This window comes from Salarias fasciatus, chromosome 15 (assembly GCF_902148845.1).
Source record: "Salarias fasciatus chromosome 15, fSalaFa1.1, whole genome shotgun sequence".
Taxonomy (NCBI): domain Eukaryota; kingdom Metazoa; phylum Chordata; class Actinopteri; order Blenniiformes; family Blenniidae; genus Salarias; species Salarias fasciatus.
In genome coordinates, this window is record NC_043759.1 from 15,010,495 (window position 1) to 15,131,296 (window position 120,802).

Below are 120,802 nucleotides of genomic sequence, written 5' to 3' on the forward strand. Positions count from 1 at the left end.
ACCATGCAACCGCAGCCAGTGACATATTGAGACTGTTGAGGTCTACGGATTGCTGCAGACTGCAGTCCACGATGGTACCAGGCTGTACAAGAAGCAAATTCTTGTCAAAAAAAAGAAGAAAAAGAACTTGTGTTTGCCCAGTGATGTTGCCTCACTGATGGAGTGTCCTCACAGTCGTGGCTACTGGTTACATATATGCTGTGCCTATGGTCACGTAAAACCACGGATCAATGTCGTACAATACGTTCTGTTCTCTTACAGTTTGTTCTGATCTTGTTTATATCTCACATCGTCGCAGACAGAGGGCAGATTGATCTCATAAAAAAGGCGTTTTAGGAAGAAATTCAATGCGGATTGCCCCGCATAACTACATTTGAAGAGCTGGAGGAAGTGTCTGGGGACAGGGAAGTCTGGGCATCCCTGCGACCTAGTACCGGATAAGCGGTAGAAGATGGATGGAACTACATTTGCATGTGTAACAGTATAAAAGGCCAGGAGAATGGCTGCACGGAATACTCCCAATCAGTCACTTTTGAAGGCTTTTGATCTGAGGTGTGAATTTGATCAGGTTGAAGCACATTTTGATAAAACTTGCTCAGTTTGTTCACAGTCTGATGCATGCAGAGCTATACTTGACCGTACCTGAAAAATGTCTTGGCAGGAATGGGGTCTATGAGCCACTGAAACAGCTTGCTCGCTCGCTCCCTGCTGTTGTTGATTCCCGCCAGGTTTGCCAGCAAATCATGGACATACCCGGCATCCTCCTCAACAGGTTTCTCCGACTGCTGATGAAACTAAGACACATAACCTTTAATGCAAACGATTTTAAGCGAAAGCAAATATATTCTATGGCGCCACTCAGACACAAGGCAACTCACAAGCAAATAAAGGCCATACGTTGAAACAAGGTGATTATGGATCTTAATCTGAAGAATAAAATCTTTGCGCAAAGGATGGAGCGCAATCTATAGAGACGCGCAAACAGCACCAAAATGCTTGTTTTACAGTACACAGACACAGTGTTATAACGAGCCAGTCTACTGAAAATAAATGCATAATAAATTTCATCTAAATTTGGTTCATACAAAAATAATATATGTTACAGTGCTTTGTCATATGGTAGAAAAATATATTTTGTCATCAAGTGGTCTGAGCTTATAACTACCCCGATTCTAATCAAACCTAAGCCAATAGTAGATTTGTTGGTAAAGAAATATAAATATTTTTCAGACTTGCTGCATCATACCTTTATAACCTCCTGCTTCCTCGTCTCTTTCTCTGCAGCCTTCTTCAGCTTCTTTTTCACCTTCTTCTTCTCAGCCTTCATTTGTGTTCCGAGCTTTGGAGCTGCAGCCACTTTCACTTTGTCCTTCTTTTTCTTCTTCTTTTTAACGGGGACCTGCAACACACACACACACACACACACACACACATAACTACATTGAACACATACAAAATCATAGCGTGTGCGTGCGTGTGGGCTGCTCACAGAAAGCAACGTTCAAATAATGCACTTTGCAGTCGATACACACACGCGCATCACCTGGAAAAACACGATTTCATTTAGTTTAAAGCGGAGTTTCATTAGTAACCTACCGGCAACGCGGGTTTCTTAGCAGGAGGGGAAATATTTGTGTTCGGGACAGTTTGATATAAAGCAAAGGCGGACATGTGTTTTCTCTCCATCTTTTCCTACGTCACCGCCCTCTTTTTCTTCTACGGTCTTTGTTTGAGCTCTAGTGGACTCACTACTGCCACCTATAGTGTCACACCATAAATTACAGGCTTACAGGCTCAAAATAGAAAATATTACATACCAAATGCTTTATTTCTGCATATTAGTAGTTAAATGTGAGGTATTATCATATCAATCACAACCAGCTTTATTGATATACGTTTGGTTCACAAGCAAGGGATATGGTTCAGTGTACATAAATAGAAAAAATGAAATTAATGAGAAAAAAATAATAGCTGAAGATATTTCAGTAATAGCGCCTATAATACTGAGAGTGGATTGAATAGCTCAAACAGAATAGAACAGAATAGAATAGAATAGAATAGAATAGAACAGAATAGAATAGAATAGAATAGAATAGAATAGAATAGAAAATACTTTCGTAATCCCAGATGGAAATTCTTTACAATTTTGTTCTAAGCAGACTACAATCAAATAAATAGACAAGAATATTAAAACTCGCAAATGATTTAGAATGCCAATTGAAAAAGTAAATGACAAATATTAATACCTGCATAGCTTAAATGTGAATAATATATGCATAAATGGTAGATAGACTAGCACTTTTTCACTGCTAGAGCAAAGACAGCAAATCACATTTACACACCAGTGCAAGCGTTTGCAATCAAAGGTGCTCAATCCATCCACTGGGAGCAGTTAGGGGTTCAGTGTCTTGCTCAAGGTTAGTTTGGTATGTGGACAGGGGAGATGGCGCATCAAACCAACAACCTCTCAGTTGTGAGACAGCCACTTGGCCAATGGATATACAATAAAAACAAAACAACACCATTTACAGGAAAGAGTACAATCTGATGGCCACAGGATGGATCTCCTACCACTCTGGACTGCAATTTGGTGAGAGACATTGTTCAGGACAGACCTAAATTTGGACTGCATCCTCTTCACTGAGACCACCAGTACATCGTCCATCTCTACCTCCACCACATTACCGGCCTGTCTAATTATAGACACATTTTTCACGACATGTTTCTGAGGAGTCGTTGAAGAATATGTGCTGAAATTTGGATCTGGGCTTGGAGTTTTTGTAGGCAATCACCATGTCCCAGTGTAATACCATGCATCACCCGATTTAGCCACTAGATGGCGCCTTGATGTCACGCGCCCCGGCTCCGTTATAAACATGGTTTCCCGGCATGCTTTGCAGCGGGCAGTCGCTGCGGTTGCTCCAACAATGCAGCTTTTAATGGAGCTTTTAATGGTGCTCTGAACGCCGTGAGGGGGATACGCTGTGCCACCGCAGGCCGGTCCGGAGGCTGGACAGTCCAGCGGCACTTCACGCGGTCTGTTAGCGGGCTCGTGCCTCCTTCGGCTCAGTCTTTCAGGATATCCCGGACTCCTTCGCAGCGGTGAGTAGCCACCGGAGCGAATGTTTTCCCTGCGAATGCGGCTTGTTGTGACCACTGCTGGCTAGCTGGCTAGCTAATTGGCCAGATGAGACATATGCCCCCCTCGTATTTTCACGGAGAGCCCCCAGTCCGGTAGCACCACAGCTGGGTGTCCTCTCTCACCCCCGGGGTGTCTTACCGTGCGGATTTTATAACTGGTCTAGTTCAAGCGTCTTGTTGTGCTGTGATTTTGGTTGAACCAGCCGGCGTTTTGCTGGTTTTCTGGTGTTGTAGTTGGGTTTCTGTTCCCGCAAAATGTTATTCCTACTAAGCCACTCTCCGCAACATGTTTTTTTTTTTTTTAACTGCGAGAAGAGTCACATTGAACTCAAATATCAGCCGATCAATGCTGATCCGGACGATTCGCCTGGTTAACACAGGTAATTGTGATTAATAGTTCTATCTCTGAATAACAACGCGTGGCTATGTTGTAGTTTTCTCCAAAAATGTTACTAATGTACACACTGAAATTATATATTTTCACCAATCCATCCATCATCGATCCCGCCTTTTTAGGAGGTGACATGCTGGACAGGTCCCCGGTCCATCACCTTCGACAGATTATTACATCTAATACACACGTCTTTGGTCTGTGAAAGGAAACCAGATCACCCAGTGAAAAAACCCACACCCAGTAACAGCATGTTCACTTTGCAACAAAAGGTCCTGAAGCTGAGATTCAAACTGTGACTTCTCTTGCTGTGAGGCGTAAGTGCTTGCCACTGAACATCCACGGGCTTAGTTCTTCTCTTTGCTTTTAAGCTATCTGGTAATATTGTACTCAAATTTTAAGAAATCCTTAATAAATGCCTAGTAACGTGTTTAAAGCTTATTGAACTAGTATGTGTATTAATGACGTGCTTATTATATAGTTCTGCTTATTGCACGGCCATCTTCCTGTTCTGCTGTGAGAGAAAAATCATCTCAAATTTTGTCAAGGGCTGACCCTTAATTCAGCTCAAAAGCAGAAGAATCTTTAAAGCTAAATAAAGACTCTGCAGAGACTCGCTGGGGTCACAACCTCTGCAGGTAGACTCAGATTTTATTTCTGTCACTCCAGCTATGTCTGACGAACTGTAACCAGAGATGTGATGGTACACTAAAATGCTGAAATTCAAAGTGCTGCTGCCTGTCATCGACTCTAAATTGATTTTTTTTTCCCTTTAAAACAAAGGGAGTATATTTTTCACAGGTAATATTACTTAATGTGGCTTTGGTAAATATTTTACTGACACAGCAAAGATTTCCCTTCATAAAGAAAATAGTGTGAGTGATGCTAACTTTCAACCTCAGGCTTTTAGACTAGATATATTCACTCTGCAGTTCCTATTTTTTGTGTGTGTGTGTGTGGGGGGGGGAAATACACTTCAATTAATTAGTCAGTGGGTGACCTGACACCTCTACTTCAACTACTGTAACAAAACCACACATTATAACCTTAAAAATGTTTCTTTATACACTCCAATATGCTGTCAAGGAAAAATGTTTAGAAAAATATCCATGAAATTTGGATGGTCTTGATGCACCTGTGCGTATTGACCCTGCCTGTGGCCTAATGTCAGGTGGGATTGTCTCCTGCCCCGTATGCGTAACTTTAATAAAGCATTTATAGAAGATGAATGTAATCACTATGCTGTAAATTAGTTATATTAGAAATAATGTAGACTTACAACAAGGGAAAATATCAATACAAATAACAGATGATCAATTGGACATATATCAGCTTAGTATAAACCAAAAAATTCAGTGCGGTTTGATGGCACATTATGGCCATGACCCTATGAAGGTTGGGGGATTTTTTTCATGCCTTTATTACATCTCCTCTTGCCACATTTTGTGATTTATTTTTTATTTTTTTTGACAGTTCCACACACCAGATTAATAGCCTGGCTAACTCCAATTCCTTTTTCAATCGAAAACGTGTAAACAGGGCCTGAATCTAGTCCACTAGTTCTGTGTGTTTTTCTTGATGTAATAGCAATTTATTCAGCGCCGCTATCTGCTTTAGCAGGCTGGGAAAGTTGGGCAACTCGGACAGCTTGTTCTATATGTTTATTGAAAACAAGGGGGTGTTTTTTTTTTTTTGGATTGCGCACAAGAGGAGCAAATGGCATGAATAAAATTCCTGACAGGAACAGATGCAGAAGTTTGTAGCTGTGCGAGTTGAGAAAATGCTGAACTAAGAGAGAGTGGTCGCATTACTCGTGCAGCAAACGGCAGCTCATCATTCCAAGCCCGCTCGTTGAGCAGCAGGATTTCGCTGCTTATTCGTTCCCACAAGCAGCAATTCCCTGAATAGAGACCCAGATTTCCTGCCTCCTGTGGACTCTCGTTAGTGGATGTCACTGTCAAGCTCCAGGTAGAAGTCATGTGTGACCGAGGCAGTTAAAAATAAGTGCTTTGCAGCAAGACTTGATTGTCAGCTCATTCTTTTTGAATAATCGACACAAAAGAACATGCTATTCTTTGAGACTGTAGAAGGCTGTCAATTTTTCATGCAGGGTTTTTTTTTTTCCCTCAGACAGCGTGAAAATGGATCAATGCCCCCACACATTTTCTGCCACTTGTTGTCACAGACACACAAGTTCAGCAGCAAACCTTTTGTTAGGCCTGAATAATTGTAAACAACTTGACTTACGGTGACCAGATTACTCTTCCGTGAAAACTCTCAGGTGCTGGCGTTTTTAAGGGTTGCACCCTGCAATAATTCTCGCTTGTCAGGGGCCTAATCAGCCTGGCTCCCCTCCCACAATCCATCAGTGTCTGGAGGACGAGGCTTGCAGGGTTTTGGCAGCTGTTGTCAGCCCGAGTCAATCTGTTATGGTCTCTGCCAGGCGGCGCAGGAGGGGGAGAGGAAGAGCTCCTGGGAGGACGTGGCGAGTGGGGCTTCTGCCACTGCTGTAGCGAGATAACAAGAGGATTTATTTGTTAGCTGGACAGGATTTGAGGGTCTCTGTGTTAATTTTTGCTGCGTTAACTGCTAACTGTTTTAAGTGCGAAGCACAACAATCGACTATGACATTATAAATGCCTGCCTAATATAATTTTAGGATCTTGTTGTGTGTGTCACCCATGACTCTGCCAGGTTTCTTTCTTAGGACCACTTGAAATATACAGACACATGCAAACCTGGAACTAGGAATTGTACTGGTAATTAAAGAAAATATACATGGAGACTAGTCTTAATAGCAGCCTATCAAAAGTTAACACAGTGTATTTTGGCAGATCTTGCGAGGTCAATATTAGCCTTTGCCCCTGGAGTTGGATATATGTCATAATTTTACACATAATATTTTCATCATCATCCTATTGACTATTTTCTTTTCAAAAATGTTTTTTAATATATATGAAATATGGAGTTGGGATGTATTTCATATAAAAACAATCTGAAAAGAAAATAGTTAATAAGATAATGAAAATATTGACGAAGACTGAGGACTTTTCTTTGTGGCGTTTGCACGGTCTAACTTTGCATGCGCTGCTTTTCTTAGTGTAAACCAAATTCCTTCTTCAGCCCAAAGAAACGAGTGTGTGATTACCTCTTTCTTTGCTGGCCCTGTGATTCACTGACGATTAGTGTCAGCCGGGATCTACTCCAGCTGCCTGCAACCTTAAAGTTGGAGAAAGTAGGTAGAGAAGATGGATGATAGCAACAATACAACTCTGTTTGGCACGAGACTAACTGCAGTACAGGTAGAGTGCCAATGATTCATCTTGTTTTACTCAAAGCTGGAGTATTTTGAAAGTAACGCTTCCATATGTCGAAAGGAAAATTTACTTTAAACATTTAGGATATTTCTGTGACGAAAGAGCTATATGAAACTATATATAAAGAGGAAGTGCTTGATGGATTTAAGTCATAGGTTATTTTTCTGTGCGATTACCATGGCTTACACACTCATCCTATTTATGGATTCAGCCCAATTGTTGATCTTGCAGGGCTGGCATTGAGCAGTGTTGATGCTGGGAGAGGGGAGTTGGGAGAGACCTCACAACTAGACTGAGTCGTCAGAGCAAACATTCGAAGTCATACCCCATTTGCGGACTTGCTTGGCGTGCATAGCAGCTCACAACTTTGAGGGCAGACGGAGAGCGAAAATAGACCCCGAGTCATGCTTTGGATCCCCCTCCTCTGACAACTGTAAAAGGAAATGTTTACCCGCAATCATTAAAAGCCAGGCAATGCAGTTCGAGCCTTCAGTCCGGCCAAATTCAGTGGTCGATGTTTGCATATGCAAGGAAAGCATAACTATGAACATGAATAACTCAATCAAGGCTTTTTAGGTTAACCGCAATATGCTTGCATTTAACATAGTGACACAGTGCAAACACAGGGCCTCTCTTTTTAACATGTCAAGTGCTTTGTGCTGCATTGACTGTAAGAAAAAAAAAAGCCTTATAAATAAAGATTGACTGAAAACACCAGACTCATCATAGTGTCTGCCCAATTTATGGTTAGCTTCCACATCTCTCAAGTAAATCCCATCATGATCACTGTTTACTGCGCCTCTCTTAGTTCCCCGCTACCTCGTTTTACCGGGAGAAGTAGGCAATAAAAACGAAGATGACGCAAATTCAAATTTAAAAAAAAGTTGTGACGAGAGTGAAGTGTCATTGTGTCACAGACAAACTGTTACTTGATACCGCTCATCTTCATCTGAATAACTTTTGAGAGTCAGAATCGGCAACTACCTTGCAGAGAACTTCAACAGCAGTGAAAATGGTCTCTGTGGTGTGTTTTCACTTTTTCACTTTTCCTTTTTAGATTATCTCCTGTTGTCCATCAATACTCCAGATTATTCTGCTCCAGCAAACTGTAGCAGAGGGCAAGTTGAAAACTTGTTTTCCCCCAAAACTTTTGATTTTAAACACGCCCACACATAAGGATTTAAACCGCATCTACTGGCTTTATTTATTTATTTATATCCTTTATTTAACCAAATAAAAGCCTCGTTGAGAAACGATCTGTTTTTCAAGAGGGACCTGGCATGGTAGCAAGTAAGAACAAGATGTGGGGATCCTAGCTGTTTTATTTGGCATAGGTTTGTATAATAACTGCTGAAAACTTCTTCTGGTGATGCAACGGGTCAAGGAAGTGTGAGAGACCCAGATTCAAATCCCTGTTGTGACAGGAAGGTCATCCAGCTGAGAAAACTTAACAAGTTTCTCGTTGCAGCGACTTGCTTTGGTGACCTTTGAAGCTGAATAAACACTCTTGATGGCGTTGGCATTATTCAGACATGTTAAAATGTAAAAGCCTACCGAATATTTAAAATTGAAAGTCTTTCTGTTGCACACATTTATTCATGCATTGAGTTTGTCGGGGGCTGTGTGTGACAAATATTGTCGTCGTCTTGTGAAGAGAGATTTATAGCTTCGCATTTAACGAGAAACATAAAATGATCCTATCAAGTTCCTCTCAGTGCAATCAACTTGTGGCACACAATAGACACAGTATAATAAACAAATTTAACATGAGATAATGACTTTTATTGCTTATGCGATAGCAAGATGTGCCTTTAACTACAAATTATATCAATTATAATGACGTCCTCTGTTGCACTCCCTAGTGGCGCATTGGATTAAGTCTTGACCTTGAGTGTGTGACTGGCGTGGCGGGAAGGGCATCTGGAATAGAAACTAGTTGAAATCCATGATGTAAGTTGCTCTGACTTAAAAAAAAAAATAAAACTCACTTAAGCACGAAAAAGGGGATTTTTTTTTATCGCTGCTGATCTCTCATCAAATATATTGGGGGCACCCAAAATGAAGTTGGTCTTATTAGGTCCCCCAGAGACCTTCTTATGTCTGTACAGCAACCCCAGACTTTACCACACTTCCTCATAATGACATTTTAATATTTTCATCAGATTATTGTGAAGCTCAAGCCATCAGTCAGACTTGTATTTGCTTCAGTGACTGAACCCAGGTGACCTATTTTTTTAAGACAGGCACAAGACGTATAAGGAATAGGCCTCTCACACAAAATTCTCATAGAAAAGTACCCTTAAGATAATTCTGTCAGCCAAATGGGGGTAGTACTTCTGTCGAAATTATGAGTCTGCCAGTAACATCCACCGTGATTCCTTGATTTAATTGAGCTTAGGCGAAGATGGATGGTGGAAGAATCTGCTGTAGGAATGATGAAAGCCGAGGATTACTGTCCTAATTAGGCTTTTTTGAAGTCATCTTGCAGGCACTTCAATGCGAGCGTGATTCATTTAACAAAATTGTTGAATAAAACCTTGATATGGTGTGTGTGTGTGTGTTTGTCTGAAAGTGTAGTGACACTTGGCTAGTAAAAGAGAATTGTGAGCAGAAGTTCAAACAAAATCCTCTCCACTTTTAATTCTTTGAGTTTCTCTCTGTAATTTTGCTCATTAGAAGCTGCTTTTGCTTTTCATGTGTAAAGTAAAAAAAAAAAAAAAAAAAAGAATCGTGGAGTCAAATGTCAATAATTACAGGCATTTAAAGACAAGTGAACTTCAAGCTTCAGAGAAGTGTGGCAGTTTCGGGGAAATAGTGCATAAAGATAGTGGAGAGGGGGAAATGAGCCGAGGTCACTCGCAGCTGAAGGAACCAAAGGACGCACTGACAACAACCCAGCAGTAGCTTTTTCGCCTGGAGCCACTGGTGCTCAGAGCAAATCTGAAAGGACACATACAGTCTAAACTTATGAAGCTATACAGGTTTTGGAAATGGGTTGAATAAAGAAACAGTTAGTCCTTTTAATGGAGCATAATCGTTGTTCAATACTGTGAAAGAGAACGATCAGTGTTTGTGTTGATTGTCGATCTGACCACGGTCTGATAAAAATCTAGTCCACAAGTAACAAAACTTGCCTTCTGGCTCTAATTAACTCCGTTTATCTGCAGCTGTATTTGCGGCTTCATATTTCCCCCACAGATGTGAGTGGTATCAGTCGCCTCTTTTATCTTTGGCAACAAAAAATAAAAAAAGCTGCCCATATATCCAGAGATTCCGAATTTGGCGCACACTGTTTCTTGTTCAACTTTATTTTCTTCCAGTGTGAGAGGAAGAAAGCGGGTTCTTCTGACAAACGAGTGTCTCTGCAGCAGTGAACTTGACACGTATTCAATCAGTGAAGCAGTTTCCACTCTGGAATACAAAAAGACTCTTTATTTCTTTCTTCCCTCATTCTTCTTCCTGTCTTGGGGGAGCTGTTGTAGGACCGTGCCGCTGCAGCTCTCGCAGTGACGGCTGAATTCACTTTGCTCCGGATAACGTGTGATTATAGCCCAGGCGACTAATTAAGGTCGTCCATGCCCTTCAAAATGGTGACATCCTGGCTTATGAATTGTCCAGGCTTTTGATTAATGGGAGGAATTCATTTTAATTTGCATCTGCATAACTATAGCAAGGCATGTTTGATGGTGCACCTAGTTGGAAAATGGAGATAGTCTCTCTGGGTGTTCAGGATGAAGAGATTTAGGGAAATCAGCAAGTTCTTAATCAAATCTTTAGACAAGTCTGGTTCACTGTCATGAAAAAATAAATTCAATCAGTAGAGAGGAATAGAGGTTTTCTGTTTTCCTTGAAAATGATTCTTCTACCAGTCTACCACTGGAGAACAACATGTGAGAGGCTTGCTTGGGGACTCTCACTCTTCTGTATCATTTCATCGCTGACTAAAGTAATTATGTCGACACAAATGGTTAAATGAGTAGCATGTGGCAGCCTGTAATTAGATCTTTGGTAATGAATGGGCGAACGGCAGTTGCTGGCTTTTAAACTCAGAAATTCCTAAACAAGATGAGATTTGACTGTACGACGGTCACTTCTGAACCAACATGTCACTGGGAGAAGCGTTTTGTTCGGCGGATGAAACACTTGTTTGAGCTTTGTTCTCCCAAAAATCTCTTCTTGGCGCTTTGCGTGTGAAGCTAAAGAGAATGACATGATTTGGCAATTTGGTTGGTTTTGTGGGTAAATGCAAGAAAGTCAGCGCAGCTCATCTGTCATGTGATAGAAGTGAACATTGATGTTCCCTTTTACTGTCCAAGAACTGCTTTTAAGTACTACTACTTGTTTCATAGAACACCGTGAAATATTTAACAGCATGTTTTCTGATCAGAATATAAAGACAAGGAAACTACAGTTCAACAAGATGCAAGAAGTATGCAAGAAGTATGTACTACTGGTAAAATTGATGCACACACACACAGCTCAGGGTTTGTCACGTGCAACCATAACTCTTAATTTGTTTGGATTATCTAGAAAAAACAACCAGAGAGCAGAGAAAGAGAGTTTGGTTTAATATACTAGTTATTAAGGTGTTACAGGTTTGTACCGGCGTGCGAGTTTCCTCAGTAGAATCACAACCACACATTATAACAGAATAATTGCTAGGTTTTTCAAAGACGCAGAAGCAACACTCATTAATTGTTGGGGTTTTTTTTTGTTTTGTTTTGGGGTTTTTTTTTGGGGGGGGGGGGGGGGGGGGGGTAGGGCGACTTGGGGCTGAATTTATAGCTGTGAAATTCAAATAAATTCACAAGGCTTGAATTTCGCTTCAGTCATAAGACTTAAATCATTGTGATAATACTCCAGAGTCGTGTCCAATTTCAGTTCCAATCATCGCACAACAGCAGCTCCACCGTCACTGATTATTCCAGGAAGCTCATCAGCACCAACAGCGTTGATTAATCAAGGCATTTGGGTCAGATCGTTACTCGCCAGTCGAGAAGGCACACTGTAGCAGATGATCGTGTGCCCCTCCTTAGTGTGATGCTGATGATCAAACATCAGATCAATTCAGGATATTAAAGTGTATCTTTCGGTTTCCTTGGCTTGTGTCCTGTCTGTCATTAAGTGAGACGTTGTGTACTTTAGTGCCACAGCAGGCCATGGAAGAAACTGTCCTCTCCACGCAGAGTCAACAAACGTCCAACAAAGGTGCATCTGTCATCTGAAAGCAATGTGGACCAACCACACAGCATCCTTCTGTGTTTGTCCATTTCCGGTTTTGACTCCTTTATAGGTTTTATAGACAGTAGCTGAGTTCATACCACCTTTAACAAGCATTGTACTGAATATAGCTCTTCATCCAGCAATGCTGTGGGAAGCATGTTGCAGAATGAGGTATCGGTCGAACACGCAACATGTGAATGTCAGTGGGGAGTTCACACATCTCCCTGAGCATTCAAAGTGGTGTTTTTTTTTTTTTTGTTTTTACTTTTTTTCCTGAGGTACAGCCGACCACAGTGATAGAAAACATCACGGAGACGCTCCCTCCCTTCTCAGGCACACAGCTCCGAAACTGGTGGAATCAATTTGTTGAGCTTGAACTTTTGGCCAAAACATGTTATTTGTGTTCTCGGCGTCAGACGGGCGAAATCGGGAATCATCTCCATATTATTGAGCCGTCGTGCCTCGTCTTTGTCCGTCGCTTTGTGTTGTGCATCTGCGAACTTGAGACTTCAGCCGACCGGGAGCGCAGGTAGGGATGGGGCTGTGGAGCAGCTTGCTCCGAGGGAGAGAGGCTGGCGAATTAAACGAGGCAGAGAATTTCGCCTTGAGGCGTTTTGGTAATCTAATTATCCGAGTCACCGATACTTGAGGAATCTTTTCTGCCCTACAACACACAGATACACTTCCTTATATGATGTTAAAAGCTTTGTGCTCTGAGATTTGTTTTCCTAATAACTGCACTCCTTGCCCCATAATTTACACCAGATGTGACGGTTGTTGTTTTTTTTTGGTTTGGTTGCCTGCTTTTACACACAGTTTTTGACTTCAGATGCTCACATCTGCCATATTGTGAGTATTTCATCTTGTGATTGTCGACATATTGTCAACATGCAGCGCTCGAATGTATAAGACATTGAAACACAATTTATTGCACATTAGTCAGTCTTTTGTGATATAGTGCATGCATAGGTATCACAATAACGGTAAATTTGAGAATATATGACTTAACAGCTGTCCATCTTGCATTCAGCTTAAAACTTTTGGAGCAGTGCTAAGAATAGTGTGAGCTTGAAGCAAACTCAATATTTTTGTTTCCTACTTTAGTTTGGAAAACTGTACAAGTGTGAAGACGGCTCAGCACACCAGCTGATATGTGAAGATAGTCTTAAAATCGTAATGCATGCATCCTAATGCCTCCAGGAGGGAAAAAAAAAGAACCGAGGATAATTGTGAAATGCTGCTTTCATACCGCATTGTAAAGAATTAGCCAACCCTGAGTCCTCTCACGAGACGCCTCATGTCATGCATCTGTTTTTCAACAATGCATATTCACAGCCAAACACGTGTCTCTCTTTCCGGACTTCACTGAGCTGGGAATCTAATTGTGAGGATAAAAGAGTACTGAGCTGCTCTCTTCAACAAGGCTGGCTTCAGAAAAGTCATTGAACTTTCTCGATAAAGGCTTGGACATATTTTACACCACCTGCTCTTCCCGCAACGACCGGGATTGAAGCCTGGGTCTCCACCTTTAAAGCTCTATGCACCAATGATGTGATTTATTTCACATTGAAGTAGACTGAGACTCAATGCAGTGTTAAGGGTAAATGCTTTTCAAGCAAACTACTAGTAGAACTATAATTACAGAAAAAGCAACAAAAACCGGCCTCGTGTTTTGAAGTAACTCCATGCTTTGTTTTCTGGGAGAAGCAAACTAACAAGGGTAGCTTACCATTTTCTGTTGAAAAGAAAAACATGATTAATTTTATGCCGACTGAGTTTCTGGCAGAGAAAAGGCCAAATAGAAATTAAAAATGTCACACTATCTCTTCAGAGGTTTTTGGAAGTGGAGGCTCATTAGAAAAATGTGTGAGCTGTTGTGTGCTGGAAAATGGGGGTGTCCTGTGCGTCTGCACGTCTGCTCCGACTCTAATTGGCTGTCACATTCTCAATTCTCACCAACGCTGCGAGAAACTCTCCTCGCCTCACCCCTGTGGGGCAGCTCATGCCGCAGCAGTTTAACAGCAGAGGCTTCGCTGACAGATTAGCACTCTCTGCAAAGCCGGTTTGATCCGTTTTGTTTATCACTCTCTCAGCTCTTCCAAACAGTCAGCCTCATCACGGAGACAGTGGCATTACCGCCTCTGTATCTCCGGATCCTGTGTGTGATCTTCACATTTATTTTATAAACGATTCGCCTTTGATCGATTCTTAATAGATACAGTCTTACAAAAACAAGGGCACCTTTTGGAAAATAAATAAATAAATGAATTGCTTGCGTTTCGGAGGTTGGACGACACCCAGGCCCATCTGTCGTTATGAAGTCATCCGTTGTTGCTCTGGTTATCTCTCTCTGTCTCTTTAATTTGATTTACACCTCCGTTTGACATTGACATTGCAAAATGTTATTAAGTAGATTTGTAAATTTTCCATCACTTGGCTTGTGCAATTATAAATTGTAAGCAATGGGTGCTGTTAAAGATGCACTGTGTGAGATTTCTCATCCAGCCACAGTTTTGCTGTTTTTTCGGCTCTTTGGGGGTTCGTTTGAATGGAATAGCACATATTGCAGGTGATATTTGAACTCATGGACCACATGAAGGCCCCAACTCATGTCCACAGTTTAAAACAATTTGAGTGTCATCACGAGAACACGCTTGATTGTCAGGTGTATAAACTGTCAATCTGGCAAATTTTAGTGAAAGTATATTGGTATGTATGAGCATTGCAGGTTTAATAGTTCCCAAACATTAGTTTCCAAGAAGCTTCTAAAGAAATCCTTTTAAAGCATGAGTTCTGGATTTGTTAGAGAAAAACTAATTTTATCATTGACTTGACAAAAAAGTTGAGTCAAGGCTGGTTGACCAGTCTATAAAAAGGAAAACACTCATAAAACGGTCATAGTTTACCACTGCATAATCAAGCTCGAGAGCTTTCATTTAGTAAAACCCTGATTGGATGGGATCTGAATCAGAACATAATATATAGTTTTTATTATTTTCTTTCTTTTTTTTTTTTTTTTTTTTTTGAATTGATGGGTGATTGTACTGTTTGCAGCAGATTGTAAATGGAAAGGAAGAAACCCACCATGACAGCATTGTCAATACGGCAGCTCACATGTCAGCGTTATGGAAATATTTCAGAGTCCAGCCAACCTTCAAGAGGTTGGAGCTTCATTCGATACAACCAGTTTGACATAATATCCAGAACATAATTATAGAGTTCATAGTGTCTGTGTCTGATGGGGCAAACGCCCCATGTGTATCACATGTATCACATTTGAGCTGAGAGGCGTCCCGTAGTCTGATGAACAATGCAGACTATTTTATGACTGCACAGATGTTCATGTCACACTGTGTTCTGTAAACTCATGCAGAGGGGCTTTAATCGCTCCCTATAACAATCCACATGAAGGACGGAAAATAAATCTGCATTCTGTCACCGTGTGACTATGAAATATTCAGTGATTTTTATGTTTCCTGAAACAGTCTATATGTTACTTTGTTTTTATTCTAGCACTGCGACAGGGAAGGCAACTTGCTATACCCAACTACTGACAGGCGGCATGACAGTTATGCATCCTTGTACATGAATAAAACAATAATTTCTTTAGTTGCAACTGGCGAGGGAGCGGACATTCAATAAGCAGACTGCATATTGTGCCTTTAATGGTGGATTTGCTGTCTCTCACTTGTATTTTAATGCATACACTTTACAGTAGGGGGTGGTCCGCGTGGATCGAGGTCTTAATTGCTCTGACTCCGGGTTGCTATCGCACTGACACTCCTGATGATCATAACAGCCTCATTGTAATCTCTTCAGCTTTATTAGATAATAAAAAGAATAGCAGGGAGCAGGACCTCCTGGACTGCTTTTAGTGCAGAGGCAAGCTGTGCTTGATCCCGTTATTAAAACAAGTGCTTAAAGAAACCTGTTTTAATTAGATTGAGATGGCAAAGTCCTTCATTTTCAAGAATTTATACTTAAATTAATGACGGTTCAGAGTGCATTCCTCTGTTGTTTCTACTGTGGAAGCTTAATAGGCGGGTGATGTATCCCTTAATTAATGAGCAGCAGTGTGGTGGAAAAATGTGACTTTTGAACCAGTGTGCAAAGAAACTCAATTCCTCATTTGGATTCAGTGATTTAATGTAATTAACTGTTACTGTGTCAAATTAATATCCTGAATTGTCCTCAGTCGCCAGTATGTTAGTACACTAGCATAAAATCTGTGTAGTCTCCCGAAAAGTGTGTGTTGGAACTGGTTCGCCGAGGTGCTGATTCAAGTGTTCTTGTGGTTAGGTTGTGCTCCTCCTGAGTAAACAAAGCACAAAAACACACACTCAGCTTTGCTTTCTCAATCCACAAATACATGCTCCATGTTTCTGTTATGCAGCCTTGGCTAGACAGTTTAATAGTTTGCATTATTGTGGACAAGTTTTTGATTGCACTACCTTTTAGATGACGTGTGTTTATCTCAAGAGTTTGGTTTCTGTTTCTGTCTGTTTTCTTCATCCTGCTGGTATTCATTGTGAGGTTTAAGCACTCTTTGGCACAGCTGGAGCCAGCAGGGCATATTTGCACTTGGCAAGCAGTCATCTGAAGTCTGAACAGGTTGTAAATGTGACACTTCGACCCACTTCTAGTCTCATAGACCTCACATACTTAGGTTTCTCTGAAGGAGAGCTAAGGGCAAACCTGTCTCCTCATCAGTTTTCCCAAACCTACACATAACATCCTTACAATTCTAAATTATGTGTTTTACAGTACAGAAAAAGACGTTTCAAAGACCATCCGAAACAGCTTTGTTTCGTACAAAATGCATATGATTGTCATTGTGGCCTGAAACCTTCACAGGGCTCTCTTTGACTTTTCATTCCATCTCTGAGTGCTTCTCCACAGCCTCACAGTCACCTCTGTAGCTTGCCGGTGGGGAAAAAAAAAAAAAAAAAAAGAAAAGTCCTTGAGATGGCTCAGTCAGCCGTCTGCAGATGAGCTGTGATCCATGGCTAGAACAGCTGCTCCCCTCACACAGCCCCGATGACGGTGCCCTACGCCTGCAGCTGCCTCCGTCGGTCCTCCCCTCCCCTTCGCCCCCGCAGGGAATACCACACGTCGATCTCCTTCATGAAATCACAATTAATTATTGGAGCGGTAGTCTGCCGGCACAGCGAGGCACAGCCCCTCCAGGAGAATAATTCATCGGGGTAACCTGCAGCCCTGGCGGGCATGACAGGTTTCTCAGATGAGGGCTGAAGTCTGCTGCAGTGGGCGAGCATTATTCACATTTACATCTAAGCTGCTTTCCTGCTTCAGTTTCTACTTATATTTAAGTGCAGTCCAACATTAGCAGAGATTATAAACAGTCTGGGACCTTTTTTTTCTACTTGCATCCTTTGACCGATCAATCCATCTTCTATGCCACTTTATCTTGTGCAGGATCGCATGGCGCTACAACCAATCCCAGCTAACTAAAGGGGAAGTGCAAAGAGAAATGCTGAAACTAGAGAAATACTGGTGTTCATTTGCTTGCAAAGATGTCCTTTCTTCGTCCTTGGGCTCTTTTCTTTTAGACCATCATTGGTTTGAATGTGCTAAATGTAGCTATTTAAAGCTTTGTCATTGTCGCAAATGCATTATTAAAATATAGATTTTTGTCTTTGTTTGTCACAGCAGCAACAATGCTCTTTGAGTGCTTGTATTGGTCTCTCATTCATTCTCATGGAAGATAGCTCATTTACACACTAAAAACCGTGTATTTCATTTGAATATTGTGGTGGCACAGGAATCGTGCCAGAACGATACAGAATGCAGACTTTTTGTGTAGCTTCACAAAAATATAACATGTACTTTTTGAGACGATATCTTTATAGCTTCTGGATTGGTGGATGTCAAAATGTGAAACGTAAGAAAACATTGAAAACCTTAGCTTGGATTTGATCCCTGTTCTGAGTCACACATCTGGCATATTTTTTTGTTTTCAAATTCCAAATACTGCATGAAATCCTGTCTGCCTGCGATTTTATTTTAACTTTTTTGCTAAGTTGAGGAACTTATTTCTGTAAAGCTTTCATGTTTATTTTTTTTTTTAGCTTTTGGTTGCTTACGGATTTGCCTTTGAGTGCTTGTTGAGAGTGATATAACCTTGTATATTGAAATAAAGTTAATAAAGAGGGACGTTTCAGGGTTATGTTTAATTTTTTTCCTTCAAACCACTGCATTATTAAAAAATTCTCTACTCTGAAGTTTTGCTCTGGTTTGATGTTCTGCAGCTGCTTGTTTGTCACTGCCTGAGAGGCATTCAAGGACAGTTCAGAGTGTCAGTCTTCTTTAATTCATCCATTTTTGGAGAATCATTTCAGCAAAGTCATTCCAGTTTAGGAAGTATCATAGTGATTAAATGAAAAAATATGAAGAAATGGTGAAAAAAAAAAAAAATTGTGATCAAAGATGGTCTTTGAGCACTGTGACAATTAGACGCCTGTGCTTCCAAGGGCTGCAGACAGTACCCTCAGTACAGCGCATTCTAAAGTCAGTGAAGCATGGTGGGAGAAGCATCATGACATGGGGATGTTTCTCCCACTGTTGGGTCTATTTATCACACACCAGGGATCATAGATCGCTTTACATGAATGAAAATACTTGATGAGATCATGTTTTGATTTAAAATATAATGTGCAGTGTTCCCAATGCATGGAAATTAAAACTGTTATAAAGATTTTGAGCTTTATTCATGATTATTTCAAATAAAATGATGCACATGATGATATTGTTGTTGGTGCTACATGTAGGGATTCATCCTACCTTCACTGAATATCCACAGCAGCTTTTCAAAATTCTCCATTCACCATTCTGACAGCAATATTTATTTGCAATTCTGTCAAAGCAGAAACTGCAATGTATTGAAATATGATCTCTCATACCAGTAAAACACGAGAATCTTCATCACGTCCTTCCTAATCTTCAGTGGATCTACTCCTATTGATGTCTGCATGAAAAACCAGCTTTATCACGTTTGTAGTTCAGTTGTTGTGTCTATGTGGATTGTCCTCATCAGCTGTGGATGGAGTGTAAACAGCGTTCAGCAAATTATCTCGCCGAGCCGCCGGCACACCCGTGGACTCTCAGAGCTGTTTAAAGATTCAGTGTTTGCAGTCAGAACGAGAGCTTCATTCGAACGAGCTGATAATGAAGGAGGCAGTCTGTTAAATCGCAGATGATGGTTGTCGATTGTTATTTGTTTTCAGATTGACTTTGCAGTGAGTCATACAGAAGAGGGTCGCAAGCGTCACTGATGATCACTGTTATTGCGAGCTGAAGAAGTTGTCTATTTTTATTAAGTTCTTATCCAACTCTTTAATATTTCCTTGCCACCCTGGACCTTTCTGAAAAATACAAGCTGTAGTTGGACCTTGACTACCTCAGGTTGCCTCGGTAAGATGCCTCTTTCAGGTGGAAAAGCGGCAGCAGCTCTCACTCTGAACTCTGTTGCAGAATATGTCATTCTTCACAAACATCAGCCTGTCCTAGCTGCTGCACCCACGCCTTGCTCCGCATGAGCTGCAGCAGCTCCCGTGATGAATCGATTGTGGCCAAGTGAAAACATGTTATAGTTGTGCCGTCGGTTCTGTTTGTGCGCCGTGTTTTTTCATTGAGGAATTTCGGGAGGTTCTTAGAAGGTGCTGCCAGTGTGCAGAGAGGCTGTTCAAACATTTATCCAAGCGCTCGCCCCCTCGAATGTGTGGGAACCCGGAGGCAGCAGCCCCGATCCAGCATTCAGAGCTGGAGCTCAGCACCCACTGCAGTCCTCCTCTGGACATAACATGAATATGTTTCACCCAGACGTCCTTGGTATTAACCATCTAATGATGCATCTCTCCCCATAGTCATCTGAGCTCAGCTCCACTGCATCCCAAACATGGATGAGCTGGAGGTGCAACATTTATCATCAACAGACACATTTCAAAATATGCATTTTGCAAAAAGCTGACCGAACTACATTAAATCAGGTTTCCATGCATGTCAACATATTTTTCCCCGTCAGACAAATCCCTCATGTCTGCGATTGTGTTGGCTATGATTGTATTTCACTTAGTAATTTCAACCTTACATCATACCGAATGGCAGCTTGTTAAAAGCACAAAAGTAAAGAAGAAAACCAAACCAACTGCTGCTCTGCTTCTGAAACATTACTGGAAAGAAGTGCAGATATACATGTGTTTCTGGCACTTTTGCATCTGGTTAAAATTGGGTTGAAAAGTACACAAAAACACAGACATTCACATCATCTGCTTAGGCAGGGATGGGAAATTAGTTTATACTAGTACATACTATTGCGCATTGGATTGTTATTTAGCACTGTGTGACAACATAATTGTTGCTGCAGTGCTCCCGAATAACCTTCATTATCTCCGTGTTTACCTGACACATCACAACCTGATATAAAAGAGCAAGTTTTTCAAAGACCGGCATCATTTCAAGTCAAGGAAGCAATAAACAGGAAATTAAACAATACAATGATGCAATGAAAATGTGGTGGCACTATGCCAGGGAACTGTCTAAAATCCTAGATTTTTGGCTTTAAAAAAAGAATCGCAACTTCATATATTTTGCCTTTTAACTCTCACATGTAACCACTTTTAACAGCAAAATCCTGTTTTTCCTTTCAGCATGTATCTTAAAGAGCTCGAGGATGTCATTGCCTTTCTTCTCACAAAGCTCCCGAATCTCTGCTCTCAGGTCCGGCGGTCTTCTAACACCGTGCCGAGGCCGAGCCGTCTCACAACTGTCTCGTAGTCGATGACATTAGACTCAACTTCATGATCTCCAACAGTTCAAACATAACTGTGATTTAACTGTGTGCTCTGATTGGGGGAAAAACCGCCACATAGCTGATTTTTAGCAACGACTTGCACAATACCTGATGAATAATGCAATGTAAAGTCATCAATTCTCATTCTGTGTTCATTTCAAATCACTCTATGTTGCAACCACTTCAAAAGTGCAGCATTTGTTCCAGTCAGATTTGGACAGAAATCTGGTTGCAACATCGACCAGTTTGTCCCATTTCAATCCCAGCTGGTCTAGAGATGCTTTCACCTCGATAAACAAATCACTCCTTGTCGCAGTCTTTCCCATTGACTAACAGCTCCTCTGTCATCTCAAAGTCTTTCGATAACCTACATGGAAAGATAAGTAACTTATTAGGCTTTCACAAGAACAGCACAGCTGTCTTGACAAAAGTTTTAAATGATTTACCTTGATGTGCAACTGAAGCTCCAAACTCCTCTTCATGCCCTCAACCCATCTTATTTCATTGTCTCGACTGGCCCTGTGGATTGTGCAATTAAACCCAAATACCAAGAGAAAATAATTGCACTGCACAGGAAGAACATGCAAAAGCCCCAGCTGTGAAAGTACTGTTCACTCCATCATTGTGCAGCCCCGCTGTACATCATCCCACTCTTATTTCGACTTGAACTTGGCTCAGGTTGGAAATTTTGATGTTGATTGCTATTAAAAGCTGTGTTTACTGCATCTGCTCCATTTTTTTATTCCACTAAATCAAATTAACGCAGCTAGACTAATGCCGCATGGGTTATTCATAGGCCTGACCAGCAAATTGCTGAGTTGCCTGCTCAGCGTACACACCATGTGGAGGCTTTTTTTTTTTTTTTCTATATCTGGGTCATCAGCTAGGTGGCTGTGCTTCTGCTTCTCCTTCCCCTTGAGAGGACTACAGAGTGCTCAGTTTCAGAGGCCTGCAGCTTTCTGTTTTGTGAAGAAAAGATTGCATTGTACATCAAATGTGTATTGATTTTCCACATGAAAAATGTAATATTTATTCTAAGATATACAGAGATTAGTCATCATCTGTGTGGAAGGTTATTATTATACAAGGTAAAATGTATGGAAAAACTTGTGACCCTTTTTTGCCTGCAGGCTTTAGGTTACAATTGCAAAGTGGCGTTTTGTAACATCGAAACTGCGCACTGTGTTGTGTAAGGTCCAGGCAAGGACGGGCATGTGGATACACCCTGCCAGTGCAGATATTTTATCGACGGCTCATTTTTATGTATATGCTGCTTACGAGGGGAAAATTTGCTTCGGTAGCAGCCCCTTTAGGCGCTTAACACCAAACCTGCTCGCGAGCGCGGCGGTAGGTAATGATGGCATTATCATTGATCCCCACAAAGTAAGTCCAGGGCGATCAATACGTCCCTGTGTGTTTTCCATGCAGACAGCAGCCGGATTAAGCTGACTGCAGCAGAGAGAAGACATTCAGCAGATTAGAAAGCTCCAGCTGAAAAGATTGAGATTTAGTTTTGGCTCTGTGTGCATGTATGCATGTTGCTCCGTTTCCCAGAAGCTGCCCCAAGTAGAGCGTTAAGCCGGCGTGCTTTTGGCTTCAGATTAGGCCTAGCAATAGTGTGTGCCAACATCTGTCTGCCATTACCCCCTGTGACACTGGCAGTCATGCAGCTATTAATCACACTGTTGTGATGGTTGCCTCTGGGTCACTCTGCACCTCAGGCACATCGCTGAGCTGCGGGATGAGGGTCAGCGTTCAGAGGGTCATGTATCCTGGGAGTCTACTGTATATGCACCTTCCTGACACATAAACCAGGCCTGTGGTTACTTTACAGCACCGCGGTGTGTTGACTAACGTTGACCCGGGATGCCCTGTGTCCTTATTTGACTGCGCCCACATAAACTATTACCTCTGCGTCTGGGCTGCAGAATATACGGCCTCATTATTGACTTTGTGCACATGGGCTTTAGTGACATTTCAGGATTTGTAATGTTAATTAAGCATATTAACACAAACAAGTGTGGGTTTTAGCACAGCTGCGGTTGTACGTCTCAGGATTACACGTATAATCAAACTAATTTATATGGCACTCTTCTTTGTACAATTCAAAGTACCTCACTTAGACGTTTCTACCTGAAAAGGTTGGATATAAGATTTCTTTTATATGTCTTATCCTGACTAGGGATGTGCCAATTTACGATATAATCGCGATTTACGATATTGGACAGCCGAGATTATCATATCACGTCATTTACAAGATATCGTCTGTTTCATCTGGAGACAAGCCCATTACCGAAACAGCTATTGATCTTACCCAAGGTGTCAAAGCCTCTGCAGCAAAATGGACTGCAAACCACCACAAAAGTCCCAGATCCATAGAAAACCACTAAAGTAAGTAATTTTATGCCAGGATGATTAAAACGAGGCATTAACGCGTTCGGCCCGACAGACACTGTACCGCCCCCCTCAGCGCACCTCCCGACACAAAACGCAACAGAACCAGAGATCCGTGTGCTCCATCCCAACGTATTGGGCCTCACGTGAAACTAGAAAAGCTGCTCTTTAAGAGACACCAGGCATAATCTTCTCTGAGCCGACCGCCTCCCGTCAGCGGCAAAACAAACCCAAAACCGATCTTTACATTTCACAGCCAGCGCCTCAGCTCGCACGTTTCTCACACACTTTCTTCACCAAATCTCAAAGCTATTCACACCAAACACAATATGTTTTATTTCCTTACCGTTCTGTGGTCATTTTCCATCTATCCACGCTCTCCTCTGACCAAAACTAACTTCATAATCCTCTGCAGTAGTGACAGCGCGTCATGCGCCTGAATGTTATTGTCGCCATCTTGTGGGCTTGTCGTTAATCTTGGGAATTTAAATAAAGTTCGCGTCTGGTGAGCGTTCATACGATATGATACATGTGACTGAGGCATCATCCAGGTGGGAGACATCTTTTAGCGTAACCGCACGAGCGCCGCCGCCATTTTGGTTCTAAAAGACGCAGCAGTGCGCACCGCAGAGCGAGACACACGCGACACACACAATCAGTGATTGTTTCTGTGATATTTGGCAATTTTTTATTCTGAAACGTGCACATTTATCTTCATTGTGCGTTTCTACAGCTTATTGCACATTGTTTTTGTTTTTTTCTTCATGTGTTTACATGTTGCAAAGGGGATTTTTTTTTTTTGTTTTCCCTGTCATATAATTGGCTATTTTTGTATTGATTTTATTATTATAAATATATTTCAGTTGGAAACTAAATGCTATGGCTCAGTCATTTATTAAAAAAAGTATTTTATACTGTGCACAATACTGTGCAAAATTATAAGTTTCTGCACAAAAACTGTGCAGAAATGTATGATATAGTGGCTAAATATCAGAGCCAAAGGCTGAATTGCATACAGATTCCTGTAGTGGAAATTAAAAGTATTTTAAAGTCAGATTCCTTTCAAATAAGTTATAAACCTACTTATTATAGTTTGGCATAGGTTGGTCTCCAAATGGCCAAATGAAGGGTTCTCCTGGTTCTATCCAAACTAAACACTATAAAATCTCTGTGCTTTATGCTGATCTCATAAAAACCTGGTCCAGTTGTAGTTGCTGAATGTAGTCAGTGGGAGCTTTATGGCTACTTCATTGTTATCATGGTGTTTTTCAGTATGGAATCTGGAAAAAAAAAATAGGCAAGAGTAAAAGTTTAATTTTTTCCCTCTACTTTATCAAAATGTGCTCAGGCATGTTAAAATGCACAGTGTTGTTGACAGATGTTGATGGATTTCACAGTGTTTTTGAGCATTTTCAATAGTATTAAAAGCAACGCGCCAAATATCGTGATAATATCGTGAATCGTGATACTTTGGGCCACCAATATCGTGATATCAAATTTTCATATCGGCACATGCCTAATCCTGACTGAGATCAGGATGCATTTACACGCAAGACGACGACAACAAGCCATAATGTCAAAATGTTTAATCATATTTTAGAACGCCTTTCCAAACAGTCAATGTCTGACCTCTCTCCACAACAACTTTTGGGAAGATTAGTAAATTAATCAGCTAATCAATTAATTACTCTGTGGCCTTGTCTTTTTTTTTTATTTTTTTGTGTATTAAGCAGGTTCACATTATGTACATTATTGATGAGCATTTGAAAATTGATATTATAATACAGTTTTCTGCTCATATTTGGCTGCTGATATAAATATCTATGGGGAAAAAACCATCTTGAGTCCCCCTTTTCTCTGGGCTGCACAAATTGAAATAGTAGATGCTTGGAAGACATATGGTGCAGTATCACGAGCTGCCATGTCCACTTGCTGCTAAACACTACTGCAACGCTTCCCAGCCTTTAGGGTCTTAGAGAGAGATCAGGTAAATTTGCACGTTGACAAAAGCTGTAACAACGCATCAGAAATTTAGGCCATGAGCAGTTTCCCAGGTCTGCTTTGCACTCTACTACAGTTGCTGCATATATATATTTAAGAGCTTTGGCATACATATAATAATCATCTTCTCACCCTTGATGAGTGTTATACCTGTATCATCTTGGCAAAGCTTTTGGCAAATCGTGATCAGAGAACCTTTACTGGAATCAATCCGTCGAACCACACTGGATAACGGTTTCGTATCTCTGCACTATTCCACATGTTACATGATTTTTGCAGAGACAGAAAAAAAGTTAAATTGTGGCTATAATTACAAATTTTCTTCAAAAATGTGGACTCATCATCACGGCGCCATCCACAGCAGCTGCCTGTCTCTGAAGGTTAATGCAAGATTTATGGTGCAAGTTACACATTTTTGGAAGCGTGGTGCTTTTTAGAGCCAACTGTGCAACTGAATGATCAAAGTTACACTAGAAAGTTGGCCCAGTGTTGCAACTTCTTACACTAATTTTGGATTTTGAAGGTTCCCAGCACTTCACAGACAGTCCGTTCATGCACTGGATTTTGAACGAGTCTTCTTTTAATCATTATTTTCATTTTCTCAGCAGTTCTCTTTGCTTATGTATCACTCCAACCATTAAAAAAAAAACAAGTTTTCAGTTGAGCTAATTATTATTTGTGCTTTGGTGCTACAGTAAAAAGAAAAATTCAGTGAAAGTAGATATCTTTTCATGATGTGCGTCTCCATGCTCTGATGTTCTCAAACTAGCCGTAAAGATAAGATCCAGATGGGCCGCTGATCAGTTGAGTTACTTGGTCTTAACAGAACTGAAGTCATGCATCAAAGGAAAAGCAAACTCTTCATGATTCCGCCTTCTCTTAATAAAAGGATTAGCTTTTGTCTTGTCTTTCTTATAAAAGGATTATTTTCATGCTTTGACCAGAGTAAATGATTTACAGTTCATGAAAATGGGCATAATCTACTGAAAATGCTGAAGCTAACAAGCATTTAATTGTTTTTTTTCCTTTAACAAAAAACAGCCTCCAAGTGTTTCCATGTCCAATTAAAAAGACTGTTATTTCCAGACTGTCCAGGTTGCAGCCTCTCGGGATTTCCTGCTTGTGTTTTTATGAATTTCACATTTCATCTGTATCGAGGGCAAAATATGAGGGCATGTCTCTCTATTTCTACAATTTTGTCCACAAATTTAATGAATTGAGTTCCAGCGGGACGAGAATGGATCTGTAAGAATGAAATGAATGCAGATAAAGATGCCTGATAAAAGGCAAAGTAAATAAATCTCGTTGGAACCTGAGCTGCTGCCAAACTGATGATGCATTCAAACATGCTGCTGCATGAAAATGAGTGGCAGGTGGGATTTATAGTTTTACCTGTCATATATTTTACAATTTCTTATGAAAGTCTAGAGAAAAAAAAAAAGATCCTGATTGTCGTACAGAGAAAAGCAAAAGAAACATTAAACACTGTAGCGTGCACACAGGGCCACTTTTTGGTGTTTTGAGATGGTGGTTATTAAAGTACTGCTGGACTTTTGCATAATACTGTTTTATTGTTGTAATTTTGATATCATGTTTATTCATAGAGGAGCCATCCAAAGTTTCACTGAGAACTAAAATCGTAGTAAACAGGTACCGGCTTCTGTGTTTCTTCTAATGCCGGCATGCACAGGCACGTAAAGGCAGGCATGGGAACAAATAATATATATAAATAAATATGGGGGAAAAAATAAAAGTGCTGCTAAATTCAAAAGAGGGAGCAGCACACACACTTCTCTAGAGTCTACTGATGTTGTAGGTGAGCTACTTGTTCATGGGCAGAAAATCTCCCGACTGTGAATGTAGTGTTTCAGAAAGCTTGCATTTTTCTCCCGTGCAGGTGGAGACAGAGCCTCGGGGCATTTCAAAAACTCCCTTTATAAGGGACTCAGAATGCTGTTGTGGTGTAAACAAATGGCCCAAATAAAACCTAAGTTACTGTTTTTACTTAAAATGTCTTTTGAACATGTCTTCAGCTGAAATTGAAAAAAAAAAAATATATATATATATATATATGAATCTTCATCAGTTTCTGTCGTCAAATTCAGTGTCCTTCTAGCGTGGAAGTAAAACCTCTGTTGCAAGCCGCTGTTTTTCAGGAGAGTCTGAGGCGTGATAATCTCCACGCATCAGAAATGCCAGTCACATGGAGGCAGCGGGGAGAAATGATTACTTGACACAGACAGAATGAAAGATGGCTTTTTCCCCCGGTTTGTTTTGAAGATGGTATCGGTGCGCGCTGTGTTCTAACTGGGCTGTAATGAAAGAGTTACAACCACAGAGGTTTGAATCCAGCAGTAGCCCGGGGATTCATATCCTTATCAAGAGGAGCTGTTGTGTTGGGAATAGGTAAACACCTCCTGCATTCCTCTGGCCTCTGTGGCTGTGTCAGTCTGAACCGCTCCGAGTGTTGTGGGTTTGGTGAGGTTTTTTTGATAAGGGGCTACCTGGCGCTTGGCCTATCGGTTGACATCCTCGGGGCTTGTGCTTTGCCTCGATGCAGCCGGAGCTCTCCTGTCAGGCCGCCCGCTGCTGGCAGAAACAAACGATCTGTGCCAAAACTCAGTTCATGATGTGATTTTAAGAAGCTTTCAGATGCGCTCATCCCTCTTGTAGGGGAGCGGCTGTGGCTTCCAGAGGTGGTGTGCTGCTTTTGGCCTCTGGTGATCTTTTCGTGACATCTGCACACTTCCTTTGTTTTTTAAACCGGTTTTCTAAGTTTTTTTATAAGTCAGTCATCTAGAGGAGCCCACAAATGCTCCCTTTCTCTGCGTCTGCAAGTTGAGCTGAAGCTGTGCAGATAATTGTGCGTTGCTCTCTGGGATGAACTGTTCATCGAGGGTGCTCGCTAATTTGAGTTGGTGACGAGGTCAGGATGCAGGAGGAGGCCTTTAATGAGATTTGCTCGAGGTGTTGGCTTGCTGACTGCTTGTAGTTTGCTCATGATGGCTCGCCGCTGTTTTCTGATCTTTCTTTGCAACCCCAGAAAGTGAGTAAATTGAAAGAAAAAGATGTCTCCTGATATTCTGCAGATATTGTTTCTACTCCCAGCTATCTTTAATACAAAGCGGTGGGAAAAAAGAGGATGTGTTTCAGTCTTTCTACAGAAACTGTTACAGTGGCTTATTCATTAAGCCTCGACTATAAATAGAACACATAGAGGTCTTTACTGTGTTGCCTCACATCCTTTAACCTTATCGTCTCTGTGAGGATGGATTCTGAGTATTGATGAACACCGAATGAGTGAAGAGCAGCTTTGAGAATGACACAAATGCATTGTGCTTGAATGTATACTTTGAGAGGAGCATGGAATGTCTTAAATTGTTTCTAGGGTTTTGCAATATCAAATCCACAAGCGGAATGCTTTTTGTGACAGTGTGACTTCTCATTAGCACAGACTTTTAAATTTCTTTTCTGATCAGGTTTGTGTGTGACTGAATCTGGAGTAGCCACAGCAGGGTTTCAGAAACGCAGCACTCTCGGGATTTATTCTTTTTTTTTTTTTGTAAGCAAATTTTCCCTCATTTTTGTGCTTCTGACTTCTGATTGTGGCCACCAGGCATGAAATAACGAAGGCTGTCAGTCGATTATAAGGCTGTGAATTAATCACAAATATTCACGCTTTTCTGTCACATTTGAAATTCTTTCATTTTGAGTTTGCAGAGCATTAATGCATTTTATTATTTGACCATAATTAACCACAGTTCAGTCAGGCTTGTTCAAATTGCAATAACGGCGAATTTACTGTGTGCTCTCCACCCTTACTGATGGAAAAATTAGACCACAAAAAGATCAATTCTGAAGGAAATTCCTTTAAAAAACAGCTAAATGATTTTGAATGCCAATACTTTCTCAATATTTTAATCACATTTTGAAGACTTGGATAATTTAGTGCATTTCTGTTGTGATCATGATTTCTTTTCACTCATTGATTCTTTTCATTCTCTTCTCTCTTTCAGGTTTCTGTGTTAAGAAGACGAAAGAGAAGTTTTCTGTGCTTCAGTCTCTGGAGGATTCACTCATGAACAGTTGGAAAGTGAGGATAATTGAGATGGACCCAGCCAGCCCTCCCAAATGTCTCACTGGCCTGTGAGCAGCCATGGCTTCCCTGCATCGCCCTTCGAGGGGCCCCCCTCCCCACATGCAGGGTTGTTTTCTGACATAGGCTCAAGCGAATTGCTCAAATTCACATCAGAAATGGCATTGGCCTGTGTGGACTGCAGAGCATCAGAGTACATATTGGAGCACAGGTGAGGTTCAAACTCCAGCCAATACCCAGAGGACTCCTACGAGGGGGGTAAACAACCTCAGATGACCTTTGCAGAAGGACAGCGTCACACCACAGCGTTGATGATTTAGTATCCATCCCACTGCCTTGCTGACAAGGTCGAACATGGCTGCTGCAGATCCCCATAGCAACAGTTCCTTTTCAAGACGAGGGGAAGACTGAGAGGGTCAACGATGCAGCGAAACGGCGGAGTGGGGGGCGTCGGAGGCCAGCCGTGGGTTTTGCGACGCGTTCGTCTCACATGGCTCAGTTTCATGCTCTTCTTCATCCTGGTCTTCTTCCCACTCATCGCCCACTACTACCTCACTACCATTGACGAAGCTGGCGGGCCCGACAAGCGCATCTTCGGGCCGCGGCCCGGCGGTGAACTGTGCGAGGCCAAGCACGTGCAGGACCTGTGCCGTATCCGCGAGTCGGTCAGCGAGGAGCTGCTGCAGCTGGAAGCCAAGAGGCAGGACCTTAACGGTGAGATCGCCCGGCTCAACCTTCGGATCGAGGCGTGCAAGCGCAGCATCGACAGCGCAAAGCAGGATCTGCTGCAGCTGAAGAATGTCATTAGTCAAACGGAGCATTCGTATAAAGAACTGATGGCCCAGAATCAGCCCAAGCTTTCCTTACCTGTCAGATTACTGCCAGACAAGGACGACCAAGGAATGCCACCACCCAAGTCTGCGCGCTCCTGCCGTTTGCGCTCATGCTTCGACTATGCGCGCTGCCCTCTTACGTCTGGATTTCCTGTGTATGTCTATGACACAGGCACCTATCAGTGGGGGGACTATCTTGATCCACTGGTGAAACAAGCATTCGCTGCATCAGTCAAGAGCAACATCTATATTACCGACAACCCCAGCATAGCCTGTCTGTACCTGGTGCTTGTCGGAGAGCTGCAGGAGTCCCCGTCCTCTCCACTGCCCAGCCCCGCAGAGCTGGAGAAGCAGCTAAAAGCCCTTCCCTACTGGAGATCTGATGGACATAACCACGTTCTGGTGCATCTCTCCAGAAAGTCTATGACGCAGAACTTCCTGTATAATGTGAGCGCCGGAAGAGCAGCGGTCGCGCAGTCGACGTTTCTGGAGCAGCAGTACCGCGAGGGCTTCGACCTTGTTGTGTCCCCGCTAGTTCACGCCCTGTCAGAGCCCAACTTTCTTGAAGTTCCCCCCCAAGTTCCTGTAAAGAGGAAATATCTCTTCACTTTCCAGGGTGAACGGGTGGAGTCCCTGAGGAGCAGCCTGCAGGAGGCGCCGCCTCAATCTTTTGAGGAGGAACTGGAAGGAGATCCCCCAGCGGACTACGACGATCGGATCATTGGGACCCTGAAGGCGGTGCAGGACAGTCATTTAGATCAGGTGCTGGTGGAGTTCACCTGCAAGAACCCAAGAGCCAGTTTTCCAACAGAGTGGGCTCTGTGTGGGGAGCGGGAAGACCGGCTAGAGGTGCTGAAAGCCTCTACGTTCGCCCTGGTGATCGCCGCAGGAGATGGACAGCTGGTGGCCTCAGCAGGCTGTGGAATGCGCTTGTTCGAGGCTTTAGAGGTGGGGGCCATCCCCGTCGTTCTAGGGGACCATTCCAAACTACCTTACCATCACTTTATCCGCTGGACTGAAGCAGCTTTGTTAGTCCCTAAACAGCGCGTCACAGAACTACACTTCTTACTACGCAGCCTGTCCGACAACGACATGCTGGCGATGAGGCGGCAGGGCCGCTTCCTGTGGGAGACCTACTTCTCCACGTCAGAAAATGTTCTCAACACCATCCTGGCCAGTATCAGAACCAGCATCCAGGTTCCTGCAGCACCCATCAAAGAAGAGCCTGCCCAGGAGATTCCTCATAAAGCCGGGAAGCTGGCGGGGACCGACGCCAACCTGGCCGACAACGGCGATCTGGATTTGGGTCCGGTGGAAACGGAGCCCCCGTACGCCTCTCCACGCTTTCTCCGCAACTTCACATACACGGCTGCAGACACCTACAGGGCCTGGAACCGGGCTCCGGGGCCGTTTCACCTTTTCCCCCACACTCCTCTCGACCCCGTTCTGCCTTCCGAAGCCAAGTTCCTTGGCTCCGGTACTGGTTTCAGGCCCATCGGCGGGGGTACCGGGGGCTCTGGGAAGGAGTTTCAGGCCGCGCTGGGTGGGAACGTGCCCAGAGAACAGTTCACGGTGGTGATGCTGACCTACGAGAGGGAGGAGGTGCTGATGAACTCCCTGGAGAGACTGAACGGTCTGCCTTACCTCAATAAGGTAGTAGTGGTGTGGAATTCACCCAAACCTCCTTCAGATGACCTGCTGTGGCCAGACATCGGCCTGCCCATCGTGGTGAGTGTTTCTGCAGCACAATCTTTTCATTTGACAGATGCAGTCACAGTGATCTAGTCACTGTTGGATTATTTAGGGTAGGAGTGCTTGTCCTTTTTCATCCCGTCTCTCTGAAATGCTAAAACACAACCTGTCAGTGTTCCTGACGTGTCAGATGTGACGCAAAGTTTACTCGAGCAGATTACACCGAGCCGTTCGGATCAGCGTCTCTTTGAAACTCTGTGGGACGAACATACAAATCAGGAGCAGCTTTTCTCAAAGGATTGAACAAGGTTGACGTTCATGAATAATAAAATGTATTCTTTTGAATTAGACCTGGGAAATGTAATATTCATGTAGTTTCTGTTCAAACCGTTTATAACATGGATTTTTTTTTTTTCCCCCTCCATAAAAAGGTGAGCAACTGTTTGGGCTCTTTATTTGCCAGTTTTCATTTTTGCTGCTTGCTGCCACTGAAACACTGTGTGTTATTTTTGATCTGATCTGCTCACTGAAGTCCCACATTCAATCAATCCAAAAATGCTATGAGGTTTTTCTATTTGCTATTTTTCTGTTGCCTTGTAACATGCCACTTTGAGTCTGTTGGGTAGACAAATCATTTGAAAGGTTGTTTTTTTTTAATTTAGTTTTCTTTTAATGACCTTCTGATAAGTATCAGCTCTTTTTTTATGAGTATTTCCTGAATAAAATCAAGTTATGAGCAGAGGTTGTGTTTGGCAAAATTTCCCCATCAGTGTTTTCTAACAGTGACAGAAAATGTGGGAAGGCTGTCCATCATTTTGATAGACGGAGGGCAAAGACCATCCATGGCGACTGTCAGTCAAAATGAGAAGTGGAGCTCTTTCCGTTGAAAGAGACACGCGCACGGTTACGTGACTTTGCAGCAAGAAGTGAGGCTGAAACGGACAAAGAAACTTCTACTCATTTGGGACGAGCTACGTCGATAAACGCAGGTTATCGATGGTCACACATTCCAGGTTCAGAGCAGCAGTTTTCAAATTCTTGAATTTGTCACACGTTGCAGTTGTCTCCGCTACGTTTCGTTTGCAGTTCAGAGATGTGCTTTATTTGACATGATCACCCTCCTCTGTAGTCCTTTTACCATAACGTGAAAAGTGATGACCGTGAGTTTGAAAGTCCACTGTTATGCACAGCTGTGAGCTTGTAATTTGACACCAGCATCAGCAACTCAACCTTTTTTTTTTTCCCAGAGGATTTCTTTCTAGTGCATTTCATTTGTTCAAACGCTTATTCTTCTGCCCGTTTCAATACGTGATTCTGAATTTGAAGAGTTGTAATATTAATTGAGCTAAATAATCTTTTCTCAGTGTGTAATGTTAGTCTCTTCATCAAAGGTTTTTCTGAGATGCAGCCGTTTGCCTTGTGCCCGCAGGTTGTTCGGACAGAGAAAAATAGCCTCAACAACCGCTTCCTTCCGTGGGACGCCGTAGAAACCGAAGCCATCCTGTCCATCGACGACGACGCCCATCTTCGACACGATGAGATCATGTTCGGGTTCAGGTCGGTAACGAACACGCTGGTGTGTTCACACACCTACAACACTGAATATTCACCCACTTTTGAAAAGCTGATCAAAGTGAAAGTGTGACTGTAGTTTGTGCTCACCAAATTACAAATGCAAAAGACACACAAATGCACACATTTCCCTGCATTAAGCTCTTTAACGTTAATTGGCACTGTGTCGCCCAAGCTTTTACTGGCTAATTGTAAAATAAAATAGTAGATAAGCCGAAGAGCGAGGACTTTTTCTTTTTCTCCCCCCCGGCGAAATGAAATGAAAAAAGAAAAATGCAGGTAAACAAAAAAAAAAGAAACTTTGTGAAAAGTACAGAAAATTAACCTCACATTCCTGACAACACAGAGTCTGACAGGAAGTTCTGAGCCAGCGACTTCAGTCTGAAATTCAGAAAATTAAAGGAAAATATGCCGACAGCCTTGTACTCAGACTCCACTTTAATAAATCTGACTGTGAAGGCCATGTTTAAACCAATTAAATGATCAAACATGCTGCTGGGTTATTTTTGTGCACCACCTCTCGCCAGTCCCAGACGTGAGGATGACTTGTGTTGCAGCAGCGTGTTCAGGCAGGCAGAAACTACCACTCTGTGTGTGTGTGTGTGTACATGTGCGTGTGTGCGGTCAGTTGTCATGAATTATCTGAAACTCCTCCAGAATTAGCCGGGAATGTTTCCTCACGGAAGTTTGGAAAAAAAAAAAAAAAAAAAAACCTCTGCTGAGTGCGGCTGCTTTCAGGCGTTTTAAGTGGTCTCACATGAACTCGTCGGAGACGATAAATTGCCTCTTTTGGGAGTGAAGTGAAGATTACACCTATCTTATCTGATAAACTGAAACACTTAGTTTTTTTTTTTTTTTTCCTTCTGGTTTTGTTTTGTTCGGAGACTTTTCCGCAGTGACATGGTTGTAAATATGAGCCACAAGTGACATTTTGTCTTCAAATAAAGCCTAAAAAAATCCTCCATGTTCACTCAGCAGACAACAGAATGGACATATAATTGGTCCCTGAGGGGAAAATAGTTGCCACACAGTTTATTTGGATGACAGGTTGAAGCAGATGGATTTAAGAAGACGGCATATGCAGAGACGCTCGTAAAATCCGAACTAATGGCCACAGAAAAGCAACAGATAATGATAAAGTAGCATCAAATGTTTATTTTCAAGCAGTCCTAATTACAGTATTTGTCCAAATATAAAACGCACTTTTTAAATCTTGCCATTTGACTGAGAGTGTGTTTGCTTTCATATTCAGAGTTCTGCTTTGGTCTGAATACAAGATGGGATTTGGTCGTACGGATAACAAACCAGCTGATTTTTCGGGAATTTGTTAACAAGCTGTATGAAGGATTTAAATTGCAGCACCTTAAATGCTTTGGGGAAACAGTGGGGATGATGCATGATGGGAGGAGCAGGTGGAACCAGAGCAATAGAGAAATGGTCACTATAACTTACTTCCTGGAGGCTGGAGACCAGGAAGGGACCACTTTGATCGTGGAAATGTCTTCGAGCTCTAAATGGTTTTGTGTCTGTGTCCCGTCCGGGTCGTCTTACACCCTGACCCCTCGTGGTTGTTGAATGAGAATGAAATGCATTGTCGGCTCTTGTTTTTCTCTGTGGTTTTCCTCTCACAGGGTGTGGCGTGAGGCTCGAGATCGCATCGTTGGATTCCCCGGGCGCTATCACGCCTGGGACATCAACCACCAGTCGTGGCTCTACAACTCCAACTACTCCTGTGAGCTCTCCATGGTCCTGACCGGAGCCGCTTTCTTCCACAAGGTCAGAACCCGGACTCTGCGCAAACAACCCGGTTAATTCCAACATTTTATCCGAGCCGCTGACGCAACTCCCCCGGGCGCTTGTTTTCCGTGCAGTACTACGCGTACCTGTACTCCTACGTGATGCCCCAGGCCATCAGGGACATGGTGGACGAGTACATAAACTGCGAAGACATCGCCATGAACTTCCTGGTCTCACACATCACACGCAAGCCGCCCATCAAGGTCAGTGAGCGCCGCCCGGCTCCGCGGGCTTTGTGTCTCCCTCGGGCTCCGTGCAGCGATATTTTTGCCCACTTAGCTTTGTCATTACTCAAACTGGCAGGTTCAATATTCCACACAAATTCTGAAAAATAAAAAAAATACCAGATCGAACTTGTGCTCCCAGCCCGATTTTTCTCCTGGATCTTTATTGGAAGGACATTTATTACCGGAGAGCATATTTATGGCTAGACCAATAATTATAGCAATCAAGCCCGGGAAGCTGTTGGAACGGAAACCACACCACAGCCCGCAGTTTAAGGTCTTTTTGATTTAGTGGGGTGTTAATACTCAGGGGTGTTTCAGAGGGGAATTAAGGACGACGTCTTTGATAGAGTGTGCTGCATGACAGCGTTTCGCTGCTCGGAATAAGCCTTGTGAATAATGAATTTAGGGCATGTTTGAATGTGGAGTCCTTAATGGTGGATGTGTGTGCGTGTGTGTTGTTGGGAGTGTATTTCTCTATGTTAGACCAAACAAGACAAAATGGGGAAAAAAAGGAAATAAATTACTTTTTTATACACCGCTTGTGCAGAGCTGACAACATCCAAACTCGGATAAAGGCAAGTTTTCTTGCTTTAGACCATAATTTAAAGTTTTCTTCTTAATTCAGGGGCTTCATTTAAGAGCAGAGTCTTACTAAATTTACACTTTGTGGCTTCATAAATTTGAAATAGAGAAATATGCTGAAAAAAGCTCACTGGATAACTGAAAGGAGCTGCAGTGTTTCCTGAGCCATTCATACTGTTTCATAAATAGTCCAGTGTGACATTTGCTGAAGCCAAACCCTATTAACGCACTGAGTGAGCTTAACTGCCCTGAGATTTAGGTTGGTGTTTTGTGTGTCAGAATGTGGCCCAGAAGGGCGACGACAAAACTGAAGCCCAACGCTGAAAGACAATTAGACAAATGCAAAAGCAGAAAACACATCAGCGCTTCAACACAAAGGCAGTAGCCCCAAAAAACATGAAAAAGCAAACAGGCATGCAACAGCTAACAATTTGAGACTTACAAAAACCTAAAATACCTATACAAAATATCGCAGTATGAATGCAAAAGCCTTCAAATACGCATATATGAATGCAGCTCCCCATATTTTAATGCTGAAGCACACAAATAAAATGTATCCATTTGAATAAAAGACCACGATATAAATACAAAAACCCCAAAGAAAAAGGCAAAAGTTGCAACGTGAATGCAAATAAAGCAGTGAGGATGTGTTTTTTTCTTTTGCACAGCAGGTTTATGTTCAAAACATGTTTGATTTTTTTCCCCTCCTATGCTAATTTGATGTTTCTGAGGAAAGGATTTCCTTAATGTATATGTATAAATATTCATCAGACCTGCAGTTGGATGTTTCCATGAAGCTACATGCCGAGGACGATCTCTCTCAGCTCCCCTCCTTGCTTTTCCTGGCAGGTCACATCCCGGTGGACCTTCCGCTGCCCCGGCTGCCCTCAGGCCCTCTCACACGACGACTCGCACTTCCACGAGCGCCACAAGTGCATCAACTTCTTCGTCAAAGTGTACGGCTACATGCCGCTGCTGTACACGCAGTTCCGAGTGGACTCGGTGCTGTTCAAGACTCGCTTGCCCCACGACAAGACCAAGTGCTTCAAGTTTATCTAGCATCGGGGCCGGGTGACACAGCGGAGAGCCAAAGGACTGGGAGTATTTAAAGGGAACAGCAGCTCCCGCCCAGAGCGCTGATGGAGATGGATGGGCGGACTTCGAGGATAAACGCACAAAAAATAAAAGGTGGAGTCTTGGGTTCGGATGTTGCCCGAGGAGACTGACAAGTTAACCTTAAGAGCTCTCGGCTGGCGGTCCAATCCATAACTCCAGTGAAGATTTAAAAGAGTGGGAAGCTGAAAGGGACCACTGCCAACAAAACCCGCCTTTTCAGTGGCCGTCACTCTCCTCCTCACCTTCTTAGATCATGCCCCATCATCAACCACTAGCTTACAGATGTCACGCGCACCTGAGGAAGGGTGTCCGGTGTACAGAAACTCCGCCCGACCAGGGGGAGTTTGTGAATAAGTGAGAGGTGAAGACTCGGCGACTTCAGCCCCGAGAGCCCAGCGTGGCGACGGTACGTGGCTGCCACTACGCTTTATTTTTCTTCTTTCCATTTCACCGTTAGACTGTACTTCTTGTACATGTACGTGAGAGAAGCACTGATGGTCGGAAGTATTTTATTGAACTTTTTTTTTTTTTAAATAATGTTGTTTAAATGTATAAAAATCTCTATATGGAGCGAACGACTTCCAGAATCTCCGTCTGTGGGAGGTCGGAGTCAAACAGGTCGGCCCAGTCATGTTTCAAGCAGAATCACGAGGGAATTCACTCCAGCGGTCACCATAATGCCTCAAACCAGCCACTGGTCCGTCATTTAGTCTGCCCTCATCGTGTCTCCTCGTGTTCGAAGATGGAAGAAATCATGTTGAAATGTAGAAAAAGTCAAGCCACCGCTGCCAAAATCACAATAAATAGGTCATCTATCTACTTAGAATTGTATTTATGCAGCAAGTTGTTCTGTTAGGATGGTGGTAAATAGGAAAAGAGGAGAGTTGGTGTTTTGGTACAGACACATATTTGCTTTCTGGGGAAGAATTCAGCCATTTCCTCTCTGATGCAGAAAAAATATGAACAGAAAAGGACTTTACTTTGTTAGGAAATGCACGCGTTGACTCCGCTTTTCTAAATTAACAAGACATTGTGTAGGAAAAATATTTGGCTCTGTTTTACTAACGGGAAATTTTATTTATTGTAAGAAACATTTCTTGTGCTCTTAATTAACTAGACTAATTATTTAGGAATCAAGTCTTCTGATCTGCTTTTCTGAATTAACAAGATACGTTAGATGAGTTTTTTCTTTGATTTTGAATTTCTAAAGTAAGGTTTCAAATTCTATATAAACAGGTTTCAGGCTCGATGAGATAACGAGAAATACATCTTCAAATTATGTTTCTCTCAATTTTTTGAGGCAAATTATCTTCAACAACTGGACCTTTTTTTTTTTAATCAAAAATATATTTTTTGAACAATTGAGTTTACCTATTGAATTTTTTTTAATCTATTTTTCTTACAATAATTTTAACTTTTTTGTTAGTAATCAAATTAAATGCTTTTATTATAATCATAATAAATTGTACTGGTTTAAAAAAAACAGAAAAATGCCAATGTGTAAGTATTTTTTTTCTGAATTGTTAACTTATAAAGTTATTTTTTTGGCTTGATTGACTGAAATTTGGCACTAAGCAGAACTTGTACTCCCTCAGTCTTGACCTTGTATTCTGATCCCAGTACAGCATCAGCCTGCTCGGTACAGTTTCATCCCTTGTAATCCAGAACATTTAGGAGCCTCTTCAGTCGGTTTAGAAGTAGTTGTTTTGTTTTTTTTAATCAATAAATGCAAAGTCTTTGTGGAGTTGATGCAGCACAGCATCCATCAGAGTTGACCTGGGAGTAGAAACACAGAGAAGCAGGTTTCGAACCTTCAGCCTGCAGACGCTTAGCTTAGCGCCGCATAAAGACCGGGAACTATTCCGTCTCCATTAGAAGGTAACGCGGCCTGATCGCGCCACTAAAGCCCGCTGATTAGCACATTATCACTCACTTACTGTAGAGCGGGAGGGATGCGTCGGCCTCGTCCCTCGGTGGTTTCCTGGCAACCGGCGGAGACGCGAGGAAGTTAATGGCCCTCGCCGGAGAAACGGTCCGGCTCGTAAACTAGCGACTTCTCGCTTTTATTCTCTCATTTCAGTTCAGATTAAATAAATGAGGCTTAATGCGTTCCATCCGAGCTGTGGGAGCTTTTCGGAGCTAACCGGCTGCAGACTGCAGCTTGTTCGATATTTATGGGATTGATTTCTAATCCAGGAAGCAAATATTGGCCAGAATGTGAAACTCTTCTCTTTGTTTTAGAGCTCAAGTATTAGAAGTGTCCGATCATGTTCATGCCAGCCCACCAGCAGTGCGGTCATCTTTGTTTCATGCGTCTCTTTTTTTATTTTTATTTTGTTTTGTTTTATTTTTTTGTAAATCATTGCTCGATGAATGTTTTCTTTGCCAAATCGGTACGATGTCTGCTGCTTTCCGACATCATTTTGCAGGGTGCACAGTGTGAGCGCGCGTGCTGAAGGGATGCAGCCCGGTACACCCCACATCCCCTCCGCACGGTACTTAACCAGGAGCCAGCCCGTCGTGTATTGTAAACTCCTACGACCTTCATTTGACCTTGTAATCTCAACTGGAAAAGTTTCCTTACGTAATATATTCAAATTAGTGTGGTTCCCCAAAAGTCTGTTCTGTGAGGATGTTTTTACCAAGCAGAAAGTCATAAATCCATGTCTCTTGTATATTTATTGAATATATTGTTAAAAAAAAAAGGATTTTCTTTTTTTTAAAATAACTGATAAAGACATGCAATAAAACGACAAGACATGGTAGTTTATTACTCCTAATCACAGAGAAGTCCCGATCCGATTGAGTCGTGGAATGTATTTCATCTCTGAGGAGGAAGGCCAGCCTGTGGCATGTGAGGGGAGGAGGAGGAGGAGGAGGAGGAGAGGTGGGGGGGTCTCAGACTCACTGACCTGGCAGCAGCTCGACGGCTGGCAGTTAACAGCGCCGACCTGTAACCCGCAGCCTCGTAAATTGAGCTTCAGCAACGATCCGCTGCAGACTAATTGAGGAGCGTCTGAAGCCAGGTCTCTGCTGGCTCCGGGTGGCGGCCGCCGCTTCCTAATCCCCGCTGCGAAGCACCAAAAAAAAAAAAAATAAATAAATACTGGATCCAACCTGTTTACCTGAGAGCCAGAGTCGAAGTGCAAAAACCAGTCCAAGTCTTCATTTGCTGCACTAAACTTTAAAAAAGAAGAAGGAAAAAAAAAAACCTTTAACTGGAGCTCCAGAAGCTTCTTAAGTACGCGGCCCTGGGGCCTCAGGTCTGAATCAGCTGCTGTTTCTCCCTCGTCTGTGGTTGTGGACCCCCCCCCCCCCCCCCCCCCCCCCCCCGCCCCTCAGGGAGCGGGGCACAGCTGGTTTTACACAGCCTGGAAGCAGGATGAGTTCTGTCCAGAAGGCTGCAGCCGCCCTGCAAGGTGTACAGAGCAGTGAAACTATGTGCTTGAGCCAGAGCCGCCGCCGCCGCCGCCTGCAGCGCCGCCTGAGCCGCAACACGCCGGAGGCAGCATCACAAATACCAATGAAGGGCAGATGAATGGAAATAAATCCCTCAATTAACTATATGGTCGTCCGACTCATTCTTAAGATGTGTTTCTGCTTTGCATCTACACATTCATTCATGCACTTGTTCTGCATTTAGAGTATTTGGGTGTGACTCGTTATTAAGGTTAGTAAACCAGTCAACCGGCATTCTGCACGTCGCCGTCAACAATTTACTCTCACAAAGGAATTGAACTGGGGTTTGGTGAAATTATCTGTTATGCAACGATGGCTCTCGTCACAAAAAGTGTTTTAGGGAGAGGTTCGTTGCGCACTTATCTTTAGTTGGTTCCACATTTGCATGGAGAATGCATTTGTGGGATGGAAAAAAAAAAAGCGTGGACTCATTGTGAAGCCAGCGTTTGTCACGAGTCGGCCAAGGCGAGCGTGCACGAAAAGCGCGCCCAGGCTGATCGACGGAGCTGAGGTCAGGGTTAATGTCAGAACCTCAAAACGAGAGTCCGCAGCAAACGAAAGCTCTGCTGCTCATCCCACAAATGCATGGTCTTTACACGTGAGGTGCCAAAGGGGGGGGTTCAACTTTTCGGTTTCGTGAGGAAAATAATCCACCAAGCAAATTTTAGAGCTTTTTTTGTGTGTATAGTAATTAGAAGTGGCGCATGATGCTCAAACTGTGGAGAGTCATTGCAACGAAGCAAAAAGGTGTGTGTGTCTGTGTTCTTATTAGATCTTTGTATTTCCTTTTTTAAAATGTCTGTTCCCTGTAGAAGATTCTCGTGTTAATATGTAACTTACATATTTATGAAAGAAGTTGTTTGTTTATGTTGAACCTCACTCCCAACACATGATCTGCTGAAATGCATCTGGTTTCCTCCCACGGTCTAAAAATAGGGATTCTAAACTGCCTGCGTGAGAGTTGTTTATCGTGGTCAGGTGGGATCATTTGCAGATCCCCACCGCTCGGAGTTCAATGAATCATCATTGAAGGACACGTCTTAATTGGCGAATGGCTTCAGGGTGTGTTTTTAAACAATCAGTCTCAAGATTTTGAGATATTCACCCAAATTCCGACATACAATAGCAAAGAAGCCTGGTTAATTCAACCATTTTTGAACCAGATAAAAACATCAATTACTTGAAGAAATCAGTGAGAAATATCAAACAAATACCTAAAATTGAGAAAATTGTTATTTTCAGTCTGTTAGCAGCCATGTTTCTCATATTTGACTGATACTAATGACGAAACGTGGCCCTCACTGATTCCCCGGACCCCTGTTTGCCTCTGCAGTGGTTACCAGTGCTGGTGTTGTGGCCTGTGAGAAAAAGCTCTCTGGTGTCTGTTTTTCCCCCTTCCTGCAGTAAACCAATTGTGCATCGGGCAGGAATGCGAGGCATGTGGTTTTCATTAGATCCTGCAACAACAAAAAATATAATCTCCCGGTGGATAAAGTTTGGCTTTGTGGGGAAAATGAGTGTCGGAGCGGGACGAGGGACGAGGTGTGGCTTCAGGACATGGCCAGGACGGGGGAGACCGAGGAAAAGGGTGGTGGGGTGTCACTGGAGCATGGGTGCGGTTCTGCTCTCTTTTTTTAGTGATCTGCGGGATTTTCTGACTCACGGCAGCTTTTTCAGATGAGTTCAAACTTGGCTTTGTTCCAGATCAAGACCTTGCAGGTAAAATCAGTTTGTCACAGTTTGTCTCACTTGTTGCCTTTATTTAATTTTTACATTTTCCACCCTGGCTGTAATGAGAAACTGCGACTGATCCCCTGGCCGTGTCTTCTCCCGGCTCGCAGGTTTTACTGGGCTGCGCGGGCTCTTTGCATATTCCTCCTCGGCGGGAAGCACCGTGTTTGTACATGAATGAACATGGCTGAGTTGTCAGAAGGCTGAATGGTGAAACAGGCTCAGTCTGTGTTACACAGGAGAAGGAAGCTGCCTCTTTGATTTCAGTGGCATGTGGAGCTGTGTCCAATTCTGCAGGAGACTCGACGAGCACATAAAAAAAAAAAAAAAGAATTGCATTCCTCTCGCTTAAAGTGGCGTCAGATGCACAGTGTGTTGGAGTTATGCAAGACCACTGGGTTTCAGTGCTTCAAAGAAGAGACGAGTGGAACTCCCAAAACACGATCACTGCAATCGCTGGATCTTGCATATTTGTCATTTGCATGAAAACAAACTGTACAAAGCATAGCTCGTAAGCGTCGCTGCAGCATGTAGTAGGCCCTTGGTAACAGTCTTTAGGTGCATTCCCTTTAGTCAGTGGCTACGACCGGTAGAGAAATGTCTGGTATGCTGGTGGCAGCTGAAAAAGCCCAGAAGAGATAAAAGGGAAGGAAGGAGTCCGCTCGTCATGGACCGAGCTCTTTGGTCCAAGAGTCACAGACGCAAAGTGTCTGCAAGTGCCTCAAAATCGTCCTGTAAACAGTTGTTAGTGTACATGCAGGTTTTTTTTCCCCCCCCCTTGCTGGAATATAAATCATTTCCCCCTCGCCGGGTTAGCTCTGTCATCACGCTGCCGTTCACTCTCGACCTGTCGTCGCCTCGCACGGAGCTGGAGTCTGTATCATCAGTCTGCATGGGAGAAAAGTGGCAGGTTATTAAAGGGTGCTCCTCCAGGTTGGGAACCCCCCCCCCCCCCCCCCCTCCAGCGCAGTGACGCCTCTCGGAAGGTGCTTCCAGCTGTTGGGAGTCTCCCCTCTATGTGTCCGTCAGCGTGTGCCAGTGGCAGATCTGCTGCCCCTCCGCCTCCCTCATCTCGGCCCAGTGGGCCTGCTGGTCCTCGCTGGTGCTGTTGAGGCCCAGGGAGACCCAGCCCAGCCGCTCCCTGGGCCTCATGCTGCTCCGCCGGCAGAACACCGACACCACCAGCGACACCTCGGACAGCTGGAAGAGCGCCACCTGGAACACGAAGGTCTCCTTGTAGGTGGGGTTGGGCTGGCCGCGGCACACGGCCGTCTTGTACTTGGACATCTCCTTCCCCTTGGAGTCCAGCATGGTCAGCTTCACATAGGTGTCTGGGAAATAAAAAAGACAGGGGGTGTGGGAGAGCAGAGAGACAGTGCCATCAAGTGGTGGGAGAGGAGCACTACAGACATTTACGTTCAATTCAACTGAAAAGCCTGTTCTTGGTGGGAGGAAACCAGGCGACCTGAAGAAAACCGCACAGGGAGAACATGCAAACTCCAGAAAAGCCACCTGGACTCAAACAACTGACTCTGAGTTGAGACTGCTTACCACTGCACCTCAGGCTTTATTATTGTTGGAATTAAAAGGAGGCGTAAACAAACTGATTCACAAACACATTAAAATAATTATTTACAATTAATGACACGATCTCTGGTTTTCCTGTGCAGTTTGCATCTTTCTCACTGCACTCTGATTCCTTCCCACAGTCCAAAAACTACCATGTGTGTGTCATCGTCCATCTCTCTGTTTGCCCTGTTTAGCATCTCGCAACCCTGAACAGGAAGAAGCTGCCTGGAAGACGGACGGATGAAATGTGGACATGGCCACAATGCTTCTGCTCGAGATTTTTTTTTTTTTTGTGATAACCATAGCCCTAAAAAACATAATTTATTGCAGACACTCTGTTAGGAAAAAAAAAGGAAGAACAAATCCTGCTGACAGCTCATTGTTTCCTGAAGGACACGTTGATAATTTAGCTTTTTAAAGTGACAAAAGAAAATCTCTGCTTCTGATTTTGTCCCTCATCTCATGTTGGACGGACAGCGGGTTCTTCCTGTGTGACGGGTCTGATGTTGTTGGACTATGGGAGGAAACCTGAATAACTATTAAAACCGACACATGCACAGGGAGACCATGCAAACAAAGTGGGCACAATAACCATCCGCCACTGTGCTGCCCTGGAGCCTTCCTGTGCTGAATAGATGTCGTCTTACCTCTCATGATATATAGCTGCCCCCCTACGAAGTGCTTCACACAACAAAACAGACCGTCTGTGGCCGACACACACACACACACACCACGGCACACACAACACAGTGGAAAGAAGAAAGAGAGGAGGCAGTTTAAGGATTGTGACATACACCAGAAGGTCAGCTTTCAGGGGAACTCTGCTGAGCAGCGGTTGCTTTCATATTGCAGATTTAACAGCTTTGGTTATTAAAAAAAAAAGTCGGCGCCGTCGCCAGGAAGCGTTTAAATGTAATGATGCTCAATTTGTTTTGATTGTGTGCTGCCGGGAGTTTTGCCCATCTGCTTCGCCAAAGCAGCTGCCTGATGTAGGAGCGCCCAACGGGGAGGAGGGCTACACCGAACACACAGAGCACAGCACTTCAGCTCCGAGCGAGCACGAAGCCACAGTTAAAGCCTTCGGCGAGGCGGCGGCTCTACTCACTGACGGGCTTTTCAGACGCCGTGGTTTTGAAGTGGCTTCCCTGGATGACCTCGGCCGAGAGGCGTCCCGTGGCCGAGTTGTAGATGAGGCCCAGGAGGATCTCCGGCACGGCGGAGTCCTCGGTGGAGCGGTACGACAGGGCGCCCGCGCTGCGAGACACGCTCACCACAGAGCCGCAGCCCTGGCGAGACAAACCGCAGAGCCGAGTTTTACATTCCACAGCAGTAGAGGCTGAAACATTTCCAACAGATGTGTGAGAGTAATTTGTTCTGAAGGGAGGGACGGCTCACCGTCAGCTCGGAGCCCGGCTCCAGCGTCACCGGCAGAGCGATCTTGCCCTGCAGGTTGAGCTTCGTCAGGTAGAACACCTTCTCCCCCAGGACCTTCTCCTTCTTCATCCGCCTGATGCTGTACAGGCGGAACCGGACCGCGTAGTCCCCCAGGGCATCCTGCTCCACCCTGGAGAACTTGAACGTCTCGGTGAAGACGGGACACGGGCCCTTCTGCACGCCCGTCTTGGCCCGCTGCTTCTTGGTGGGCAGCAGGACCAGGTGGACCTGCCACGAGATGTTGCCCGTCTGCTTGAGGGCCGGGATGTCGGTGGCGGCGGTGACCGTGACGGCCAGCCACTGCTCGCCGGAGTCGTACTCGAAGGCCACGTCCAGGGTGCCGTACTTGGCGAGGGGCTCGGGCTCGTAGGCCGAGGGGAGGTGAAGCCCATCCTGAACGGAGAAGGAAAGAACATCGAGTTCTGTTATCTAAACCTTCCTGTTTCATACAGCTTGGCTGACCTGAGCCATTTCAGTTTCTCTTCTCTCTTCCTGCAGGATCTCTGACTGTGAAACAGGAAGTGTGTGATCTTTCTCTCCTGCCTCTAACGTGTGGATTATGTTTCTGCCTGATTGCACCTTGACAGCATCTCTCTCCATTACAAGCTTCTGACGTCTGATCCTGGATCTGCTGGAGGTTTTTCTTTCTCTTGCCTATGGGAATTGTTAACAAAGTAAACAATCAAGCAATCAAGTAAACTATTCTTTTGTTAATAGTGTAAATAAAACAGAATTAAATATAACAGGTTCCCAAATTTTTTTAAACTGAAAATGTAAAATCCCAGGCCTGAACTTGGAGTTGTTTCTGTCGCCTCGTCACTCACCCTCTCTTCTCGAGTTCAGCTGACCGGTAACTGTAGCTGACACTGTAACCCACCGATGCACCTTGTTATCCAATTACAGTCCAACTTCAACTCAAATGGATGACTTGTGATCAATTTGAATTACAGGACATTTTTTTTCACCTATCCCATTGCCTCTTTCAGGATTTGGATGTGTAATGTTCATTATAAAAAGATGTGCAGACGCAGGAATCCCACCTCCGGGCCCACCACGGCGGTGCTGTCGCTGGGTATGTCCTCGTCGCAGCCTTTGTTCAGGTAGCTCTCCGTGTCCTGGTCGGCGCTGGCCTCGCTGGAGCAGCCGGGGCTGTCGCAGCGCTGCGGGGACGACGCCCTGCGGACTCCCCGCTCCGAGCGGGACTGCGAGGACACGCAGGCCCCGGAGACCTGGTCCTGGTACGGCGGAGGCCGGAGCTCCGTGAGGGAGGACTCTTTCTTTATCCGCTGGATGCTGTTGGCTGCTTCCAGCAACAAAGGAAGAGAAACGTGATATGAAGGGAGCGTTACTGGAGACTTATGTGTTCACTGAGTCAGAACCACATCTGAGTTTTCTTTTAAAAGCCACTTTACCTGAAATTTCATTTACTTTTCTCTAAGATTTTTGTGAAATTCAATCTGCATCCTGATCAGAAGTCTGTGTTCGAAGGGTTAACTGTGAAACCGCAACTGGTTGCCATATGAGAATTGAACAAGCAAAAAAAAAATTACTGAACAATATCGGGCTTGTGGGTCAAATTTAATTCATCTAATTCACACGTGAACCTCCTCGCCAGTAACAAATTGGCCCCCTGGCAGCCTGGATGAAATAACTAAAGTTGCTCATCCATAGTTTAAATAAAAAAATCAGAATGGCATTTTCTGCTCGTTAAACTGAGGCATATATTCGTATTTAATTTAAAATCACATTTACCTTTGTGCTTGGTAACCCTCAGGCGTGACTCGGTTGTGATTCTCCTTCCTGCCTAAAACAGACTTTATGTAACTGCGGTGTAATACACCGTGCTCTCTCACCTCGCTCGCTGGACGCCTCGCTGCTGTATCCTCCCTGCTCGGCAGACTGCTTGCGGCCGCCGCTCCAAGCGGACGTGGCGTTCTGCTGGGCCGCGGCCTCAGCGGGGCCTCGGTCCTCCTCGCTGTCGGACAGCGTTCCCTCTGTATCGGGACACATTGGCACACCGGTGCAAAAAAAAAAAAAAAAACAAGTCTTTGTGTTTAAAACTACAGTGAGGAGGCAGCTGTACTGAATCTGGCACACAGAACACTCCAGAAAGGGTGAATTTGAAACGAACGAGAGGAGAAGATCCAGAGAGCGGCGGCGGAGAAGAAGCAGCACACTCTCTAACCTTGATCTTTTTTCTTTTTCTTCTTGCTCTTCTTGCTTTTGTCCTTTTTTTTGTCCGCCTCTGGAGTTTTCTCTGCTTTCTTGGAACCTTCTTTCGCACTTTTCTTCTTCTTCCTATCTGACTTTTTCTTCTTTGCTGTGGAGGAAGACTTGGAGAGCTCGGCCTCCTCTTCGTCGTCTCCCTCTCTCTCGGGGCTTTCCTCCATCTCACCCTCTTCTTCACCAGCATCTTTGTGTTTTAGTATCGCGCTTTCGGTTTCAGCTGAATCGGGAGTTTCATCACATTCTTCAGCATCTGCTGGGTCTCCAGCCTCGCTCGGCTTCCCGTCTTGTCCAGCAGTGTCTGGTTTCTCCAGAGCGCCGGCCTCCACCTGCTCCTGCTTCCCCTCTTGGGATTCCTCTCTGTGCCTCTGGGCTTCTTTCTCCAGCTGCTTCTCTCTTCTTTCCTTTCTCCTCTGCTCTCTTTTCTCCTGCAGCTCTTTCTCCTCTTTCTTCTTCCTCTCTTCCTCCACCAGCTCCGCTTCTGTCTTTTTAACCCTCCAGCATCCGTCCCTCCATTCCCACTCCAGCTGGCTCGGGCTGTACTCCGCCTCCGCCGCGTCGCTGTTTTGGTGATTCTTTGCGCCTGTGCCGCTCGCCTCTGACTCCCTGGGCATTTGCCACACGCTTTTATTACCGCCGGCCTTGCCCTCCTGCGCGGCGGAAGCCGCGCCGGACTCCTGGCCGCCGCTGGCGTTCTCCCCGTCCTCCTCGTCCTGCACCTTGTTGATCATGGTGCTGACCTGCTCGGTCAGCTGGTCGCTGACGGCGTAGGTCACGTCGCTGACGGCGTTGGCCAGGTCGTCCACGCGGCTGGTGACCGAGTCCAGGATGGAGGAAATGTTGACAGATGGGAGGTTCTGCTGGAAGCTCTTGAAGAAGGCCATCTCGCCGCCGGGGGTCCTGCCGCCACGCTGACCGCGGGATTAGCTCGTCAGAGGCTCTGACACGGACATGTGGTTGTTAGCGGAGAGCGGAGCCAGGATCCCGGCGTGAGCTGAGACCACAGCATCACGGACACTCGTCCTTCAATCTGACAGATTGGTCTGCTCTGACACACTAACCACAATAAAATCATGTGTGTTTATTTAGAAACTTGGATCCCAGCACTCTAAAAATACAAAAAAACATAAATCGTTTACATCAGTTTTCCCTGCTATCCTTCACTAATTCACTCACATTGGTTTCCCCAACAATCTGTCAGCTGTAATCATTCACCTTTACTGAAAAAGAAGAAAAAAAACCTCATGGAATATAAAGATACACTGTTCTCCTCTCATTTCAGACCTCAGTCATCTCCACTCCGGTAATTGTTCTTCCTCTTTGTCTGGCTCCTTTGTCCTGCGGCTAATTAATCAACGTCTGCCTTCAAAAAAGAAGACTTCACTCAGGGGGAGAATAAAGGAGAGGCTCTTAAAAGAGCGCTGACTAAATGCACAGACGCTGTATCCTGTGCACGTACAGGTTTTAGTCAAAAAGCTCCTGCAGAATATACAGTCTGAAGATGATTATTTTTTATTTCAGAGTCATTGATGTCGGTAAGCCTGGTGTGTGTAGATTATAATATTAATAATATTAATAGGATGTGAGTCGAGCTGATATGGATGCAGCTTCATGCGAAGGTATAAAAATGAAGCGCAGCATTCGGCTGGCTTCTGTGTGTAAAAGCAGCCGGTGTGACAGATCTGTAGCGTGTGTTGAGTACCTGGCCGGTTGTTTTTATAGCCACTGAGATGTGACAGATCGTCAGGACTCTCCACTGACAGCTTGTTGCTGAGGTAAAGAAAAAACAGAGCCATCAACGCCATGAAGGCTGCAACGGAAGACAGGACACCCAGAAGCTCAGGAGAGACTGAGGAGAAGAGGAGAGGGACAAGGGGGAGCGGAAGCAAAGGCGGGCAGAAGGAAAAAGAGAAAAACAAAAATTAGACAGACAAACGGGAGCATTGTTGAGTCTGTGGAGGTGTGTGCAGTTGGCTTTATGATTGTTTTTTTTTTCACCCTGTGGTGATCAATAAAAACACACAGATGGCAGCAAGCTTAGGAATGCTCTTAAAAACTTGAAAAGCCGTAAACAACCCCACTTTGATTCCACTAATAAGTTTCTTTGATGATAAGCATCTTATGTTGGATGGAAATTATTCAAATTCCTGTCTTGTCGGGGCATCATTATGAGCAATTGTACTTTTTAAGCACTCTTGTGTTTCTTCCACTTCAAAGGCAAACCAGATCTAATCTACAGCGCCGTATGTAGGCCAGCCATACTCCATGTATCCATGTAGTGCTGTGCTATTTTTATGAGAGCCTCAAAGGGGCTGAATCTGGCTGAAATGTAGACGCACTAAGCCCGGGAAAGAATCTGAGTGGGTCTGTGTTTAATAGGCTGCCGCACAGACACGGCGCGGCGGTAACAGCTGAAGAAAAAGGCAAAGTTGGGGGCACAATGAAGCGTGAACAGCATTTCTGAAGATCAAATGCCTCCGTGGAAAGGGCAGCTGAGAAAATAAAGGACACTGCTGATGAGATTCGGTCTCAGTTTTTTTTTTTTTTTGGATGGTAGAACTACATATGAGCACTGAGGGGATAGTTTTGGTATTTAGTAGGAGACGTTGCAGGGTGGTTTGTACATCTGGTACACACACACACACACTCACACACACTCACACAAACCTGACACAATAACTGTTGCTTGAAACCTTAAACCTACACTCAGACCTAACCCTGCAGCGCCTTTCAAACTCAATAAACAGAGCTCACATGTTGTGTGTAGCAGGTGTTCGCATCCGAGGCAGCCATCGCCGGGTCACTGATTAAATTGCTCGGCGCTGTGATCGCCGCAGTCTCTCCGAGCGCACAAATCAGAAGGGCAGGGTGGAAAATAGAGGCCCCGCTTTCTCTGAGCTCCTAACTTCAGACCGAACTTTTTATGGACGGACTCGTCTCACCATGGCAACAGGCAGAGAGAGAGAGAGAGAGAGAGAGAGACCGCCGCAGTCTGACAGCCGGGGCCGACTGCTGCCGAAAAGATGAACGCTAAACTCCCAGAAATAAAGAGGGAGATAAGAGGGAGCGGTTTGGCAGCAGAGGCTTACCTTGTCTAAATGAATATTCCTCTTTAAATCCAGCTGTTCCCTAAAAAAGCCCTACCAGCAGCACTTCTGCAGCTATAGATAGGAGACGATCTAAGAAGAGGTTAAAAAAAAAAAAAAAAAAGGTGGGCTGCTCTGAAGTAATCCGACATGTAACAAATCCCTCACTCTTAGTGAGGTCCGGCTTTTTCCGTGCTGACGTATCGACCCTCGCTGCTGATTGAGCCAGCTCGACCTCTGCGGCGTTCCGCTGGAGCCGAACAGCTTACGGCCCGGCGCCCCGGGCTGCGATGGCACCGCGTACATGGCCCTGCTCTGTAAATGTCAACGAGAGCTGAATAATTCAACACACCTGAGGTAACCTGATGCCTGCATCAATGTACACTGGAAAAGTGGAGCAGTGGAGCCAGCTGGCCTTCCAAACACTTCGCCCACTCGTTCTCTTTTTTTATATAACACCCATCAGTCTTGGGGAAAGTCTCATATTTTTCTCAGCAGCAGCGCAGATTAAAGTGGATTTGGTTTTACAAGCATATGTCGTCCATCCTGAGTGTGTGCATGCATCATGTTTGTGTATGTAGGCCGAATGGACAAGGGAAAATAAGGAACGAATGTGTCTTTTTTATGGTGTGTGAACTCAGGCTGAACTCAGGACTCTGAACTGAGCCTCAGGATTCAATCTGCTCTCTTTTTTTTTTTTCTTTCAGGTATTGACTTCAGCGAGCCGACTGACAAACATAAAAATGCAGCCACTGAACCATCCGATGTGCTAAGAGCAAGTGAATAATAACCTCGGAGAAATGTGGGCGCGCTTCGATTAAACGTTTCTGCCAATTGAAAACATGAGGAACAAATTACCCTGACACAATTCTGCACTGTGGGGGGACAGTGACTGATGAACACTTCCTCGTCGCGACTGTTAATCCTCATTCATTTACCCATTTATTGACTTTATTTTGAGCTCATGAACCGATGCACGGGCAACTTTTTTAGGACACGCTTGCTTATGGTTGTAGTCAATCTGGCATTGTTGCTTACAGGTGGAGCACAGGTATGAAACAAAACCTGCATGATGAATAAATGATGAACACACAGCTGCTTTCTTTTGCTGAGGTGGACTAAAACTTGATATGCTGTGCATAATTCACATGAAAACATGCTCGGTGAAGTCCGTATGAGGAAGATATTTCTTTCCCAGCAACATTCACAACTGAAAAAAGACTTTTGTGTTTCATGTTTGCCTGGGACAATTTTTAACCAGATTGAGCAGATTATTTAAACGCTTATAGAGATACGTATCCACCAGTGTGGTCGGTTTGTGACGTGGTCTCACCTCGTCTGGCACAGATGAGCTCGTGTACACCACAGTTCCTCCCCCCTCCTGGAACAACAACAGACAGGAAAAGTTGGAAGTCAGGTCAAAAGGTGTGACTGAATTATCTGCAGAAGCATACGGATGAATAAGCTGGCAGATGTACCAGTCAGCATGCATTAAACTGATTAACTGGATCCATGGGATTTTGAAAAAAATGGGTAATTTTAAAACATTCATCTTTTCCTGCGAGGTGGATGAGCGTATTGGCATTTACACTGGAACTATAGCAAGGCTGAGGACAGGACAGACATTTAGAAATGACTTCTCATAGCGAGAAAATAGATTAGGGGCTTAATTAAGTACCTGAAAGCAAGTATTTCCTAGAAATGCACGTGTATCTTTGATATGAATGCACTACTTATGAATCAAATGTGTTCATCATTAGAACTTTGTTATTCTGATTATATTGATATCAACAATAATGAAATAAAAAATAGAGAAACTAGAAGAGTTATTACACTTATTATCTGTAATAGAATGTAAACTGCATTTCCATCATGCAGATTTCCAATAACTAATAAATCGATGTAGACAGAACTCTCAAAAAGGTTCAATCAAAAGAAAAATGATCCACCAAAGTGTAATTAATAATCAACATTTTCTTTATCCAGTTAATGCAATGATCTTTTCCTGTTTCCTATAATCCCTCTCCCTCCCGTTAAGCCAGTGAAGGATACTGAAGCAGGTATCGCTTCCTCACACAGTTATGCACCCAGAGGCTGATGCAAATTCACACACGTCCTTACACTGCCTTTCCAGACTGCACGATCAAATGACTGAGGTGTCTGCGTTTAACCAGAAGAATCCTTTGGCTCTGAATTCAGGACCATTAAAGCTGGTACCGCTCTGATAGCTTGACACAATATTTTGCCCCCGAATGATTAAAAAAAAAAAAAAAAAAGGATTGCTGTATGTAATATTGCTTTCTTGAAATTAGCGATTACATTTTTTGGATGTTGTCCAAGATTCCTGAGCCAAAAGGAAGCTCTGAGGCACACAGCAGACAGGAAGATCCTCTTTACACTCATTCATCTAATAGAACAGAAACTTGTGGTTTCAAGTTTAAATTGTTTTAAGGTGAAAATGACACTATCACATAAAAGTCTATCACCAAAAGACAGAAATTGTTCATTTGTTCTTATTTTCTACCTTTGGGAAGGAGGAACATCTAACACTCATTTTACAAATGATGCTAATGGAACCTATAGTAAAGGAAAACATTTAAAATCACGAGCAGATACATTCTGGAGCTGGAGCACATACTCGTATGACTCAACACATCTTTCATTACGAGGATGATTTCTTCATATGCATGTGTTCTGAAAGCCTAATTATATCCAGATATATCGAATGCATCAGCATGTTACAGCCTTAACTACAGAACATTGAACACAAACACAAACTGTGGCCACTGATGACATATTGACAGGTTAGTGATATCTATAGTGTTGTTTATCATGACAAATTCCAAAATATGTTATGTCCAAGTATTTTTTAAATTGAAACCTAGTTTAGTTGGTTATTTGTGGAGTTTGCATGTTCTACCAGTACGTGCATATGTTTTCTCTAGGTACTTCAGGGTTGTACCACAGTACAAAAACATGCATTAGTACTAACTGTTGAATCTAAACTGCCCATAGGCGTAAATGTGAGTGTGTGTGGTTGTCTGACTGTGTCTGTACTGTGATGGACTATCAACCTGTTCAGGGTGTACCCTGCCTTTCTACATTATGAGCTGGGATCTTTCATAAACCACTGCAAATATTTATGGGAACAGTTGTGGGTGCTGCGCTTTTCCACCATACAATAATTCATGCAAATTTCATGCTGTCTTTACAGAACATAGCATTTTTAAATGCTAAATTGATTGTAATTATCTTCATTATGCAATGCTTGACAGATAAAATAATGACAGTAATTATTCCGTTATAAAGCAAAACAACTGCCTCCAGAAAAGCCAGAATCACATAATGACTGCTAAATATAACAGCCTATAGCAGGAGATGGTTGTATAACCATACTGCATTCAAAAATAGCAGCAGTGCACCTGACAGCACGATTTACACAATAGAATTTTTTCACTCTTATTCTGTTTTTGGATTTGCCAAGGTGAAGACAGTGATTTTAATACATTTTAAGGTGCTCATAAGCAGGTTCTGGCTCATCGGACACCAGGCGCAGGGCTTTAGTGTTACTGAAGATGGATGGACGTAATTGTAATGAAGATTAAATATTTGTGTATTATATATTTCTGTATGATTAAGGGAGAGTAGCAGAGGAAATCTGGGGTTCAGAAGGATGCCTTTTCCCAGCAGACATCTCATATTATAAATGTGTTATAATTTGATAAAGGATTTGGAAATCAGAAATTCAACAACACCACTTTCACTCGAAGTGACAGTAGAGTGAACCTGGGGTATAAACAAAACCAGGGTACCTCTGACCCATGTGCCCCCATTTAAACAAGAGCATCCCTGGAAACTGTTACAAGAATATCCAACAGTCCCACCGAGGGAGAAAAATCCAACTCCAAAGAATATTAATTGAACTATTTCAAATCCTGGTTCATTTGTGTGGATAACCTAATTAAGGGTGGAGAAATGTCATTTCCACGGTGAGGCTGCACCGCCTCTCTCGGGTGTCACGGTGTATCAATAAACGGAGCTGCACGCTCGGGTGCACGTGACACCACAACAAACCGTGTCGGTAACGGGACGGCACGGGGAGGAGGTGATGTGTCCCAGTCACTCTCACTTTAAACCTTCGGGACGGCATTTTATCCGCACCTTGTTTACGGTTTGCACCCAATGTTATCATAATTAATGCAAATGTCAACCGCACGTGCCTCCGATGTCAGCGGAGTGTTTTCAAACTCCGTAATATCCATTGACTGTATCGCGCCGTCGTCATCCGCCAGGTCATCTAGTTCTTTAACATCAGCTAAACAAAGTACCTACAGTGTGGCTTCAAATTACGGTGTGCGCAAACAAACACTCAGAATATTGAAACAAATCTGTGTGTGATCCCAGGGGAGTCTGGATCCATGCTTGAACTGATGCGGCTCGGTCGGTCACCGCATAAGGAACCATTGACTTTTAGCATCACTTCCATCCTCGCGCATCCCACGGAGGGATCACTACCGACCGTCCTGCATCAGTGCGGGCGTCCGTCCCACCTCTGCGGTATGATTTAAAGGGAAATGAGCCTCACGCGAGAAATGAATCGCCGCAAGCGAATTATTTTCTGTCAAGACAGCGTTCTGGATTTGTCCCGAGGAAAGTTTCACAGGAGTCCGCAGGACACCTGACACCGAGTACTTACCGTCTATCGCCATGATGCTGCGTCCCGGACTCTACCAACTCAGAGTGTGTGTGGGGGGGAGGAGGAGGAGGAGGAGGAGGAGGCGGGAGGTCATTCATGTGCCTGTGTGTGTGTGTGTGTGTGTGTGTGTGTGTGTGTGTGTGTGTGTGTGTGTGTGTGTGTGTGTGTGTGTGTGTGTGAGAGAGAGAGAGAGAGAGAGAGAGAGAGAGAGAGAGAGAGAGAGAGAGAGAGAGCTACAGACATGTTGTATAATCATCTCATTGACACCCTCACCGGACAGTGTGTTCATAATAAACACTTGACATTTAAAATCAGGTATTGGACTTTCCCAGCCTGTGTGAAATAATAATAAATCAGTGTTTTATTGTGGGGTGGCGAAAGGAAAGTACTCAACCACTTGGTGAGTGGATTTGATTATGCTGCCTGTTGTAACAGATTCACAAATAGTGTGACTAAAATTATTCATTTTTATTTTAAAGACTGGGCTCAGCTTAGAGCACCTTGGCATGGTGTAAAGAATATAAATTTAGCTTTAAAAGTCATGAAAAAATAAAACTTCCTGATGCAATTTGATGAAACTATACAACTTTCGAACAGCTCTCAGTCTAGTTTTAAAAGTCTTGGTGTTGTTTGCACATTCTGTATCTACTTAACAAGGCAGTTTTATTTGAAGAAAAAATTGCGGAATAAAGTCGGAATCCTGCAGAAAGGGACTTTAAAAAATACACGGTAACACTTTACTTGAAGCACCCCTGTATAACACGATATAAGTACATTATAGCACTGTATAACTACAGTTATAAACACTCATAAATGATCACAATGCTTTTTAATGTCAGGACCTAACCCTATCCCCAACCCAAAACCCTAACCCTATGCTGTGTAGTGGGTTATAAAGCATTATGATCATTTATGAGTGTTTATAACTACTTATAATGTGTTATACCGGGTGCTTTGAGTAAAGTGTTACACATGTTTGAAGTGAACTCAGCTTTCAAGAGAGCAGATCTGTGTTTAAAAATCCAAGTCTTATTGAAATACTGTCTGACTTTAGAGAAATGTGTCTGAAATATCCAGATAGAGGCCAGCCAGTGAAGCCAAGTTTAAGTCTGTTTTAAAGAGTCATGTAATGTCCAGATCATTTAAGAACGATCATGATTTAAGAAATTTTTTTCCCTCAAGGTACTCAAGGGTTAAGTGAAAGTACAGATATCAGAATCAGAATCAGCTTTATTGGCCAAGTTTGTGCAAGACAAGCAAGGAATTTGACCATGGTTCATTTTACCCGAAAGCAAAAAAAAAAAAAAAAAAAAAAAAAAAGACAAGCAGCAGCAGAAAAGAAGAACAGTCTGAGTACTGAAATTAGGTTAAATGAAGAATAATAATATAAATATAAAAATTCTAAAAAAAACACAATATTGATAATGGTATGAACATTCTAAAACCACAATATTTACAATGAATATGCAAAGGCAGGGTTCTTGAGGTTGTGCAAGTACAAATAGATTGTTTGGAAAAATGTAAAAGTACTAATTCGACCTATTTACTCTTTCTGTACTGTTTATACTCCTGGTTCTCAGTAACCCTGCTGAATTGTTATGTTATAACAAGGTAATTTCATTTTCTCAAAGTAAGTAGTTGGTTATATTTCTAACAGTCATACTTTGAGTTGTAACTGTATGATTTAATCAGTGTAACTGTAGCTGTGCTTGAGTTCAAATTTTCAATATTTTTTTCTTGTCCAAAATATAATCTTCCAAATAAATGTTTATCAGCCTAATTTCAAATTCCCTAAATATTTATGATCCTATTTCAATACGTTTTTTTCTTCTGGTTGCTCTTTTGTTTTCTGATGTCCTGTTTAGTTTCTATGATTTCAATACAGTTTTATGTGTTTCTTTTCTTTGTGAAGCGCAGGAATGCTGTCATAACCTTGTCTTGCCTCCTGTGAATCGATATCCACGGGGATGACGTCACAGCCTGAGGACACGCCCACAGGCTCCCCCTTCTACTACATTTCCGCAAAGTTTTCTCCCCGCAGCATCAGACACGCTTCAAATTATTGAGGATTCGCTGAAGTTGTTTGACGCTAAACTTAAGCAAAATGAGCGAGATCAAAGCGGAAGAAGTGGACGCAGCTGAAACCAGCGGAGAGGAGAAGGACTGGGCAGAGGCCAAAGCTTTCTTTGACAACCTCAAAACCAACAAACCGAGACCTGTGAGTGCTTTGTGGAGTGTCTTCGGATGCCCACACTTGTTGCTGTGAGTATTTATCATGAGTTTTATGTACTGATATTCTCTGCTTCGCATGGCCTCCCAGCCCAAACCCCGGTTTGCTGTCACCATCGCTGTCTCCTCTCGCACCCTCTTCAACATGGTGGCAGAGAGGAAGATCTATGAGGAGGAGGGAGTGGAGAAGTATGTGGCCTATCAGGTGGAGCACGAGAACGAGCCCCTGAAGCCAGGAGCTGCTTTCCCTTTCGTCAAGGTAGGCCTGAAACCCCCCAAGGGACCCCAGAGAGTGACATTTACACACCCCCAGCTGCTGCTGCTGCAGCAAGTCTCTTCCTGGTGTTTACAGGGCGTGTCCCACCCCAAAACCTGAATGACTCAGTTTCCTTAAGGAGAAGCTCACTGACACAGGTTCCACCAGGAAATTCAGCTTCAAGCAAAAAGAGTTATGTATGCAAGAATGCCTGACTCAGTTCACTGGACCACACCTCACTTATCATGTCTGGTGTTTTACTTCAGGCATCTAACTATCTGTAGATCAGTCAATCTATTGATCTCTGTGTCTATCACTGGGAATTACTGATCTATTCCATCCCCTTGCTTTTTTTTTTTTTTTTTTTTTTTTACAAATGAATTATGTAATTCTTATATAATAAATTCAATTTAAGTTAGGACCATCTATCAACCTCACAAGCATGTTTTTGGACTGTGGCAGGAACACACAAACTCCACACAGAACCTCTTTATCAACCTATTTATTTGTCAAAATTAAATTTGGTGCATTGACTTATTTTTCATTCTGTCATTTATTGGAGAACTGAATAGAATCATCAGTACTTTCTAAGTTTTTTGTTGTTCATTGTTGTTCTCCTGCTGGGGAGAGTCTCTTTCTCTTATTGCTGTCATTGTTACAAAGAAAAAAAAAAGCACAATATAAATAATTATAAGCAGTTCCGTTTGCTAATAAATGCCCACATAGATGATAACAGTCACATTACTATTTCAGGTAATAGTAATGAGATTCCAAATAACACATTTTCTGTTATTAGCAAGACTTGAGATGTTTGTTTGTTTTCATGTTCTGTGGAACCTGTTTGACTGCTTTGTGAAAGTTGTGAAATTCCAACAAGAAAAAGCTGAATTTCTTTGACAGCTGAAATGTCTTGAACCTTCAGCACTGTGCAGAGTCGATGTTTGTATAGGTGAAGTGTTTATTGAAGCTTTTTCCAATTATATTTCGCAACATAACGTCACATTGCAACAAGAGAGATCAAAGGAAGAAAGATCGCAGCTTGTTCTGCCAGGACTGCTTTTTCATGTCTTGGCTTTATGATATTTATATCATTAAGATGGTTACCGGCTGTGTGGGTGCGCTTTGACTGTGAACCCGACTGCCTGTTGAGACTGAATTATATGATTGTTTTTTTCATGTTGTGACTTTGTTTTGCTGCTGAGAGAAGCGGTTTCTGAATATCAGTTAAAATATCAGACCAGGCATTTTCTCGGAGATGCGGGTGTGAGTGTAGGTCGTCTTACTGTTTGTTCTGTGATGTTGAGGTAGCCCGTCCAGGGTGTAACCTGCCCTCTCCCAGAGTCAACTTTGATTGACTCCAGCACCGATGACCCTGACTTGGAGAGAGCCTTTTTGAAGATCAAAAGCATTTCTTGTTCTGGAACGAATGCAACGTCTATCATAACAAATAAAGATCAGAACAATACAATAGATTAAGAAAAGTCAAACTCAATGTGCAAAAACAGCTCAAGGCTACAGTTGGTGCTGTGTTTATGCTCCTCTGTTGCCATTTGTTAGTTTATTATTTTAGTTGTGAAAGTGATTATGAAAGGGTGTGTTTAAATAGAGGGAACATTTAGACTCTTCCTGAATTTAGGGAAGCATAACTGGGGAAAGAGGGCCCAGAAAGAAAGATGGATGGATGATGACAGATGATCTCCACACTCTTCTTGATGAATGTGTGTTTGTATATTTTGCCAAGTTAACGTCATGAACCCATTCATAATCATATATGTATCTATATGAAATTCATTCAGACTCTTCAGTTAGAGGGAACTTTGATTTTCCACTGGTTGCATTAATCTCAATGGATTTATGAATGTTCCTACTTGTGACAGATATCTGCGATAATGTCACCTTTAATTAGAACTTTTTTTTATTAAGTTCTTGTTCAAAAAAGCCTACCAATTTTGTAAGAATTACTTAAAAAACTTACACTAACAAACATTTTGTGCATAGACTCCTATATGAAGCCTTTTTTCTGTCAGACATCAGTCATTTTTAAATATCCAAGCACTTACTTGCAACTATTAATCTCACCAATCAGATTTGTTTCTTTTTCTTTCTCATCTTCTGTGTAACTATTGTTTTAAATTCTGTTCTTCTTGTCTCACACAATTATTTTTTTAATGTCACTTCCCCATCTCACATTCCTCAGCAACCACCACAGTGTTTGAAAGTTTCAGATCCTCTCTTTTCGTCAATGCTACTTTATTTGTGTGAACTAAGCATTTATTTCAGCTGTAAAGCACCACTGTTAGATTGGTTTTATGATGTTTTTGAATCCTTGTGACTTGTCTGAGTGATTTCCCTGTGCGGTAATGTTGTAATACCTGTGTTATAACCTCACACCAACCTGTCTGAGTCAATATCCCCTCTTCATGTGTCAATCATGGAGTTTTCTGTCTTTGTCTCGCTAAGGCGCTGATGAATGTCAACTCTCGACTGAGGGAGCTCTACCCCGACAGCGAGCAGCTGTTTGACATCGTTTTAATGACCAACAACCATGCTCAAGTTGGAGTGCGTCTCATAAACAGCATTAATCATTACGGTACGCTGCATCAGAAACCAAACTGTGTTGATTGTTTCGGTGAGGTGACGGCTCACCGACGAGCGGCACTCAGCCTTGTACTTGTAATTACCCGCCAGAAATGAACAAGTTCAATTAGAGCAGGACTTTTTTTCATCATAAATTCTCAATGTGATTTTCTTTTTTTCCCTTCAGATTTGACCATCGAGAGATTCTGTATGACTGGAGGACAGAGCCCAATAGGTTACCTGAAGGCCTACATGACTAATCTGTACCTCTCTAAAGACTCAGAGAAAGTCACAGAGGCCATAGAGGAAGGTGAGTGATGATTATTATTTTCAAAATATCCAACTGAGGAAGATGGATCGATAGATAGGATTCTAGTAGTAGCAGCAAAAATGTGCAATACTGCGAAAGGAATACTTACATTGAGCTTTATAACACTTGGAATGCACATTGCTTTATATTGTTGGACTGTGCATTTAGATAACTGGCATAATGTGTTATGTTTTTAACTGAGCCTCGTTTCCTTTCAATAGGAATTGCTGCAGCGACGATGTTTACACCGCAGACGGAGATAGACCTGAGCAGCACTCAGCTGAGGGTGGCGTTTGATGGCGACGCCGTCCTCTTCTCAGATGAGTCGGAGATCATTGTGAAGAAACACGGCCTGGACACTTTCTTTGAGCACGAGAAGGAGTTCGAGAACAAGCCTCTGGCTCAGGTAGCGTCAACAGCAGCGCCTTCAGAGGAACATGTGATGAATACAAATTGAAACGTAGAATCTTCCCTTATTTTGATCGAAGTCGAAACATTGACTGTATTTAATGTGTCCGATACATGACTAACTGTTATCATGGACATGCTTTCACTACTTTTACGTACAGGGTATCTGTGTTTACTTCAGCTTTTTCATGGATGCATTTTAAAAAGAAAATGTTCCATGGCAAAGTAAAAGTCATGCTTTATTTTCTTAAAATCATAATTTTGTTATTATTATTTTGGGAGCCAGAAGGATCTTACAGATGTTACCATCTGCTCACTGGCAAATGAAAAAAAAATGCTTAAATTTGGTTCTGAAATCAACAGTAAAAGCACAAAGGTAACTAAATTATTTTTCTGCATCCAAAAAAGTGATAACCAGGTTATACTTTGTTATCAACATTATAAATCTCACTTTAAAAGTTTGATGAAGAACTTGACAACTCCTAAATGTGTCCCCTTCTGCTCCTTCAGTGTCGGTAACTGTTACTGTATTGTGAGGAACACACCAGTTTGGCGAACGGAAGAAGGAGAAAGTTCTGTCCTTAAACACAAAATTAATGCTGGCTGGTGCTCCTGGGGACCCTATTGCAGAGCGTCAGACCCTTCATCTCCTTTGATATTCTTATAGAGTTAAACTCATGACTCGGAGTTCCAGGACTTTAGTTTTATTTTGCTTTGATGGCCGCAGCTTCCAGTTCCAACTGTGTTTATTGGTGTCAGTTCACAGCCTGTTTACCTGGTTGTGTTTATGTGTAGTAAATCGATCAAGACGACTTTCTTCATCTCTTCTGTCTGTGAAAGTAATTCTGAAACTGTCTGTCTGCCTTTGAACATACGAACATTATTTCACATTCACTTTCTCTTCCATGTTCTTTCACTTCGTAGGGCCCGCTGAAGTGCTTCTTAGAGGCCCTGGGAAAGCTCCAGAGAAAATTCTATGAGAAGGATCAGCGTCTGGACTGCCCCATCAGGACCTTCCTGGTCACAGCGCGCAGTGCCGCCAGCTCCGGGGCTCGCGTCCTCAAGACCCTCCGCAGCTGGGGCCTGGAGATCGACGAGGCCCTCTTCCTGGCTGGTGCTCCCAAGGGGCCCCTGCTGCAGAAGATCAAGCCTCACATCTTCTTTGATGACCAGATGTTCCACATCGAGGGGGCCAAGGAGCTGGGAACCATAGCCGCCCATGTCCCCTATGGAATCGGACAGAAGTACAACAGAAGCAAGCTCATCGAGCAGCCTCCCAAAAAGGAGTAACTGAAGGGTGTTAACCAAGCACCAGAAAATCACACATTTACCCCAAATTTGATCATAGAAGCCACGGTAAAAAAGCCCAAAACAAAAAAAAAACTGCGGCATTTAATAGATTATTAAGTTGACAAATTGACATTTTCTGAACATTTAAAGAGGATTTTTTTAGTATATTTTTAAGAGAGGGTATAGTTACTGATCACAATTTCACAGCAGGAATTACCTGAGGGACATGGAGTCTTCAGTTTGTACTGTACTTCATTTGTACCTTTTGATAGTTGAGCATTTTTGAAACAGCCCGTTTGCCCTGCGATGGATGGCTGACTTTGTCCAGGGTGTTCTTTGCCTTTGCACATGTCCATAGTCAGCTGGGGTCAGCTCCAGTCCACTGCGATTCTGATTTGGATAAAGCAAGATATAAAAGGGATTGATGGCTAAATGGATGGAGATAAAAAAAAAACACTGTAGTAAACAAATGCTAGTATGAAAGGCACCCAAACTATCATGCTATTTCATACTTTTTCTATACTGTAATACTATATTTTTATGCTATTTGTCACTTTTTTGGCTGATAACATGAACTGAGGTGGGATATGCATCTTTTTTAGGAGTTGTTTCTTTTATTATGTTTTGGATTTGCCAGGTGAAAACCTTTCCTGTATGGTAACATTCCCTCGTATTTAATGGGATTTTAATAAGGAATTTTTATGAGAGGTTAGAATTATTTTACCTTCCTGGAAACACAGATGCTGTCTATTGTTACTGTTTTTGGTATTGTTGCGCACAAACAACACTATGTGGGATGTTTACACTTTTATATCTACTCATCTTGCAAGAAACTGTAACTACACTTTGAAAATAGAAATGGCTGTGTATGTGAGATACATTCTGTGTATTTCATTCCATAGGAACGTGCGAAGATCTGCCTGAATATACGACAGAGGTCAAATTTGCTTTTTAAATGCATCTTGCATTTGTTACAACACAATGTCAAAGGTTTTGTCACTGTCTGCCTCAATATTTAAGAGAAGTCATATTGAAAACAAAGAATTGAGTTTCAAAAATAAAGAAATGTGCAATTACAGTTTGTACAGTGTTTGTTAATAATAGAAAAATCACTAAATTCTTATGAACGCATTGTGCACAGTTGTCTTTTCATTAACTACATATGTTTTAATAACTTTTTTAAGATATAGTCCTTTACTAACCATTTTTGTATACACACCTCAATTTAGTTTCACTGCTAAATATTTTATTTTTCAGTTTGATTCCTATTTTAATCTCCTCACTCATTTTACATGTGCTTGATAGAGAATGCCACAAGGGGGCGCTCCTCTTTAGTGAGACTGGAATATGAGAGAAAGCGTTTGGGCACATGATTCAAACTGCCTCTCACACACCACATACACACACCACTAAAAACTGAAATCCTGCCCTTAATTGGAGCAACATTACCAACAGATATAATTACTGAAATTATGTAAAATAATCGCACAGCCTCCTGTGCGTCTATTAGTCATAAGTGTGCTCCCACTTAAATCTGAATATCAATACTAATTACGATAAGAACAGAAAAATATAAATAAGTCAGTTTTAATTGGTCGACTCATCCTTGAAATTCAGACATTACACAATATCTGAGGTTTGTCCTCATTGGGAAAACAAACAATATCATAAGGAAATTCATAAATGTATTCACATTTATATTAGTTTACATAATTCAAACTGAATTCATAAAATAAACTGTGAAAATGATGCTGTTATATGGTCTCTCTTTAATAGTCTAAAAATTATACTCATCTGGACTACATTACCCACAATGCAACTCGACTTCCACCGGCTGATTGAATCAAGCAATTAATGAAAAATATCGCCTGAAGCCGCTGAAACAGAGATTTAAAAAAAAAAAAAAAGTGAACTGAAGTACTCTGGTAAGTTTCTTTTAAGTTCATACAACTATTTTTTTCCCCCCCTCTGCCTCAACGGACGCTGAAAAGACGACTTTTCCCGAGAGGCGACTTATCAGACTTCGTGCAGCTTCATGTGCGGCTAAAAATAGCTGCACGCCGCTTTCATCTCCAGATGTGCAAGACTGGTGCCAAGGCATTTAAAGAAGCACGAGTATTATTAGCACAACACGGGAAAGGGGGAAGTTTTCCTGTTCTCCAAATGCAATGCTTGTTTTAGTTTTTAATCCAATACAGGTATTTGAATTTATTTGGTTTCTCTAAAATGCCTGTAGTTAATGTGTGCGTGCATGTGTGCGCACGCGTTTGGAGTGGCGGTGCCCTTTATTTATTTATTTATTTATTTATTTATTTATTTATTTATTTTTTAACGTTGTGTCCTCTTGATTTGCTTAAAATTCAAATAAATATAGATATGTTCTTAACAGGCATTTTGGACGTCTTGGACAAAGGATGCTGAAGATGGAGTTGCCTGCACGAGCACCAAATAAAGACCTCAGGGGAGGTGGACAGAGTGGAGGAGGTCATGGAGATGGTTGGTGAGCTGGTTTGACAGAGGAGGAAGAAGGCCAAGGGCTACATCGAAGCAAAATCATTCATTCTCAGCATATCTGTCAGGAAATATCAAAGAAATTTAAGGTTTATTGAAGTATTTATGGTTTTACTTGCTCTTTTTCTCAAATCCTCCCTCAGTTTCATGTTCGAATTAAAACTGAGGCAAAAACCACTCAGGGGTGCATGCAGCGGCGGGGTTTATTTTAATTCCATGATGTTTCCTCCAGTTGAGTTCCTCATGTCGCCAGTGGAGCATGGCTGCTCGGCGGTTTTGTCAGGCAGCAGAGCGGCGTGTGCATCCCGGAGAGCCGGGGCCAACCGGCAGTTGCCATGGATACTCAGTGCTGACACCACAAGAACTGTGTAGGCTTGTTGAAGATATAATTAATAACAAAGGATTAGAGGCAAAGGTAGCATGGGGCTCAGTTCGAGAAACCTCATCACACAGTTACTATAATTGGCACCCTTTCTGCGCGTGCGTGTGTGTGGACGCCACAACAAAAGTTAAGAACAAAAAACAAACGGCTGTGGAAACAGCACTCTCTCTCTCTCTGCTGCTGCTGCTGCTGCTGCTGCATTCATCTTCTTGACAAGCAATTTGCACTAAATATGTTTTTGTTGGTGGTGTTTCACAGTGTTTTTTAAAGTTAATTTATTTAGGACCAGGATTACCTTTGTGAGCAGCAGCACCCTGCTACTCATTCTGGGCTAGTTAGAAACATTTGGTATAATTGAATCTGGGATATTCTCTTAATAAAAAGCAACCCTGCTGATAACACCTAAAACCAACATCATCCCCTTGCTGGTCTGATGATGGTTTAGCGGGCCAAAAGAGCGACTTACTCATCGCTGCTCTGCTGAGCTGAACATGGCTGACAACAATTGCACACACTTTGCAGGTTGCATTCATAATATATTCATATGAATTTTACAGTAATGGGTTTCAAAACACTCAAAATGCAATCACAACAAAGGGGCTGGATGTCCCAGTCAACATATCACATCATGCTTATACTGGTACTTTTGATATTTCATGTTTAAATGACATCCAAAAAGACTTAAAAAAAAAATTGATTGAACAAAATGGTTTTCAACATCCTACTATGACTGTCTTTGGAAAACCAAACAATACAAGTACTTCAAAAATAATTAAAAGTCTAAGTATTAAAAAGTTGTCACAGTAAAATGTTTGATATATTTATATGAAAAAACAACTTGCCAATCAGGTAATCAAATGTTTTTATTGTTGTTCAAGCATACCGCTAAATGCTTTGGCTGTGCAGTGTGTCATGTCGAAATGTGGTGCAGTTGAAGCGTGATAGAAGTGTAAGAGCTCAAAACAGCGTTTTGTTTCTGTGACGATAATTAAAATGAATCCCCGTTGATTTTTTGGGAGTTTTTGGCTGATGAGGTTTCTGCAGGTGGCACTCATTTCTTCATCTGTTCAGCCGTGAAAACCATCAACACTTGTGGATAACAAGTCCTTAAATCTGCCGCACGATGCCCCGCTCGCCATGTGCGGTGCGACTGAGTCGGTAGCATGTGCACAGCTATGTGACAGGCTGGGTTAGCAGAAGCCTGTGGTATGATAATTACATGTATTGAGGTCAGTTGGTCCCCCTGCTCAGTCGCACATCCTTATAGAAACATCATCCACGGTGCATACACATCAAACCCAAAAGAATTAAAGCCATAAACTGAGATGGTGTGGGTGTGTATGAGAAGAGTGTGTTTGAACTCAATGCGGTATTTGATCTGGCACAGATCTCCTGGTGAATGCCTGGTAAAGATTAGAACATAGACAGCCTTTTTCTGTATTATCAGCCTCCCTGCTAGAAAACCAGGCGTGCAGTATGCATCATGTGCTTCTGTTAATTGCTGTGTGACTGATGTAATTGCAGATCTAGCTGTGTGTTCTGCAGGGATCCCAGGAAACCTATCTTCACACCTCCAGAATGAGCCGGTCCTTATTCAATTTGGCCTATTCTCATTTGATTGCGCAGTGTGTTTCTCTGAAAAGCGACCCCATAGGTCTGGAGGCATTGACAAATGTCTCTGCATGAGATGGATTACTGATGCTGCAACAACGCTGTGTTTCCTCATCTTGGCCTTTCACTCGTGCACCTGTTAGCCATATCGACGGGCTCGGCTAAGATGCACGGCGCAGTCAGTGAGCGCCATGCTCGAGCATCCAATATGCAGACCTGAAGCTGAGAGCAGGTTAAGTGATTCACTGAAAATGCTTCTAACAATCTGAAATCAATCGCTGCAGTTCCCGTTGAGCTGCAGAGAGGCAGATACCTTGTAGATAACGCGTTAGTTTCAGTTTCACCTTTATGCTGCTTTTATACAAGGAAACACAGCAAACCTTCATGTGGAACATTAATCCAACAGATGTGATGCATGAAACAGATGAGAGGGTATTTCCCATTGGATGGAAGTTTCAGTTTAAAAAAAACGCAGGATGGAAGCGTGGGTAAGAGCAAGGCTGTGTGCAAAACACCTCAATGGTAGACATGTAGAAATGAGCAAGGACACTAAAGTTAAGGTTATTGTTTTTGTTATATGTAAACACACAGTTGTCGACATTGGAAGTTTAAAAAACAAAAAACCCTGAACAAATGAACAGGATTTTGTTGTGTCGGCATAAGTAAGTCTATTTATTTATTCATTCATCTATCAAAATCCAGTTTTAACTGAAAAATGTTGCTTTGTGTGTCAAATACAGAAAAATATAGAAAATGTGACTAATTCCTTTCAAAACCAACTGTTTTAAGTACATATTTTCTTTTTTTAACTGACATTTCTTATCAGGCATAACATTGTTACCATCAATCAAATATTTTTGTATTAAAGGCTTCTGGTCACCTGCTTCCTTGGACCACTTTCCTGACCACTGCAAACAGCTCTCAAGAAATGAAGCTTTAGAGAGACTGCAGTTCTATATGCAACACAATCTGGCCCTCTTTGTTTTGCCTTTTTTATCAGTGCTTCAAACACATAAAGTTAAAGAACAAGATTGTCTCTTGGTAAATAATAAACAGGCACCATGCTAAAGGAATAATCTGTGTTATTTACTTTACCTGTCAGTGTCGTAACGATTTGGCTGTTTTCATCCGTAACTCAGTCGCAAGTTAAATAGTTGTTTGTTGCTTTAGCATGAAGCTGTGTGGACAGATGGGAGAGCAGACTCTGGTGGGGGAAAGCAGGCTGAGCAGAGGCAAGAAGCCCTGCCATAGTAACAGCTGAGCGGCACAGAGCCACACTACTTCGTGGCCAGAGCTGATCAGCTGTGGCATTTAGTCTGCTCTGCAGGCTTAGTGAGGGACACAGATTGTGGCCCCAGCAGAGGCTCAGCCCAGCCAGGCAGCAACACAACTACACAGCGAGGGAAAGCGGAGTGCAACCACCGAGCAAGCAAGCATCACCAATTATCTCCACCTCTGCGCTTGTAGCAGGAATCCATTTCAGCACCATTACCTCTGGGCAGCCATGGGCTGACAGTCTCTCCCGTCAGGGCGATAGTTCTAAATTGGCTCCCACCCCTCTCCTCCTCCTGAGATTGAAAAGAGATTATTAAAGACATTTATCATAGGAGAGGCCCGAGCCTGTCTGAAAAGTCTGGAAATGGTGAGAAATGGCCGCGCAATGGAGACGGCTTGAAGAAAGAGGAAAAAGAGAGATATGGAGCGGAGAGAAAATGATATAAAGATGTGACCGCGCTGAAGGATTGGTACACCTCCATGGCACCGGACAGGGCGATCCCAAGGGTGAGCAGAGCGGGCTGGAGCAGGAGGCAGGGTGTGTGGTCCATGTCTGAGCGAACGCATGCGCACAGCTGGCCTCCCCGTCGCGGCTAAAATCCTACATATCTGCTGCAGCACTAATGATACCTCTGGAGACCGAGGCAGTCTGGCTCCTACATGACAATAAGCGCCGTACAGTATATTACCTCTGTCTGATCCCACTTTTCAGGGGAAGACTGTGCAGGTTGGATAATATAAGGATCTGATCTGTGGTCTTACGGGCATTAAATTTGATTATAATTGCTTCTGATATTATAAGAAAAAGAAATCTTTCCCTATTGTTTTGCAGCAACACATGAAAAGGACCTCAGTTTGAAATGCCGCATGCACTGAGTTGTTTTTCTCATTTTCAGTTCATCTCTTTGCTCTGGTGCATTTGTAACTAATGCTGTGGATTTAGGCTTCCTCTTTATATGTTCACATAAATTTCAGTCTGCAGCCTGTTGTGAAATGTGCTCACAAACCCAGTGGATATGTAGGTGGTTGCAGTTTCTGTGTATATTGGAAGATTGCCCATTCACATCAACAAGAGTGTCTCAGTGGAGGTTACAGCGACTCGGGCTGCAGCCCAGAGAAAGTTGACTTTGCCTGCATCCACAGCTGGTGTGAGGAAAAGTCTGTAAAAGTTGAGGTGAGGAGAGGTCAGAGGAGCAACAAGTGCAGAAGTAGCCCTACTCAAATGAGGAGCTGAAAGATGGCTGTTAGAGATTCGGTATTGTCCATCCTGGATGTGTTTCATGAACATGCACTACCATCAGTGCAGTGTAGCTCAGTGTGGTCATGGGGGATTTTTGCATTTGTGTATGCATGCTTCACTCTGCAGTGACCTAAGTAGATTTTAAAGGTATCTGTACTTTATGTTTTTCTTTCACTTCTTACATTCTTCAAATTGACTGCTTACTTGTTTTAATCTCATTGAGGATGATTCAGACTTACAGTGCAAGGTTTGAAGCAGCTGACGATAGGTATGCATACTGATTCTGCAGAAAGTTGCAAATTTAAGAAACGTCAAGTACCATCAAACATTATTGCATGAGTAAATTTCTCCAAATGAATAAATAGTTAAATAGAATCCATAGCTGTACGTCCAACCACAACCAACAGATTTATATTACTTATCACAAGTATTAACCTGAGTGCCCCATAAAAGGTTCATCATTAAAATTGTATACACAATGTCCTGTTTAATCATATTATGCTCACTTTTGATTATCTGTTTTGTTTTAGATTGAAATTAATGACTTTTTAAATCACTCCCTGATTCCTAAAGAGCAATATCCTGCCTGCATGGATTCTAAGGTAAAATATTCACATTACAGATACATTAATCTATTTCTGGATGTGGCTTTCAGGTGTCTCGTCTGACCCGCGCTCTCCTCCGTATGAGGAATTTCATTTCAAACTGTCTGCTGCCACTCACTTGCCAATCTGGAGCTTGTGCATCCTCCCATGCACAGACTAACAGAAGTGTTATTGATGCAGTTATGTAACCACCTGAATATTGATGAACTTTACAGCTACAGTATGCCCATATGAATACCTGCTTCAGTATGGGAAAGCTGTCTCGTTGCATGTATATCAAGAAATGATTATAATGAGGTTTGAAAGAAGTAGCACTCAGTTTGCAGTGTGTCTCTTTGCATGAATGCACGGTATACACATAACTGTCTGTTTCTGGCTCTCAATATTGTAATTAAGTAGTGTTTTTGTGAACTTTTGTGATTTTTTTTTTTCTCCAAGTATGTAATTCTTTTCACACTTAGGTATAATTCACATCATGCTTTGATACTTTTAAAATCGCAAGTCTCGACTGAGTACGCCCACATTTTGAATATTATTAGAACCTTCTCATTGGCATTTTTGTAGAGAAGACATTACTTACAATAGTAAGCAATCCTTCTCTTTCTGAGAAATTTCACAGTAGATTTTATAAAAATGCACTGAAACAATTGAAACATATTTGGTGTGTCTGTGTTTAAAGACAGCCTGTGTTATCGTGCTGTCATTTTAACCATCCAGGACAAATGAGAAGAAATTGACCTGTTTGTGGCTCCTCAACTAAAATGAGTTTGACGTCTCTAATTCAGAGTTAAAGTAGCAAAAAAGATGAGTTTCTCTTAAAAGAAAACAATTGCGAAACCGAAAGTAACAAAGCTGTTTTAAAATTTGATGAATTAAAATGTGCATATATATATGCCAATACTTTGGAAAAGCTACTAAATATGTTGTTGTGATAAACAGAGCTTAATTGATATCAGGAGAGGAGCTTTAATAAGTGATATTGATGAGATTACCGTAATCCATTACTCAACAAGCCTGTCCATTAGCCTGCGTGTGTGTCAGCTGCCATGTGCTGGGTGGAATCGATGCTCTCCTACGACCACTGACCTGGAAAGAGCTGAAAGAGCTTTGTCTGCTTTGCCATCAATAGACTGTCTAATTAAGAGCAGCACCCCCAGAGTAATTGCTGCTCAGCAAGCAAAGACAATTGCACAGTTTGTATTAAAAAAAAAATACTTTGCATTTAAACCCAAACTGTGGAACTTCTATATGTCAATGTGGGGCGAGGGGCAGTGAGGTTTACTGTTTTTTACTGAATATAGCTGTCTTTGCCTGACATAACAGGAGCTGTCCTGGCACTGAAGGAAGCCATCTGTTCAGCCTAGAGTGAAATTTATCGGAGCACTTTTAGGTCAGGCTTGCACAATGAGACAGGATTGGGGTAAAACTCTTTAAAATCAGAACTTTCCACTAGACCATGGACCTTCTGCCAGTTGCTCCATTTAGAGAGAGGACACCGATCTGTGCAGTCCTGAGTCAAGCCAACAGATCTGACAAGAAGCGCAGGCTTGTGTCCCCTCGCGGAGCGACATGGCAAAACCTGGCCAGCAACCCTCGAGTTCCTCCTGCCCGACGTTCGCCGCTGACCACGTCTGGCTGGAGGAGCTCATAGGCCCTTCTTCCAACCCATCCTCCCCCAGTCAGCCGTCCAGCCCCAGCAGCGGCTCGGGAGGCAGCAGGAGCAGCAGCGAAGGCACTGGAAGCCTGCACAGCTGGAGCTCCGGGGTCACCTGCCTCCTGCACAGCTCCATCAAGAAGCAGAGCCACGACGCCTTTCAGAATCGGCTCAGAGAGAAGAGAGGGTGGCGTAGGCTGGCGGCAGGTCCATCCAGCGGGCCTGGTGACAGTGCTGGTTCACAGACGGAGCAGGGAGGAGGTAGTTATCATAACAAAGTGCAGCAGGGGAGGGGCTCTGGACAAGCTCTCACCAGGGCTAAAAGTGTAAAACTACAGTGGCTGCTGGAGGAAAAGATTGAAGCCAAACTGAAGTTTTCACAATTCCTGGATGAGGTGACCTCCAACGTGCTCGACCCGAACAGCTTGCAGGCGTTTGGTAGACCAGCCTCTCCCTCTGGCTGCGTCGCTGAAAACCCAGATCAGCCTGAGGACGGGATCCAAGCGGTGAGCCGCCGGCTGCCTCCCTCGATGGCCCAGGAGCAGGGCCATTCAGTTAAGCAGAAGATTTCAGAGGAGCAGGAGCAAGCTTGCCCTGAACCGGCACCGAAAACGTATCTGGAGACGGACATAGACACTGTGAGGGGGGACGATGAGCCCGAGGACCCGGAGATAAAAGCAGAGTCACCGCCACCGCAGCTGGAAATAGATGACAAAAACGTGATCCCACCTCCGCCCGAGTTCTGTCAGGGGTTCAAAATGATGAGTTCCTTTCCTGTGTTTCCTCATGACTTCCCCAGATACCCCTACAGATCTGCCTCTCTGCCCAGGGGCATCAACATGGTGAGTGATGAAAGTCGTCCCAGTCTTTAATCAAAGCCAGGCTTCTGAACATATGTTATGATTGGAGCGGAAATTGCTTCTTACAGAGTTTGAAGTAATGTCTGAATAAATCAAGTCTTTGTATGATTTGAGTGAGCTGCTCCTCATTTTTTCAGCTCTATTATTCAAGCGCTGAAGAGGTAGAGGGGAAAAAAAAGGAGCAAATCATAAAGTTACACCTTTTTTTTTGTCACATGCAGGCTGTGGAGATTTGCTTTAATAATCCAAAGGGCAATGGCACGTGAAATGTATGAAGGAATATAAAAACGAAATAATGTTTATTTCGGCAACTTTGTTGCAGATTTAGTTTTGCTGCTAGAATACTTGTTTCTGTGCGTGTTACTGTGACCTTCAGCAGCCCTCCCTCGGTACTAGTCTATCAAAGTTTATTAGGTGAAGTCCCTTATTTTCTGCCAGGCAGGGCAGTGGTATATCACAGTGAATAAAGGGCAGAGAGAGGGGGGAGCAAAGAACAGGTGGGATGCTGCAGAATATATAGAAAAAGATGATTGAATGGTATTGTATTGTCGAGTGTAGTGGAAGCTTTTGTGTTGATCTGTTGTGTTCTGCCTTCATTCAGCTGGAAACTGAGATACTTACCAGCTCTGAAATTTCCATTTCCTAGTTGAAAGTGTTCACATAATAACAACAAACAACATGGCGGTCGACTCCATTGTGGCTCTATCTCCTCTGTTAAGTCCAGACAGCATTAATATTACACACGTCAACCAAGACTGGAATGAAATGAGATTTGGGAAGTACAGTAATTTTCACACTGCAATGTGAAATGTCTATTGACATTTGCTGCAGCCTTTACAACCGTGGCTATAAAGCTTCATTTTTGCAGTGAGTCCGTTTCACTGAAGTAGTTTATGTCTGACTATCAGTAAAAAAAACAAAAAAATAAATAAATGAAAAGTGATTTGATCTTCAAGGGAGTATATTTCCCACCCAAAGCTGCTGCCATGTTGTAAAACTGGTTCTGCAAACCCTCTTACATTCCCAGTGGGAAATTCCCAGTTTAAATGCGTTCCAGTGCTGGGAAGCTGGATCCTATACCACCTCTTAACGTTTACTCAAAGTAACTCATGAATGCTCCAGTAGTCTTAGAGAGAGCCATTTGGGCAATAGAAAGTGGTCTGGAATGAGGAAAAGAACTCAAATGTATAAACATTGATTTTAGTTTTAATTTTAGTATCATTTCACATCTTCAATCAGATTTAGAATAAAAACTTGAATCGGAAATTCTTTTTAATGAATCATTAATGTCTTGAGGATAACCCAGTCTGAATTGGATTTTTTTTTCTCTTTCATATAAGAGAAAACTATTTTTGCCATTTCTACACACACAGCAAGCCTGATTTTGCAAATCCAAAAGCTTTAGGTTGTACCTGAAATGTATGATTTTTTTTTTTTTTTCCACAGGAAAAAAAAAAGCAAGCAAGATTGTACAAATCTGTCTCAGCACTGTCGATTGACTTTCTCATAAGTTTTGCTGAGCACTTTAATATGAGGCCAACTTGGGGGTCATTTCAATATAAATCTGTTTGAGGTTATTTTTTTAAAATCTGAAAAATCTATGGCTGGTTTGCAAACTGTTCTCATCCTAAAAATGTTTACGTGAACTGTAAGTCTTCCACCAAGTGCTGAAAAAAAAAATAGTTTTGCTGGGATATCAAATGAACACTCAGCTCACAGTGGGTGTGTGTTTTATCTTCCTCATCTATGCCTTTTGGCTACCACTCAACTGATCCTCCAGTTCAGGTGCGTGATGGTGTGTCTGCACCAGAGAGCTGCTCGATGCTGACCGGTGAACAAGCTTTTATAGGAGTGCTCATTAGAAGTAACCCATCAGCAACTCCTCCACACAGACAATCCGGGCCGAACAATGCAGTCGTTTACAGAGTCGGCCCACTCACTCTTTTTCTGGTGACATCCATCATTTACTCAGCTTGAGACATAACCTTGCTAAAATGCCTGTTGGAGCAGAGAGCTTGTTTTGCTTGGGAGCAGCAAGTTGTTTTTCCACAGGCTTGCAGCAACAGCGTGCATGTCACAGGAGGACAGGTTTCAGCGCTGCATCCAAAGTGCATTGGGATTCCTGACATTTATATGTGGTAGATGGTAACGTAATAATCTGGCGTCGTCTCGTCTTAAAAGACTCATGACATGCATGAGGGAGCTTTGCTTAATTCAAAGGTTATTATGTTTTCACTCCCTGGACATTGTAAAGCATCTGCAAACAGCTGATTGTTCTGCTTTGCAGTCTCCCTACACCCCGAAAAAAAATACTTGACGGATCTCCACAATTGGCACAGCTGCCATTTAATAATAAAGGAGAAGATTGCATTGCTTTAATTTATTGTCTGATTAAAATTCAGCCTTTGCCGTCACCTTAGCAACTGCTTGAAAAAAGGTGGGTGGTGTGGGGGCTGAGAGGCTGGCATGTGTGCCTGTTGGTGTTCATCTCAGCGTAGTGTGTGTGAGTGTCTGTGTGTCGCTGCAAAGTTTCATCGCCTCGCACAAGTACAAGGACTTGCGCGAGGCGCAGTAGTGGGAAAAAAAAAAAAATCACGACAGACACTCGACCTTCTGCTTTGCACTCACCAAAGACAAACTAAATCATTCAGGCATCCCCCCCCTGCTTAAAGCCGTTTTTGTTATTCTTCTGATCAGAAATGTTTCTATCTGACCCTGAAAGAGACCTCACAGTTTCTCTGCCAATGGTTGTTTGTGTTTAGGTGATATTCAGTTTATTTCTATAGCGCCAAATACAACACAGTCATCTCACTGCACTTGTACAGACTGAAATCCAACAGTTTCACATGAGGAAGCACAGGCGGCGGTGGAAAGGAAAAACCTTTGCAGAACCATGTTCAGCGGTGGCCACTAACAACCTGATTTGACCTCATATTACGCAAACTGATGAAAACAGAGCATAACAACCAATTAATATAGTAATTCCTCAATAGTTTTCTCTTATATCTTCCTACAAAATGCATTCTGCCAGTGACTGTCTTAAGACCAGTGCTTCTCGAGCTTTTTTCTCACTGGAGAAAATCTCTAAACACCACCATTATGATCAATCTTAGCATACAAAGGATTGAGAATTTTTAACAGCCACAGTCACACAAAACAGCAGCATGTCACTGGCATTCAATCTAACCCTGATAGAGCACTGTTCCCTTCATCTCATAAATACAGCGAGCATTAGGAGTAATGTTGCAGTAATAAGGAGGATAAATGTTACCTGGCTTACATTGTTTGTATAGTATTGTTCAGGTTTTCAGAAAATGACTTTCCTCTATGTACCATGAGAGGGAGCTCACAAATGACTCCAGCCACATGTGGCTCTTCGGCTCCTCTGTCGTGGCTCCCTGCAGCTTTCACTAAACTGTTTGCATACAGACATTTTCATCGACATTTGATTTTTGTCGCACAGCAAATATTTTCATTTCATTTTCAGTCCTATCTTGAGCCTCTCAAAAAAACAAAAGACTCATTAGTTTTTCCTGCCAACAATGCTGGTTTACATGTATCTTTAAAATGTGGGGAAAAAAAAAAAAAAAGACAATTGACCAGCCGTCATGAATGTGCTTGGCTGTAAAGATCACACAGATGTCTAAAACTCGTCGAAACTGCATGAATGGCAAAAAATACTACAGTGACTCCATAATAATGATAATAACATAGCAGCATGGGATGCCACACTGGAGCTGGCTGGCATGCTGAATCTGAATGAAGATGAAAATTGTGGGGGGATATTCTCAGGTTGATACATAATTCATTGCCTTCAGAATAAGGGCCAGCAGCAGCAGACTTGTTTTAAAACGTATTCGCCCTAACAGGCTGAGACTTCAGATGTAAGATTCAACAGATTGAGCCACCTGTTCCTGCTCACCTCCCCCCTTTTATTCCTCCCTCTCTCTTTCCCTTAAACCGAACCCCCCCCCCCCTCCTCTTTGTCTTTGCTCATTCTGTCTAATTCTGCACCCCGGCAGAGATATTGAGTTGCTGCCAGTATCCCTCATGGGGGGACTTGCCATGTATCTGCAGTCTGGCTGCAATGGAGGTTTCCATTCTCTCTCTCCCTCTCCCTCTCTGCCTCAAATCTTTTCCTCCCCCTGTTCTTCTCTCCTTATGATACGATTGTTCTCGCCTCACCTCCAGTAAGCGCAGATGTAGACATCCGGGTGCAGTTTGATGAGCATCGCACGGGCTTCCTCACGAACAGGGGGTGGAATGAGGGAGCGAGTGAGGGAGCGCCGACGGGGGGGCGAGGGAGAGAGAGAGAGAGAGAGAGAGGCCATAAACAAAAACAGAGTGAAACAGAGAGTGTGCCCGCCGCATATGGATGTTTCACGTTTGTTTTTTGTTTTTTGGATGAGCGTGTCTGCTGCAGTGATGCTCCACTTGGCAGCCACTGGTCCACTTTGATGGGTCTCCTGCACTAACATGCTGTCATTTCTTTTAGGTATCTGAGGAAGACATGAACAACATAGACACTATCAGGTAAGCCGCCCCCCCCCCCCCTCTCTCTCTCTCCCTTTTTCCATCTTCCTCTCTGTTTCTGCACATCTCTTTCAGAGCTCCATCAACACGCCCCCGCGTTCTCCCTGTCTTCTTCCTTTAAGCTCCTTCCCTCCCACTCTTCCTCTCTGTCTTTCCACTCTCGCAGTCTCTCCCTCTCTCTCCCTCACTCCCGCCGTCTTCCCTCCTGGCTCAGCTGCTGCTGCTGCTGCTGCTGCCGCTGAAGCAGAGTGGCGTGGCGCGGTGCTGGTGGGGTGTGCGTGTGTCGGGGTTTCTCTCAGCTTTAAGGGAAAGCTGGGTAAGCCAATCCAGATAGCATATAGAAGGGGGGTTTTCTCCGTCCCCGGCGAGGCTCAGGCAGCAGGATTTTATCTCTCTTGGTCTACAGGATGAAGCTCTGCGTGAGCGGAAGGTACTGCTTCACCGTTTACTGCTTCGGCGCTTACGTCTTTGATTTGGATTTCAAAGCTGGCTTTGTTTTTTTTTTTTGTTTTTCTGTCTTTTACCTCTGTGTTTGAACGCTGTGCATTTGTGTGCTCATCTGTATGTGATGTGGCTGCACTTGCAGTGTCAGTTCGTGCTCTCTGTGTGCTGATGCGGTGCTGTGAGGAACGATCTCTCTTTTTGATAGTTTCCTAAAGATTAAAGGATGCTTTTTAAAGCAGGCTGACGATCTTTTGTGGGTAATCTCCCGGCTCGAAACTGACTGCAGTGACTGTGGCGTTACTGTAAAACCTTTTTGTGCGATATATCTATCAGGAGGATTTTTTAAAAATCAGTCTTGAATGTGTTATAGCTGTAAAAATGTCCATCCACTACTGTACCTATCTGTTTCTGTGTGATTTGGGGCCATAACCTGTTGGAATGCACCTATAACAGTGATTAATTGCTCTGCATGATACTGCTGCTGTTGTAGTAGTGTTTGAAAACCCAGACGGTCACAAATGTTAACACAAAGCTTGGTGTGATAACTGAACCAATGCAGTTACATGCCTAGGTTTACAGATTTTAATGAGCTCATTACAAAATTACAAGCGCTCAACCACTTTTCTGATTAAAGTTGCGTTGCACAGGAATTAAAGCAGTCCAGGAAACATGACGAGATGCAGAAGCAGTTTCTCCCCGCTCGCCACCTCTCGCTCTCCTTTTCAACTAACCCTTCTACAATAGACATGTTTTAATTATTGCCATTACTAATGAACGGTTATTAATCCGACACAGATGGAAACAGATCCCGAGCTTTCTCTTTTGTGTTTCAATACTGATGATATTATTACGATTTCAGGCAGATTACATTTTGAAATCCTTTTAACAAGCCGACGAGGGGTAATTAATCATCGCTGGGTGTTTCTCTAATAAGAGGCATCAATTGTCTTCACCTCCGTGTCCCGGCTTGTTAATTGAATTATAGCAGGTCTGCCAAAGATAAGAGGGGGCGTCCCTGCACCTCTGCTCCTTGCTCTTAGTATATAGGAGACAAGCTCACCTGTAGTCAGTGAAGTGCCTCCTCATGAGGTTAAAGCGGGAAGTGGACCCACCTGAGAGTCTGACCCTTCTTTGCGAACCCGTCCACCCACCCCCACCTCCACCCAGACTCCTCATCTTCCAGCCTAAATGATGAAATGTCCTGAAATCTCTCCCACCCTCTTCCTCTTTCTGGCTCCCTCTGTCTCGCTCTCTTTCGTAATATCTGTCCCTCCCTTGGCCGGGCTCATGCGTTGGAGCCCTGTGGTAGAGATAAAGATGTAAATTTTATATGGCGGCACACTGGAGAATTGGAGCCTGAGTGCAGATGAGGCATGGGGTTGGATAAACAGATTTAAAGTTTCTAAGAGTTTGTTAGGCTATTACAGCAAACCCTCTGAGCAGTTTGAAGGATTTATTTCAAAAATTAAAAAAAAATGGACTCCGCTTTGGGGAAAAAAAAGGTGACGGCTGCCCTTCTTTGATGATTGACAATCAATAAAACAGATACAATTATAACGCTGCTGTCTGGAAAAGTGGTAATGAAGTGATGTCCTTGGGTGTGAAGAAAAAGTTGGACAAAGTTTTTTTAAGATCTTAATTAATGTGATTCAAATTTTCCCCTTAATAATTCCATCAAACATACTGAGAGTGAATGTAATTTTAGAATAATATATGATCATTATTTTTCGCTTAAATTACATTAGTTACACAGAAGGAAAAGGCCATTCAAATATATTAAAAATAGCCTTGTTCATGTTGCCATCAAGCATTCAAACACGTATCTGAAATCTGAGGAAACAGTCCCAAAGAGAAAAAAAAAAAGTGTGATTCTTCATCTTAATCTTCTTTTGGCTTTCTTAAAGTAGGGGTTACAAGGGATTATCTTCAAAGACAATCTCTTATGTCCTCCTTTCTCACATTAATATCCTTCATTTCTTCAGTGAACCTCATCAGTGACCTTCCTTCTTGACTTTTATCTGGCATCACACATGACCAGAGTATTGCTAATATTGTGTGTTCTGCTTTTACGCTAACCAGGATACTTGTCTTGTAGCTTTAATTTGCTCTTCTCAGTTTGACGTTTAATGATGGTGGTGGGGAAAACCATCACCCAGGTATTAACTTGGATTTAGATCCAGTTAGATGCGCCAGTCACATCACTTTCATACTTTTCATTAAACCACTTAGTGACCCTTCATGCTCTTTATGAAAACGACATCATCCATTCTGTCGCATTTTGGGAAACATTTAAATTCTTGATGAGACTTGCTTGTGGTGGATAACACAGACATTCATTAATTATGAAGTAACCTTGAAAAGATGGCTAGTTCATCAGAAGAGAGAAATATAAAATGCAGTAAGAATGAGTGAGGAGGGAAAGAAAACCCTCAGTTTCTCAGTATCTGACGCTGCGTCTCAAAAGTTGAATTCATAAAAAAGTCAATGGATCAAACAGGGAAGATCCGTGTCAATTGTTGAGGTGCCTGTAGGAGGATTCTTGCCCGTAGGCAGTGCCATGTGGCTGTTTCCTTAACAAAACCACTTTTTATTTAAAAAAAAAAAAAGGCATGCAAACTGTATTTCAGAGTGCTGTCAGTCTTCTGATTTAATTCTTTCTGAAGAAAAACTGTTGAAAGAATCAGTTTTAAAAGTAATATATGTTTTTTTTCTTTAATGAATTCTTCAATAGATTCTCTCAAACTGAAATAGTTTAATTCATATTCACACGTTTTATTCAACAGAAGCCAGTGAATACTCTCCACTCCAGCAAGCTTGCTTCTCATTTGTGGTTAACCCTTTGACTGCTATCCTGTCACAGCTGACAGGATTTTGCATGCATTGTTCCCATAACTGTAACTCTGTGACCATGTAGAATTTCTGGATAATCCAATCACTAACTGAAAGTAGAGAGATTTTTTTTTTTTTGCACCTGTGCATCGGTAATAATAGTGGAACGCATTCTGCATGACTGTCTAATCACATAATCGGTGTTGGACACATTTGGAACATAAGATTCTCACTACCATCAAAAACAGGTCCAATTCTTAGTGCAAGACGGACAGTTTGACGCATCTCTTGAAGCATCAGCGTCGATCAGAAGACGGTCAAAACACTGACCGCACGGTGGAGTTACTTCTGTCGTCTGGGTTCAAATACAGACCAGGCCTTTCTTCACATGTTCTCCCCATTTTTATGTGCATGGGTTCCCTTTGGCTGACCCTAAACTGCCCCCAGATGAGTGTGTATGATTTCCTGTCTCTCTGTTTGCCCTGTGACTTGGAGATGTGTTGGGACCAATCTGGTTCTCAGTTTATTCACCTCAAAGCCTGCACTTTTAAAGAGTCTCTGGCGTCTGTTGAGTCCCTGCCCCTGGATAACATGGTCCTAATGTTTTGGCTGAAGTGGAATTAGAGCGATAGAGGCCAGGCGTTTATTTGTAAGAGGTGTGGGAGAGAGGCTGCTCTGAAGAGGATAAAGCATAGTTTTAACCTGCTTAAGTGGACAGTGTTGCTCTGGCAGACTGATGCTCTCCGCCGTCCTGTGTGGTCGCTGCAGCCAACCTCTCTCTCCCACTCTGTCTGTGGGTCTCTGCCTCCTCAAGCACCGCCGTCTCCTCTGGGGGTCATTAAGTGTATCTTATCATCTCAACCCCATTACTCTTCCTCCCCTTTGCCCTCTTCAGCAGCAGCAGTCAGACTGAGCAGGTCAGATTTATTCCGTATGGTGATGAAGTTTTCCTGCAGCTTCATTTAGAGGTGCTTTCAGCTGATTTGATAATATATTCAGCACTTTTTATTGGTTTGTTTGTTTTTTTTTACACCGTCGTCGGAAGTTGAGTGAGATTTAAATGTCTGTATAAAATTGAGAAATGTGAGCCGTTTATTACCAATGAACTGCAAGAGAAAGAGAGCTTTAGTCCACATGGTGGTCCACACGTTAGGATCTATGCTCTCATTTTGTCATGGTAAATTTAATGCCACAGTCTGGAGAAAGCAGCCCTCATCCAGGAAGAAACTACTCTATTTAGTAGTTGACTGATGATGTTGCCACCTGAATCGGTCGAAGTGATTATGGCAGGTACAATTGAGGAAAACAGAATCTCGAGAAAAGTCTTTGTGTGACTGTGTTCCCTTAGAAAACAGACGTCTGTTTTGACTTGCTTTACCTGACATAATACATTTATTTCACCCTCTTACACCTATGATTATATTCACTCTGGATGTATTTTGGTTTTATGGTTGTAGAAATGTCAGAAATGTGCAGCGAGCGACTGACTGATGAGTGCTTCTGCCCCTTGTTCACAGATACCGTTCATTTCCAATGTCTCCCAGTTATTCGTTGTTACGGTGTTTTATAGATTGCGCAGGTTATAAATCAGAGACCCGCTGGTGAATCATGTCTTGTGTTTGGATGGTCATGCTGCATAAATCTTGCTGGTTGCTAAACTGACAAATATATGGGCAAAAAGCTGTATTTCTCAGCTTTCCAGTAGTTTTTTCAATGTCCTCGATGTCATAAATGATCTCAGTGTTATGGTTATGATAAATACTGTATGTGTGCCACATCCTGCCGCCAGCCACAGAGCAAGAATATCATTACTGACATGATTATTTTAAGCCATTCTTTTAAAAGCTGACAAATGCGTTCACTGTGTTACTTGGATGTTTATTTCTGTCTGGTGGGATCTTGTGCACCTGGTGCAGCCGGTTGTCACCAGCAGTGAGGTGACCTTTTGTGTCGTGTAGGTGTGAAAACATGTTGGTCCTCTACAGAAATGGTTCTCACAGGCTTTCTTCCTTTCAGTTTGCCTCAAAGAAAGGCTGAAAGCCCCGTCTCAATCCAGACTATCACAGTAAAGCCAAACACTGGAGGACTCACCAACTCTCACAAAAAGCATGGGTTGATATTTTGAAAACAGCTGAGGACAAAAGATTCAAAGATGTGACGAGCTGCAAATTTAATTATCAGTCATGTTAATGATTACATTTTGACCATCAGTGTGGTGGATGTGAATAAAGTGCCTCACATTTTTCTTAAGATCCACCTATATGCTGCATGTAATTATTCATTTTTTGAACTTGTTAGTGATGATGTGCTACAAACGTGAAATGATAATTAGCACCACATCCAGCTGGATGCATGAAAAATGTATAAAGCGCACGACAGGATCAGAAAACCAGATCACATTTACACTGGCTTGAAGGTCATTGCATTGGCTCCCTGTGTCTTTTAGGATCAATTTTAAGCTTCTTTTAATGGTTTTTATGTGTCCTAATGGTCTTGCTCCTTCTTATCTTACAGATTTACTTTCATGTTATGAAGCACTGCGAACTCTCCGATGGTCTGGCGCCGACCTTTAAATCCTTTCCACCGCTAATACAAAAAGCCTTCGGTGAGGCTGCTTTCCAGCACAGCGCACCATGTGACCCTGAGGGATGCTGAGAATGTTTGTTTTTAAAAGCACGCTGAAGGCCTTTCTTTTTAATAAGGCTGTTAACTAATGCTTTTGACCTGTTGTAGGATTTTTGAATTTTTTTTTTTTTTTTTACATCTTATTTACTTCTTTTTCAACATGCAGAAACAATGGCAGTGGGTGGGCGGATGTGTGGGCTTCACTCTGATTTTAACCTGGAAAGCACTTTGTGCTACTTTTCACTTTACAAAAAGTGCCATATAAATCAGATTTCATTTGATTTTGAGCAGGCTATGCAATGAATTTGTAGTACATAGACATTATTCATAGATGAAGATGAGCTGATGCCTTTTATCACCTGCGGATCCCAACTATTGTTGACTGCAATATATTTTTAATGTAAAAGTACAAGAAGTTCTTCATTCCACCAAAAATGTCCCTATTTGCAGGTGTGTTTCATTTTTAGCTTGTGAGATTAGACTGCCTAAGTCTAGATCGAGCTTAAAATTGAATTATTTTAAGTGTTTTATCTGGTCTGCTGATGAAGAGAGAAGATTGTACCTACAATAAAAAAAAAAAAAAAAAGATTTGGCTGCCGGAAGGACATTTAGACTGGATAAGTGATGTATTCCCCATTTCCCAGAAATCCTGAGTACACGGTTATTTTGTGTTAAGCAAACCAGACATAAAGCACAGATCCAGAAGGTTTCCTCACCTCTAGACCAGAGGGAGCCAACATGGCATCGACAAGCACCCGGTAATCTGCAGGAATGTTATGAGAAGCCTGCAGGGCCTCATCAAAACACCGTGTTCAGTAAAAACAGCGTGATTTTTAAAATGTGAGCATTACTGAAATGTCACCGAAGGGATGATTTTTGTGCAGTAATTTAACAGATGTAATTTTGAGCAAAATGTTACTGATGTGTTTATTGAAAGCCATCACAGCAAAAAATTTACAAAAATAATCAGGGACGCGTTCATAAATGAAGAAGAGAAAACATGAAAAAATGTTTAATGACAACAGAGAGATTTGATTTGAATATTTATGGTCCTACTTTTTTCAAGAAGTTTACAAGTAGCCCCTCATATTAATCGTAGTTGTTCTCAGCTCCCAAATAACTGATGACCCCCACTCAGGACACACATGACAACTTTGAGAAACTTTTCTCATTTATTTGCCTCTGAGGATAACCACAAACGTTTACGTAAAATGTGTAACTATTGGTTTGAACGTCCATTTCAACCACAGCGTAAGATGTGAAAATGCTGGCGAATTTCCTGATAACGGCTTGTAACGGAGTCTATGCAACAACTTAAATACATAAATTCTGCTGCCTGTTTTCCTGTGGTGATCCCGAGCGAGAGGTCACAGATAGCGCTGCAGTTTATCTATTTATTTATCTTAAAGCTGCTATATTAATGGCTCTGTGCAAGAAAGCTGTTAGTGCTTTATTGCTTTCTATATTTTCTCAACATCGGCTTTTTTTTTTTGTCTTTTTTTTGTAAAAGTTCCATTCATGCATCCCTGAGTTGAGGCTTTTTAGGCAGCCTCTTGAGAGTCGTGGATGGAGCAGTAAGTACATCAGAGCTGCCTGTTATATGTGTGTACAAGCGCATGGAGGCAAACGCTTACGGACACACACAAATGCAGAGCAGTGCACTGTTAGGCTAGCAAGATTTGCAGAGGTTGTTCTTTTGTTGTGTCTAATCACTACCTGTCTGTTCGAGCTCCACTCGTAAACAATATGCTGTGATGGTGGGCAGCGTGCTGTGAAAGTGTGTGTGTGTGCATGCGTGCATGTGTGTCTGTTCTATTTTTAATGAGCTGAACCCGTTTGAACGCTTGCTTGTTCTTTTCCATCTCGTCTCCGTTCGGTCGTGGCGGCGAAGATGGCAAGCGCGGGCCTTATTTTTGTGTCGCAATCAAGTCAAGTGCCACAACATGTCATGACGTGTTTTTGTTTTGAGCCGCTCTACTGTTGTTCGTTCAACAGATCCCAAAAAACATATGAGGAGACCGCAGGAAAGAGAGAGGACGAAAGCGCTCCGATTTTTTTTTTTTTTTTTTTAATGGAAAAATTGAAATGCAAAAGCAATTCAGAGCCACTGGCCTGGAACGCAGTAATCACCAGGAAACTTTCAAACTGAGGGAGAGAGTTTGAAAGACGGAGTTAAACTGTGTGTATTCTGGGATGGAGAAAGACGAGGTCCTGGTAGCTTTGCTAGGACAGCTCTCAGTAGGATTCATTGGCAATGCAACATGAATTTCTTGACTGGAGGCTTATGCTTTTTTTTTTTTTTTTTTTTTTTTTTAATGGAACAGCATGTGTTTGTGTATGTGTGTTTAATGTGGTGGTGTGTGTGTGTTTTTGTGTGTGTGTGTGTGTGTGGCGCTTGAGGCTTTTTGTACACTTTTGGTACAAAACACTTTCACGGAAGCAGTCATAGTCACAACATTTTCGTTTATTTTTTTGATGTTATTTCTATTGGCAATGGAAATACAAAAACATTAAGTTTTATTCTGCCAAACTTTGATAGTGAGATTATGTTCTCACTTCACATGGACAGCTTAGTTTTGTCTCTGTCAAAATTAAAATGAGTCCTATTTATAAACTTATTGTCTTCGGTCACTGCCAAGCAGACAAACCTCAAACTCTGGCTTACTATTGGTGCATTAGGTCAAGCCTTGACCCTAAATATGTGGGGGGTCAGCTCAGCTGACTCAGCTGTGAATCATGGCTGCTCAACTGCTCAAGGAAGGACATAAAGACTTGACAGATCTTTTGCCAGCATAATTAAATCACTATAATAAAAATTTAAATAAAATCTGTACGACCATGTATTCAAGGACCTTATGTTTTGAAGAGATTATTAAAAAAGTAAAGTTTATACTCAAACTAGACATAAAAGAATGTTTGAAGATTAACCCTATTTAGGCTTCATATAATCTAAAGATGAAATAAATGGCATCCAAGTTTCTTATGTGGCACAAAATTCCCAAAAAGAGGTGAAATTGTACAGGATGGGTAACATGTTTGTTTTCTTAGATAAGAATAGGATGCTAAAAGAAGCATCTTCTGAGCTCAGCTTTTCACAAAGACGAGGAAATGAGTCGAAAATCCTCCCAGCACCAACCTTTAATGCCTCTTGGTTGACTTAGACTCTTTGTTTAATGTTAAAGAAATCTTCTGCTTTCTGGATCAGAAATAATCCTGAGCACAATATTTGGTTTAGTATGAATGACATAAACAGGATATTGTTTGGTCATTAATAAGATTTAGTGATGCACATTATTTATTCCGTCTCCTGACAAGGCCGCCACACTAACAGGATGCTGACTCATAATTCCATGACGAGCTGATGTCCCCTCCCCATTCATCTCTTGGCGGAAAAGCAAAAACCTTTCTGCAAACTGTTCCATTTAAACTTCAGCATCACATTCAAAAAGCCTTATTTGAGTTTCTGTTTTTGCCGAATTTGTGCTTACAGCACGATTTAATGGTTTTTTGTGGGCTCTTTTGTTGACTTTTTGTGGTTGCAGCTCTGGATGGTCAGCTATTTGTTTCAAGAATATTTGGTATTAAAAGGCATTTCTTTCAACACAGTTTATATGCCACCTTGTTTTGTTTTGCACAAGAACATCTATCCATTTCCAACCATGCTGTTTCAAAACTGCATATTTCCTGAGCTGCCTTCATCACCTCTTCTGCTCATCCTGAAATCCTAAAATCCTCCCAGGATGTTGTCGTGATTACACACTCCCCTGTGAGGAGTGCCATCAGCGGCACATGAAATTCGTTCAGCGGGTCATTATCCCCTACTGCTGCTAATGATGTTGGGAGCTGGTGTGTAACTACTTAGGTGTCGGCTCCCGAGTTAATCAATGCCGGATGGAGAAGACGCAACCTCCATTCCACCTCCACACACACACACACACACACACACACACATGCAATGTACCAGCCTAATTTATAAGTGGATTATTTTTCCATGCTTGAGTCATACCGTACATGTCATTGGACTGAGTGATGGCTGCAGGTTCGCTGCTTTGTTAATACGGAGGCTTACAGGGCAGAAAGAGCATCATCCTCGCTCCGTCTCGCTCCCTCTCCCTCGCTCGCTCGCTCGCTCTCTGCTGCTGGATGAGTCAGCCTCTCGGGTTCCCCTGCTCTAATGCTGAGGTCTGAGCCTGTGATAAGGGCTTTTCCTGAAAGCCAGTCTATCTGCAAGGTAGATTAAGAAGGCAGAAAGACGTCGTCAGAGGAGGCAGAGAAAAGAAGAGTGAGAATTGATGGTTTTCGTGGGAGTTTTGACACCCACTCTCTTTGTTTTCCCTCCCTAATTTGGCCAAGATTGCTTCCTCTTTGCTGTCTTTGGCTAAATCGTAAACACTCCGGGTAACATTTCTCCCCAAAAGCTTCCTGCTTTTCCCTCTGCTTCATTCCACAACTTTAATGTCCTCCTCCTCCTTTACCGCCTCCCTCTTCCTCTCCTTTTCAATGCTCTGAGTTCCTCTCAAATGTCAGCGTGGCACGAGTGGGTGGCAGGCAGCGCCATGTGAACGAGCCCCTTCTCAGGTTTTTTTTTTGCTGCAGTGTGAGGATCGGCAAAAGGGAGACGATAAAAAAAAAAAAAAGTGAATGAGCGGAGGAGTGCGAGGTGTGTGTTGGCGGTTTGACAGAAGACACCTGATGTGGCCTGAGATGTGTTGCTAGCTGTGTACCGCGTTTGCTGTTTGACGGAAAAAAAATAGTGTCGGTTAATTCCATCCTTGGAAAAGAGGAATTGATTGGTGCACCACACACACACACACACACACACACACACACACACACACACACACACACACACACACACACAGACTAACAGGGTAACAAGTATGCTATGTATAAGCTATAGTATGAATTCACATTTCTACACCTCATTGACAACTTACACATGCCAACATCTACTAATACACACACACACACACACACACACACACACACACACACACACACACACACACACACACAGACACATAAAGATATGCAAATTTAGACTTGAATATATACATACAGGTAAATAGATATACTCCCACATGTCTAAACTCATTTCCCAACAATTTGAATAGAAATAAAAGACATGCCCACACCTAGCAAATCTTATACACACACACCTACACACACACACTCTCACACACACACATTGAGCCGGTGTGCTATGACTCAGAGGGGAGCAGCTGGAGTGAAGGCTCCAGTGGCGGCGTTGAGCTGTCACCATCTGGAGGAGTACATGTCTCCCTGCCTCCTCATCCAGCGGCATAAATCACCCCGCCAGCCGCCGGGTGTCGGCGGATCAACATGTTTCTTGATGTCACCTGGTTTTGCGCGCGTGTGTGTTTGTCCGTACAGTAATCAGCAGCCACGCTCGAAAATGGATTTTCTCTTTTTTTTTTTCTTTCTTTTTTTTTTTTGTTGCCGAGCTGTAAAGCGCTGCAGCCACATCCTCAGTCTGTCATTGTTTTCCTCTTGAATGGCCAGTCCAGCGCTCGGATCAGAGGAGCTTTGATCAAGTTTTGACGGGCTGTCTCATCTAATAACCGGCTCTATTTGTCTGTGTGCCGAAGGCTGCACCTGGGCTGCAGACGTCATCGACACGCACAGGACTGGAGGGACGCGGAAAATATTTATACAGGGGAGTTGGGGAGTTTTGGCCTTGTCAAACTCTTTTCATCCAGACCGTCTGGATATGTCAGCTTGTGTCCTTTGTGTTTGGACAGGTACGAGAAGAAGATGGGTCTGTGAGTGACGCTTGCTATTTGCTGACAAGTCCGATATAAACCTGTCGAAATGGACTTTCTCCCACCGTGTCTGACGAGAAGCAAGTTTGTGCTTCACCAGGGCTAAAATGCAGTTGTTGTTTTTTAAACCGGATTATGTACATGATTTAAAATGACTAACTTTTTTTATTTTTAGTGTATTTACAGTGCTTTACTGTAGCATTCATGGTTGGCAGGTAAAAAAAACCAAAACAAAACAGGTGAATAAATACAATCAAGGATTTAAAAAAAAAGCAATGAAAAAACAAAGATATTTTATCTCTACAAGAGTTAAAGATAAACTAGATATTTGATTTTCAGCCGAGTAACTCTGAGAGATGAACACATAACCTGCTTTATACTAATTAGCTTTATGAGCATTTAGCATTTTAGGGTATTTTGAAAAAAAAAAAACACATTCTAACACGGTGTTATATTAGTGGCATTAAACCATTCAGCACAGTCAAAAAAATTTACTTTGAAGAAATTTTTGTTACTATTAATGCAACTGAATGCTAATCTGAAAATTGAGAATTGAATCATGGCGAAGGATTTAGCTTTTCTCCCCTCATGTTTGTGCGACTTTAAGACGCTGCTGCTGAGAGTTTTTGGACACACTAATAAATGCTCGGACTTCTTCACTGTAACGCTGCTTTTAACAGGCTAATAAAGCTGTTTTTTTCTTCTAAGTGGACCATGCAGATTTATGATAGAAGTGTAGCCAAGTGTATTTTAATGTAAGCATTATATATCTGCAGTTAGAAGCTGATGAAAAGCCCAGGTACTCACTCGCATTTAATGTTTCACAAGATGGCTAAACTTTGCAGGATGACTGAAGGAAAATTGACATTTCCCATCGATGTTGTGTCGTCATGCGTTCATTTTTTGCTTTCAGTGTTTTACTGCAGAAGAAAACGATTCCAAAAGCTTGAATACCTGCAACACGGAGGGGGGATTTACAACCTTTTGGGAGACATTAACTTTCACTGTGGTCTGTTATTCTGAACTTAGCACAGAGATTAATGTTGTTTAAGCTTTTCTTTTCCTGCCAAGGACAAAAACCCTTTGAGATTTGTGCCATTAAGATGACTGTGATTGCAAATTATTGGCAACATCCGACCAGTGTTTTTAATTTCGGATGTCCTTCAGACGGCAACCCTGCTTGAACCGTAGTTACTAATAGTTGCCAACCTGTCTGTTTGCTTTGTTCGACAGGGTCAACACAGATAGAGCACTCAGTAAATCTGCAAGCCAGATTTAAACTGGCCTCCTTTTGGGGAAACTAATATACATGCCAGCTCCTTGTGATCGAGCCCTGTAAACACATGAGAGGGAAGGAACACAGACAAACCATGAAAAAGATATACATTGGCAAAACCGCCTTAAAAGTCTCTCGAAATGGTGGCAAACATCCGAAAAAGAGGTAAGAGCGAATCTCTCAGACACCGTCTTCCCATCATCCCGTCCTCATTTCTATCTGTCTGTCCGTCCGTCCGCCCACGAGGCGTCTCCTCTCGCCATCCAGTGGTGCCGAAGCGGCGTCATCCCACCTCTTTAAAGCCCAGAAGTCATGCTGCCTCGTCATCTCATCTCACCGGAATGAAAACACTCGTTGCGTCTGACTCAGCCTCTGCTCACAGAGCAGGTCACTAATGGGGGAATTTTCATCCCTGGAGCTACTTCACGTAAAGTCATCTTCCACTAAACAGCAAACACTTGCATTCCCCAGCGAGTGCCTGCCAGTCACAGAGAAACGGGGAGGTGAGGAGGTGGGGGCTGCAGGATAATGCAGCGCTCAAATGCCATCCAGTCAGTTGAGACGTTCATTGGACTACGATGTAGGCAGGCAATTCTCTCTCACTGACACAGCTGTGGAAGCAGGAGCTTTCCATGAAAAAATAAACAGTCTTCCAGATTGTGTTTAAATGTGGCATTCCTCATCACAGTTGTACTGAAAACAGTACTTAAGAATGATACAACCTAAATGGCCTTTATTGTCGCTATGCTTCTCTTATATGCATTGCGTTATGTGGTTTGTTTGCACCTTCAAAATTAAATTGAGCTCAACAATAAGTCAAAATTTTTGCAAACATACACAGCTGCCCATTTATTAAGATATAGCTGTATGAGTGTTCATGTATACATATATAATACACACACACATAAATTCATGCAAATATACAGAGGAGTAAAGTTAAATGCAAAGACCAATACATGCAAAACCTGGGAAAATGAAAACGACTCAACCCACCGAGAGGGGCACCCAGAGAAAACCCACACAGCCACAGAGAGAACATGCAAACTCCACACAGAAACATGAATTCAATTCATAATAATATATGGAGACATGTATAAATTCTCACATATGAAAAATATACAATTTCAAATGATTAAAAATGTGAAATTAAGACTTTTATTTCAGTCAGATGGGGTTATGTGAAACATTGAGACATTTATAAGATTACTAGTTATAAAACATCATGCTTCGACTGGAATAAAGAGCTGAGTTTTAAATTTCGGGTGAAAATATCAGCATTACTAACCTGTTTTTATTTTTGCTTTTAGAAGTAACTAAAAGAGAGGAGCTAGGGGATCAGAGAGGCTGGCCTGACTTTTAAACTACAAACATTTCTGTCAAATAAACTAACAGCATCATTTTAATATTGCAAATTATTGAGATTTAAAAGGAGAGCTGATATATTTTCTGCTCTCAGTCTTTATTAACACTGATGGAGCTGAGTTTAAATGAAATCAAATATAAGTTTGTTTTTGTTTTGCTTGTTGGTTGAGTGTTTTATTGCACTGTGAGCCAGCAGCCATTCGATTAGATTTCTGAAATATCTACATATCAAACTAAGGAGCAAAATGGCACAATTGAAAAACGGAATTCTCATGAAAGGATTCCAAAATACTGCTTAGTAACAGTCATGCATTTGGAATTTGTCTCATAATATTATCTTTAAACAGTTTCTTGTGTTTGCTCAGCTGAAAAAAAAGCCGCTGTCACTTTGCTACAAACAACCGTCTCGACCAAAAATCTGAACTGCACTGACTGTACTGAAAAAGTGAAACAGTTTTCCCTGGCAGAGTAGCCAAAGCAGGTGTTACTTATAAAATTAGCTGTCATTCTGAATTCAAACTGATTAAACCATCACTTTTGTTTTTATATGTATTAGTTACACCTGTGGTTTTCCTACTGAGACACGTCAAAACATGTTGGGTGTAAAAAGGCTGCAGGGGCTGAAACGGCGTCGACCGCTCGGCTGTAATTTACAACTTGGATCAAAGCTCACTGGATGACTTGAACCAGAAACGTTCATCATTATAACTGTGCTGCGTTTAATAAGCTGAGCCGCAATCAGTCATAAAGTGTTTATATGTACTGCTTTGGTCGTGAAAATTTGAACACTTGGATTTTCTGCAATCTTTAAAGTTAATAAGAATGTTATTTTAGATGATATCTACTAAAATTAGGTGAAATACATGTCAAGAGATATGTTAAAATTGAAAGTAAAAACTGACTAAATTGCACATTTAATGTGATGTTTCCTGCTAGATTTCTGCAAGTTATATATATATATATATATATATATATATATATATATATATATATATATATATATATATTTACATACTGTAAAGGGGCAAAACATTAAATATTGGTCATACACTGCCTTAATTCTGATCATTTCTCAAAACCCTGTACCCAAGCTTGCATATTGTACTCTGGAACAAATATAAATGAAGTTAGTTAAAAGCTAGCGCGTCATAAACAATCCTTGAACGGTGTCCTTAAACAGTTTCCAAGCGAAATATTCAACATAAATCAGGCATTTAGTAAGCTTGTATTTAAGAAACAGCAACACCAAATTCAGACGATAAAATATATATTGCTTGAAACTGTGATCTTAATATGATATGAATTAAAATTGTGGGCATATACAGTAGCAATGTGTGAATGAAGTCTTTCACATTTTGCAAGTTATATTTAACTATGAGAAAAATTACATTCTGAAAATAAATAGCAGAGGTAAAACCCAAAATGCTACCTAATTAGAGTAAACTGTAATGTGTAATGTGCTGTGACGTGCCAGCCCTGCTTACAGGTGCATTATGGGAGGAGATTGGCGTGGATAGATGGGTCTTTATTATCAATTAACAAGACAATTTTTACATGCCTCATAATTATATTGTGTGTTCAAAAATACCGCATGTCTCAGGTTGAAAACTTCACAAAACAATTTCACCTCACAAAGTAATTATCCTCCCACAAAGCTTCTTAGATAAGAGCGATTGAAGCTGCAAAACCTATAACACGGAGCTAATTTAAGTGTTTACTCAACACCCACTTCATCATTATTGAAGACAGGTAGAATTAGGTACATCGCATTATTCAAGTCAAACGTTTCAGCTCTGTTTTTATGACTCTAGTGCACATGTTTGCTGCATCTACCAAATAATTTATATCACTCTTTGTGACTACAAGTACCAAAAAAACCCCAAAAAACTAAAAGCAGAAAGAGGACTAACACTAAAATTCATACCAAAGAGTGCAGGGAAGTGCCCAGACTTGAAATATTTAGTCAGCAGAGCTCAGGTTCTGTTTGAATGGACTGAACTACTTCTCATCCCACTAATTGCTGTAATATCATCATGTCTAGTAATTAGATTGAAACTGGGTGATACCTCTAGTTGGTGACCTGGAAAAAAAATATTACCAAAAGGATCTTGTCCAAAATATCTTTTCTTCTCTGTCTCCGTCCTCCCCCCACCTCCTCAATGTTCTCAATTCATGATCTTGTTAAAAGAGGAAAAAAAAAAAAAAAGAGACAAAAGAGCAACGTGACCACATCTCCATCCACTCTGTGCTATCTGTTATCCGGTTGCAGATAGAGTCATTACCCTCCTTCCTCCATCTGTCTGTCAATACAAGGTCCATTAAGCCCGGCCGTGCACATTCTGATCCATCACGGCAACAGACATTTCCTCTTTTCCTACTCACACTTGCCCTTTTATTAGATTGAAGCCTAGGTAATGCACATACTCTAAAAATAGTCATCATTGTGCTGTCTCACTGAATTACATGTGGGGGATATCGCTGTTCTGTAATTCTAAGCCTTCAGGATCTATTCATATGATGCATTAAAGTTCATTGGCTCATAGTTCATCAGATTACACTCTTATTTTTCTATTCAGCGGGCCCAGTCTCACTTGTGATTGGGTTTCTGTGAAGTGCTGCAGAGCTTCAGATGCTCTTTATCCTTACGTACCCCTGCTAAATTTAGGGATCTGTGTTTTTCTTTTTTCTTTCATATAAACAAGTCTTGGAGTTTTAGTCCCTTCTTGAGATGTTCTCATCACAGCTGCATGGTCATTCAGGGCTGCATACAAAATATATGTAGACCCTTTTAGCTCCATTTAGACAGCCACAAACCCAAGTTGCAAGCTTGTTTTCTTTGCCATCTGCCCAAAACACAAATGTCTGCTCTGTGTATGCGTGTGTGTGTGTGTGTAGCTCATTGCTGGAGCAGAAGGAGGACTTAAGGAAGAGGCTTTCCTATACAACTCACAAGCTGGAGCTCCTGCAGAGCGAGTTTGACTCCACGCGGCAGTACCTGGAGACGGAGCTGCGACGGGCGCAAGAGGAGCTCGACAAGTTCACAGATAAACTGCGCAGGTGGGAACCAGCAATCCCGTGCCCACATTAGGTACAGGTCTCAACTCTGTTGCAGATCATGACATTTTATGTTTTCCTTTTTTTTTTTAATCTGCCCAAACAAATGTTCATATCAGACACAATATGAAATAGATTTCACAAACTGTCTCGGGTCCCATGGTGGTGCACGGAGTGAAATATCAGGAGAAATACCGCCAGATGGGAGTACCGTACAGTTTAGTGTGCGCTGGTTCACTTGAGGCTGCAGCGGCTGATGTGCACAGAGATGAGGTGCTGCTGCCTGTTGCCGAGCAACATGTTAGCCGACTGAGTTAGGATCCAGTCACCGTGTGAATATTTTGTTAGTTCAAAAAACCAAGGTTTTTCCTCTGTTTAGATAAATGTGGGCTATAATCTGTGATCAGTGCTGTGTGCATTTCCTGCTGGATTCAGGGGGTCTGGGTGGTTTTTCCTCAGACTGTTGACAGCATAAGGCTGTAAAGACAGCAGGGTCTCAGTGGAGTCTGGGTTTATCTGGACCACAGTGGTTCCTCGCCATAAAGTCAGGCTGTTACACTGCAAGGCCTCTTCTGCACCAACGGACTGGTTTTAAACTCAGTGTCAAGGATGATGAGCTCTTTGGAGACTTTCTGTGCCTTCAGCTTAACAACCGCTCTGGTTATGTTCATTTTGCTTTTACGTTTCTCAGTCAGTTATCATTCCCACTCTGATCAGTGTCTGTAAATCACTTTGAGGACCACGGGACGATCTTCTCCTGCCTCTGTGCTTTTCTGACTGCTTTTCTGCCCTCCGTCTTCTTACGTTGCACACAGTGACTCAGAGTTATTGTAAGTCTCAGCCGCAATGATCACCATCAGATTAAAATTAGCCTGACAACTCCGCCTGCATGGCTGATAATTTGACCTACTTTTGAGCCACTTCTCTCCAGGTGATCACTGTATTGCTTCATTTTTTTTTTTAACTTTATAGAGTAACACTGCCTCGATCCTTTGAAACAGGTACAGATGACGTTTTTGCCCCAAAAGTGTTGCTGGGAATCCTCATTGTAAATCACCCCAGCTGCAGGAACAAGGACGGACACGTAATTCGATCAGACCTCCACAGCAAAAAGTTTCAAATAGTCAAGTGGGATTAGACATTCAACTTTTTAATCCACTCTTTTTAGTACTGCTTTTTGTGCCGCAAAGTGCTGAACTGAACTTTCCAAATTCAACAGTCACCCGAGGGCATCGGCACTTAGCCAGTCTGCGGTTCTGGTCCGCCGAGCAGAAACCCTCAAACTGAGGAAAGATGAAATACACAGAGCGGGTTTCAGGACAAGACCCTTAGCCCAAAAAACATGGTAAACATCTAATTCTGCGCCTGCTGCTAATGAGGGCCAGATATCTTTTTACCACGCCGTAGAAGATTTTTCTCCATTTGTGAAACTGAGGTCACAACAATAAATTAAATGATTTGTCAGTAGTTTAATATTTACAGCCCTTGCAATCATGATTTGAAGTAAAGTCAAATGCAATTAAGAGCGTGGCAGATTTGTAGTTGCAGTCAAAGTAGTTTTGACACCTTATAGTGAGCCTTACTAAATGAAGGTCTGTGAAATATTGCAAAAATGTTATAAAAAACCAAATAATAGGTTACAGAGCTATTATGGTTTTCTTTCACATGTGCAAATCTAATGTTGACAGCCTCGGATGGAAAGAGACAGATTTGGCACAAGGACCGTGTGAGCCTTCACTGCTCAGACACTGGGAAGTGAACCGCCACAGAAAAGAGTCCAAAAGACATGAAATACTACAAAAATACCAGATTAAGCATTGCCAGAGGACATGAAAGGAAGCCTGAGACATTTTGGCGGCAATTTGCTCGATCAGAGTAAACTGAAACAAAGTTGCTTTGGATCAGAAGGGGTTGGGACGTGTTTGGTGTGTGTGCCCAGCCAAGTCAACCAGTGCCAGTAAAGACACTGATATGAGCACAGGAACATGGGAATAGGGTTGTGTCCACAAACGCTGAATGAAAACTGGATTTTCAGTCCAGGGAATTACTTGGAAGATTTGTAACCAGCTGATACTGACATTGACTCGACATGTTGATGTGCTGGGAGAGTGAAAGTTACGGTTGGTGCATTCACTTGATGTGAAATCAGTCAATGGGACTTCACTTGTGGAAAAAAAGCTTCAACTAATGATGATGATATGATCTGTAATAGAAGAACACAGGTCATTAGCAAAGCATATGAAGGCATGCTGTTTCTACCGATTGATTCAGGAAATATCAAATAATCCCAATTTTTTTTTTTTTTTTGTCTAGATGAATTCCTTCTCAGCATGTTATCTCTTTATATGTATATATTTATATAGTTATCAGTCCAGCTTTCATCGCTTATATCTGGCTTTGTGTGATAATCATTGAGGAATACAGCCTTTCACTCTCAGTTCAGCTTCACATCAGTCTTTAATTAGCAGGATTTTCCTTCTGTCTGCTCACTTTTGACGTAATCAGCTGTTTGATCACGCCTGTGATGAGAGTGCCTCATTTTCTTTGATTATCCAGTGAGATGTTTTTTTTCTAAAGCTTGTTCCCAAGAAGTTGAATCTCTGACAAATGTCATAATATTTTAGCTTATTTCATCTAATGAAATCAAACACAAGCTTTGATTCTGAGCAGATCAAATACTTTATGCCACAAAACAATCCGACAGAAAATCTTTGAGTCATTACAAGGTCATTACTATTATTTGAGACCGTCAATACACATATACTCCTGTGCTTTTTACACTAAAGCATGCAGATTGCAATCCCCCAGCCAGTGACAGGGTAATTTCTAGAGTAAATGTAAAACTCCGAGTCTTTTTGTTTCTTATCTAAGCAATTTATATAACTGTGTCATTTCATTTTAGCTGGGGGAAGAGGATTTTTTTCCCCCACTGCCCACTCTTACAATTTGCACATGACAGTAGTCCACAGATTGCATTTTAGCTCCTTTTAGAGACTCGAGGAAGTGTGAATATCCCCATCATTCATCTGATGTATCACTTTAAAAACTTTTGATAAGCTTTAACTTTCTCAAATTACCTCAGACTTGCCTTAAAAAAAAAAGTGTATTTATTACTGTCTGGTTTACTTGTAACTGAGTAAAACATTGTGTCGTTCAGAATACAAAGCGGCTACTCAGCGCTGCAGAGGATCAACCAGGACCTGGAGGAGAAGATCCACAGAACCGTAAGTGTCTCAGATGCTTTTAAAGCCTGCAGTCGGGACATGCATGTTCTTCATGCTCACAGTGAAGTACCTGCAGACACAAATTAAACCGGCACGCCGCGGGGTTTCGAGATGGTGCAGAGCGCTGGGAGAGCCCGTTTGTACATGAATGCCCTGCTGTTGGTTCCACTGACGCTAATTACTGCTTATTACAATTGGCTGTCCTCCTTCCCGTGGCAGAGTGATAGCGAGCTCATTGTTCCTCAGTGCACCGCACCTCACTTCATTTGTCAGACGTTGCTTTTGCCAGAGGAAAGATACAATTAACTAGTCTGCCTGGGAACACTCCGCGACCATCAGGTGTCTCCGCTCTGAATAGACAGCTGAAAAACACTCATCGGATGGGTTTGTTACAGCACCAGATAATAATCATCAGTGACGCCGCCGCCACCGCCGCCGTGATTACAACGTGAGATACCAGGGACGGGTAATAAGGAGCTGAAGGTCACACAAAGCTTTTGTGTAAAGAAAATTGGTCATTTTCAAAATAAAGCTCAACACCTTTTTTTTTTTTTTTTTCCTCCTTCTTTTCTTTGTGAAGTGTTCTCATCAGACGTTATTGATTCATCTCACGTCTGGCTTCCTCAGGGGTGCGAGAGAGGGGCCGAGTAAGTCTCTGTAATCGTGAGAGCTTGTTTACTCCAAACCTGCCACACACCCGGCTGACCCCTTCGACCCCGCACAGCCACACAGAATGTAATTACATGATAGACGGGTGCAGAGATGTGCTCGGAGTGCGCTTCCAGGGGTGAAGCGTTTTGCACACAGCTGCTATACATCCGAGCACCTCAGGCCAAACTGTGTCACTTTGACAAGTATGGATGATGAAAGAAATTCAGCTTTGAGGAACTAAGATCTCTTATCCCGTCCTATTCTTTGCGATCGTTTCTAGTGTTTTCCAGATATTTTTCCTGTTCCTAAGTTGATCATTGCGGAAAAACTGTGACGGGTGTTGCTTGTATAGGATATTCAAACTCATGTGTTGGATATGAAACGTAAAGTTTGTACTCGAGAGGAAATCATGATACACTGGGAATAAGAAACGCGTATCTATGTACTCTTGCAGGGTCTGCTCATGAAGTAGATTACGAAGGGGAGATATATTCAACATACAGGGTGAATAAAGCTAAACAGTACAACCAAACACAAACCGTCCGGCTCTTTCGCTAACTCGGATGTAGTTTAAGCTTGAGGCGTCCTTGCATGCATGCAATGTTTAAAACTGCCCTTTGGTGTCCCTCAGTCGCAGCACCATGACGACGAAAAGCGCGCTCTGAGCAGAGAGATCATCGTTCTGAACAACCGGCTGATGGAGGCAAAGCTCACCATCGAGAAGCTTCAAGAGGACAATGTAAGTGAGGACCGTGCGGCTCAGTCCGGTGTGTCCTCCCACCGCTGACGTACATTCTGTTTTTCCATTCATGTTAGTCTGGGTTACCATAAGGCCAAACTCTGATCCCACCATGCAAATAAAAGTGTTCAATGCCGTAGTTTTTTCTTGACTTTATGGACACTTGGTGATAAAACAGTGAATATTAAATGTCTCAAATTCTGTAGTCATTTCTCCAAAAATATATCCCACCACACACACTCACACTCACACTCTCTCTCCATGCAGCCTTGTCTATATGTAAATATCTAAAAATGAATTACTACAGCAAAGACGATCAAATAGACTGATCCTAAAATGTGTTTGCATCATGCAGAATTTAGCCTTTCTGCTCAAGATCTTTTTTTTTTTGCAATTGTTTTTGTGGTTCACAGCAACAGTGATCAAACATCAGCAGCTGAAGACACTTTTGTTTTGCTCAGTAAAACAACAAAAAGCAGAATCACAAAGAGCACTCCCGTTGATGGACAGATGATATTTGCAAGCATTAGCTGTCAGACTCAGTCTTGCATTCCTGATGAGGCGCAGTACATTTTGGGCAAAATTAAAAAGAAACACGAGACACTAGAAACCAGAATGTATTCAGCTACATTTGCGTCTTTTTTTTTTTGTCTCAAAAGTTGTCTGTTTTGTCTTTTGACTGTGGCCTTGTGCCCCGCAGGACGTGTACAGGAAGGACTGCAACCTGGCTGCTCAGCTGCTGCAGTGCAACAAATCTCTTTACAGGGCCCAGCTCTCTGAGGTGAGACCCACACTCACTCTGACAAGCTGACATCTTCATTTCCATGGATCCAGTGCTCAAAAAATAAGTTTATATACTTCCTCCAGTTCATTCTTTCAGCATATGAGGATCTGCAGCCTTCTACCTACAAAAAGAAAAACATTCTCAGTACAATTTTGTTCTTCATTCCATTTGTTCTTCAATAACAGGTTTGGGTTAAAGACCTATAAACAGAGTGTAATATAATATGAGTGCAATAAAAACACATACTTTTACAACTTTATGACAACTTTATATTTTTGTTTAAAAGAAAATAAAAAGAAAAAGGTGTGCCATAAAGGTAATATTGTAATTTTGAAAAACTAAAATGGAAGCACATAGTAAATGTTGTGTGGGTGGCACAGACTCGAGTTGAGTTGACCTTACCTTCAGTTTAATTACCGCCTGACAACACAGGGCTTTGTAAAATGTACATCTTTGTGTGAGGCAAACAGTATTCGAGCTTGGAGTTATTCAAGTTTCGCTTTAAACAAATGAGAAGCAATAGTTCTGCTTTATTCACATATTCATTGGATCTCTTTTGTGCAGCGTGCGAGTGGAGACATGGATTTTATCCACTCCGTAGAAAATCCAATAGACGAAGGAGCGAGATGCGAGCCAGAGGAGGATTATTGCCATATGCTTAGTAAATCACACCCTGATTAATAAGTTGATTTATACACTTTTTAAAACGAACTGACAAAATGTAGTGGAATACACATAAACCACAATGAAAACAATACATTTTAAATGATGTCTTTACACAACTCGCTCTCATCCCAGAGATTTTTCCATTGTTTTGATGTGGACCAGAAAACATATTCATGGGAGAAACAATTTAGTGAAGATGTGTAAAGGAGGAAATATTCAGTGAGATAACAGCGGGGAGGGCGACGTATGAACGAGGCAGATGTGTTGCTGCACTCAGCTGTTTCTTTTCGGCACCGGGCACGAGATGGGCGGAGATTTTGCTGTCTCGACTGTAAAAGGGAAGGTCATCTTGCCCTTTGAGACTCAGGGAAGATAAGAGACGAGCCAGGATGGAGCGACGAGTACCGCAGGTCACTGCAGGAAGGACAGAGATGGAAAAATCAACTTTTTTTTTTCTTTTTAGCCCAAATAACCTTTATCTAGGGAAAAATGAAGGAGGTGTGCTTTCAAAAAGTTGACAAAGGAACAATCTTATTGAAAATCTTACAATCTAGAGACCTTCATTATGTGACCAGACACATTGTCAACATGAGGCTTTGCCTTCCGCCACATGTGCCAGGTGTGGATATAGCTGTTATCTTAAAAGCCTGGAGCTATCGCCAGTCAACAAATCTCAGTTATTGCTTTGTGGTCAGCCACTGAAAACAGCGTCTTTTAATCAACTCTACTTGTTGTGAGGCCAGCGATTTTGCAGCGAGTTTAGAGTTAATTGCTTGAGAGGTGACAGCACTGCTTTAGATAGATTTTACTTCAGTCAGGAATGGAGTTGATGTGTTTTGTCCCACAACTGCTGGTGAAGTAGCCTTCATCTCTCGACTCAGGAGACGAAGTTTTCCTCCCTTCTGTCAAAAGTATTTAATGAAAGAAGTGTTGCGTCGAACAGAGGGAGAGTCTATCACCTCATCCTGTCCTGCAGGTCGCACCATGTTCTCGAGGATTCTGACTACTGATGAGAAGGAAAATTTTAGACTGTACAGTGTGTCTGTAAAATAAATCCACTGTTTCACTTTTGAATAATCTAGATTGTGATTACACAGTAATTAGTGACACCGAATGAAGAACGTGGGCCGCCAGTAACCCGCGTCTGATATACATCACCGGGAATCATTTGTTCTATCTCTGCAAATAGATCAATCTAATTCCTTAAGCCTGTGATATTTTGTGTGTGATACTGTATAAACAGGAGAGATTCAGATTCTAGCGGCTTGAATGGCCTTTTGTTGTTGCTGTTCAGATGGACGTTATTTGGCAGGATATTCTGCTTGATTATGAAAAGCAGCAGTGCCGCTCCTGCGCACACATATCCTCCATGTATGAGTCAGGAATATAAAAAAGTAAACCAGTCTTTCTGTCACTCACCTTGCAGCTAAACCGCAGTGTAATCTCTCTGCACCAGGTTTGGTAATCGTGTAATTATTTGACAGCGATTGGCCACAAAGCAGCATGAAAACTACTTGAAAGCACATTGTGAGCGAATGTGAAGGACAGCTGACAGTGAAAAGAGGTGAAACTACAGCGTGTTGGCAAAATGTAAATGCGGGGCGCTCTGAAGCCGCTTCATAGCATCCTGCTGTTGCTCGTGAAAGGAACGCACGTGGTTATTGATGAGTGTTTTAACACTTGGCCGGCTCGGCGTCACTTTTCCTGCTGCATCAGCCGTGGGCTTCGTGCCATGCCCATGTGACAGGAGTAGATTTTAAAGCGAGCACGAGGTTAGAGAATGCCTCGCCACGTTTTACGCATATGGCCGAATGGAAACATCAATGCAAACGGCATTGATATTACGTAAGGCTCATAAAAAAACATCCCCCTACACATGTAGAGTACACACAAATACATATAGGCTCTATGATAAAGAGGGAAAGAAGCGTTCCGTCGGCCCTCTGCCAAACATAATGGGGGTCAGAGGCTATACATGCTCTCTCGCTGTATGTCCACCGGCACGCTGGTCCTGTGGGTGGAAGCTAATCGAAAGCGTATTGATGAATGGCGCTGCAGCGTTTTGAGGAGTGCAGTGGCTCTTCAGCGTCTGCTGGAGTGCTTTAGCCGTTTGTTTTGCTGCAAAACAAGCGCAGAGAGGGTATAAAATGAGCAGGCTCCGATTTCTGCAAGCTATAAAAAGAAAAACAAAAACTAATTGCGATCTTATTCAGAACGAGCCCAAATGAAAAATGTGTGGACAGTAATTAAGTGGCATTTAGTTTGGTCCGAGGTGTAGAGGAACTGTTATGATAAAGTGTCTTTTCCTGTTGTCTGTAGTGTTTGTCTTTCCTTTTTTTACAAAGTTATAATTAGCTTGGCTCTCATTGCCAATTAGGAACAAAGGACTAGATTTCTGCCGTTGATGAGCTGCAGTTAGCCTATTCCTTGTTGCTATGGAGAAAGGTACAGATCGTGTGAGGAACGCGTTTTCTTATTGAGAAAAGCTCAAAATAGAACCTCTTTCCATTCCGAAGAAGGTAATTCAGTTTACTCACATGCAATATGCGTATTCCTGTCCTATGTTGAAGTTCATGTCGTTTCTTTATTTTTAATATCGTGAGCACAATTATTGTGAAAGGCGTCGAGTCTCCTCTCTGCTGTCATACTCCTCTGTTATTAAGTGACATTCTGCAGTGCAGAAGGAATGACAAGAAAAACAAAACTGATGGAACAGGTTTGATAAATCGCCATTCTCGTATGAACACACCAATAGCAAAGATTCCCATGATAGAAACAATTTCAGGTTCAGTGTCTTGCCTGGAAACACGGAGGCAGGATTGAAGAAGGAACTACCAGTGGATTGGACATTCACCGACTGAGGATGGACACAAAAATAATCTGAACTCGAAGGTCATCAAGCCAAAACTGTGTATCTTATATTGTGAGAAAAAATTGTTGTTCCCCTGTAGCAAAATTCTGCAAAGCATTAAAAATTTAGGGCCAAATTCTCAGTGTAACTTTATGACCATTGACTCTAAAGTCAAATTCAGAAGAGAGTTCAGTTATGCACAAATAGAATTTAAACTTTCTCGTGGAGAAAATGTGTTGTGACATTTTGACATTATTGCAGTAACTAAAAAAAAGTTGGTTTTTTTTCTGTTTTGGAAAAGTTTTCAACCTTTTAAAACTCTTTACAAAGAGAGAAAAGCAGTTGTGAAATGGGCCCTGTGAATTTCTGGAGATGTCTCATTTTAATGGACTACAGGGAAAGGTGCCTTCGTGGCCACTAAAATGACCCACAAGCTGACAAATACGCACAAAAACTGAAAAGAAACTATGCAAATTCACAAAACTAGTGCTGAACGAGGTTGATATGTGAATTTGATGTCAAACTATTGTATTGTTATAAAAAAAAGGTTAACAGTTTGAAGTAGTTTTTAAAGGAAACACTTTGATAAAGCTTCTTATTACATTGATAGAGACCAGAGGGAGTGTTTTAGTGTTCAGTGTTCAAAATACATTTCACACTGATAAGAGAATGTGCCTGGAATAGAAAAAAAAGAAGAAAATGAAATGAAAAACACCTCTCCATCTGTTGGTTGAAGACGTTTTTCACACTCATTTTTCCTGCCACTTGCAGCTGCCTGCTGATTTTCAGGAGCGACTGACCATGCACCTGGAGGACTCTCCTCTCTGCCACACCTACTCTGACTCCGTCCCGGCCTCCCTGATTGCCAAAGTGCTGGAGAAACCGGACGAGGCGTGCAGCAGCAGCCAGGCCTCCCGCTCCCCGAGCCCCCAGACGCAGGAACACGCTTTCATTTTGGAAAGCCTGGGCCCCGGGGGCCGCCTGGGGCTGCGGGCCGCCTACAAGTCCGACCTGTACAGCAGCGACACGGCGCTGTACTGCCCGGACGAGCGCCACCGCGAGCGGAGGCCCAGCATGGACATCCACGGCGAGAGGAAGCTGCTCTACGGGCCCCAGAACTCAACCGACAGCACGCCGGAGGAGGGCTCGGTGGGGCTGCGCGCCGGATTCTCCCAGGAGCATTTCACCAAGTTCCCCGCCGCGCTGGCGGGCGGGTCCAGCTCCTACTCCAGCTTCAGCGGGGCGGGGTCCGAGGACAAAGGCAACGGCGCCCCCAGCAGCGCGGCCTCCTCCCCCCGACACCACTCCCTCTACATGGACTGGAGGGATGCCGGGGACTATGAGAGGAAGAGCGACTCCTCCTGGGACGGGGACAGCCCCGGGGTCTTCGCCAACACTCACCCCTTCCAGCAGACGGAGCTGAGCCACCACCAGAACGGCAGCTCGCCCGTCTACAGCCGCACCATGTCCTCCTGCTTCAGCGAGCCGTATGAGCCGCTCCCCCCGTCGTCCTCTCCCAGCATCGCCTACGAGGACAGCCGCCGGGGCAGCACGCTGGCGCCCGAGGAGGAGGAGCTGATCGGCCGCTGGAGGCAGCTCAGCGTGGAGGACCTGAGCGCCCACAGCTACCGCAGCCCCGGCCGCGCCTCGCCGTACAGCTTCTCGGAGCAGCACTTCTCCGTCCGTCCCGCCAAGATCCGACTGGGGCCGCTTTACAGCAGCTTCCAGGAAGGCGCCGACTACTACCACCAGGGGGTGGACGTCATGGACCCGGTGTGGGCGGCCGCCAGCCCGAGCCCCGAGTGCAGCCCGGGGCTGCGGCAGGCCCACAGCCAGGCCCACCTGTTCCGGGCGGAGGACAGCCAGGAGTCGGAGCACAGCCTCTACCACTCAGGGAGCTCCAAAGACAGGGAAGGGAACGTGGCGGCCGGCGGCCAGGGCGCCGATTACGTGGACCCCAGCCCCAACAGCTCCACCGAGTCCCTCAACCAGAGGTCCCTGGAGATGGCCGCCGAGCTGCAGCACTACCAGGCGGAGATGCACAGCCTTCCCGCGCAGCCCAGCCAGTCGCCGCCGCCGGCCCCGCCGCCGCCTCCTCCTTACAACCAAAAATTCGGCTCCCTTGGACTTTCCAGGAAGGACAGTCTGACCAAGGCTCAGCTTTACGGAACGCTCCTGAATTGAAGGACTCCTCCATCAGGTTCACTCCTTGACAGGACGGTCGAGGCCCCCGCTGCCTTCAGCTACATCCTCCGTCCGCTCGGCCAGGAAGCGGTTCGCGATGAAGCCAGGAGCCGAATAGTTCAGTAACTCTTAACATAACGTAACTCGTGCTGATGGTGTAAACGCTTTGATTCTGGGACGGAAACTGTTTACAATGTCCAGAGGAAGTAAGTCATATTAACAGGTGGGTGTCAGATGAAGCTCAAGGAGCCCTTCAAAGTTTTTAAGAATGTGTATGTTATTTAAATGACAAATGTACAAATATATACCAACTAAAAATTTTAGTGATATATTTTGTATGTAGATGTTAGCAACAAATTAATCAGAAACAATCAAGTACAAAACTTCTCAATTATCCCGGAACTTGTATATAAATTTAAAAAAAAACAAAAAAAAGAACTGCCAAGGCTATATTTGAAAACTCAGAGAGGTATTTTAATTGACACTTTCCCCTGAAAAACTGCACATAGATTTATTATTTTTAATCAGCTGCAGCAGCGATGGCCTTGTGAAGATTTACATATGAATGTTGAGAGTAAAAATGGAAACAAAAACAAATTAAATCTAACGAGAGACCTGCATTTTGATTTTCTTCTGTTTACTGAATTTGACAGTATTGATGGGTGTGTTTTATTGTTCTTGATGGATCATTTTGAGGTATAAACATCTGTCTTAGCGGTCAGTAACAACTTTACTTTTTGCTCTTATTATATTTCTGCAAGAGATTGTCCCCGCCCCCTTTCTACCTCAGATTTGGACGCCACTGTAACCCTGTTTCTTTGAAATTGATGCATGTTTATATATTTTGGTTGTTTTGTTTGCCCAATAAAGCACAAATTATACATTTCAGCTTGCAGCCCTGGTTCAATTAAAGCCGCGGGTGGGTTTCTGAATGTAGATGTGTTTTCCTATACTTACTCCATGTAAATTAAACTTATTCTTCATTCTCCTGTGTGTTTATATGAGATGGCAGGTTTTTTTCAGGGGATTTATTCTTACATGTAATGTGAATATTGAATTTTGCAGATTGATGATCAGGTTTTAGGTTTAGATTAGATCAGAATCCTCCACCGGAGGGAGCCAAAGCAGAGAGGAAGCTCGCTGATCTGCAATGCTGAGTTTATTGTTCCAGTAGAAAGCATTTACACTTCAAGCACATCAAGAGGAGGAGACTAGATTAAAAAGAGGAGCCCACACACAAACACACACACACACACACACCTTTGTCCTTCACACGGCAAAAATAGATGCTAAAATATGCACAAATTTCACCTGCTCAAACACAATAGCTCAAGCTGAAAATCTCTTTGGAGAATTTGCAGAGCAGTCACCAGCGTGACCCCACAATAGAGGGAAGAATGTGACGGCTCAGCTCGGCTTTGATGGACGCGATGAGGCGATTTGCTCGGGAGTCTGTGCTCTCTGTCAGAGGTTTGTGTTTGAATTCTCGGTAAGGTTGCTGCTTCTTCACTTTCACTGACAGAGTCTGCTGGTTTCTGCAGAAAGGCAACTTTTAGTGATGATCTTCACATTTATTCGCAGGTAAACGTGCCTCATTTTTCACCTCATCGTTCTAGGAAGACACAACTTGTAAAGGTTTTAATAAATATCATTTAATTCTTTATTACTCTTACAAGGGCTAACAGTTTTCATTATTTCTTATCCTCCTGAATATGTGAGAATTAGCTTTATTTCCTTTCAAACAGAAGAGAGAAAAAGGTAAATCCTGGAAGAGCAAAGCTCCTTTAACCAAGACACACTTTTGAAATTCTTTATTAAAATTCATTGGCACAGAAGTGTCGTTCAATTTCTGTTATCAGCTGTTTGCATGAGCTGTTTCTTGGACCGCTGTGTCCTTCAGGGGCTGCAGGAGATGAACCCCCCCCCCATCCCCCCCGACGCCGCTGCTCAGTCACTGAGTCCCACCATCCTCCTGCTAATGTCCCATAGTTTCTTGGCTGCCTGTTCGTCCACGGCTTTGGCCATCAGCTCCTCCTCCTCGCAGTTAGCGAAGCACTTCCCCGACACGCCCTCCACCTCGGGGGAGCAGGCCAGATACAGCGGCGTCTGCGCCCCCTCCAGAGGACTCTTGAAAAAGACCATCGAGGCGAGGTTGAACAGCGGCTTCGCCAGGAAGGGGATTTGGACGTGCCTGCCCAGGCGGGTCCTCACAATGCCCGGGGTGAGCGCGTTGACCGTGACCCCGCTGCCCTGCAGCTGCTTAGCCAGCTCCAGCGTGAACAGCAGGTTGGCCAGCTTGCTCTGGCTGTAGCAGAAAGCCTTGTCGTACTTGGCCTCGCTGTTCAGGTCGTCGAAGTTGATGTGGCCGTACTTGTAGAGCTTGGAGGAGACCACGACGATGCGGCTGGGCGCCGACGTCTTCAGGAGGTCCAGGAGCAGGTGAGTGAGCAGGAAGTGGCCCAGGTGGTTCACGCCAAGCTGCATCTCAAAACCATCCTCAGTCTTGGTGTAGGGACACTGGTAGACGCCCGCGTTGTTTATCAGCACGTCGATCTTTGGTTCCTCCTAAAAACAACACACATTTCTATCAATCATAACACTCACCACGAAGATTTAGTTTTCTATTACAAAACCTCTGCAAGCAATAAAAATCAAGAATGAAGTTTCACTTTACATTATTTGCTACTAGAATTATTCACCTGTAGTGAACAATATGTTTGTAACCTTCAATGCAGCTGGTTCCATTCCAGCATTATTTCATGGCTTTAGGAGATACCTGACTTTTAAAGCAATTCTGACGTAATGCCAGACCTTTTCTTTAAAGTATCTTCGGGCGTGCAGTGCTTGTAGACACACAGCAAAACACAAAATTCACCCGAACAAGTTCTCGATGTCCCGGGCACACAATATGGTTAACTGGTTTCACAAATTGACGGTCATGGGAGGTAAGTATCAGAAAAAGTCACTGCTCATGCACCAAATGTGTTTTAAAATGCTAAATCTATTAGTCACAAAAGCAGTCAAGATAAACAAATCCTCAAAAGCAATTTTTTTTTTGACAACTCTTAAGGTAAAAACATTAAGGTGATGTACAATAATATGGAAAGAAGATCTCTCTGTGTATCCTTGCATTTCATGCAAAGCTGACTTCAAAGATAAATTAATTCAGCAATTCACTTTGGTGAAGAAAACTATTGGATGTGATGCAGTGAGCAGCAGCACCCCCTGTCGGATGGTGAAGGATCTACAATCTAAAGCTTCAAGCTGTCTATTGTGCAAGACCTGCTTTATATTTTATATACCTTGAATGCTACACTGTCCAATCAAAGTGTTGTTGATATAAAAAGCACACTTCATAGAACTAACAAATCAAACACTGGTCTTTATGCTTTTTAGATGAAATGCATCTTTCAATAATTATCACAAAATTGTTTTCCAATATTCTTGTACTTCTTTCGGTTTTTTTTCAATGAATAAAACTTAAAGTCATGCACCAGATGTCAAATCAAAGCTGGGCCACATACAGCTATTTAATCTTAATATCCTTCAATATATATTTAACTTTTAATATATATGTATATTCTAGAGTCTCTGTCTCTTTGTTTTTCTTTTTTATTTGTACAGAAGTTGAATCGATGCTGCTATACTGACCTGAGAGTGTAACCTCTGCTTAAATCTGTGACGCCTGAGAGAATTCTAAGAAAACACTGCGAGCTTCCATTCTGTGTGGTTGATTTGCTGTGCAAAGCAAATCTGAGACTTGGGTTGTTCGGTAACAAATGCAATGACTGGTCCAGAATAACTTTTCAAAGTAGATGTCTGATAAACCAAGTTCAGCACCAAGGACAGTCACACGTTTGACGACTGGCTCGTCAGAGTTAACCCGCATACAAAATCAACAAAATGTGCAAAGCGCTTTGCACAAGTACCTTACGGACATCAACTTAGTATAAATAACGCAAACATGAGTGTGTCATAGCTGACCTTATTGATCTCCTCACAGAACCTCCTCACTGAAGCCAGGGAGGCCAGGTCCAGGTGTTTGATGACCACCTCCCCCTGCTCCTGACCCGCTTCTTTCTGGATCTCCCGGGCCGCCTCCTCGGCGCTCTGCAGGTCCCGACAGGCCATGATGACCCGGGCGTGCAGCTTCAGCAGCTCCCCGGCCACGGCCTTTCCGATCCCGCTGTTGGCCCCGGTCACGATGACGGTCTTTCCCCGCATCGTGTTGGCCGGATAACGCAGCAGCTGCACGGCTTTCTGTCTGGGAAACAAACGGCGCATGAGAAGCAGGACGCCGCCGCCGACGACAGCGGCGATCAGCACCGCCGAGTACATACGGGAGCGGACCGGGGACGGGCCAGCGGGGACGGCTCGGCCCGGACGGGTCACCGGCTGCGGAGGTATGTTATGAAACGTTTGCGGCGTTTCGTCCTCTGCAGTAAGCTAATGGTAGCTGCTTGTTTATGTTTCTTCTCTGGCCGTTGGTAGTTATTAACAAAAGAAGACGCTTTACCGCCACCTGCTGGACAGGAGTGGACCTGCGCTGAATGACGGCTGGAAAATAGAATAGGATAGAATAGAATAGAATAGAATAGAATAGAATAGAATAGAATAGAATAGAATAGAATGTTAAAATGTGAAACAGAATAAAGATTAAATGAGTAAATAGCAAATACTAACATGTACAAAGCTTAAAATTGACATAATAGAAGCACAGTCTAATGATCACAGCGAGGAATAACTCATGTTAAATAAATAAATAAATAAATAAATAAATAAATATACTTACGACCATGTAAGGAGGGGTACATTTTCCACTACATCAGCCAGCAGTTTTGTTGGAATTGATTTTTAGAAATGAGCAATCACATATAAATAGCTTTTCAAAGTTACACATAGATGAATGCATTGTTCCCCTTCATTTAAAATAAAAGTCAAAGTCAACCTCCATTAGGAATTGCTATTTGTTTTGTGAATATGTTGCTCTTCACCAGTGTCCCCAGCACATGTTTTTTGGTGCATGTGTGGAACAAGATGTTCATGTTACTAATAACTAATGTATAATGTAATGATTTTGCCCACTGTGAGTGCAGTAAAGTCATTAATGTTGTGTCTTGCCAATAATGCAACAAAACAGTGTAATATTTCTTACACAGATCATTGGGAGAGTGTTCCAGAGTAAATGAAAGAGTATGACTCCCATTATTCCCACAATGAATATTTGGTAGATTAGTGAACATTTCAGAAACTCACAGAACTCTGCTACAACATGTGAAAAACCCAACTACAAAGAGACTTGGGACAACCACAAAGGCACATGAAACCGATAGTGGAAAATTCCTTTACCCTTTCAAGGAGACCACAAAGAGAATTCTCTATATGGGGACCACAATGCATGGCCACTGAATAAACCAGCAGAAAAATATTGTGTTAGATCAATGCAGAGAAAATCCCTTCAACTTTCACACATACAGGACAATGTACAGCTATATGATTGGGTGAAATTTCTGATTAAAACTTCTGTAACCTGAGTGATTCTTTTCCAAGCTGCAGCGTGTTTGTGATTGGCCATCACTGACATTATTTTTTAAACGTGAAAAGGGATTGATTTCAATCTTTGTTGCGGTAAATGCTTGTGAGTTGTATCATTCAAAGCTATTATTGGGGGAGCAAATGTTTCTCATTAGGAGGAGGTTTGTGTTCTGACCTCTCTGTGCTCCTAAATAGTTCTGCCTGTGAGAAAAAGACAGCAAAGAGATATAAAAAGAAATAGTTTTTAACTTGTCTTGGTGAGCCATAATCGAACTACAAGTCAGTCAAATGCTTTATTCACTATATACAATCCAAATGACACTCTCATTACTGGACGAGCAGAAGGAGCCGCCTGGCTGCCTGTTTGCACCTTGGTTGCTTTATCTGTTTCCTACCCGGGTAAATCATTGTTAATCACCGCCTGAGTCAGTTCACACATATGGGTGTTTATTTTCATGAAGGATGAACTGCAAACTGTAATCATTCAGGAAGATTGTAACAAGATGCCATCTCAGTTTTAAAAAATGTGACCATTCGTCCATCCGTCTTCAGGGCTCGCTCTGGACATGGGAGAACAGTTTCTATCAGCTGGAAATGAATGAAATGTCCACACGACATATCTCACAACCCGATACTGTGAAGTCCTACAAACAACATTGCTTTTCTTTAACTTCTCTCTGATTAAAAAGTGTGATGCAACTTAATAGTTTGACATGTGTTCTTGCATTATTACTTGAGTATTCACTTTTATTGTCATGTAAACATGAATTTTGATGCGTTAATAACACATCAGTGCTGCAGGAGATGTGGTGGGGAAAATAAAAGTGAATTCAATTTATTTCTGTTAAAACATAAAAACAGAATCTTCATGTAACAACATGTAATTCCTTGCTCCTTCCTCCTCATGGAATTGCAAGTATTTTCTAATGTTGGTTTCATATCAGGCGGACGTGATGATTATGTAGGCTACCTGGACAATTTTTTATGAACCTTTTTATTTGTTGAACCAGTGATACTTGTTAAAAAAAAAAAAAAAATGTCCAATTCCAGTTAGATGTTTTCATCACTCCCTGCAATTACTGGTTAATAAGTAATGCACACTCAGAGCTTCAATCCCAGCCTGATGTTCATCTCTTGCTGGGAATGTGAGTATCACTTTTCCACCTCTCTCTCTCTCTCTCTCTCTCTCTCTCTCTCTCGCTCGCTCTCTCGCTTTCTCTCCCTGAGTGGCTGGCTCATGTAGATGCATCTGGAGATGGAGGACGACTTACTTCACTTCCCCTTTATCTGAGCTGACTTCCAGTTGAGTAATACCTCCCGTTTATTTCAGGGTTTACTTCAGTTCCTGTTACTTTGTAGCATGTGAGGGAAAACTTACTGCCGTTTCTTCTACAGTCTGGTAAAACAGACTCTCTAAATAACACTTTCATCATCTGCTCGGGAATTCTGAATGTCTTCTACACAGGATTCTGTCTGCGGTCTGTCTTCATGGTAAAAGAATGGATCTATTGCCCCTCTTCTTTATGCTCGTGTTAATCTCTGTTTGTAAAGGTAAGAAAAATCTTATTCACTATGTATTATAGGTTGTTGGCGAGGACGAGGAGACTGAGAGGGATTGAAAGAAATGTCTTTGTTTCAATTTCAGTTCATATAATGTCACATGTTTATTTAGGTTTTTGTTTTTCCAGCTCCACAGATAAAGAAATATAGAATCTGGATGAATTGATGTGTCGGTTTGACAGAACTTTATTAGTAATTTTCCTTCAAAGAACTTAAAAGAATCTAAGAATCTCCAACACAGAAGTGACACAGTCCACTGTGAGTTTCAGTCTTTTCATTGCTTTGGGGGTCACACAAATCAAAATCTCATCATCTGGAGAGCCTTCCCCACTTTCCTCCAGACAACACAAAACCTGTCGACCCGACGGCACAGAATCTGCACCAGTACGTCGGCTTATCGTCTGCCTGACGTCTGCCGGGATCTAAATGTCTCAGAGTCAGTCAGAGCACCAATCATTGGTTTTTATGATGAACTGAAGTCGATTTGAGGTCGCACCTTGATGATCTCAGTGTGAGAAGGTTCTGCTGGAGTTTCACGTTCTCCCTGTGTGTTTCCCACTGGCAGGGATCCCCATGTGTCTTGAGTCATGTCTGTGTCACTTAGTTCATTTATCATTTACATTAAAAAGGTGCATCCAGGGGAGTAACCTGCATTTTCTTCTCTCATATGTAGAGTGAATGGAAAGTAAAATGAAAGAAATGCTGAAACTTGCTCCAGCAGTTTCTCTTTAAAATTGCGGCCTATCACTGTTCAGTCCTGCAGCATGAAGACACGACCATGTACCAATGTAAAAGAGAAAAAAAAGTTAATTTGTCTCTTCTGTCACATATTCTCATAATTTCTGATCTATTTCGGGACCGGCTGCTCAGAAAACTGCATTTATCAGAATCTGGGACTGATTAGAGGGGGAGTGATTACAACTTGTCAGAGACAATACTTTCTAGACTCTGAAGTTGGCCGAATAAACTGCTTTTTGTTTGTGAGAGTGGATGTCTGCCAGCTTTTGGATTTATGCAAATTGGAGATCAGAGAAGAAGCCAGAAACATTTCTTAGAGAAAATCTCAGAGGTTCCAGGGGAGAATACTGCTGGACAAACAGTTTTCATTTCCTTGGTGTGGCTTTTTTTTGGATTCTGAAGATATCATTTAAACATCGTTAGCATTTTCAGATACTACTTTTTGTGTGAAAATCATCTCTTGATATTTGTTTTCCTGAAAAATGGGCACTCAGTTTGTATCTTCATCATAGATGAGACAGACATACTGTGGCGACAGTATCTTCTATACACTGAACGCTTGTCTCTCCTTTGGAGTCTGTACTCCTGCTTTGATAGAAGCTCTGTAGCTGTCTTATGGGTTTTTCTCACTGTTGGAGCTGTAATGAAGTATCCTGCTTTGCTAATGTACTCTTAATGTGCACTGACGTCCTCTTCTGGCAGCTTCAGATTGAATAAACCTGCCAGCGTTTAGGAAGCTTCAAGAGGAAGTGTTGAGTCATCAACAGCCATTAACTCCTTCGCGCTTTATTTTGAGGTCGGCGTATAGATTCGGAGACTTTGTGGCCCTTTGTTATTTGACTGTAACTGTGAGGGAGGAGAAAAATCTGAAAAAAAAGGAACACTTTTGACTCTGAAGCTCAGATAATAGCGGGATTTCAAAGATAATTCTGTGTAAATGAACTATGAGACTTTAATATTTCACACAAGCTTAAATATGGAAGTGGCTGAAGGATTTGGACTCTTTCCAAGTTGAGCAAAATATGTCCTAATTATCAGGGAGTCCCACTCTCACCCGTCCAACAATAGATCATTAGCCTTTTGATGTTTATAACTACTAAAATTCCATTAATTTAATGGCGTTTCGGAAAATTACAACCACAGAAAGCGCTATAAGCATAACTGTTCCCTGCAGGCCAGCACCACGACAGCTGCGTTCAGCCTAAAGATCAATACATCCAAGCGGGATCCAGCACCGAGGTCGTGTGCAAGACCTCATGCGTGCACGGAGGAATCTTCTGGAAAATCAACAGCAAGCCCGTCCACGAAGGCTGGTCGCAAACTATCAACTCCACGCACGCGGTCCTGTCCCTGAGGAACCTCACTCTCCCCTCGGCGACAGTGGAGTGTCGCAGCGTGGAAACGCAGCAAATAGTTGGAGGCGTCATCATCAAGACATACAGTAGAGTCTCTTTATTGTGACTTTTTGCTAGTCTGAAGCTGTCGATACGCAAACTGAACCAGCCAAAATCAGTCTGCACATTATTTCTTTTAACATGCACGACTCTGCTGTTGTTTGGCAGAGAAGCCCGGAAACATCTCGTGCGTATTCCACTACGACAGCGAAAGCAGTGTCGGCGTGCCAGAGCTGCTGACCTGCACCTGGGAGCATCAAACGCCTCCTCGAGAGAAAGTGAACTACACCGTCCTGACGTAGGTCTCACATTTTCGTCGTACTTCTAAGAATCAATTGATGCTCGCACGTTTCCTGTTTTTGATATATTCCGTATAAAATGTGTATTTCTTTCAGTTCTGCTGTTTCGCACACTTCCCCAATTGAAGTCTGCAAGACGAAAGTAACAAACTGCACAGTGAGAGATTTCTACACCTCTGAACGGATAGGAATTTATGTTGGAGACAATTTCACAGTGACAGTGAGAGCCAAAGGTCAAGCGTGGGAGGTTCACTCCGACTCATATGAGTTTAATTTAGATCAGATTTGTAAGTTGCATCACATTTTATTTCATAATAATGTATTTCTTTTTTATTTTAATCTATTTATGTTTTGACTACACTTTTCGTCTTTCTCTTCAGTGAAAATCAACCCTCCCAAGTTTTCTGTAGCGACTTCCTCTGATCATATTTTGGTTGAGTGGACTCGACAGCGCACGACACCGAAGCATCGATGTCAGGTCAAATACAGAAAGGTGAGTCCCTCTTTAGAAAAGCAAAAAGTGTTTTAGCTAAAATAGTTTCTCAGAGTAATGGTGGCAAAATAGAAAAATGACAAAAATAAACCATAATTTTGTAGTTTTTGCACTTACCCACAGTCAGAAATGGAAATAAAATATTACAAATAATTATATTGCTCCTAATAAATAGTATTTTGTGGTATTTATACCTGTTGTACATAATAAAGTGTTTAATTTGATGTCTTTTTGGTTACAGGCTCCATCAGCTGATGAAAGAACTCCAGTGGTAAAGAAATACTGAATTATTGCAATTACCATGAAAATCATGAATTTTTTTACAAACTATTTCATCCATTAATGAAAGTTGATCTTAAATCTATTCGCAAATTTGAGGTATCTATTGTCATTATACAGTTTATAATGAGATAACAGAGCTGCTCCTCTCACATTGCAAATGTAACAAAAAAGAGCAAATAGAGTTGCAATTCATGCAAAGCACACAAGATATGCATGCATGCATAATATTCTTACTCAGCAGTTCACTGGCTCTCCGGTGAGAAGTGAAAGCGTGTTGGATTCAGTGGAAGATGTGCTTGTTTTCCACAGTGGATGAGCAACAAGACTCTGATTACTGAGCTGAACGTTACAATCCGCATTGAAGAGAAGCTGGAGTCCTGCACGGAATACAGGGTGTCGGTCCGCTGTGGTCTGGGCGAGGCCCCCTGGAGTGACTGGAGCCGGGAGAAGACAGTCCTCACCAAACTCAACAGTAAGAGCAATATTCACCCCACAAAAAAATGTCATTTGGTAACCCAAAAACCTCTAAGTCTTTATGTTCCTTCGGGCTGTGACTGTGAGGTAAACAGGATTGTGACGGTTTAGTGGTGGAGGAAGCACAGCGAGGCAGGAGTCTTCACAGTGTTTTTATTCCAGACGTTCCCAAAAAGAACTCTGTATTATATAATGAAAAAAAAAAGAGAAATCCAAGTGTTTACTGTCTGCTGGAATCATCTCCATAAAGTGTAATAGAGGATAGATGGACAATAACATTTTGTATTTCAGTGTAATTATTTTTCAATCTTTTCCAGAAAGTCAGATCAGGCTGCGGCTGTGGAGGAAGGTGACTGAAGTACGAAGTGATGGAGTAAGAAGAGTTTGTGCCATGTGGACGGTGAGGAAGCCCTCACACAGGTCAACACCTCAAATGATATTCAGCACATACATTACATTTAGAAATGCAGACACGATACTTTAAATGAAAGAAAATCTATACGAGTGACCACTGAGGTTTGCTGCCATGTCATTTCTCCATCTTTTTGTCAAGATCTTTTGTTGATTCTCTGCTTCCAACTGTCTCCTCAGGCCATTCCTGCAGCATGTCCAGGCAGATTTACATATGAGATCAATCAGATCTCTCTTGATCAAGAACATGCAGTTCAAGGGAGTCAAATCTACACATCGCGTGGAAACTCAACCTGTGACGTTACTGTGAACCGAGACGCACGCAGAATAAATCTCACAGTCTTCCGTGATGAAGTCCCGCTCGCTGAAGACTCGGTTTATGTTCCAGCTGTTGGAGAGAGTGAGTACCGATGCCATCGATTCTGCATGTTTTAATGGGCAGCCACAGTTTATGTGCGATGTGGCTTCATGTTAATGGAGGAGTGCTTTTTGCTCTGATGCCTGTTACTGAGAAAGCGTCCTGTCTGTTGGCGGTTTGGCAGGCCTCCCTCAGGTTACCGACATCCAGACCTCCGCCCGGGACGGAGTCATCCTGGTGAACTGGAAGGCTCCCAATCAGTCTGTCAGTGGTTACATGATTGACTGGACCCATGATGGGAATCAGTACTTCTGGGAGGAAACCAAACACACTAATGCAAGTCTGTTTGGTAGGTTAGAAAACTGTGTTATCTCTCTTTGGGTGTGGTGGATAATGAACACAGTGAAGGACCAAGGCTTTAGAAGATGTCTGATAATGCACTGGTTGGATAAATTGGATTACTTGAGAACTGTGATTCACTGTAAACTGGAAAAACGTCAAAGGAGTGTCTATCCAGTTACATTTCCTCAAGAGAAAATGCATCATTTATGATGTTTCAGCCCTGATATGCAGAATATGGGATGTTTATAGGGAAATTACTAGAATGTTTGTCACTACAGGATAGTTTGATTGGTTTGTTTCTACTGTAGCTTAAAAATTATATCAGAAAAACTGACATATCTTCATTTCTTCCAAAACAAAATGTTGAAATGTTTGTTAAATTAGGCTTGCTTTAGATTTTCATACACGCACTTGGACCTCAGGTTACATTTCAAACCCTTTTTAATTGTGTTCAATTCAATTTGGTGAAAAAATTGGACTTAATATTTTTGTTTCTTCCGGCTGAATTTACATCAGTGCGAGAAAATGTCAGAATGTGAGACGCTCTCAAAGATCTGAGTGCTCACAGTTTACTTTTGTGAATAGAAAGTCTGAATATTGTCAGAATTTAAAAACAGAATTCAAACTTGGCAACATTTCTTCATAGCTACCAACCATTCTGATACTTACATCGTATTTGAGCTTCTCTGCTTTAAATATGTAACATTTATTTGGCACAAAAGTTCATCAGAAACAGCAGGTTTTTACAATCACACAGCATTTTTGTCACAGAGTTTCCTCCTTTTCTCCACAGGCCTCTTGGACAAGGAGCCATATAACATCACTGTAACGCCCCTCTTTGACGACAAGGCGGGTCACGGCACCCAAGCCCAACCGACCTGCTCCGGAGTGGGAGGTAGAAATTTGGCATTTCTTCAATGTTAGTGTTCACATATATCACCAAACTTATTTTTGAACCATGAATCCTACAGATCCAGGCACTGTTGTGATCACCGGTGGTCAGGCTTCTGACAGAACTGCTGATGTGAGTTGGGAAACGCAGTCGGAGGGACCGTGCAGCGCTGCTTTTGTCAGCTATACGGTGTTTTACAGGACTCAGGATGGACCGCTGCTCAGTAAGCCCGCTTCAGACTCCTATAAAGGGAACACATGTTGTTGCGCTGTTTTAATGTCTTTTCTGTGTCTCCTGTGTTTTCTTGTGTAGACATGACTGTCGATAGCAAGAAGCAGAAGGTCGTTTTGAAGGATCTGGAACCAGACACGCTGTACAGAGTGTATGTCGAGGCCACGGCCCTCACCGGAGTGACCAGAAGCATAAACGAAAGGGTCGTCAAGACCAATAAATTTGGTAAACAATGTGTGAAGACTTTTTATTCACAAATAAATTTTTACTTTCATGGGAACCTAGTTCAAATTTGTGTTTTTTTTTTCCCCCACAGATCCAAACTTCATTACAGTGTTGACTGTGTGTGGATGTGTCCTCATATTGCTGGTGTTATTTCTCGGATTATGCTGCGCTGTTCAGTAAGTTTTGAGTATTTCTCACTGTGACGTGAAATGCCTCAACACAGGATTCATTTTTATGTGCAACGAATATACATTTTCCCTCACTGAGTGTTAATAACTTGCCTTTTAGGTGGAAGAGATTCCGGGATAAGCCTGTGCCAAATCCAGGCCTCAGTTCCGTGGCGTCGTGGTCGTTGTCCGCTCAGCAAAAGGTAAACGCAGCCAAGAGTTGTGGTGAGCAGTGTTGCCAGATCTTGCAAAAGAAACAAGCCACAGGGTGTCTAAAAAGAAGCCGAAAATAAGTGACTTGAAATACAAAGAAAAATTTGCTGACTGGAATTCCTAATGGAGCAACAAATACAAGACGTCTCTCATCCTTGTTCATTTAAATCTGCCTCACTTACCTCCCAATCACAAAATTATGACTGGTTTTGGGCAAGGGCAATTTAGAAATGATGTCAAAAACACAGTTTGTGAAGATGAAACAGTTAAATCCTCTGATTCTCTGTAAATCACTGCATGCCTTTTAACTGAGCTTGTGTCTGTGTGTCTGTCTACAGAGTATGTGCCTCTTCCAGCCATTCAGTAACCCATGTGAAAGCACGTTTGATAAGGTGTACACGGAGCAAACGCCAGATTCATCCACCCCTTCGCTGACCACAATCAGCTCAAATAGTAACACAACCAGTGACGAAACCAGGAAATATGATGATTCAGCCTTGGGACAGAGCAACAAGCCACCTGACCCCATAATGACGCAGCATCCTCGGTTTTCTGAAGAAACCGCAGCGTTCCTCCCCTCGGAGAGCAGTCCAGGCAGCCCATATCGAAGCCAGACTTCGGTGGGAACTCAGAAAACAAAGACTGATAAACCGTGGAAACATGTTCCTGGGAAGGAACAGGAAAAGGTGCCAGCGAAGACTGTATATGTCACTTTGGATATGTTTGAGCATGACCAGGCCCAGTGACAGGAAGCAAACACAACGTTTGGTTGTATTTTGATATACCTGGAAACTGTTCCAACATTTTTTGGCTTTATGCTGCACTGTGATGTGAACATTGCTAAAAAAAAGAAATGCTTGGAGTTTCAACAGACTGTAATTGAAAGTGTGTGGTGCTTCAAGCTTTACTTGTTTAAAGTATTTAATTGAAAACATAATGTTTTCAACTTTACAGCCTCGTCAAAACATAGACCTTATTTAAATCTGAATTCTTTCATAAAATTCAGAAATGTTGTATTTGTGTATGTTATAATGTGGATTCTGTGTTTAAACAACAAAACATTTCTGTGATTTTGACTTTGGGGTGACACCGCATAAAGGTGCAACGAATGTACAGTCTGTATTATATTGTGTCAAAAATCAGCATTTCGTGCTGTCATATCTTGCCATAAACATTTGTATCTACAAATGTGGATGCTTCTGTGCTTATTTCTTTTCAATAACTGTAAAAACTATTCTTTTTCACTATTTTCATGGTTCAGACATAAGCATGCACAGTAGTACATTTTCTTTTCATTGCTCATATATCCCTCATGGCTTTGGCAGAAATGAACAGAGAGTAACGCATGATGAAATAAATAACTTAATGAAAATCTTTTTTTCTGTGCTGAAAAAAGGGAATCTTTTTGAAAAACAAAAACATGACATGGTCAAACATGAGAATATGATCAAAAAGATTTGAGGTTGGCCTCACAACAGGAAGGCCCGGGTTTATTTACCAACTGAGACCTTCTGCGTGGAGTTTGCATGTTCTTACCGTGTGTATGGGGGTTTCCTCTCACACTCTGAAGACGTGATGTTGAA

General features: G+C 42.5%; 7 protein-coding genes across 12 annotated transcripts in view; 4 read left to right on the forward strand and 3 right to left on the reverse strand.

Moving 5' to 3' along the window:
- The window catches only part of riox1 (ribosomal oxygenase 1), a 7,984-nt gene extending 6,282 nt beyond the window's left edge, over positions 1–1,702 (reverse strand). The window contains 3 exon segments of the mRNA XM_030109633.1: positions 643–794; positions 1,247–1,399; positions 1,597–1,702. Of these exon segments, the coding sequence (XP_029965493.1) occupies positions 643–794; positions 1,247–1,399; positions 1,597–1,686 (395 nt within the window). The 5' untranslated portion in view covers positions 1,687–1,702.
- Positions 1,703–2,914: 1,212 nt separating this feature from the next.
- Positions 2,915–40,462, forward strand: extl3 (exostosin-like glycosyltransferase 3). Its single transcript, XM_030109630.1, has 6 exons — positions 2,915–3,102; positions 29,293–31,933; positions 33,327–33,454; positions 35,101–35,245; positions 35,341–35,469; positions 36,925–40,462. The coding sequence occupies exons 2-6, from the start codon at positions 29,795–29,797 to the stop codon at positions 37,132–37,134; spliced, it is 2,751 nt and encodes a 916-aa protein (XP_029965490.1). The 5' UTR covers positions 2,915–3,102; positions 29,293–29,794; the 3' UTR covers positions 37,135–40,462.
- A 2,907-nt stretch (positions 40,463–43,369) lies between these two features.
- syt14b (synaptotagmin XIVb) lies at positions 43,370–55,414 on the reverse strand. The gene is made up of 9 exons (XM_030110879.1): positions 55,393–55,414; positions 52,030–52,077; positions 49,313–49,459; positions 47,238–47,378; positions 46,425–46,684; positions 45,346–45,777; positions 45,056–45,236; positions 44,598–44,654; positions 43,370–43,712 (listed from the first exon to the last, which is right to left on the reverse strand). The coding sequence occupies exons 1-9, from the start codon at positions 55,403–55,405 to the stop codon at positions 43,396–43,398; spliced, it is 1,596 nt and encodes a 531-aa protein (XP_029966739.1). The 5' UTR covers positions 55,406–55,414; the 3' UTR covers positions 43,370–43,395.
- A 1,964-nt stretch (positions 55,415–57,378) lies between these two features.
- On the forward strand, positions 57,379–62,941 carry LOC115402233 (cytosolic 5'-nucleotidase 1A-like). The gene is made up of 6 exons (XM_030110742.1): positions 57,379–57,610; positions 57,713–57,880; positions 60,338–60,467; positions 60,642–60,764; positions 60,986–61,170; positions 62,097–62,941. The coding sequence occupies exons 1-6, from the start codon at positions 57,497–57,499 to the stop codon at positions 62,460–62,462; spliced, it is 1,086 nt and encodes a 361-aa protein (XP_029966602.1). The 5' UTR covers positions 57,379–57,496; the 3' UTR covers positions 62,463–62,941.
- Positions 62,942–76,969: 14,028 nt separating this feature from the next.
- LOC115401367 (brain-enriched guanylate kinase-associated protein) lies at positions 76,970–106,493 on the forward strand. 4 transcript variants are annotated; one of them, XM_030109498.1, is made up of 7 exons: positions 76,970–77,133; positions 90,048–90,255; positions 94,348–94,509; positions 97,664–97,730; positions 99,013–99,120; positions 99,821–99,901; positions 104,193–106,493. In XM_030109498.1, exons 2-7 carry the CDS (start codon positions 90,158–90,160, stop codon positions 105,603–105,605), a joined length of 1,929 nt encoding a protein of 642 aa, XP_029965358.1. In that variant the 5' UTR covers positions 76,970–77,133; positions 90,048–90,157; the 3' UTR covers positions 105,606–106,493. The 4 variants fall into 4 exon arrangements, with proteins under 4 accessions (XP_029965358.1, XP_029965360.1, XP_029965356.1 ...); XM_030109496.1 differs by lacking the exon at positions 76,970–77,133 and adding an exon at positions 77,327–77,563; XM_030109499.1 differs by lacking the exon at positions 76,970–77,133 and adding an exon at positions 77,413–77,449.
- A 906-nt stretch (positions 106,494–107,399) lies between these two features.
- On the reverse strand, positions 107,400–110,080 carry LOC115401370 (retinol dehydrogenase 14). Of its 3 annotated transcripts, none has more exons than XM_030109503.1 (3): positions 109,946–110,080; positions 109,590–109,869; positions 107,400–108,170 (listed from the first exon to the last, which is right to left on the reverse strand). In XM_030109503.1, the coding sequence occupies exons 2-3, from the start codon at positions 109,827–109,829 to the stop codon at positions 107,553–107,555; spliced, it is 858 nt and encodes a 285-aa protein (XP_029965363.1). In that variant the 5' UTR covers positions 109,830–109,869; positions 109,946–110,080; the 3' UTR covers positions 107,400–107,552. The 3 variants fall into 3 exon arrangements, with proteins under 3 accessions (XP_029965363.1, XP_029965364.1, XP_029965362.1); XM_030109504.1 differs by having other exon boundaries at positions 109,590–109,865; positions 109,946–110,062; XM_030109502.1 differs by having other exon boundaries at positions 109,590–110,069.
- Positions 110,081–112,576: 2,496 nt separating this feature from the next.
- On the forward strand, positions 112,577–120,473 carry LOC115401366 (interleukin-31 receptor subunit alpha-like). The gene is made up of 16 exons (XM_030109495.1): positions 112,577–112,691; positions 114,613–114,879; positions 115,001–115,130; positions 115,228–115,418; positions 115,512–115,624; positions 115,866–115,895; positions 116,216–116,378; positions 116,698–116,780; positions 116,972–117,191; positions 117,334–117,498; positions 118,285–118,386; positions 118,463–118,606; positions 118,696–118,839; positions 118,931–119,015; positions 119,128–119,209; positions 119,558–120,473. The coding sequence occupies exons 1-16, from the start codon at positions 112,640–112,642 to the stop codon at positions 119,963–119,965; spliced, it is 2,379 nt and encodes a 792-aa protein (XP_029965355.1). The 5' UTR covers positions 112,577–112,639; the 3' UTR covers positions 119,966–120,473.
- Positions 120,474–120,802: the final 329 nt, after the last annotated feature.

Excerpts from the sequence above, each read along its gene's own strand:
- extl3 (XM_030109630.1), top strand. The coding sequence starts at position 29,795 with ATGCAGCGAAACGGCGGAGTGGGGGGCGTCGGAGGCCAGCCGTGGGTT. Across the intron at positions 33,455-35,100 it reads GAGATCATGTTCGGGTTCAG|GGTGTGGCGTGAGGCTCGAG; the intron begins GTCGGTAACGAA and ends TTCCTCTCACAG. Across the intron at positions 35,470-36,924 it reads CACGCAAGCCGCCCATCAAG|GTCACATCCCGGTGGACCTT; the intron begins GTCAGTGAGCGC and ends TTTTCCTGGCAG.
- syt14b (XM_030110879.1), bottom strand. Across the intron at positions 46,685-47,237 it reads CGAGGCGTCCAGCGAGCGAG|CCAACAGCATCCAGCGGATA; the intron begins GTGAGAGAGCAC and ends TGCTGGAAGCAG. Across the intron at positions 45,237-45,345 it reads AGCCGGGCTCCGAGCTGACG|GGCTGCGGCTCTGTGGTGAG; the intron begins GTGAGCCGTCCC and ends TTGTCTCGCCAG.
- LOC115402233 (XM_030110742.1), top strand. The coding sequence starts at position 57,497 with ATGAGCGAGATCAAAGCGGAAGAAGTGGACGCAGCTGAAACCAGCGGA. Across the intron at positions 60,765-60,985 it reads CACAGAGGCCATAGAGGAAG|GAATTGCTGCAGCGACGATG; the intron begins GTGAGTGATGAT and ends TCCTTTCAATAG. Across the intron at positions 61,171-62,096 it reads AGAACAAGCCTCTGGCTCAG|GGCCCGCTGAAGTGCTTCTT; the intron begins GTAGCGTCAACA and ends TTCACTTCGTAG.
- LOC115401367 (XM_030109498.1), top strand. The coding sequence starts at position 90,158 with ATGAGAGGGAAGGAACACAGACAAACCATGAAAAAGATATACATTGGC. Across the intron at positions 94,510-97,663 it reads TTCACAGATAAACTGCGCAG|AATACAAAGCGGCTACTCAG; the intron begins GTGGGAACCAGC and ends TGTGTCGTTCAG. Across the intron at positions 97,731-99,012 it reads AGGAGAAGATCCACAGAACC|TCGCAGCACCATGACGACGA; the intron begins GTAAGTGTCTCA and ends GGTGTCCCTCAG.
- LOC115401370 (XM_030109502.1), bottom strand. The coding sequence starts at position 109,943 with ATGTACTCGGCGGTGCTGATCGCCGCTGTCGTCGGCGGCGGCGTCCTG. Across the intron at positions 108,171-109,589 it reads TCTGTGAGGAGATCAATAAG|GAGGAACCAAAGATCGACGT; the intron begins GTCAGCTATGAC and ends TGTTGTTTTTAG.
- LOC115401366 (XM_030109495.1), top strand. The coding sequence starts at position 112,640 with ATGGATCTATTGCCCCTCTTCTTTATGCTCGTGTTAATCTCTGTTTGT. Across the intron at positions 114,880-115,000 it reads CGTCATCATCAAGACATACA|AGAAGCCCGGAAACATCTCG; the intron begins GTAGAGTCTCTT and ends GTTGTTTGGCAG. Across the intron at positions 115,896-116,215 it reads CTGATGAAAGAACTCCAGTG|TGGATGAGCAACAAGACTCT; the intron begins GTAAAGAAATAC and ends TGTTTTCCACAG.